The sequence below is a fragment of the Lepisma saccharinum genome, chromosome 4, assembly GCF_977018435.1.
Source record: "Lepisma saccharinum chromosome 4, izLepSacc3.1, whole genome shotgun sequence".
Classification (NCBI taxonomy): Eukaryota; Metazoa; Arthropoda; class Insecta; order Zygentoma; family Lepismatidae; genus Lepisma; species Lepisma saccharinum.
Genome location: NC_139232.1, coordinates 96,250,215 through 96,394,393, shown reverse-complemented (window position 1 = coordinate 96,394,393; position 144,179 = coordinate 96,250,215). Strand labels below are relative to the sequence as shown.

Genomic DNA, 144,179 nt, shown 5'->3' with positions numbered 1-144,179 from the left:
TATCTCTATTCGTACACTGTCTTTGTAACCATTCATGTAATAATAATAATAATAATACAATATTAATTATTTACATATCTTAATTAATCTAATACAATTATAATTAGATTGTTTAAATTTAAATATATTATTATTACTATTACAGTTCTCAGTACTTTAAATAAACTATTATACTTATTTCTGAGACATCTAGTTCGGACCCCCCGAAATATATTTCCAAATACGTGCTTGATAAGAAACTATCGAAGAGTTATAATTAGATGACTGATAACTGATGTCACGACAATCTCTCAATGCGACCCGGTCATGTGTAGCATTATATCTGGCGATTATATAGCAAAATGGAGTCAGGGTGTACTATGTGGAAGTGAGGTTGACAATTGGGTGTACTACGTGGAAGGATCACACCTTACACCCCAGCCCACATTGCGATTCTAAATGTGAATTTAGTCCAAAAATTACCATCAAGCCCCGAAGAAGACGCAACCGAAGCCCAGTAACAACTTCCCTTCTTTCCATATGATGAAATATTGAGTCAGCATGCATATCGTCTTATCACACTATAAAAAAATCTCATGGCGTGATTATGCAAATGAACCATAATGATATATAATACCGTGAAGATGCTTGTAATGTGATTTTAGTGGTTCTTTATCCGCTGGGTAATACCCATGTGTATTTCACAGCGTTATGGTTGGCAGAAATGCTGATGTTTGGTGTTATAGGCCAAGTAATAGCTTTCATGTAAGTTTTTTCTATGCCAGAAAACAGGAAAACACGGTCAAGGTCAGGTTGCAACACCGAAATCGAATTTTGCGCCAAACCTTGATATCGTAACCCGCGACGCATTTCACAAACACCCAAAGACCTTGTAAATATATTGTAGACCACTAGCTAGAGCCGGTGAATAGGAAAATTAATGAAGATGGCCTTGAAACAAGCCTGGGACGACAAAATACGAGGAATTGTGTAATATGATCCTCCCCCTTCTGATAAAATGAACTGCAATAATTACCGTGGAATTTCTCTACTCTCAACAACATATAAAATATTATCTAACATTATTTTAACAAGACTAACCCCATATGCTAATGAAGTTATAGGTGATTATCAATGTGGATTTAAACGTAACAGATCAACTACAGATCAAATTTTTCACATCAGACAGACACTTGAAAAAATGTCGGAATATAATCAAAATGTCCATCAGGTATTCATTGATTTAAAAAAAGCATATGATTCGGTCAAAAGAGATAAATTATATAATATATTAGTAGAGTTTGGAATACCTAAGAAGCTTGTTAGTATGATAAAAATATGCACATGTGAAACAGAAAGTAAAATTCGTGTGGGTATTAATATGTCTGACAAATTTACAATTCATGATGGGTTAAAACAAGGAGATGCATTATCTCCATTACTCTTTAATTTTGCCTTAGAATATGCTGTTAGGAAGGTAAAAGAAACTAAAGAAGGACTAAAATTAAATGGTGTGACTCAGTTGTTAGCATATGCAGATGATGTAGACTTACTGGGGGATGATGTGAATACAATTAAGAATAATGCTAAAACATTTTTCAAAACTGCTAAAGAGATAGGTTTGGAAGTTAACAAAGAGAAAACTAAATATATGCTTACAGGCCGAAACCAAGTGTTAGGTAATAATCAAAATCTAATTATTGATAAGAACTCGTTTGAACCAGTTTCCAAATTCAAATACTTAGGAGTAATATTAACAATGAAAATTATATTAAAGAGGAAATAAAAAGTAGGCTTAATTCAGAAAATGCATGTTACTTCTCTCTTCATAAACTTTTGTCTTCTCGTTTAATATCTAAGAAACTAAAAGTTAAAATATACAAAACAGTAATTTTGCCTGTAGTATTATATGGATGTGAAACTTGGTCCCTTACATTGAAAGATGAACATAAATTGAGAGTATTTGAAAATAAGATCCTTAGGAATATCTTTGAACCTAAAAGGGATGAGGAGACAGGTGAGTGGAGAAGGTTACATAATTTAGAACTACATAATTTGTATTCATGTCCAGATATTATTAGAATGATTAAATCAAGAAGACTTAGGTGGGCAGGCCATGTGGCACAAATGGGAGAGGAAAGAGGAGTTTACAAGATTCTTGTTGGGAAACCTGATGGTAAGAGACCTGTAGGAAGGTCAAGACGAAGATGGAGGGACAACGTTGAGATGGACCTAAGGGAAATCGGTAGGGATGGAAAAGAGTATATAGAACTTGCTCAAGATAGGGACAGAAGGAAGGCCTGTGTTGCTGCAGCCATGAACCTTCGGGTTTAAGAAGGCTAGAGAGTTAGTTAGTTATATCCTCCCCCTTCTTTTTACTATTTAACGTTCCAAGAACTGGGGAGTGTGAGTCCACTCAATACTGTGTCTGGAGACATACACACGCAGATGAAGAAACAAAGTTAATTTCCCTCAGCTCTTGTAGTCAACATCATGGGAACTCCAAAGGTCCGCACTGGAACCATCTCAGGAGGGCATAAAGAACTACTCGTACCACCGGATATACAGAGCATTCCCTGACATTCGCCACGAGACTCGGCGGCAAGCGGCCCGGGAAGCAGCGCTTGTCTTCCCCGGTAAATGGGGTCTGCGACAGTCGGTAGAGTCGGCTATTAAAATTATAGTTTTCATATTGTGTACTAACCTTGACTACAGAAGGTGTTGAAAATGATGTCCCTCTGCTGCAACATATTCCTGGCATCCCCGAAGGAAATTGGCATTTACACGAGCAAGTTCGTCTACTGTAATTCTCCCGATTTCTCGTACAATACTCTCTTTTAACTCACGGATGGTGTGCGGATTGTCTTTGTATACTTTATTTTTTAGATTTTTATACTTTTCCCCGTGACGTTATTATTTTACCATTTAAGAATTTTAGCGGCTCTAAATGCTGTGGTTTTTGAAACACCCGTTTCTTGTGAGAGGCGGCGGATAGATTTCCGAGGAGACTGTTCTAACCTTTGTCCCATCTCATCGAGTTTTTCCTCAGTAAGTACACGTGGGTTTTTCTTTCCGCTTTTATTCAGAACTGACCCTGTTACTCTAAACTTTTTTACGAGGTTTAATATAGTGGTCTTATGTGGAACGGGAACACCAAGAAATTTCGTTGCAAAACGTCGTCGCACTTCTCCACAATTCCTCTGTCCGAAGTAACACTCGACAAGATAAATCCTTTGCTGTAATGTAAACTTTTGTGGTGCCATATTAAACCACAATCTTCAACACACGGACACAACACAACGCAACTTCCGAGGGAGGATTATACTGACGTCAGTCTGCAACGTCAACAGAAAGGGAAAGAGAGCGAAGGCAGGGAGAGCGAAAAAAACATGTAGCGTGCGACTGTCGCGTACCCCCTTCGCCGGGAAAGACAAGCGCTGAAGGCGGGCCGCTTGCCGCAGAGTCTCGTAGCGAATGTCAGGGAATGCTCTGTAGGTTGATATCAATTTATTATAGCAAGGCAGTTTGTGTACATCCAGGTAGAAGGGGCGCAAGACAGAGAAACCGGCTATTTATGGATTTAAACGCGGTAACGTCTTAAACATCCGCCTGAGATCGTCCTTACGAATTTTACTCAGTATAAAAACCTGCTGGGTGGGAGCCAACTCAATACTAGGTCTGTAAACAGACTCACGCAGGCGCGGATACTAAGAATCAACTTGTTTAGCAACTAAAATTTGGCAAATTTATACAAGTTTTCTGTAATCTCGAACCCCTGCCCAGCAAGTTATGAAGACAAAATCTTTCTCAGGTTGCAATAAAATGTGCAGTTTATACATAAGTAAGCTTTGACAAATTATCTAAAAGGTTCTGATACATCTTTCTGAGTTAACAAATATTTGTACATTAATATGTAAGTATAAATTTCAAACATTCCGCCATCAGTTTCATACATAAAGATTAGTACGTTAACATCTTTCTAATTTTTAATTGGCGTTCATTCATTTACGTCATAATATAAAGTATATTGGAACAATCAAATCGACTCTTTTGATCATAACAAATCTATTAGTTTTAAACTTTGCACCTTATATATTTTTCTTTCTTTCTAATTCATCTATCAAATAAAGACAGGACATAACAATTTCTTGCTAAATACTATTTTACGACGCAAAAGACGGTAACAAACGTGAAAAATTATTGGAAATAGATTTAATATGAGAAGAGAATTTGAAGCTCTGCAAGACAAAATAGATCGGGTTATTGTCCGTCAACTATAAATATATTGACCGATTTCGCTTAAATGCAATGGAAAGCAACGGTGTCCAGCAACTCTCAATATTTCGACTCGAAATCTTTGAATTTACTGTAGTTATTGTATTGTTATTGTATAGTTGGCCCACACTTCCCTCCTAAACTGGCCGTTATATTCTAATAATTTTGTGACGCCAAATGTCGCGGGTTCGAATCGCGCTCGGGCTTGGTTGTTTGTGAATGTTTATTCATCCATTTCATCACTCATCCCCATCTTCGCAACTTAGCCAAGAGGCACAAAACGCGAAGTAAAATAAACTAAATCAATCAATCAATCTAATAATTTTAACAAAATTGTGGCTCAATAAATGGCCTAAAATTACTTGAAAATTAATTGTAGACATGTTTTGTAAAAAACGAAAATGATCTTGCAAGTTGTTTTCAACGTTATGGTGAAAATCAGTTCTTCAGTCTTGAAACGGGTCCGATTTCGCTCAAATGAAGTACCGTTTCAGGCTTTGAAGGTATGTAGCTGCAAAAACAATTTTTCTCAATGACTAAAAAAATAACTGGTTCATCGTGGTCTCAAATCGATATCTTGGACATCTTCGCCCACCTCCTTCCACCTCAGAGATTTTGCAGGAATCAGGTGATCATGCATGATAATTTGGGTATTGTGTTAGTTTTTGCCCCTTAAGGACAAAGTTTAAAAGTCGAAGAAAACTTTGCCAGAGCGAAAGTAGAAAGGCTGAGTATAAACAGTGAAAGGGTGTAAATTATATTTCTCAAAAATTGACAGGCTATTAACTGTGAACTTCTGAAGACAGTTGCATCGCTACCTGCAAAGTATAATATAATATTTGTATAAATGTATCTTCAAAGCTGGAAATAGAGGGGAAAAGTCAGTGACTTTCACGTATATCATTTTGTCCCATCTCAACGTGACTGACTGAGATAATTCAACATATTGTCACTAGATGGTGCACATGCACTTATCTTCATAAGTGGGGTATTGTGTTCTGAAGGAGGTTTATTTTAATATGTAATTTGTAAAATAAATCATATTTATAAACTTATTCAAGCACGGATACGATGTTATTCAATGTTAAGTTAGTTTCACATCTAACTAGCTTAATTTGTAAACCGTTCCTTAATGTGTATGCTAGGTTATTTGTTTAATAAAACATGCAAACAGGAAAAAAAACGTTCGTAAATTATTCTGAGCCCTTATCTCGTCTCCTTGCATATATCAAACGCCCTGTTCCAGCAATTGGTAAAATAACCCCACAGGTGTACCCGCTGTATCTATAACAAGTAATCTTGTTCCGTCCTTGAACTTTTTTTACCTGGAAAAATTATGTGTGTGTTATACACTAGACTCTCGCTAATCTGACCCTCAATAGTCCGCCCTCTCAGTAGTCCGGCCCACATCCGGCCTGCAGTCACTCAAGCAGAAATGACGCGCACAAGAATGAATTATCGTGTTCAACAATGTTGTTAGTTAAAAATGATGAACAATGCTATACATACGTACAGTATTTGAAATTGTGACTTTCTTACAGTAAAGTTCAGTACATACTATGGCTTCTAAAAGGAAACACGTAAAGTACAGCCTGTATAGTCCCTATGTGTTTAAACTACATAGTAGTACGTAATTTCCGACCCTCTCAATAATCCGGCACTTCCGCGAATCCGGCACCTATATGTGCAAGGAATGGCCGGATAAGCGAGAGTCTAGTATACTTGGAAGAGCATTTACTTACACCAACAATAACAAGAGTGGTTATCGCACTTAATCATCAGAATATTTATTTACTCTTCATCCCATAATACTCGGTGGAAACATGTACTAGATCAATATTTGAACTTTACAGTTTTGTGAACACTTGTTTACATTTCACAGTATTAATTTATGTCTCTCTCACACGATCGCTTCTGTAATTAAAGTTCTGGGAAACTTCAAGCCAAACCTTACCGTCACAATCTTGAAGCGAGTGGTCACCACACAGTGGCGTGCCCAGGATTTTCTTAAGGGCTTTACGTATACTCCTTTTAGTAGTAAGTCCTCATTTTGCCATCTTTTTCTGTCTTTGGCGGTTTTCAAAATTCCTAAAATGAACTTTTTATCTCGGAGGTCGCACAGAGTAAACTTTATGACTAAGTTCCTAATGTTAATAAAAAAATCATTTCAGTACACTAACTTTATGAAATGTAAAAAAAAGCTAATGAAAACAACTGTGCTGGATAATCAGTCTTGTGGTGGTGAATCGAATAGAATTCTCTTCGATTATGATGATAATATAATAATAATAATTAGGAATAAAATTGTGTTTTATTAGTTTATAATAGTTACTATTTTGTAACAATAATTATTATCTTACCGGTATTGTGTCTAGTATTCAAGTTTTATCAAAGGCTTGACCCCCTACAAGAGTTTGTGGCGACGCCAATGGTCTCGCTATCTCTCAACGCAGTCCTTGGCTCGAATCCTGACCTAGCCTGTCCTTCTTGTTTGTCCGTTCATCGTTTCGTTTTCCCTTCATCTTCATCGCCACGATAGAATCATTGTGATGGAAATGTGGCGTCAGTTTGTCCTAATACATTGTCCAGTCCTAACATGTGTAGAAGAATGTTTAGTCTATTGCCTTATCGGTTAGTCCAGAATTCACATGCAATAGTTCAATTCAAGCTACGTAATAATACTACTAGATGGCAGCACTCGGCGGATGTTGCTTTTTCATAGTGGATAAAAGTGTTGAATTGAGACAAATCAGATACAGTGGCATCTGATCTGTCTATTTTCTATAAACTAATGACAGAATATGTTTCTTCTACACTCATGGTTCGATAATTTGAGTTTGTTACTTAAGTTACTGTATTCATAATAAATAATTGAAAAATGATTATAAATTTATATAAATCGAAATTTAATGGATGCCATATTTGATAGGCATATTCTAAGAGAACAGTAAACGAGGTTACTTGGTATGAGACGTACAGTCATGGGCACTTCTGGGTTGGAACGATATCATTAGCTTTGCTTTCAGTGGAACTGTTAGAAGTTAGAACCCAAAAGTGTCCGTGACTGTATAAGAGAACATGAAAGGATACCGCATTTGGCTAAGCCTCGTTTCACGTCGCCACTGAATTCAACTATTTGGCGCGAAAAATCCAATGTGATAGAAAATTGACCAATTTACAGTTCTTACGTACAGCCAAAACTTTCGAATTTAATTGTAAAAATATTTTATCTTACATAAAGATAAATGATAGTAGTAAATTGCAGCTGTGTTCACCATAAATACGTATATTTTTAAAAACTGAATCATTAAATTTATATTAAATATACATGTCAGGTATGTAAAAGGTGGCTAAAGGTTCTAGCATACGCGCCCAGATTTGAACAAAGAGGTTCATATTTTGTAACTTTGTTCATATGATTTGTGAAGCAATAATGTACGGTAGGATGCACAAGTATTACTCGGCAAATTGGCCATTATTATTTTCATTAATTTTTCTCATTAATCCTATGGGTTGTAAAGGAACAGATTTTTGCGTATGCTGGTGCAGAAGTTGTCAACCGCTATTTGGTGCTTTCTTTGAGTTTATGAAGCTCTCATTGGGTAAAACAAATTCAGTAAACATGGTGATGGATAATTTGCTTAGTAATACTTATGCATACCACTCTACATGTTCTATACTTGTATAACTTAAAAATGAAGTGTCAAAAGGATAAATTGAGATAATATATAATATACGATCTTATGAAGTTGTTTGATTTATTGAAGCACATGCGGTTTAATTTTACATTACATAATTGTGGTCTCCTCGATAGCGCAGTGGTAGTGTCGTCGCCTTGTAATCAAGGGATCCCGGGTTCGATACCGGGTGGAGGCACATACAGTGGTTAGGTTCCCACTTTAAACTGTGTGTCCAGTCCCGATTAGCCTTTCTGTGCATAAAGTGAACTTAAAACAACAATTCAATACATTACAGAGTTTTCATGTGATAGCTGTTATATGATACTTTTAAAATGGTCATGTTAGTGTTTACTGTGTAAGTTGGATGGCAACGAAAATTGAAGGTCTTATAGAACATGAAATGTATTTCTTTTTGAAAGATCTTCTTGTAGATTCTGTCAATTTCAACCCCAGTTCTTATTATTTATATATACTACTAGTTAATTATGGTTGTTCCTTTGGTTTGGTTGTGTTCTAACAAAGCAAGCACAATGTTCCATTCTCGCAGGGTTGTTTCTTATACAATTAAGCAACTTTATAAATAAAAAATACAGTGTGTTTCAAAAGTCGCGCAACCCAAACTTTGAAAATTTATATCATGAAAACCGTAAGAGATATTTACACCGGGTTTTTTGCATTATAAAGCCTCATCCATTGAGATTTTTCAATGCTTAACATTATCAATTTATTCCATACAGAAAAATAAATTAATTAATAACTGGCGAAAGGCAGCGTTAAATTTTTTTCAGAAATGCACTTTTGAGTGAGAAAACTATGTAAGAAATTATATCGGAGAGTCATAATTAGACGTCTAATGAGTGATGCCATGCCAATCTGTCATTTGCAACAAAAAATGATCATGTACAGCATTTGATGGATTTATGACGGCGATTTAATGGGTTGAGTGAAAAAGTGCCATTTTTGGCACATATCTCCGTAGCTGGCAACACTAGCCGGTCGGAATTTGTCACCAGACGCACGCAACATGTGCCTAAGTATTGCCCATACATTTACGTAAAAAATCTTAAATCATGATTTTGTAGTAAAGGAACGAAGTGTCAATCTCATTTCCTACTTTATCTTCCTGGTAATTTCCACTATTGACAGAAAGAAAGTAGTATCTATTTATGACCCAGGTCATGAACCTTTCTCTTGATCCTTTTATTAATACAACCTTCTGTCTGCATGGTTACGTGACGAAAAAAGAACAAAATGTCTGTCGGCAGAGAGGAGCCTGATAGTTGTGATAGCTTTTGGGTGAATGCTGTAATAAATCCAATCAGTTTTGGAAGTTTTGCCCCGAAAATCGAATATATCAACATGACCCTTTTAAATGATACGAGTCGAGATAAGTCTCATAAAAATTACAGATGAAAACGAGGCATTGTTTGGTTATAGTCTACGTGTGAATGACCAGACACACACGCTTTTCGATGTGTGCAATGACGCGTTTATTGATGTTCAAGGGCATCGGAAGAAGAATGAAGTGTGAGCACATTATTGCTTACCGGTAGCGTTGTGGTAATACGTATTGCAGGCTTATAATCCAAGAGCATAATGTTAACATGTTTGAGCATAAAGTGGGCGTAAAAACGGACTTCTGCCATTTTTGTTTTATTTACGCATGTTTTTTTTATTTCTCATTCTTATTGTGCTTCTATTCCAAACTACATACTCGTGTAAGATGCTGGGTTCCTCCTATATCATATCATATATGAACCATAGTGGTCAATATAAAATATACTAACAGCATGAAATTGCTTAACAGTAAGTTCAATAAATTATATTCGTCCCCCAACAGCAATACGTATATTCAACGCTCACATTAAAGAAATTCTAAATAACAAATATTGCTTGCCACAAGAACAACTTCGTAATTCTTAGAAATTTCTGTAAGAGGTTCTGAGCTACATGTGTGAATATTAATTTACAATGAAGGGGACGGAATTAATTAACTTTGCTTTAATGGGGATACGGCATCTTCATTAGCACATCATTTTAATAACTGCTATTTTTAAAGCTGCAGATATGTAAGCACACCTGCCCAGTATCATTGTCACTGTATTTTGCAATAGGTTTGTCTCGTAGTTTTGAAGTAACAAGTTACAAGTACTTTTTGAGTAATTGTAAGTAGTTCTTTTCTCAGGCAACGTGTAATGAAATTGTTATTTTTTACAGTTAGTCATGTACATTTCAACATTAATGGTTGGATTTTAAGCATGACGTAACATTATCAAGTATAAATGTTTACATTTATGTTTATGTTTACATAGAACATGCTTAACTCTACATATTCATATATAAACATTATATGTTTATTATAATTTTATAGAAGTTAGTGGTACATTTTAGATGGAAATTAAAAAAATAACTGCCCATTTGCAGTTCATGTTCCTGTTCTGTAACGGGTCATAGCTTATCTTGAGTAAAGTTACTGCAAAAGAACCTTACTGTACGGTAACTGTAAGTTATTTTTTGAGCAAAGAACTGTAAATGTAACTCAGCTATTTATATATTATATAAAAAAGACGTTTATACTGCTGTGAACGGCATTGATACATTATTACAGCAGTTTTGCATTAAAAATTGATAAAAAAAGAGTCGTAAATGATTGAAATCGTTGACATCTGAACCTAAACTAACATAAATATAATAGGAAATATAGGGTGGGCCATATTGATGGGACACATTTCAAATGCATATGTGGAGCATGTAGGAAACAACATTTATTACCAAATATATGGAAAACACTGCCAAAGGACAGGAATTTTGCACTGTGTTCAGTGTTTGAAGATTACATCCCTGAGATGGACACCAACTTGACGAGAACATTTGTTAATACGAACAGAATGACACTGTCACAGTCACCGCTGAGCGGTACAACACGTTGCTATGAACATTCTTCATACCCGAAATGAGACGGCTTGGCCTAACGGAAATGTGGCTGCAGCAGGATGGTGCCACTAGTCATACAGCAGTAGTGTTAATGACAATCCTTCAACAACACTTCCCGGGACGGCTCACCTTGAGATTCAGTGATGTCCATTGGCCATCCAGATCCCCGGATCTAACTCCACAGGACTACTTCCTGTGGGGTTACCTAAAGGACAAGGTGTACACCACAAGGCCCACTACCATCAATGAAATGAAGGACAACATCCGAAGGGAGATAGCGGCCATCCCAGCCGAAACCCTGCGCAAAACTATGCTGAACATGATTGTTAGAGCCAAAGAATGTTCTCGTCAAGGTGGTGTCCATCTCAGGGATGTAATCTTCGAACACCGAACACAGTGCAAAACTCCCGTCCTTTGACAGTTTTTTCCATATATTTGGTAATAAATGTTGCTTCCTACATGCTCCACATATGCATTTGAAATGTGTCCCATCAATATGGCCCACCCTGTATATACACATTAAAACCTTTTAAAAGAGAGGCACAATCAGTGATGTGCCGTATACTTTAAGTTTACGTCTACATGCGTTGTCTACACGTAATCTACACGTAGATTACATTGGGTTGTACTTTACATAGACTACGTAGACAATCTAAAGTACATTAAAATTCATTTTCAAGGCTTTCATATGCTTTCATGAAAGGAAAGTGAAATTTTCAACTATATTGGTTCCTAATGAACTGACAAGAATTCTATTTACAACAAAATTTATCTTCTCTTCTCTCATCAACTACGAAAGAAGATACATTGTATGCAACAAAAAAAAAAGCAACAGATGGCAGTCGTGAGACAAAAGTAGTATTTTTCTCATAAAAGACGAGAATATTTCCTATGTTATATTTTTCCCTAGGTGAGAAATTGTTCGAATTTGCAAGGAAGACTATGAAAGGTTCTTCTCACAAGTAGTGTTGCCCACGGGACGAGACGGGACAGGCTTTTAAAAATTCGAGACGAGACGAGATTGATCATGTGTCCCGAGACAAACGAATATTTTCGAGACGAGACAGCATTTCACAGCATTTCCACGAGACGAGACAGGCCAAAGTCTCGTCTCGTGGGAAACACTACTCACAAGTTACCAACTGATACTTCCACAGCGCCCTTTGCTAAGTTATCACCCTTTGCCATGTTGTTTACATAGATTACGTCATCTACCTGTATCAAATAGTCTACGTGTAGAATGTAGATTATCGTTGTTTACGCGTAGACGCACATCACTGGACACAATCAATAAATTTACTTGTGTGTCGGTGGAAGACATTCGAGCGGGGTTTCCATACCAAATTCTTTCCGATGCGGCTTATCATCTGGCTTCAATTGTTGCACAATCTGCATTTTATACGGATACAACCGAAGCCGCTTGTGCAGAACTCCATGCATTGTTGTTGGAGGCACATTGAATTGCCTAGATGCCTGGCGGATGAATTTACTTGGGCTTCTCTAAAAACCAGCTCGAATGTTTTCCACCTTTTCCTCTGACACACGACGGCGAGCTCCACCAGATTGTTTTAGGACACTACCAGTTGTTAGAAACTTACTAAACCGCAGCCTAATTGATTTAGCATCAGGTGCAACTCCTCCGTACACTCGTCTGAAATTTCGTTGCGTTGCAATCACAGATTTTGTCTCAGCATACCACACCACTGCCTGCGCTCGTTGTTGAACAGTCGCAATTTTAATTTATGCGACCGTGGCGCTGCGTAGTGATCAAACGGACAACTTCAAGTCATGAAAGCAAAACTTGAAGATCTGGCCTTTCATTTGGTGTTATAGTTATTTCACAATTCATCGTACTTCGTTCACAGTAATTAATTGAAATTAGGGAGATTTGAACGGAACACCCGGTAGAATGAAGGATTCCTCTAATTGTGATTCTTCTGCAGCTGTTAGTGCAGTAGACGTTCCAGGATGCGCTTTTAACTTCATAACAGCCGCTCAGCAGTTCTTTATGGAGTTTTCGCGCGTCTGCCTCTTGGCTGGTTACGTTTCCCGGTCTAACTACGCAGTTTACACGCCATTTGTGTGCAGAGTACTATTTACACAAACAAAGGAGGATCGCAGGCCGTGCACACTGCTGTTTCGCCTGCCGCTTCGCATTTCTTTGCGCTTTTTACGATATTCTACGAGGATCATTTATATTTTGAGCCTAACAATGAAAAAACAGGAATTTGGCATTGAAAACTGCTTTATTGTTTTTCGAAGTATTCTCCTTTATGGTCAATACACTTTTGCATTCGTTCGAACCATTTGTCAAAGCAGTTTTTCCAATCTTCTTGAGACACCTCCATAATATGGTTTTTGAACGCATCAACGGCGTCTTCCGCCGACGAAAATCGTTGTCCACGCAATTTATTCTTGACATTCGGATCAAGAAGTAGTCATTGGGTGCCAAATCAGGACTGTACGGCGGATGACCCATCAATTCGATTTTTTGACTCTTCATAAAGTCGGTTGTTAGACGAGATGTGTGACAGCTGGCATTGTCTTGATGAAGAATGATCCGACGGCGTTTGTTTGTTTTCCGTATTTGACCGAAGACCTCTGGCAAACAAATTGTTGTGTACCATTCAGAGTTGACCGTTCCAGGTTCCTCTAAAGGCACAGTTGCCACATGACCAGTTTTCCCGAAAAAACAGGAAACCATTTGTTTCGATGTGCTTCGAGCGCGAACAACTTTTGTTGGATTGGGTTCATCTTGAAACACCCATACAGTCGACTGCTGTTTACGTTCCGGCTCATATGCATATATCCATGATTCGTCACCTGTTACAATCTTATATACGTCTTTTGAAGCACCACGATTGTATTTATTGAGCATTTGTTTGCACCAATTGACGCGAGCGTCTTTCTGAGTTTTTGTCAAATTGTGTGGGATCCAACGAGAACATACCATTCTCACAGCTAAATGATCATGTAATATTTTATATATGCTGGTGGAACTAATGCCTATGGTTGCCTCAATCTCACAGTATGTCACATGACGATCTTGCAGTATTAGGTTTTGCACAGCATCAATGTTTTCTTGAACAACAACTGATTTTGGACGACCTTCGCGAATCTCGTCGGTGAGCGAATGGCGGCCACGATTAAATTCGTTATACCAGCGTTTCACAGTGGCAAAGGATGGGGCTTCATCGCCAAATGTGGAAGTAAGTTGATTGATGCACTCTTGTCTTGATAATCCACGTCGAAAATCGTAAAAAATCATCACACGAAAATGTTCACGAGTTAATTCCATTTTATTGTTGTCGCGCAATCTCCAAGGCAACATAAACAACACAAATGAAGCTATTGACAAAACATTTGAAGTACGGTATGGTCAATAATGCCAGACGATTCCGTGCAAACGTCAAATCGCGCCTAACTTCAATCAGTGTTGCCAAGGCTCAAAATATAAATAGTGGCCCTCGTAGCACACGGTCCTTAATTTCCCCGTGGTCCTTAATACCCCGGTTTACCTTATTCATTTTGTTGATTGAATGATGATAAAATGATAATATAACAACTATTGAATATTTAACTGCTAAACTTTCCAAAAATTGGTATGTCATACCAATGTAATTTGTGTAACTACCACATAATAATTCAATATCATACACGTTTTTTTGTTTGTTTCCAGCTGGCTTTTTTCTTCTTGGTCTACTGGTGGTGAGCTCCTTGGGTATCATTACTCTTGGAACGACGAACTTGTTCGAGCGCTTGCTTCTTCAGGTAACGGCCTAGAACATAGAGATAATGAATTTTTAGTATACAAGTCCTGAAATAAATTAATCTAAGAACAGATATTATGCAGTTTCTTGTAGACACAACTGAAGCAAATCAATACTCGATTTCATATACAGTATGTAAATCAACATTTTAATTCTATGTTTTATTACAGCACCTTCAGATTGTAATTCAAGTAGAGAACCAATTATATTTCATGTAGCGAGTGTTATTTCTCTTTCAGTATGGTACGTACATTATAACGTAAAAGATAAGCTGTTCAAGACGGTGTCCTGTCAATCGCCACCAGGGATAATCGTCACCAGTCCAGTATCTGCACGTGACCCACTGTCCCCTCCCCTGAGGACCTTCCCCTCCGCCTGCCGCTTTCTCTCATTATTGCTCATTATTTCCAGGGCTTAGCCCCCCTGGAAATAGCATCAGCCCCCCCTGACAATGCCGTCAGCCCCCTTGACATTAGGTAATACTATTTTGGATAATTTGTTTGCAGTGAAGAGTGAAAATGTATACAGCAGATATTGATTGCTTTGCTCACAACTTTGGTAAAGGATAAAGTCGCAGAACATGAACAGCAGTTATTACATTCATATGAGAAGAAGTGTAAGTAGCGGCAAGTATTTAGAAGATTCTCTTCTCTAGACTTTAGAAAGTTCTTTCATAGGGGAGCTTCTATATCTGTACCTTCACTGCTCCTGTTGCGGCCTCCCCGTTTAGACAGAAATCTATGACTTTGACGTCATTATGCAAATTCCCCCCACATCTGCGTCAAAGGTCAACAGCTCCAAAGTTTTGGGAACGAAGGGGGATTTCATTGCTTCGGCCGGGGCGAATGTGCTGGAGGGTAGACACTTTGAATATTGTGTATTTTTTTCTTGTGTGATATAAATATCTGTATCATCAGAAGTAGTATGGAGTATGTAGTAAGGCGTGATTTCAGTAGCAGTCAATTAACACTTCTAGCAATGTTTTGAAATATATAAAAAATGATCTATTTTGTATGATATTTCTAATTTTTATGTAACTTAATGACCCCCCTCAACTCATAATTAACCATCATTTAATACTGTTAAGCTTTTGAAAAATGGACTTGGTTTACAAAGCCCCCCCCCTGATAACCCGTGAGCCCCCTGGAAATCAATTCTAGCTACGGGCCTGTTTGCATATTGTCGTGTTTAAAATAATCAGCTATTGGCTACGTCAGTTTTACTTTATTGCACATAAGCTCCTGGGCTTTATAGTAACTCTTCAAAGCCTTTGGAGAGAAATTGTTTTCAAACAAGTGACAATATCACAACTTTCTTCATATTTTTTAACCGTTCTTTCCAGTCTGTCATCTATTCATGTAAGCAATCTTCCTTCGTTTACCTTCCATGTTGAGCTGGGCCCTTATTAGCGCACATGCTGTGCTCTCTGCTTCTTTCTTTAAACAGTTGATGAGGTCCTTGACTCGAGGATTCGGTCTTCCAACTTCGGTATTAATTTTATTGTGCCATCCTCGACAGAGTTGGTGGTTCGATGACGCCTGTTGTAACAACTCCAAAGCTCGACTGGAACTTGTTCGTTTTCCATCCCTCTCTCCACGAAATTGTTAAAAAATCCAAAAAGTTTTTCATTGCCAGGTACTCTGGAATGTACTTCCAGCCAACCGTCGGGAAAATCCTCAGGCCGAAGAAACGCCAAAGCAGCACACATGCGGATGATCATCCTAACTTCTTCGTTCTACATATACTCACAAGCAAGTCCCAAATCTTGAACTTTTCTCCAGATGCACTTTCTCATGTGGAAGTAGTAACCTTTTACCTCTACTGCGGGAAATACAACTTTAAGGGCAGAAATTGCTGCCGATTCAAGATCGACTGTCACCGTCGCTGGATTCCACTCTGGTATGGCCTCAATAACAAGGCGGAAAAGTCGAATATATGTTTCTTTCCTTTTGTTTGGCAAGAGAGAAAATATACCTGGATATATATTTGTTTCATTTTTAGAGCTTCCAAAGTCTGCATGAATGGTGTAAACTTGCGAAAATCGCTTACTGCCAATCTAGCGGCGGAGGGGAAGGTTCTGTGGTCATTGCCTCAGGGGAGGGGACAGTGGTTCACGCGCAGCTAATGGACTGGTGGCAATTGTCACAAATTTTAAGCTGGTGGCGATTGTCGCTGGTGGCGAATGACATGACTCATAACAAATTCAAACAATTGTCGTTAGGTAGCAGTAATGTGAATGGTCAGTATTTATTTGAGAAATTAAAATGTAGGTATATTTGCACTTCTAGCAATTGTAACCATTCCAGCATTTAAGAGTTAAATATGGTTTTACCAGGCTGTATAGATCGAATCTTAAATATATTCCTACCCTAGGCTTTTCATAAGACGAATGTTTACATAAGTTAAAAATATAATACAGTTAGAGCCCGGATTTATAAGCACAATCAAACAGTAAAATAAGCAAGGTAATAAGCACAAAAAATGAAAGAAATAAGCATAAACAAATACAGGAAAATCTGAAGAAAAAAACATTTCTTTATTAGATATTTTATCTTATTCAAAGCTGTTACAGTATGTAAGGATGGTCATCCTGAGATTTTCTTGTGTGAAGCTCCTGCGTCTGTCAGTCAAGAATGATTTGTACAGTGAAAATGTTCTTTCCACGTAGCATGACATCACAGGCGCATGTGAAAAACACCACAGTTCTTCTTCGGTGAATTCCTCTTCAATGTCTGTTTCTTCACCAGAAATCTTTTTATAAATTTGACGCAGTGTTTTGTATCCGGGATTTTTCAGTAATACCTGACTGATCTTGTCGGACACAATTTTAGCAACACTGAGTTTCTGAAGACAACGTTACTGAAATTGCATCAATCAGAGAAAGTGTATGTTGCAATGGATTATTTCGAGCTTTCAACTGTGTTATAATATCAGGTAATTTGTAAAAATGATTATGGATGTACTGTATCTTTTCTTGGATGCCGTTTTTCCCGTGCGGCTATTTAGAAGCATTGATCTCGTCGTTCCGATGCCATCGTGTGATTGAAATAGGATTGAAATATGACAGATTTGGGTAAAATATGCTATTTTAAACCAAAATCATAAAATGAGCAAGCATAACGGTTTCCTGCAGAAATAAGCATTTATAAGCACTTTCAACCTTAGTTAAATAGCTCATCAAGGTATGTAATACGAAGTATAACCTTTCTCCTAACCACTAGAAGTCTGGAAAAGAATATGCATTTCGCTTACAAATCCGGGCTCTAGATAACTAATTACGGATTTGGTTTCAAAAATGTCTTTGCATATTTGATATTCATATGCTTAATTTTTCTTCGCTTTTCTGCCACTTTGGCTAATCGCGAAGGTGAGGATGAATGGTGATGAGATTGATGAAGGGACAATCACAAACATATGTGCACGACTCAACACGAGCTTCATAGAGGATTATACTGGCTGTAAGTCCAGACGTCGGAACCCTTATAGTCTGCAAAATGCCGTCCAGGATGTGCTACGTGGAAGAAGGGGTTGACATTTGGGTGTATCGAGAAAGGGTCACCCCTTGCCTTGCGTCTGTCCAAAGTGAGATCTACAGAATAAAATAATATTTTAGATTAGTTTTCTATTAAGTATACAAGGTGCATAATCATGTACTTCAACTATTGCTTTGACATTAATTTTGCACCAAATATAGTGACTTTAGGGGTGCTAGTGTACTAAATTTTTAATTACTCTTGTGTGTTCACAGGCTATGGCTCTGAGAAATGGGACAGTTCTCTTCCACTGGTGGAAGAACATCCCAGTGGAACCCCAGCTCTCAGTCTATGTCTATAACTACACAAACGTGAACGAATTCCTGCAGGGTATGGAAAGATTACGGGTGGAAGAAGTCGGCCCATATGTTTATAAGTAAGTCTTTATCATTCAGCAATCTTACTTGGTTAGAATGTCTTTGGAACTAACACATGATTTTTTTTAATAGCACTTCCTCATGGTTCAAGAAATTCTTTCTTTTCATTACACATGGTGTCCAAGAATTGGTATCTTTACAACTTCAAGTTTTAATAACTCCAATTCTAAGTCGCATATTTACATGCTGCTTATTGTACATGATGCAGAAACTCATATTTTTTTCCCCTCCTCATGCTTGCACCTCGATGTGAGTACCGTTGGTTGCACGGAACACATTCAGCCGAAATTCAATTTCCGCCCATGTGCGCTGTAACATGTCATCTGTGATGGTGTGGAACGCATCGACGATTGCTTGAGTTCAGTGAGGTCCGCAATGTTTTTACCGTACACAGAATCCTTCACGTAACCCTACAGGAAGAAGTCCATATGTACGTAGTCCGAAAGTTGCTCTGCACCTGTGTGTCTGATTTAGTCTCTATGAACCAAGACACATATTGCACTTTCTCCTGGCAATGATCAATCACTATTGAGCCACCTTCAACAGAAAAAAAAAAAACCGAGTTTCTGCATCATCTACAACAAACAGCATGTAAATGTGTGACTTTGAGTTATTAAAACTTGAAGTGGTTTCATCGTATTGGAGTGTACAGGGTGGGAAATAACCTTTTGCTAGGGGTCTGCAGGAAAAAGTAACAACAATTAAGAAATTATGGTAATACCAAATGTTTACTACGACAATTGTGGTTACAAAAACCAAATTAAAAGTTAGTTCACGACAAAGCCCCTTGCTTCAAGGCAAATGCTAAAACCAAGACCTTCTTCGGCGAAGTGGCATTGACTTCTTCAGCAGTTCTGAATGGCCGGGTGCATCACCGGACCTGAATGCAGCGGAGCACTTTGGGGCTATTCTGAAGGACGCAGTTGAGTCCTTGATGATAGTGGAACACGGACCGGACCGCTATTCCCGGCCAACACTCCTTGCACATCTGGAACAAGTCCTCCGTGACATGGAATGGAATACGGACTGTTTGCGAATCTTCTGAGCTCCTACCCTGATCGTATTCGTGCTGTGAGAGAAGCAAACGGCGGACATACTAACTTTTAATTTTGTTTTTGTAACCACAATTGTCGTAGTAAACATTTGGTTTTACCATAATTTCTTAATTATTGTTACTTTTTACTGTGGACCCCTAGCAAAAGGTTATTTCCCACCCTATAGAACAGTGATTACTTGCTAGGTCATGTACAATTCTGGACAAACTTAAAGAAACTCAGACCTTTTCTTCGCCTCAAGATTGTAAGGAAGATATAGTACGAGATTCTTTAAACTTGTGCGGAACTACTTAAATTTTTAAGTTTTAAAATTGTTATATTTTTTGTGATTGTTTTTAGGGAGATTATCGAAAAGACAAACTTGCATTACAACGAAGACAACACTATTACATTTCAAGAGAAAAGACATCTGGAATTTATGCCTGAATTATCCGCAGGTGATCTGGACGACATTCTTGTGCTTCCCAATCTTTCTGTGTTGGTAAGTTTTCCATTTTTATGTTTTAGATAACGGATTGCTTATCACACGACGAATGCTGGAGTTACAGTTGCTTTTACGTATGATTTCAGCATTCGCTGTTTTCACAGAGCACACGCTATTGATAGTTTAGCTATGCTTGAACAACCTGAATAATATAGTGAGTGGCTAAATCAACTCTTGACACTTCTGTTGCGAGGGTAAGTTTCTTTTTACTTTGTTAGGTTGTTTTCTGAATTTTAGGGCATCACTCGTTTACATAAAGTTTAATATACAGTGAGGAGTTACTAAGGGCAAATATTTTATTTTTCTTATTAGCCCAGTCAATGAAGGACAAAAAGAAATTCCGATGTCGGGAATAATTCCGTAAAAGCTGAATTTTGGTCAGTCGTTAGAACACTACTAGTATTGAAAAATCCCAAAAGTCCCCGCCCCTCCTTGCGGTGCTTCCCCCACCCCAGCGCCCCCCCCAAACATCAATTTCACAGACTCTCAGTTATTTACCTATATCTCCGTATCGAATTGTCGTAGACAGGTATTTGTTTTTAGTCTTAATGGTTATTAGACGGCTACAAAGAAGATTGTTTAATTTTTCGATAATGTTGGTGGTTTTGGCGTAATTTAAAAAATTATCTTCAAAAAGTTATTTTTTCTAGTACTTTCTGAAGTTTTTGCCTTATAACATTTGAACAAATAAAGGACAAAAAATTGTTTCGAATAAAAGTTGTAGCCTAATTTATAAGCTTTAACACGATATCAGTTATAATATATTTTAATAAAAGATGAGCCATGAAATGTCTCTCCAAATGAAGGACAGCACAAAAAAAAAATGTGTCTTTAACACTCCAGCGGTTAAGTCCGGAATCATTGACTTTTCGATAAAAGCATGAGACTTGGTAGAATCAATTGTTATACCACTTAAGACATGTTCAGTCGAGTAGCCAATCACCATCTGCATGCTGATGGCCGCAATCTTGAAAAGAGTCCGCCATATTGGATATTTTTGATTTGATATATCTCGGGAACGGTGGCACCTGTGAACTCCAGGATTTTTCATAAATGCTCCAAATAGTGGTTTTGTAGAAAAACTCACTATAATACTTTGTGAATAACTCAGAGTTAAAAGTCATAATACTTCTCGAACCATACAATAGTATTGTATATTTGGTAACGTTACGAAATGCTTGTTAGAAGACTTTAGACGAACTAAACCCTTAAAATACTATTTTTCTTGTATTTATAAATTTACCTCAAATAACATTTTTTTAAGAGAAATACAAGACAAATATAACCAATTTGATTTCTGAAAATATGAATGAAAGAAAAACGCATTTTTATTGTAACTGATGATACGAAAATAGTGAAAATTATTTAGAAAATATTGTGTTGTGAATTTTCATAAGTTCGTTTCCCTTCTTTGATCAGATCTCAAAATCGTATCCTTCACCTTCGCATAATGTAGTGGAGGCAAGATTTTCCATTCAACACTTGGAACGTCCAGTTCACTGTTAACTTGACGCGTATTTTATGATTTCTCTCTAGTTATCACCGGCAAATACTTGTATACTTTGTCAGCCATTGACGTATCCAAGGACCTCTGTCGCTCTGTACTCCTCCATCAGAAATCAGCGGAGCTGGGTTGACTACAAAGGCACTTACAAAGATACCAACCCTATGGCTACAAGTGCTGGAGGTTCTTTCATGATACAGAAATTTTATTATTCTAACATCCTCATGTTGACAAAAGTGGATCACAATATTCCTTTCAAACCATGTCAAAACTAGTAAAAACGATTGGGATATTTTCCAATAATTTAAAACTTGATCAGAAAGGGAACCGATGTAATGAGAAATTCATTACAAAATATTTTGTAAAACAAATGTCAGTATTTTCGTATCATCAATTACAATGAACGCTTTTTTCTTTCAAATAATAAAACAATTTAATAGAATTTCAATTAATTCTACTTTCAGAAATCAAATTGGGTTGTACATAAATTGAATTTCTCTTAAAAATGTTATTTAAGGTAAATTTATAAATACCAAAAATAATATTTTAAGGGTTCAGTTCATCTAAAAGTCTTCTAACAAACATTTCGTAACGTTACCAAATATACGAATAATACTATATGGTTCGAGAATTATTAAGGAGTTATTCACATAAAGTATTATAGTGAGTTTTTCTACAAGACCACTATTTTTAATTTTCAAGAACAGATTTATTTATATATTATGAAAGTTTACACTATTTGGAGCATTGCTGAAAAATCCTGAAGTTCACAGGTGCCACCGTTCCCGAGATATCAAATCAAAAATATCCAATATGGCGGACTCTTTTCAAGATTGCGGTCATCAGCATGCAGATGGCGATTGGCTGCTCGACTGAACATGTCTTAAGTGATTCTACCAAGTCTCATGCTTTTATCAAAAAGTCAATGATTCCGGACTTAATCGCCGGTCTGTAATAAAGACACACTTTTTGGTGCTGTCCTCCATTTGGAGACACATTTTATGGCTCATCTTGCATTAAAATATATTAAAACTGATATCGTCTTAAAGCTTATAAATTAGCCTACAACTTTTATTCGAAACAATTTTTTGTCCTTTGATGCTATAAGGCAAAAACTAGAGTACTAAAGTGTAAATCACCAACCCTGAGACCTTCTGTAAACAAACGGTCTCACCGATTAGATGTATCACTCCGCGTCAGCTGATTCATGACCACAATCATCTGCTGTTACACTCATAGTTCGCCGCACCTATTCATTTTATATAAGAGCCTCTGAATGTGAGAACCCGCTCTCAAAACATCAGACGAATATGCAGCCGCATACTTTGTTACTCTCCCGGTCATTCTCTCTTTCATAAACTTAAAACTGCAGACACTGACACGCCACTGCACTGGGATACCAACTTAACCACTTCATTTACTGGTTTCTCAGGATACCACTGACAGAAAGTTACATAAATATTGGGTAGAATCTGTTTCTCACCCCCTTTTCAAAGGCTGTCCTTGCTGGTGTTTTAAAAACAAGCTCGGAGAACACGAAGACCTTCCCGCACGCATAGAACTCGGCATGTTATTTTTCTAAAGATAAGTCAGGCAATATTACTAAGTTGCACTACTTCCTTGCTGTTCACATTATTCCTTTTTAGAAAATAACCAGTGTTATAAAATATCATTATGTACACAAATCTCTAAGCTCATTGAAAGTTACAATGCATATTACTACAAAATGTTCACACTTATCTTGCCTTGCCATATCACCAAGTTATTTTACGAAGTGCACTATATTTGGCGGAACAAAAATCGTTATTAGGATGCTTGTCAAAGTTTCCAACTGCAATAAATTTACGAACTTTCTTTGTCTTGTTTTGATCATCATCATCAATATATTTATTGGACTTACATCATTGCATATGGCTGTTTATGCCCATTATATATTTTATTTACATAAGATACAATTTACATAAAATCTACAAACAAATTTCAAATACACTCCTATCTATATCATCCTTAGAAATATACATTACCATGTTATATCATTTTGTCTAAAAAAATGCAAGTAAAATATATTCAATTCACATGCAAGAAAGAAGCCAAATTTATGGGAAATGATTACTGGTGCAAAGAGTTAACCATAAAGGTGAAGCAATAATTAAAAAAAGAAAGAGCATTGGGTTTAAAGTGAGACGTCATTTGCGGCAGCGTATCCCATACTACAAATTGGCCGTTTTTTTACCTTACGTAATGAATCCTGTAACAACGCTGGATTTTCGTGGGGATTATTTTACTTCTATGAGTTTGCAATGCTTTCTGCATGCAGGTGGTTTTGTTTACAGAAGGTCTCAGGGTTTGTGATTTGAACTTTAGAAAAAAATCACTTTTTGAAGATTATTTTTTAAATTACGGCAAAACCATCAACATTATCGAAAAATTAAACAGAATCTTTCTTGTAGCCCATCTAATAAGCATTAAGAATAAAGAAAGATTACCTGTCTACAACCATTGGATACGGAGATATAGATCAATAACTGAGAGTCTGCGAAATTGATGTTTGGGGGGGGCGCTGGGGTGGGGGAAGCACCGCGAGGAGGGGCGGGAACTTTTGGGATTTTGCACTACTAGTAGTGTTCTAACAACTGACCAAAATTCAGCTTTTATGGAATTATTCCCGACGTGAAACATTTATTGACTGGGGTATACCACGCTAACCATCGTAAGCTTTTAGTTGTTGTTTTTTTTCATCTGCTAGACGCCTTGAAAGAATAGATTGGCAATACAGTTGAGTGAAATCAATGAACCAACTTCAAGAATGAGAACGATAGATTGATTCCCCCCCCCCCCCTGTCATGTGTGCCTCCGGCAAATTGAGATGCGATTCTTAATGAGATATATATATATATATATTGGGAGGACTTACATCTTACGAAATCGATAAAAGTGTTTCAATATTGTAAACATTAAACATTACAATACTGCTTTGGATCAGGGATTTATTCAGAATATTTTACCTCGAGTTGTGTAAGGTCGTATTTAGTGAGTGTATATTTGTTGATTGATTTGCTTTATTTTACTTTGCTTTTTGTGCCACTTTTGGCTAATTTGCAAAATTATGATGAAATTGATGAATGGACACTCACAAACATCCTTGCCCAGGCTGGGATTCGAACACGGGTCCCCTAGCGCGTCGTAGCGCGATGTGCTAACCACTCCGCCACGGGAGGCGGCCGAGTGTATATATGTGTTTAGACACATCCTGGTAGTGTTTTACACATATAATACACGAAATACCAGTGTTTGGAAAGTTCCTTTTTAAAAGTAACAGAGTTATCGTTACAGTACATTGAAAAGTAACTCAGTTACAGGTACATTTTATAGTTACTTTATTCTACATATGATATAAGAGGAAAACGTGTTTGATACCTGAGCATAAATCGAGATCTTATTCGCTATTGAACACTAAGGAGGTTCTGACGTCAGTACTCGCAGCCGGTATAATCTTTTGAGAGTTTTGTCCATATGTCTTTGTTGGTCATTCATCAATTTCATCTCATCACCATCCACCCTCTACGTTGCGATTAGCCAATAGCGGCAGAAAGCGATGTAAAGTAACCAAATCAACCAATCAAGCCATCTAAAATTAACATTAATATTCATTAGTTGTATGTTTATGTATGAAAATATGGATTCAAGAAATTCCAAGTGGTAAATTCTTACATTTGGAAAAGTTCTACCTATGTTTTTAGCAAATAACAATTTTGTTAATTACTGTTGAAATTTAGACAACAAGTAACTGTTCTCTCCCCGATGGCGGTACCGGTTTCGATACCCGGTGGAGGCCCATAGTGGTTCGGATCCCACTTTAAACTGTAGGCTCAGTCCCGATTAGCATATCTTCGTACAAAGTGGTCTTCAATCACAAACTCAAGTACTTAACTGTTAATTTAGTTACTCATCCTGGAAAAAAACCCACTAAACTACAGTTAGCCATAAAAAGTAAATACCACAGTTACTGCTCTTCGAAATGGTAACTGACCTCATAACTGAGTTACAATCAACTTGTTATTTCCAAACACTGTGACCACCGTGGTTATCAGTGTGTGCTACGACGCCAGGGGTTCCGGGTTCGAATCCTGACCTGGGCATAAGTGTTCTTTGCGAGTGTCCCTTCATCAATAGCATGTCATTATTCATCCTCATCGTCGCGATTCGTGGTCGCCTTGTAATCAAGGGGTCCCGGGTTCGATACCCGGTGGAGGCACATAGTGGTTCGGATCCCACTTTAAACTGTAGGTCCAATTCTGATTAGCCTTACTGTGCATAAAGTTGACTTAGAACACCAACTCAACACATCGTCGCGATTAGCCAAAAGAGGCAGAAAAGAGACGCTAAATAAAAAAATTAACATTTCCAAACATTGACAAATGTTACAGACAATTGGAATTTGCAGGTGGTTTTTGCTGGTTTTGTCAAAGTTTGCAAATATGATGCCGCTTCATTTACCAAGGGCATGCAGCATATTATGGTAATTCTTTCTTACAGAGCGCAGCTTCGTTTCTTCAAAACGCATTTTTCCTGTTGAAGATTGGCTTCTCGTCTTACATGACCACCATGAGCATGAAGCCCTTTGTCATTCTGACAGCCCAGGAGTTCCTCTCCGGTTACAAAGACCCAGTGTTCGATATGGCTCAAGCTCTTCTTCCCAAGAAGTCACGACTACCAATAGAGAATTTCGGATTACTGGCACGGGTGAGTGGAGTTGAAATTTGACCACCTAGACCATTGGGTTTGTATTTGTCTAGGAAAAAACTAATAACAAAAAAATATATTTTAAGTTATCAAATAGATAATCTGTTCTAAATTTGGTTATCGTATCCAGGCCAGTGGAGGGGGATGCTATCTCCTACACTCTGCCTTGGGAATCTGTGGAGAAAGGCCGCTAATAACAGTAGAGAAGGGGAGAAAGCGAGTGGCCGGAGCGAAGCATTACACGCCGATGCTAACAGCTGGTAGAAGCAGCCGTCTTTTCCTCTTCATGAACTCATGTCCCTTCTAACGCGTTGAGCCCTCTAGAGTCAGTACTTGCGCTGAGACTTGTTTTTGTTCTCTTGTTCCAGAGATTTCCGGGACAGTGTAGTTAAGAGAATTTGTGTTAACATCCCCACAGCTAGGATAATTTGCATGAGCATTCTTCCACCTTCATTGTATTCATGTTGAAACATACTATAGCTCCCGCCACGAAAATAGTCCAGTCAAGGTCGAAGCTTCCCCTTGCCACCTCCACACCCCTGGCTCTCCAGGGTTGCCACACTTCTTCTAAGCTGCTGAGTCGACACTTCGCGCACTGCGGTTGTTGGTTATTGGCAACACTGTAGGTGGGTGGCGTGACCTTGACTGGACTGTTTTCGTGGCGAGAGCTTTAGCTACTGGCGTACGCAGGGGGTGGGCTACAGACTCTCTCGAAATTTTGACAAAATCAAAATTTTCAAATGAAAGCAGAAATTAACTCGGGAAACGCCTACTTAAATTAAATTCCCCCTTGAAATGCACCCGATTATAATTTGTATCTTTGAACAACTTTCACCGGTTGGATTTTATTTACCGATATTTTCCCGCCATTTTAGACTTGTGCGGGATCCGCAAAAATGGAGCGCGGCTTTTCCGCGAAGTCTACTTATCTTCGAAGTTATGCAAAATTCCAAGTTCCAATAATTCTTGCATGAATATTGCGTGGAAAAACATAAGATATGTTTTAATATTCTTATGTAATTCTTAAATATTTTAAAGCAAAACTAATAAAAGTATGCATATAACTGGGAATAGTCACTTTCACACTAATATTGCTAAATATTTTGAACATCATTTAATTATTACAGTTTTCAGTAGCGTACGCAGGATTTTATCAAAAGGGGGGGGGGGTTCTTTCAAAAACTTTCTCCAAATTCACATTACCATTGTTTTATTATACTTTAATTAAATAATAATAATAATCACAATTAATTAATAATACTTATAATTAATTAATTAGCTGAATTACTACTAATAATACTACTAATACCACTACCACTATTAAGTAGTAGAGATGTACATAAATATAGTATTTATGAAAACAATAGAACGAAATTACTTTTTAGTCATTCGATTTCTATCAAATTCTGGGAGCATTTTTTTGTTTTTGTTACGAAATAATTGTCTGGTCAACGAGGTGACTAGTGTTGCCCACGAGACGAGACTTTGGCCTGTCTCGTCTCGTGGAAATGCTGTGAAATGCTGTCTCGTCTCGAAAATATTCGTTTGTCTAGGGACACATGATCAATCTCGTCTCGTCTCGAATTTTTAAAAGCCTGTCCCGTCTCGTCCCGTGGGCAACACTAGAGGTGACACATTTTAAGGATGAAGAAAATCCATAAAAACAAGAAAATTTATTAAAATAAATTGAAATAATCAAAATATGGAACTCATCCAAGGAGCTGCGGTGGTCTGGTCGGTAGAGCGTCTGACAATCACGCGGGAGATCCGGATTCGATTCCCGAAATAGGTTGGAATTTTTCCCGCTTCTTCCCAGCATAAATGTCCCCGATAATTCACATCTGGATTGTCTCGCTGTTCTTGCCAACAAAACATTTTACAATAGTTAAGCTTATTGTCGTTTGAATAATTGTCTAGTCAACAAGGTGAGACATTTTAAAGAGAGACATTCAAACTTGCTGCGGTAAACAATTCAATGGGAAGGCGAACTGGTGACTGTATATTGGGTTGGTGCGAATGAAATGTCCGCTTTGGCGTCTGGTGGGAAACTTACCTCAACAACACAACACAGGGATTGACTGAGGTCACAGGTCTAACGTCATAAACTCTGTATATGTCCAGCAAACAGGCTGGAGCACCCACACAGTCAGAAGGCAGTGTGTTGCTGAACAGGGTCATCTGAAAGTGCACCATGGAGAACACACAATTGCGAGTGATTTGTCTTTACGAATTCAAACTGGGACATTCTGATCAGCAAGCCACCAAAAACTATAACAGTGCATTTGGGCCAGGAATGGTAAATGAACGCACCATTCGCCGCTGGTTTGTCAAATTTCGTTCCGGTGACACAGCATTGCAAAATGACCCCCTTGGCCATCGACCAATGTCATGTTCGGATGAGCTCCTCAGGAACGCCGTTGAAGCGGATCCTCGGAAAAGTGTTCGTGCCATTGCAGACGAGTTAGGCATACACCATACCACTGTCGTTCGGCGGCTCCGTGTGATCGGTAAAGTGAAAAAGTTGGACTCATGGGCACCACGTGATTTGACACCGGTCAACAAGACTCGCCGTCTGGAGGTGTGCAGTTCTTTGAGTGTAAGGAATAACCGGGATGGTTTCCTGCATCGGATTGTCATTTCAGATGAAAAATGGATCTGCTATGACAATCGTAAACGATCAGGAGAATGGTTGGATCGTGATCAACGTCCAGGGCGGTTTACGAAACCACCTCTCCACCCACAGAAGGTGTTGTTGCTGGTATGGTGGTCTATGGTGGGTGTGATCCATCATGTCTTTCTCAGGCGCGGTGAAACCATCAATGCAGATCGCTACAGTGCTGAACTCCATGAAATGCACCGCAAACTTCTCCGCAAGCATCCAGCAATGGTCCACAGACATGGTGTCCTCATGTTGCACGACAATGCTCGCCCACATGTCGCGCAAAAGACGGTGCAGGCTCTTCATGAGTTGCAATATGAAACCCTTCCTCATCCAGCATATTCTCCCGACATCTCTCGCACTGACTACCATCACTTCCGGCATCTTGATCACTTCCTGACAGGGAAGACCTTCGCTGATGATCGGGCGGTGCAACATGCCGTTCAGGAGTTTTTTGCGTCGCAGACTCCAGACTTCTTTCGCCATGGAATCCAATTGTTGGCTGAGCGATGACAAAAGTGTGTGGCTGCAGACGGCGACTATTTTGATTAACCAGGTATTGTAGTTTTGATTTTTTTGAACTTTGGCAATGACGCACCTGGGCCGGACATTTCATTCGCACCAACCCAATAGTTGTCCGCCTAGCCTATGTCTATACATTAGCCTCTTACAACGAACGAAGAACTTTATTTTGTTAATTCTCATTGTTCACACACAAAAAAAATACATGTTCGTTGAACACTAGCGTACGTAGAGGGGTGGCCGATGGTGTTCCAGCCCCTACCGAAATTTTGAGAAAATCAGAATTTTCAGATAAAAGTCCGTTAAGGACTTTAAAAAATCAAAATGTGTAAATGCGAAACCTCTTTTCAAGTGAGTCCCGATTACCATTTTTGTCTTCGAATACAATTTTAATAGACTGAAAAGCTCCAAAAATACGAAATATTTTATTATGCATCCTGCCCTCCAAAACGAAGCCATGTGTTCACATTTACTATTCCAGCCCCTCCCGAAAAAAAATCTTGCGTACGCCAGTGTATTAAACATTGTTGCAGCTGAGATACAAAACATTTTTCTTGTCTTTTAAATCATTGTTACCCTCATGTTTTATTTTCAAGAACTCGTGTTTATTTTCAAGGCATCACTCTGAAAGATGCGTGTGTTTCGAATGCTGTGCTTTTCTCATGCTGCATGGAAATAATAATTCAAATTATTATTATTATTAGTAGTAGTAGAAGTAGTAATAGTAATAGTATTGTCCCAGATCCTTGACTGTGATAAATTGGCCATTTGAATTTTTTTCCACAGCATTTTTCATAATATTTCACAAGCTCAAGGTGGGGGGGGGGGGTTAAATCCCGTAACCCCCCACTTGCGTACACCACTGTCAAGCATCAGTAAAGACTATCGACCTAGGTTTGAGTATCGGCTCAGCTCTAGTAATTATGAAAAATGTTATTGGGTATTCTCTCTTCCAAGAATGAAGCTATTCTAATATCAACTTTTACAATTCATGCCCCTTCCAAAATAAAATCCTGCGCAAGCCGATAAAACCCACCTATACTCACACTGGAGCAAATCGTTTTCTAGGAATTTCCACTTCGAGCACTGATCCAATCAGAAGTTTATTCTACCGGGTATTTCATAAATAATTGAGAGGTTACAAAAATGTATTGCAAGTAAACTATTGAACTTTCGTTAATGAAACCAGTTCAGAACGATCGAGGAACGCGAATTGCTTGTGCGTGCATGTTTCGTTAAGCTGAGAGTTCACATCCCTGCCGCTAGGCGACACTCAAACCACCCACATCACTCTGTGTTTTGTGCAATGTTTTGGTCCCCACAATCCAGGGACGTCGGAACTTATTTTGAAGCGGGTGTGGGGGGGGGGGCAGGTTTTCAAATCCATCAACGAGTTTATACAATCTCTCCCCTCTCTCTATATATAGTAATTATTATTAAATAGCTTATTTTATTTTGTTATATTTATTACATAAATAATAAATATATGAATATCCACAGTGGAGAAGACTCATAAGAGATAAGAGCAGGAGCAGAGGCCTCTAATACGGATTATTTTGTTATTTATAATTCCATTAAATGGCGTTTAATACATGAGAACTGAAAAGTGAAATATTATATCTTATGATAATTACCGCAAATTTCCATCCCTGCATGGTACTCGATCTTCGCCTGCAGTGTGCCATAATGGTATTGAGGCATTCCTTTAATGATTAGTAACTGAAAACGCGCAACTTATAAAAGGGGGCGAAGTACATGTGCAAACGTATTGAGAAAATCCATGTTTCTGAAGCTTTCTGATCGATGTGTTGCAAAGAAAGTTGCTCGTGGGCGTGTTCTCATTTACCATTTCATCATTTTATAAAGCTTAGTATAATTTTGACAAAAACGTCGCATACTAAAGAAGAATTACATGAATGAAAGAGTTGAAAGGAGATAATTTAATGACAGATTTAGTTTATTTTACTTAACTTTTCTACCATTTTTGGTTCATCGCGAAGACAGTCTATGAGATTGGGGCAATACGGTATATTTCATTTTGTAAGCGCTGTATTTTTCATATTTCAACATATAAAACATTTATGCTTCTTAATTGCGTAAAAAAACGATTCTTTCACCTTTTACTGATATTTTCAAATCCGAGACTGCTATTCAGAGATTAAGATTAAGAAATGAAACTATCAGTAATTTTAGAGCATTTCTAGGCTAAAGTTTCGCAACGAAGACTTTCAAATATAGTGCGTGGTTGGAGAGGAGGGCCGAGGTGTCAAATATGGGGCAAGTCGCCACGCTACGTCAACAGCTTTAAAATTTGATATTTTGATTTGTAATTATCATAGCAGCTAGGTACCTGGTTTTGCATTTGAATGTCTTCTCAGATCAATGGCACCTCTTCGATTGTTTCAGATTTGAGAGAAGAACCTAAGACTGAAGGTGAGAAGTTTAAAATATCGATCATGCCTCGACCTTGCCACCTAAAACTAATCTCCCAACGTAAAAATAAAGCACCCGCGAACGTCTGTCCGAGGTCTAAAACTAAGCCACCAGCCCTGAACATGACCGTTTAAAACAAACAGTAAATTTTAATAAATCTAAATGGTCAAGAAATAAAAGTTCCTCCCTTCCCACGAGAGTAGTTGGTTAATACACTCCAAAGTTTGCAGCGTTAATGCCCGAAGGACAGAGAACTGATGGTGTATTGGGACGATAGTTTTCTCTCTCGTCTCAGTCTTTTTATGTCCTTTCACACAGAAAATATAAATTAGTAAAGAAAACGTAAGGAGAGAAGTAAAACTTACCAGCCTCTTGATTCTATATCAGGGGACTATTGCAGTGCAGTGACGCGATCTTTCAGTCGGTCTACTTTCTGCAAATGATTTAAATGTATATAAACTATGTATGCACAGTTTATATCGATCGCTTGGTGTGGAAGGAAATCCAAACTCATCACTACATTTTGCAGTGTAAATGCCGAAACACCTTCTGTAGTTATTCTACTCTGAACAATGACTGTGTCGTCTGACCATGTCTAAATTTGGAAAGGGAAGGGGCAATTAACCTAGACTTGAATTTCCAAGAACTTACAAGGTACACCTTTTCTCATGGCTGATGATCTTTTGACAGCAAGGGGTCCTTCAAGAAAGCTCGTGTTCGGAAAGTGCACCGGAAGATTTAAAGTTAAGCTCTCCTCTGTGCCCCTCCCCGGTGTATTGTTATATGAGAGCGCACTTGTAGGTACAAAACATAACAATAAATTCTTTATTTCCGTAGACCCATATCCATGGGCGTGGAAAACGTCATACAATACTAAATATTACAAATGGAGTAGGATTACAATCAAAAGAACAAAATGCAAACACAAAAATACATATGGGTTAAACATAAACAGTTGTGTCACATACTAAACTTGTAAAAGAGAAAATCCAAATATAGGAGACATACAATATCAAAAGAATTTAAATGCTTCAATTTACTAATCCAGTTTAACTATTGAAATTCATTGAGATTATATAGAGGTATATCTGTTAAATACTGTTTAATTGCTTTGTTTCTTGTGAGTTTCTATAATTTGTTTGATGTGTGTGGGAAGTTTGTTACGGTATTCTATTCCTGCAACATGAGGTGATTTGTCTGAGAGAAAAAGTCTGTGTGCTTGCATGTGGAAGTTCTCTTTTTGACGTGTGTTGTGCTGATGGACGGTCGAATTCTTATCTAATTTACGGTGTTTTAGTACATATTACGGGGATTTGCATAGACCTGTCTCCGATGTCACGTGCTTCTTGCTGTTAACGGAAACTTGAGTGCACGTTCACAAATCTAGTGCAAAAATATCCTTCACAACCAAGACAAGATAAAATAGATATAGTCTCATTTTTAGGGCATGACTGGGTGGGGGAGAGCAAAAATACAATCTTGTCTTCCCTCTATGGCTTCTTCACATCAGGAACTTTCATTTATTGGACATTTAGATCTATTAAAAGTTTACTGTTTGTTTTAAACGCCATGTTCATACGCCATGTTCATACGCCATGTTCAGGGCTGAAGACTTAGTTTTAGACCTCAGAGAGAGGTAACGCCATTCATTCTTATGTTCACGTGTAATTTTGTATTTTAACCCGTGCATATAGCACCGTGCCATGTAGGCACATTTAGAGGATCTCTGCCCCTTTCCCATCGGTGGGTTTATTGTTTCACACCGACCGCATCTGTACGTAAAATCGAAGCGGCGAATTTCTAAGAGGATAATACCACCTTCCACTTGATTTGCGGAGAGGTGGCTGCGATTCTTATTTACACATGGTACTTTCTGTCACTTACTTTTTGTTGGTAGCGAAACGAGTCCACCGTCATTTAACTAGTGCAAAAATATTCTTCCATTTTTTTTTCAAAACGAAACACAAGTTGGGAAAAAATATGGTCTCATTTTAGCACGCGTCCTGGAAGGGGGGACACTATTTTGCCCCCCCCCCCTCGATGATGAGTTGGGGAGCAAGTCGTCGTCCCCCGGTTCCGACGGCCCTGCCAATATCACCGGGCCTTACACCGTGGGACTTCTTTTTGTGGGGTTTCATCAAAGACAGGGTATTCGTCTCACCGATGCCATGTGATGTCGCAGTCCTATGGGAGCGTATCATCGCAGCTATAGACACAATCGACAGGCCCGTGTTGATGCTAGTGTGGCAAGAACTAACTATCTCGTCGATGTGTTCCGTATCACCCATGGTGCACACATTGAATATTTGTAAGTTCAGTACTTTACTGGCAATACATTTTTGTAACCCCTCACTTATTTGTGAAACACCTGGTAAAAGCATTTCAGTTCCAATCTAAATTACAGCATCGTATGGTTGCAGGATTTGGTGAAATTTCCGATAAATCCCTCTCGAACCTAAAAGTTGGTTCAAGAATAAAAGAAATCGCCGAAGGCTGCGAAAAATATCATAAATTTTGACATCCCTACATGTTTTTTTTTACAATTAGTAATTTTGTCTACATATTTATGGCCTTGAATAACGTAGTGTGGAAAATGGCACGGTGCTGGCCCCTCTGGCTGGTTCCACTCGAATATGATACCGCTAGAGGCGCTGGTGTTGGTCTCGGTGCATGGTATTCGTCTGCTTATAATGGAAGTAAATGGAGTTTTCGGTGCAACGTCTGATTCTTTTACATGAAGCATTTCTATGAATGTGATAATTGATATGATATTTAGTACAGTGGTCGCGAAGATATTAACGAACATTCTATACAGTCGACCACGTTCCTGTTATCGTTCTACTTTCATTAATAATACGGGAGAAAAAATACGCGTGGAATGCTCATGGCAACTAAATTTTTGTGTATGAAATAGGTTCATAATTATCATCATCATCATCATTTCCTTTAGATATACACAATGAAGCATTTATATTTTTTATATTTACTATCTCTTTTCTTCCGCTTTAAACTAATCGCGGCAATGATGGCAATGAAGATTGCATGAAACGACAAGGGAAAACCCACAAAACGTCCTTAATGATATCGACATGAGTCTAAGGAAACTTTCAGACCATTGGGACAAGCGACACGGGATGTTCACACTGATGTGACTAGTGACACAGGCACTTCCAGACTGTAAAATAGCATTCATTGCGCATGAGTGTCCAAACAGCAAACGACACGTTCATATGTCGTATTCGCATGCTACTTGTTACTTGGGTCGGAAAGCTCCTTAAAGGAAGGGTGCTCAGGCCGAAGCGACGCGCTACAGGGGGAGTTCCCAACTAAATGACAAGTTACCGCAAGTGTTCGAAGCTCGGTGTTTGTATCAATTTATTGCTTCAACCACCTTGAGTGCCTGAACCTCAAGACTTTGCCAACCTTGGTCACTTGAACACCATGACGCATCAGGAACTGGAGGTTCTTGTAGTATATGCCATAACTCTGTTTTGGCTCTAGAGTCATCATCAGCTTCTTCTGTTTAGAGCCAGGCGGACACTGGAACTCAGCAATTGGCGGCAGATCAGAAAACTGGCTGTGCAAATTATCAGGAATTGCCAGATCGACTTCTAAGAACAGGCCATAGTCACTGTCATCAAAGTCTTGAAGATCCTCAATGTTGAAATCTTCGACCCACTCAAGCCCTGCATATGGCAGTTTTTTCATCATGGCATAACCATACAGGCTGTTGGCATCCACATAAAGTATATAGTTCGATGGTCGCGCAGAATCATAATTGGGAACACACTTGTTGTTGGCTCTGGCATATCTTTGAGAACATTGTACCATGCCCCCTCGGATACATTGTTCGATGAAGAGATACATGTCCTGGTCCTGGATCAGATCCAATTCCATTTTAGTCTTCAGAAACATGGCAGACCATGCTAGGCCTGGAGCACTGTAAAAATGGACCGGGTCCAGCTCATAATTTTGCATCGATGATGTTCTAAATGCTTCAAGTACATCGGCTAAGAGCGTCACATCAAGTATCTCTTATGATAATCACCAAGCGTCTGGCATTTTAAGTTGGTCCACATCAACTGGGCATGGCAATAATCATCATCACTAATTCCTGATGCTCTGAGTTTGCTGTAGAACTCTTGTTGCGGTGGCAGAGCACACTCGTGAAATTTGGAAAAATCGGTAACATAGTCGTATGGGTATACACCCTTACGCCTAATCAATTTCAGGTCCAAATTTGTAAACATGTCACATGTGATTTTGAATTGGGCATCGGATAATTGGCCAGCCAGAGTAGCCAAGCTAGCCGACAGAAATCTGTATGAATCTAGAAATCTTAAGTATATAGGCCTGCCATTAACATTGATTATCTTGCTAATAGCAATATATTTTTCGTCATTTTCTGCTAAAATGTCTAAATCCTGCTTGTCAAACCCCTCGTATCTGATCTGATGATGCAAATCATAATTGGATGCCCCGTGACAAAATATCGGGACAAAATTTGGTCTCCGGATCTTAATATTACAGCTACTACACAGAGCCCTTTGATATTGCCGTTTGAATGACAATGGTGATGCACCTTCTTATTTGTGTCCGAAAATTCAGAATTGCATACCGAGCATCTTTGTGCACTATTGAAATCTTTCTTCTGATCCTCTGTTAAATGCCGCATAGGTATTGATTTTAATAATATATCATAAGCTACGCGACGGCACTCATTTTCTATTTTACATGCAAAATTTTTGATACCATCTTGCCCCATGTATAAGTGTGGTTTACTAATAACACCATCCTGTACAACCACAAAACAAAAACTAGAAGGTTCATGTAGCTGATACGGTGTACTTGAAGACTCTTCGGGATCTGGGCTGCAGAATGCAAGCGGTTTGAGATTTGATTCAAAATCACAGATTATATATGCTGGGTGCCGCAACAAGGCTTCGAATTTTTTGAATTTGGCATTTTCGTTTGGTTTAGGCATAGCCATATGAACAGGTTTATGGTTGCCACAGTATTTTAAATGTTTAGCCAACTTGTTTTTAGCAATTTTGGTATTCTCTTCATAAACACCATTTACTATTTTTTGACCATCAAACACAGTCAAACATCTTCGACACAACTTGTATAATCTATTGGATTTGCCTAGTTGTTTTCTGACTAAAGCCTGAAGATTGCGTATCATAGTGTAATGGTATGTACCGTCTCTATCAATTAAGAGCAGATCGATCGGGACATCAGAGTCATCATCAAGTTTGCTGATTCTAAGAGGTTCTATCAAACAATCGCCACGAGCAGCGGAAAACACATTAATAGATAATGGTCGGCCATTGCTATCTCTGGCCTCTTTTTCAAATTTATCGATATTCTGGACAAGCATTGGATATTCTAAGCCATCCATATCATCATCAAAATCATATTCGTGCTGTTTATAATGACTTATTCGGTGTGGATTATTTAAAACTGGACACAAAGTAGCCAAAATACACCACAAAAAGCATTTCTGGTCGGTATTTTCTACGTTAACCACAGCTCTTTTGTTTTTGATATTGTCAGGTAAAGGCAGATATGTAGAACCTTGTAGAGGTCTGAATTCAGAAATATTAGCATAGAGCCTGTGTGGAGATCCACAAAGACTCCATCCTGATTCTTTAGCAGCAAAATCAGAATGTTTGATAAGCAATTGGTCTATCAACCTGCTTAGTATTTCGTCTAAGTTTGTATTTGAGTATACAGGTACAGTTTTTGTTATGTGGGGCTGTATAAATTTTGTACTGTTTGGTTTCTTATATTGAGTATACAATTTGAGGGATAGCTTATAAGAGCCGTTTTGTGCGTTTAGAATAGCCAGCACATCAGAATTTACACTATTCAAAAAATTCTTAATATCACATTTTGGCTCTGATACGAAACGGTAATCCCTTAGTTGACATTAAAACTACTATCAATGGGTGCTTTGCATGGCTGCTTTGCTGGTCTAGTATTATCAGATGTAGTAAGCTTTCTCTTTAGACCAGAAGAAGATGTAGATGGCTGTAGGGACGATGTAGATAGTTGTGCGGAACAAGCGCCTATATGCCTATTGAGGCATGCCGTGCTAAATTTTCTATGGCATTTTGGGCATATTTTAGTGGGCATTTTGCGTTTCTTAGTATCACAATTACGTTGGTGATTAGCCCAATTAGGGCTAGATATATTATTATCGCATTGATTACAATATTTCTGATTTGGCATTTTTTGTTTTGATTTTTATATACAGGGTGTCCACGCTAGATGGATCGAGAAAAAGTGATAATTTCTAGTGAACAGAATGTATTGGTAACATAAACTTTTACTTTTACTTGATACAAAACTCGCAGAGTTTCAGATGATGTTCAATGCAACTCGATATGTGCACCTTTGGTGGCTCGGCACACATCTAAACGGTATTCAACTTCCCGCCAAGTGTTCTCTAGCATTTGGTGAGTCACAAGCGCTACTGCATTTGTGATGCAGCCCCTCAGTTCCGGCAAATTTCTTGGTCTGTCTCCTTGATAAACAACGTCCTTAACATATCCCCAGAAAAAAATCCAAAGGGGTTAAATCGGGTGACCTGGGTGGCCAGGCAAGGGGTCCTTCTCTTCCGATCCACATGTCGGGGAAACGTTCATCCAAGAAGTCACGCACCTGTCGATGATAAAAAGCCGGTGCTCCATCTTGCTGGAAAATCGATCCTGGGGGAAATTGGTCTATGGCTAAGTTCTGCAACATGTCCAGATACACATGTCCTGTGATTGTAGCCTCTAAGAAGAAGAATGGTCCAATGACAGAGTTCCTCGTCAATCCACACCAGACATTCACTTTAGGCGTGTCTCTCTCATGTTCTTGAATAACATGGGGAATCTCTGAATCCCATATCCGGCAGTTGTGTCTATTGATTTTGCTGCATAAATGAAAGGTTGCTTCATCCGAGAAAATAATCTTGTCCAGATACGAGTTGTCATTTTCAAATCGCAGAAGCATTTCAGCTGCAAAATGTGCCCTAAGCGAACGATCATTTGGCTTTATGTGGTGATGAAGCTCGATCTTGTAGTCAAATGGAGTCGCTTGTGTAAGACCTTCTGAATAGTCGATCTAGGAATTTGAAGTTCGGAACTAGCTCTTGGGATAGACTTCCTTGGACTCCTTGCAAATGTATACTTAGTGTGTTACAATTTTTGGCTTTGGTATTTATATATAATTTCTTGGGGCTCAAATCAAAAACTATATACTTAATAAAAAATATAGTTGGGTTCAGCAGTGTGCTTTGTATACTTAGTGTGTATACTTAGTCTGTTACTATTTTTTGTTTTGGTATTTATTTATAATTTTTTGGGGGCTCAAACCAAAAAATTATATACTTAATAAAAAATATCAGTTGGGTTCAGCAGTGTGCTTTGTATACTTAGTGTGTATACTTACTGTGTATGCTTAGTGTGTTACTATTTTTGGTTTTGGTATTTATATATAATTTTTTCGAGCTCGAAGCAAAAACTATATACTTAAAAAAAACTGGAAACCCCCACAGGTGTCTGTCAAGTAAACCGGAAGTGGACCGGAAGTAAACCGGAAGTAAATGTGTGTGGGTGTAGGTGTAGGTGGGTGTGGGTGTAGATGTGGGTGGGTGTAGGTGTGGGTGTAGATGTAGCTAATAAGATTACACTTTACAGAGTATTACACTAAAGGCAATAAGCTCATATGAGTATCTTGGCTTAGTTTTAAGTGTAGCCAAAACAAAGCCAAGAGGGCCATATTTTTTACGATCCTATGCACAACAATCTGACAGATGCAGCTTTTGTACGTGTAGCCAATCCAATCTGAGGGGGGGTCATACTTTTTGTGGCCCAGTAATACCATATTTTATACTACTTACTGAGACGCCGGAAACGTGTCCGGTGTTGCGTTTTTCCACGTCTCAGTGGGCGTCAAGCATAAGACGGTGGTTCAAAGTGTGCTCTAAGTGAGATCCGGCATTTATCCAGCCAACATTTTACAGTGTATTATCCATGAGTAAAGCACCGAGAAGGTATCCTTAGAATGTGTCCTGCTTGAAGATATTTAAACAAATTATGTTATATGAACAATGCAATCAACGACTACTCTCCGTCCAGAGTAAGAACAAAGTCAGTGTAAACAAAAGCACGTAACATGTGAGCTTTCCCATTGGCTAAACAAAAATATCCTTAACTTGAAAAAGTTCTTAAAACTTGAGCTTTCCCATTGGCTAAACAAAAATATTCTTAACTTGAAAAGTTCTTAAAACTTGAGCTTTCCCATTGTTAAACAAAAAATATCCTTAACTTGAAAGTTCTTAAGACTTGAAAACGTGAGTACCTGAATTGAAAAAGTTAATAAACCTGAAAATTTTGAGAGGCGAGTTACTCTCCTTGCCCTCGCAGAGTTATTCCTATAACTACAGAGCATTCTCTGACATTCGCTACGAGACTCGGCGGCAAGCTGCCCGGCATCAGTGCTTGTTTTTCCCGGTGAACGGGTCAGCGACAGTCGCTAGAGTCTGCTATTAAAATTACAGTGTTCATATTGTGTACTAACCTTGACTACAGAAGGTGTTGAAAATGATGTCCCTCTGCTGCAACACATTCCTGGCATCTCCGAAGGAAATTGGCATTTACACGTGCAAGTTCGTCACTGTAATTCTCCCGATTTTTCGTACAATACTCTCTTTTAACTCCCGGATGGTGTGCGGATTGTCTTTGTATACTTTATTTCCCCATTTTTCTTTCCACTTTTATTCAGAACTGACCCTGTTACTCTAAACTTTTTTACGTGGTTTAATATAAGCGACTGTCGCGGACCCGTTCACCGGGAAAGACAAGCGCTGATGCCGGGCCGCTTGCCGCCGAGTCTCGTAGCGAATGTCAGGGAATGCTCTGATCTTGTTACTTCCAAGTAGTACAATGCACAACATAGATTTATGTCTCGGTCCCATCCAAATTCCACACGCCATTGAAATTTATAAGTTTTTCACGGGGACATCCTGTATGTTTGTAAAACTTTGCCCCCCTTTTTTTTTTCAGATTAACACGACATATCCAGACAAGCTGACCATCCACACAGGTGTTGATGACATCTCTCTACTGGGACAAATCAGCAGGATCAACGGCAGGACGAAGATGAACATATGGGAGGACCCAGAGTGCGACAGGGTGGACGGATACGAGCAAAGCCTGTACCCTCGGCTACTCGAGAGGAACACTCGGTTCGAGGTGTACAAGCCGGAAGTGTGCAGGCTAGTTCGCTTTCTGTACAACAAGGACACCTACTGTCAAGGGATGCCAGCGCTCCAGTTTGCTTTCGAGGACCTCGTGACGTCAGTGGATGGAGAGGTGTGTCGATGTCGGGAAGGAGATTCGATCTCGTGCTCCCCTGCAGGACTTCTTGATATTAGTCCCTGCGTGAGTGGTATGTAGATTTAAATAATATGTAATTACATTTTAAGCATATTTAGTTTCGTACAAACCTAAAATATCGATAATTTTGTTGCAAGTACACACACACACGTTAACTTTTATTTTACATGTTGAAATAGTTGTAATACTTGCTTCTAATAACTTGTTCTATTTTTCTTCGTATTTTACGCCGCTTCTCTACCTCTTAGGTTAATCGCGAAGATTATGAACTAACGAAAGAGTTATAGGTAAACGCAGGGTTTGAACTGGGACCACAGGATGCCGTAACTTCAAGGGTGGGCGCCTGCAGACTTTTTGTCAATGGGGGCAGAGAGGCAGAGTAAGATTTAGATTTCATATCTTGACCTTCAGTCATAAAAACGTAGGACCTACATTTTACTTTATTATTATTATTATTATTATTATTATTATTATTACAAATCATAAATTTGAATTGAATTGAAAGTATCTTGACTTTGAAGTACCTCAAGTTTTCACAATAATACTGAATGTAAAGCATTCAGTTTTAACGTGAGGTTTTATGGAATTGGAAAGCATTTAGTCTAACGTAAAGGTTTTTTGAATTGGAAAGTGCCCAGTGTTAACATAAAAGCTTATTGAATTGGAAGGTATTCAGTCTTAAAGTAAGGGTTTCTTGAATTGATTGACATTCAATTTTAACGTAAGGACTTATTGAATTGGAAGGTTTTCAAAATTTTTTTCCTTTTCTATCGTCAGGTGCTCCTTTTGTGATTTCTTATCCTCGATTTTATCTCGGAGACCCTAATCTCAGAAAAATGGTGGACGGAATTCTCCCCCCTACCAAGGAGAAACATGAATCCTATATTAACATACACAGGGTAAGTTGTTCTTAGTAATCTCATCTTTTTTGTGTTTGTTATCCTCTCAGTCTCTGCCCATGATTAGGCCTGCATGACATTGCATACATGTGTTTTAGAAATTTGTAATGCACACATGTTTTCAAAGGAAAAAGTTGCACAAATCCTAGAAATGTTTCAGCGGGGAACTATGAAATCACCTAATATTTACCTCTTATAGAATGGCAATTTATGCTACTCGGTTAAAACGAAAACACACGAACATTCTTAAAATGAACTGTTACGTGTTTTAATTATATTTCCTTTTCTCTGCTGGGATCTGTAGCAAAGTGAATTGCATGGTGAGCAGTGAATGCAGATTTCCCACGGTCGAACCCTGGGCAGGGGATATACGAGGTGTGGCTAGAAAATAAGCGGATTGAGTTCCGTCGACAAGTACGTCAAGGTCAAGCGGTGCATGAGTGTATAACGTGATATCCTGCCTATCGACTGTGTGATTTTTCAGGGTGCACGGCGCTCAGTTCAGCTGTAGCTTGTGGACGAAGTGAACCGTACATCTGTGCTCCGTCGGAAAAATGTTAAAGTGTGAAAGTGGAACAGCGTATCAATCTGAAGTTTCTTATGAAACTCGGAAAATCCGCCACATAAACTTATGGTTTGTTGAAGGAAGTATACGGAGATGAGTGTTTATCACGCACGCAAGTGTTTGAGTGGGATCGCGGACGACTCGCGTTCTGAACGGCCTTGCACGTCAAAAACGGAATGAAACATTGCAAATGTCGGTGAATTGATTCGGAAAGATCGTCGCTTGAGTATTCGAGCTATTGCAAAACAACCAACATTATTACATTATGGTGCTGACGACTCTTCGTGAGCTAGTAAGAAGACGACGACCCGATTTGTGAAAAAGCAAGTCATGGATTCTTTAGCAGGACAATGCTCATGTCCATACGGCATTGTCAGTCAAGGCTTTTTTGGCCAAGCATGGGATCCCAGTGTTATAACATCCACCCTATTCGCCGGATATCACTCCGTGTAACTTTTTTTTTTATTCCCAAAGGTAAAATCAGCACTGAAAGGAACCAGATTTACGACCATAGAATCTGTGAAAACGAAAGCGACGGGATCAAGGGATCCCGGGTTCGATTCCCGGTGGAGGCACATAGTGGTTCGGATCTCACTTTATACTGCACGTCCAGTGCCAATTAGCCTTACTGTGCAAAAGTGGACTTTAAACACAAAATCCATCAACCAACCAATCCATTAGAAACTACAAACTGCCAACGTGTGTGTCTGTCAAAATAACATCAGGTGCACTGACAAGTGCAGACTACCCACATGTGAAAATCAATGACTGATGACACCTATTCCTAATATGATGATGATTAATGTAAATAAAAGAAAAATTGTTTATGTAAAATTATAACATACATGCGTATTTAAGATTTAGCCACTATTATTATTGAAAATTGTAAGTAAAACTTATGCATTTAATCTATGTAAGTAAATAAGCAATATAATAAAGTTTTATTATTATTAAGAAGGATTATATTAATATTATTACACTTAATAATTATAATTATTATAAAGTAATGCTGAGTTTAATAAGTTGAAATTAAATTTATTTATTCAAATAATGTGATGAATTTACATGCTATTTATAAAAAAATATGAAAAATCATTATTTTTCGGCTATTGTTACTAATTCAATAATATTAGATAAAATGCAAAGAGTTATGAGATGCTATCACACATTTTCCAGTTCCAGGCATCCACACCTCGCAAGAAAATTATATGAGACCCCCCCCCGAGAGGTACCGATCGCCTACATTTGAGGTCCTGGCTCATGGACTAAGTATAATAATTAACTTTGAATTTTTTAAAATATTTCTCACATCAATAATTCCCATAACGATTCTTCTGTTTCTTGCAGAGATTTGGCTTACCTTTAAGTGGAGTGGCCAGAATTCAACTAAACATCGCTGTTAAGAAACAGATTGGCATTAGACACATGAATGTGTTCAAAGAAGATCTAATTCTACCAATAGCATGGGGAGAAGAGGTTAGTAAGTTTTGTTTAAATACACATGAAGTGTTACGTACTACATCCAAGGTATTGTACACCATTCATAAATGCTAAATTTTAATATACAAAATTATTCATGTGCAGTTTCAATTCAATGACTGGTAGAAATAGGTTAATAATGGATCTTCAAGATGATTGGGCAAAGATGATATTCGTTTATCTAGTTTTACTAAACGTATCTGTTAAATGGTTGCTCAAGTAACAATTTTCTAACTTGGAGTTTAAAAATATAGAACAATATCTCCTACCTTTCCCCCAATATTCCGTGTTTTTTACGTCCAGCAAATATATCTCCAAAAATTTATCACTTTAGTTGCACCCAGTAGCGGCTGCTGTCTATTCACGCACTCGCACGTGCACACCCAAATAAATTTGCAATGTAATTGATTTCTTATTATATTTATTCATTGAAAGCCATTTCTTCAAAACAACAAATGTTCTCGGGCAACATTACCTTCCATTTACTTCCTTACGTCAGTTTTTCTATCTGAGTAACTCGCGTCGGATGGGCGACATGAACACAATTGGGAAGTGCACACAGCTGCACAACGAAATGGCGCTGTGTTCGACGGTGGGTAGAGGAAGCAGAAAGGCTCTTATGCCTTGGATCAAGGGCTTTCGGACTCGCTTCGCACAAAAAATTGTGACATAGTAGCAACGGACATGCGCTGTTCCCTCTTCGTCATGTAGTGTTGCAATCTTTCCACTCCTTGCCGTGTGACAGAGTCTAGACTCGAGCAACCCATGCATCATTGCAAATTGAGGGATTTTTTTCTCAGCCAGCGAAATTTTGATCTCTCTCACCTCACGCGGTTCTGAGCAAAGCATTGAAATCCGAATGAGGGGAGGGCGGGAAAGGAAGTGGAAAGGGTGTGGTGTGTAGTGACGAGCGTACTATTCAACCATGCAAGGCCAGATGCGATGAGTGGAATACGTTGATACAGGTGCTCGAAAAATAGTTTTATAAAATGTCAGCGGTTTGAATTATAAACATTCACAATGTCGTAGGAATTGGTGCATTTAGACGCTCTGACTTGTATTTGGAAGTTTGAATAATCAGAGTTTGATCTTGTATTTTTGTCACAGAACAGTCAATCCAATTCTTTATTCAGTGCATACGAGAATCTGTAACTTGTACTATTATGCAACTGATTTGAGAATTTTTGTAGAGGTGGTGGCAAGAACTAGTTGCATTTGATTAGGGTTTCGAGGATCCTCATTACAATGACTAAAGTGAATAAGTACATTAAAAATGGTAATTAACTTAAGTGTACGATAAAATGTTTATGTGGCATTGAACTTGGGTTTCTGATGGGACATATTTACATTGAAGAAAGATAATATACATTATTAAAACACGGCAATTGAACAATATTCTGGCAATATTATTATCCTTTGCAAACCATAGCAGTTTATCGGTATAGCGTTGCGAGTGATTTCGTCAGGTCGTCGAATGCTGAATTTTCTACAGGTCGCGAAAGAGACCAAACAATACATCTTCTCTCGTGATCGATTATAAAAATCACTAGGGTATTTTGATTTTGTAATAAACCTTATTTTTAAAAAAAAATCATGAAATATAACTCTGCTATCGTCTCATCATCAGGGAAAGGTGCGTCATAACTTGGATTGCAAATGCGATTAGCAGAAACGGGCAGGAATAATTGAGTGGGAATAACACTTCTTCTGGAAGCGAGGCCAAGGTGCACACCCATAGACCCAGACCACGAGCCGCCACTGGTCGGACCCTATTTCAATGTGTTGAATGCATGCATGCATGTTCTTTCTCTTTGTAATAAATGTTAATTCAATACCTGGGGGCTACTTTCTCAGATTATGCCACAGTTTCTTGATAAAGTAGCTCATTTGAAGCTATCAACGAATGAGAAGTAATGCTGGGTTACTTGTACAAATTACTGAAGTACATTACATTAGCTATCACGTTTAATGCACTGCATATCCGCTAAACAGTGATCCATGGCATTGATGCTATAATTAACTATCTTTGCATCGGAATGAATTGAAGATTAAAATTGGTAAACGCTGTATGTAAGTGCCACAAGAATTCAAACACCGTGAACACTGTGAAATGTGCCTTGCTTTATAATGCGGTAAACGTGAAATGTGGCTGGTAGCCCTCTAAGTAGTTCAAAGGGCGTGTAAAGAGGGCACTAGTGTGCACGTTCTTACGGGCTGATGTGCGGAATGATTCGATTTCCCAACACTTTCGCTTTTGGCACTTACAACGTTTACCACTTTTAGTCCTCAATTTACCCTGAATACTCCAAAAGCTCAGAAAGTAAGGTATAGTATCACACACGTTTATTCATGGTAAACAAACAATGGAAAAATATACAAAAATGCAGCTTTCCCGAAGAAATTGCAAATTGCTATTAGAAGGACAATGACTCAATAGAGAACAACAACTTCAACTCTCTCCTTTACTATTCAGCTGCAAGGAAAAAATCTGCATATCTACGTATATGGTCCAGAAGTATATGCATTATTGTTTCATAGAACAAATGTCAGGAAGCATGGAAGTGTCCATACACACTTACTAGAAAATACTAGGATAATCTCTCTCTCCCTTTCAAACAGTAAAAAAAGAAAGAAAATATATTTGAACGGTTCTCTCTCTCTCTCTCTCTCTCTCTCTCTCTCTCTTTCTCTCTCTCTCTCTCTCTCTCTCTCTCTCTCTCTCTCTCTCTCTCTTTCGTGCAAGGATTGTCAACGTTAAGAAGTTAAACCCAAGAACATTCGAAATTCCAGCTTTGATTAGATTGTAGTAAACATGAATAACCAATTTCATGGAAAAATTCTCTTATCATTGAACTATTCGGTTATCACCTGAGACCAGTGTGCGTATTCATTAATTTCTTTATTCTAGGCGGTGTTCGAGCTCCCGGCCACCATTGTTGCCTTGGCATTTATGGCTACATATGCATCTCACATAATGATATTCATCTTCGCGGTAGTGGCCTTGTCATCTTTGTTTGTGTTTGTCAAACGTGGCAGAAGTTCCAAAATGAAGAAATGCAAAAACTCAACGTACTGTTCATTGACGAAACTTGATGATGTCAAGCTTTAATTGCTGAATGTCTTGTATACTTGTAGCTAGCAACTCATGTGTCAATTTTGTTCAAGCATCGTATTGAATTATCATCAGACTTTGCATTGTCATTGCCGACTGAGAGAGTTATGATCTCAAAGAGAGAATGAAGTTGTTCAAGTGTAACTCAAGTTTTGGACCATGTGAAGGAATGTTAAGTTGTGAAAAGGAGATAAACTATATTTATATTTTTGTTATCATGCATTTTACGATTCATATTTTAAATATTATATTGTACATTTTCAAATTAAATTGTTTAAGTGAAAATACCCTGCAAGTGACTTGTAATTCTTCACATGTTCACGTACATTCCATGATCTGTATACCTTTCTGATATCGTCAATCGCTCCGAAAAGATACACTTCCTACCGACCTTTCACCAGCCTCCCACCTTGACCATATGGCTACAAATAAACTACGTTAATTAAATCGACCAACCAACTTGATACATACAAGTAAAATAATATTTTAGTCCAAACGCAGACCCTTGAAATGTTGTAGGTGCACAGAAGAACAAAATTTCAACGAAATCTCTCGTTCTACTAGTGGGGCATTCCAGCACGTTTGTGACATTTTACACACAAAATTTAAGGTTCTAGACATGAGATCTGATTAAAATATTCATCGTGAACTGATTTCATAGATCTAATAAGTACTTTGTGGTGTTAACAAATGAAAAAGCCTAGTATGATGACATGGGTTGAATGCATGAAAAGCATTAACAAAAGTGCGTTACGTGTGTGACGCTTTAAAAATGTAGCAAATTTTGACTTCATTTGTCTATGTCTATGAATGAAGCGCAAAGGTTGCAGATGCTAGAAACTTGTATTGGTGAAATGTGGAAATTATAGGCATTCACAAACATCTAAACCTTAATGCAATTCAAAACAATAATAATTTCTATATTAATTCATTTTGTTATTAACATGGAGTAGGACCACATTTCGTGAAATTCCCCTAGTACAGCACGGATCCATATTTTTATTGCTTTTTGCTTAAGAGCCTGGTCTAATTATTACTATAAATTAGTGTTCATATCAACATGACTCCGCAAGTAGCTATAGTAGATATCGGATACGATAAGCAGTGAGGTGCCAGGATTTTCGAAAGAGGGAAGGTAAGTATATTTTTGTTAGCAGTCAGCCCTTATTTTACCATCTTTCCTGCATTTTACGTTCTTTTTTCTAAGAATACTGGGCGAAAGGGGGGTTTTGACACCGATCAACCCCCTTGGACACGCCAATGAAGGTAAGTGGATTCAGAGCACTTCATACATCTGGTAAGGGTGAGCAAATATGTTAAACTGACTTGTTCACACTATCCAATGATATCCACTATCATTTAACTATTTTGGAAGTTGATGGGAATGGTGAATCACAGAAATACAAAGCAGAAAATTTAAATCTAGGTTCCGTTTATGTGACGCCATCTTCACAAGTCGTTATGGATTTGGGGTTTAATCATGGTTATATTAAGCTTTAAATAATTATAACCATAGTATACAGACTAATCAAATGATTGAAAGAAGCAATAATGCATGTTATATACGTATATATATTTTGTTTTCAAGAGTTCAAGCCACACGGTGCTTCGGATCCCACTTCAAACTGTAGGTCCAGCCCAGATTATCCTTACTGTGCATAAAGTGGACTTAAAACACTAACTCGGATGTTTTCAAGGGTACTTACTTAAACAGCAGCGTAACATGGGCCTAATTTTCTGGAGAGGTGAGCACAGAATCTCAGGTCCCAGCAGGTTGTATATTTTAATAAACCGGAAATTTTGGCTCCCTCAAGTTATGCGTTCCTTCTAAAAAATATTTAAAATAATGAAAAAAAAACAATATCATCGACTTCATCCTGAGCAACGAAGTAACATGGGAAGAAGAAGGAAACGTTTTAGAAAGAAAAAAACCCGGAACATGGGTGAGAGGAGGACGAGAAGAAGGTAGAGAGCGGGATAGAGAAAACTATAGATAATAAAACTATGAAGACGAAAGCCAAAGCGGAAGATAGAGAAAATAAGAAGAAAGAGAGAAGGTAGGGATAAAAAACAATGCAAGGAGTAAAGGGACAAATTTAAGGAAAAGAAGTACATGAGAGAAGTAAAGTACAGACAATGAAAACGGATTATGTAATGAAAGCAGAGCATATGCTTTGCGCAAACGTAACCTAATGATACATTAGAAGTTTGCAAAAAGGAGAATATTTTCAAGTGTTTCCAGAAGCTATTGTTCTTGTTACCTTCACAAAGCAATAAGGTACCGTGGGAAGTGTTGAAACGCTAAATGCACACAGAAAGAGGAAATATAATGATGGGAATGGAATTAATATGAATCCAGGATTCAAGGTTGAGACGTTTCACTTAACCACACAAAAATGCAGCACAAGCTGTTCAATAAATGACGTTGCAATGCAAACGATTTTATTTTTGTTATTTACCATGGCTTGCTGCCACATTTGGTGAAATTGATGAAGCTACACGCACAAAGAACACCTATGTCCATGTCGGGATTCGAACCCGGGACTCTTGGACAAAACAAAGTGCGGAAATTCTAAGGCAATCGAAAGTAACTAGCTCCAATCTTCTCAGAATGCATTGGAATTTTATGCGTTATGCATGTTAGGCCTATTAATTTTCGTTCTGTTACCATTTACAAGCTTTGAGTAGGTTAGGTTATATGAATTGCCCTCAAGAAGAGACTCGCAGGCTGCTAGGGATGTAAATAAAGTGTGTGTGTGTGTGTGTGTGTGTAAACGCACGAGTGAACAAATATCTAATTTTTTGAAGAAATTAATATTTTAGTGCTATCAGCATGTTTTAAAAACCGATTTTCGCAACTTCTTAGAAGCTGGATGTGCCTCCTGTCATAACCACTTAAAGGCAGGGGTCGACCGGGCTTCATGGTAGTCAGGGTAGCCAGTCCTATCTTTATGGGAATTTTCATTTTTTTATTTTTTATTCCACATTTACTTCTGGCTTTTTACTTGCAGTACAGTGTTTATACACACAGGAAAAATAGATGAGAAATTTGTAGTAGCAGCACTTTCAGGCAATAAATAGCCTATACGTTACATTGAGGTAATTGCATTAGAAAATGTAACGAAGATTTGATCAATTTCATCCGAAAGCTAACTAATTGATTTCATTACATACACTTATTATTTTTTTCTATTTCTTGTGTTTAAAATGTTCACACGATTATGCCATTAGCTATATTTCCTATAAATGTTCATAGGCGAAACAAAATTAAAGTTACAAATTTATTCCAATAGACATATTCTATTATAAGCAAGTATAGAAAATTCAGACTATTTAATGAAATGCGTTGCATCTTTCGAGAAACATGAATTCCATATTTTTACTTTATCAGTTTTTCACTTTCTACTTTTTGAAGTTGTTCTGTAGAATGCTACCCCTCGTCGATCGCTTGCTTTGTTTGTGTAAAAAGAGAGAAGAATAAATGTTGCGGTAAACCAGGTCAGATTTTCAGGATACGTCACTGACGTCAATGTTTATTTGCGCGAGAGACCAAGAATGAGATTATTAATGCTCCTTATATTATTGACTAATCGCCTTGTTAGCCAAGCACGTGGAGGGCTGGACTCTGATCTACCAATTTCGAGAGAGAGATGTTCATTTGTGACCTAGCAAGCCGCCATAAATTTCAACTAGTTATCGTTCATCCTCATCGTCGCGATTAGCCTAAAGAGCCAGAAAAGCGAAGTAAGAAAAGTACAAAATATTGACCGGGCAGGTGTTTTCGCCGTCTCTGTGTAGTAGTGCGTCTTTTAAAACAAGTTCCATCTTTTATCAGTTGTGCGTCAACTGCTAAGCTGAGCAGAAGCAGATCACGTGAGTGAAGACGCATCATGCAGACATTATCGTATTTCTGAATGCAGTGTTTGTACAGGAAGTGGCGCTAATCAGAAAAAATCGAAGGCAATCGCAAGACTTCAGCAAAGAACGACGAACGCCATGGTGCTGTTTCACAAGGCAAAACGGAAGTAACGATTTGCATTGGTGGGTATGGAGGGTCGAGATTTCCAAATCAAGCAAATTGTTTGGTGCTCGTGCACTGGCTGCAAGATTATCTGTCTGCAAATACGCCACCCTACCAGAATCACAAAGAAGGCGGCAGATTGCTTATCGTAGTTAAAAGATAAACTCGATTGTTATCGTGCATAAGTTGTTTCAAGCTGGCCTTCAGAGTTTAAACATTTCCCCATAGGGTTCCTCCCTGCTCTCACAGTCTTGCTTCAACCGGACATGCGAATAGTGAACTCTTTGCCGGGCTCAGTCCGTTCTTTGTTGTCTAGTAAAGAACTAACTTGGTTAAGTGTGGGTTCATGGAGGCTACAAGCTTGCAAGCTATGAACAACAATGTGAAATTTGATGATGTCTATGTCGACAGGAAGAGAAAATATGATGGGGAGAAGCACACATGTGGTGAGTAAAAAGATTTCCAGTGATTTCCAGTTAAGTGTGGTACTGAAACGAGAACGAGACGAGACTTGTCGAGACCGAGACCAGCTCGCCGAGTGTCGTCTCTTTCAAGATTTTAGTAAATTTGTAGTAAAGTATATAAAAGTTTCCTGCAAATAAAATTGCTTGACCATGTAACGTTTGCAGACATACCATGAGGGAGCTGTCAGATTTTAAGTTTGTAAATAAACGTTATGTAACTTCAAGTTCTTAAATACATAATCATCAAAGGATAACTCCAATAAAATGAATGGCAATGTATACTTGAACCAATATAAGTACAACTTGGTCCTACACAAACGGCAAACATGAGTAGCAAAAAGGAAGCGAAATTCGACTTGTTGAGTGGGTGTCTTAAAGTTGCGCAACTCTAATATCCATCTACTTTTTTTTCTAAGTCCAATTTATGCACAGATGGGTTAATCGGGACTGGAACTACAGTTTAAAAGTGGGATCAGGAACTGTGCATCGGGCATCGAACCCGAGACCCAGTGATTACTAGGCAAACACTACGCCATTGGAGAGGCCAGTAAAGTAAATTTGGTTTAGGTAAATTTTACAAATGTGATGCCGAAGTTTCCAACGATACCGAGATTATCGGTCTTGTCTCAATTTGACAAAGTTCTGTCTCGTTATCGGTATCGTGTCAACACGTCTCGTTCTCTGTAAAATTCCTATGGAAACAATATGTAATTTAATTAAGTCAATGATTTTACCGCGCTAAAATAGCTTTATGCGATAGCAATAATAAAGTGTATAGCTCTTGGGTCACCAGGTGTTATATATGTCCTCAATTAAATATGTGCTTTCGATCTCCCCACTGAATTTTCCGGGTCAAGCTCCAGCGTGAACATTGGTGTTCTTCATCTAATCATCACTCAACCTTATCGTCGCGACTAGCCAAAAGTGAACAGAACGAAGCTAACAAGCATGCCCGTACCCAGGGGAGGGGCCATGGGAGCCATACTCCCCCCTCGAACTATGAAAAATTAAAATGTGAACTTAAAAAAAACTACGAAAATAACATCGACGAGTTTTCAAATTTGTAAAATTTCAATTTTCTTCTTGCATAAATGAATGTGTTGGTGGTGTAGAAAGGCACACTCCAGAAGTCTGCAGTCTGCAATATTGTGTAGTTTTAGTTCTACAACCGTTGATGCAAGGCTGCCAGCAGTAGCGGCGATTAGGATTGTTTGGGCAGTGTGTGCCCGTCACTATTTTTTTCCCCCACTTTTCCTCCGCACTGTGCTAATCTAAGTCTTGTCTACTAAGAGAAAGTAAATTGCCTTTCCCTTTCCTCCCTCCCCCGCCCAGAATTGGAACTCAATCGCCACTACAGGCTACGAAAATGTCTCCTCCTGTTGGTTAACTCACATTTAGGGTTCTTTATTATAATAGTAATTGCTAATACGCATAATTAAATTTATGAATATATTATTTTCTGAACATAAAATTATCATTATATGGAGTGTAAGGGATGCTCCTTCCACGTAGTACATCCTGGACTGCAGACTAACGAGGCTCTGGCGACTGGCCCCATGGCCAGTATAATTCTGTGTCGTCCTGTGTTTTGTCCTTATTTGTGCTGAGCGCCCTTTTTAGCCTCAGCTTTTAACCAAGGTAAGGAAATTTTAGTTTTCAGACACGTTTTTATTTTTGTTATGGTAAGGTGCTGGACCCCGTATAGCGTGACGGGTGCAAAATAGCCTCAGTGCTGACGCACCCAAAAAAATTTAATTCACAAGTATCATTATCATGGCTGTTCAAAAGAAAACAGATCTATTCCAATACTTCTTAGAATTGACTAAACAATAAATAGGGCGGCTGATTGTTGGGATGAGGTGAGTTGACTATATATATAAACACAGGAATAGGATCAGAAAAGGTGCCAGAACGGTGGATAAATACAAATGATGAAGGAGACAGTAAACACTTACCACACGAAGAGAAATAATTCTATATTTCGCGATATATGTCGCATTTTCAAAGTAGAAGATAGATAGATCGGCGTCACATGGATTAGAGGCACAGAATACTGACCGTAGCGTCTCTACGATCAGTGTTGCCAGAAACAGTTGATAGAGAACAAAAAAGTACTCTTATCAACTGTTTCTGGCAACACTGATCGTAGAGACGCTACGGCCAGTATTCTGTGCCTCTAATCCATGTGACGCCGATCTATCTATCTTCTACTTTGAAAATGCGACATATATCGCGAAATATAGGATTATTTCTCTTCGTGTGGTAAGTGTTTACTGTCTCCTTCATCATTATATATACCGCGTGAGGCACCTAAAAGTACCACCTGAAATAGCGAAGAAACCAGAAACAGTAGCGATGTGAGGTTTGCGGGAAACAATAATATCAAATGGTGCTCGTAAATCGGAGGTATGGGGTGGGTCGAAAAATATCGACAAATGGGGCATCTGGAGCAAAGTCATATTTTTTTTAATGGAACGATATACAATAACATGCATAATATAAAAGAGCACACGCAGAGAAACACAACGCCGTTGGTCTCATGCATCTACTGCACATAGGAACGAAGATATGGCCATGTGAAAATATGTAAACAAACTAACAAGTGGCCCACTTGACCGTCCGTACCACGGCATGTACAAGTATGAGATGTCGGAAGCCATTGGACAAGATGAAGACAGAACGTGTTAAAGGAAGAAAAAATACAGTAGACATCGTCAGCAGCATGTATTTGACAGTGTTACAGCATAATGAAAATGACCATGACAGTATGTCGAAGAACCACTGCGTAAGAAGCGAAAACCTGTCAAAGTGTGTGTTCAAAGTGGTGGCCGTCAGCTGCGATACAGGCAACGAGGCGCCCACGCAAAGATCGTTGCACAGAATGTAGCATCTCGTAGGGAATGTCCCTACAGACCGCAGTAATGCGGTGTTGCATATCCTCTGGAGTTGTTGGCACATCCCGGTAGACAATGTCCTTCAGCTTTCGCCACAGGAAAAAGTCTAACGGTGTCAAATCTGGGGAACGAGCTGGCCATTTGACAGGCCCTCCACGTCCAATCCAACGATTTGGAAATGTATTTTCCACACATGCTGTAGCGCGTCTTGCACTGTGAGCTGGGTACCCGTCATGTTGGTACCACATGTCCCTCCTTGTCTGAAGTGGTATGTCCTCCAATAGTACAGGCAGTTCATGTTGTAAAAACTGTATGTATCGGTCAGCATTCAGTGTCCCTTGTATAAAAAAAAGGGCCAATGAGATGTTCACCCACTCACACCACACGTTCACACTCCATGAGCGCTGGCGTTCCACTTGGCGAAGCCAATGTGGATTTGTCACCGACCAATAGTGCATGTTCCTTAGGTTGACATTTCCATGATTGGTAAAAGTTGCCTCGTCAGTGAAGAGAATACGTGACAAATCGGGTGTGTCATGTCGTAACAACCATGTGCAAAACCGAACACGGTCCACAAAATCATTCCCGTGAAGTTCCTGATGGAGGGAGATATGATATGGGTGAAACTTGTGTGTGTGCAGAATGCGCAATAAATACACTTCGCTGACTCATCCCAGCATCCCTGACAATTTCACGGGAGCTAACGTGCGGATTCACAGCAACAGCGGCGAGAACATTTGTTGCACCTGCCTCACCTGTAGTTGGCTTGTTCCGCACACGTGCTCGTGGTGTTACACTTCCGGTGTCTCTTAATTTAATAAATAACTTACCAAACAGACGTCGAGATGGCTGTCGTCTGTCCGGATATCTCTCTGCGTACACACGGTAGGCTTCTGAGGCATTCTTTCGGCATTCCCCATAAATCAGGATCATGTCCGCTTTTTCTATGTTTGTGAACACCATAATCTTCGCTCTTACCACTACGACTGCTTGCTATGAACTAACACGATCTCGTGGACCTGCTATCAAAACTTGCTCTGCGTAAAGGCAGTTCTGTCAGGCACCTGAGAAGTCTTACATGCCGTGGTACTGACGGTCAAGTGGGCCACTTGTTAGTTTGTTTACATATTTTCACATGGCCATATCTTCGTTCCTATGTGCAGTAGATGCATGAGACTAACGGCGTTGTGTTTCTCTGCGTGTGCTCTTTTATATTATGCATGTTATTGTATATCGTTCCATGTAAAAAAATATGACTTTGCTCCAGATGCCCCATTTGTCGATATTTTTCGACCCACCCCATACCTCCGATTTACGAGTCCCATTTGATATTATTGTTTCCCGCAAACCTCACATCGCTACTGATTTTGGTTTCTTCGCTATTTCAGGTGGTACTTTTAGGTGCCTCACGCGGTATATATATATATATACACACATACAGGGTTATTATAAATGATGGACCCATCTTCAAAACATCATATTTATTGAGGTACAAATCCAAAGTGAACAAGCTATATACCAATGGAAAGAGGAAGGTTCAAAGTTTGTTACCACAATGTTTGGAACTGTTATAAATGTTCAATGTGACCACCGTTGGACATCGTCCTCTGACACACGCGGTCGGCCTGTGCTTTTTCCTTTGCACACACTTCCAGTCGCTTGAAATTGCTGAAACCAACGGCTAATGCTTTTCCTAGTTGGTGGTTTGCTACCGAATTTGGTACGGAATGCCCGCTGCACTGCAATTTGCGACTCACTTTTCGCGAACTCAAGCACGCAGAAAACCTTGTGCTCCAAGGTCGCCATCTCGCTCACAACTAACTGACACAGACGGTCCTCTCGCGAACTCTACCGGCCGCTTCCGCAACCACCACAGCCCGCCGGCCGCTGCCCGCCAGAAACTTTGAACCTTCCTCTTTCCATTGGTATATAGCTTGTTCAATTTGGATCTGTACTTCCCTACCTATGACGTTTTGAAAATGGGTCCATCATTTATAATAACCCTGTATATACAAAGAGGGGGGAAGGGGGATAAAATAAATTTTCGGATATGGTCTCTCCCTCAAGAAGAGCCTGCTAACAAGGCTCTACGCTAAGCAACACTGTATAGACAGGAATACTTATTTTAGTTACAGTATATGTACAAAGTTTCAATTTTGGCTCCTCAAAAACACGCGCACAAACAGGTTGTTCGAGTAGCAACAGGACTGACGCTTCCTCGTTGAAACTAGTGATGGGCACCATCGACTAATTTCCACCATCGACTAATTAGTCGTTAGTCGAAACAAAATATCGACTAATTAGTCGAAAAAATTAGTCGACTACTTTTTCGACTAATATTAGTCGAATTAGTCGTTCGACTAATATTAGTCGAATTAGTCGTTCGACTAATATTAGTCGAAGTAGTCGTTCGACTAATATTAGTCGAAAAAGTAGTCGACTAATTTTTTCGACTAATTAGTCGTTCGACTAATATTAGTCGAATTAGTCGTTTGACTAATATTAGTCGAATTAGTCGTTTGACTAATATTAGTCGAATTAGTCTTTCGACTAATATTAGTCGAATCAGTCGTTAACGACAAATATTAGTCAAAGTGGAACTATATATTTTTCTTATTATTTTCAAATTCCTCCACTCTTGTGCTGAGCTGAGCCAGGCTAAATTGGACTGTTTATAAACGAATGTTTACACACACACACACACACACACACACACACACACACACACACACACACACACACACACACACACACACACACACACACACACACACACACACACAGATATATATATATGTATATGTATATATATATATATATATGTGTGTGTGTGTGTGTGTGTAGGCGCACAGAGAATAGACCCGGGATCTCTTCATTACAAGGTCACGCATGAGAACATTGAGAACAGTCTCTGTGGCCCGAAACGTTGAGTTGTGTACTCACGATGTCAGTCACCATCAAGGTTCCGGCTTCAAATAAAGACGTAAAGAAGACATAGGCAGGCCCATAGACGGGAATTATCATGTGTCTTGGGTGGGGGGGGGGGACAAATCCTAATTGGAACAAAGAAAAGATGCGAAATGTTGTTTGTTGGAGTGTCAGATGTGACCGATAACTTTACTATAGTAGTATTACAGTTAGACATACAATTATAGAGATGCTACATTAAAATCTAAAGTAACGGAACAAATCAATCTCACTGATAGATACCTCGCATACGTCGTACAGCTTCATGTTTGATGTTTACATATATTCTTAGAAGTATTCTAATAGTATTCTAATAGTACTGTATTCCTTAACAGTGTTTTCAAATTTCCTTTAATCAACAGTGGAGGCGAGTTCTTGCTCCCATACTATCCAACACATATTGGTCGAAATTTTCAAAAGGGTGTGACCATTATGTGAAGCTTTTAAAAATATAGTTCTGATCAGTTAAAAATTATTTATTACGATGTAAACTGCCTTTGGTGCAATATTAGGATGAATGAAATACTAGCGAATAAGTTGAAATTGAATAGTCTAAAACGACAAACATAATTTATTTGTGACAGTAATCCTTTTTTCGGTATGAAACAAAAAAGTAAGACATTAGTTGTTATTGATTTGTGCATTATAGTCGAAATATTACACCTGAGAAAATTTACCAGAGTATTGCGAAACTGTGTCGAAAGATCATGCGCTGCTATAATTGGTTTCGTTCTCTAACGCACCAATGCGACGATTACGAGATGAGAGATTATTAACCATTTTTGGACTGAAAAAGCAGGGTGCGACGGTCATGCGATGAAATACATGTTTTTTTTTTTAATGCCAAGCCTTGTCTACCAAGAAAAGTACACTGCCCCCCCCCTTCCCAGTTTTGGTACCCAATCACAATCACTGCTACTGTTTATCAATATCATTCACCAACCATGATACTTTTATATGTAGATATAATATATTCTGAAATTAAGTGATATTTATTAGCAATGAATGAAGAACATGTCTGAATGTGAGTTAACCAAGAAAATGACATTTTTCATTGCCACTTAAGTCCGAAGAAACTCGGGACAGAGATTAAAAAGATTTGACTGTCCCAACTAAATCTGGATGTCTGGTAGACTTGCATCAATTGTTATAAAACTACCTGGGTACAATTACCAAATATGGCAGACTGGAGCCTGCCTCTCTCCGCGAACAACCCATTCATTTATGCAAGGACGAAATAAAATTAATTCGTCAATTAGTTTGATAGGTTTTATATAGCATCACATTAAAACATTTCATAATTCGAAGGGGTAAGTGCCCTCATCGCCCCTTGATTACGCGGATCTACATGGCTTTCTTTGTGAGTTTCGATTCACTAATTTCTTAATCGTCGCTCATCATCGTCGTCGTGTTTACTCAAAAGTGGTAGAAAAGCGACTCTAAATAAAAATTCGAATACTATAAGAGGCTTCAATTTAAAGTGGGATCTGAACCACTTGTGCCTCCACCGGGTATCGAACCCGGGACCTCTTGATTACAAGGCAATGACGCTACCACTGCGCCATGTGGGAGGTCCTCTCTCAAGTAATGATTACTTTCCGGTTCGAAAATAAGGTTTACAACTTAGAAGCAATATCATAATGTAAAATGCCTATTTTGTGTAGTGAAACAGCAATAATGAAACAACTTGAAAGAACGTTACTCATACCTGATGATTATTTGTTACAAGTTTCTGCAGTAAATAATCCTATGTCTTTCGTTATAATTTTCCAAATTTTTAGTCGCTTTTCTGTCTCTTTATGCTAATCAGGACAAAGAGAGAATAAATGGTGATTAAAGAAAATTAATGAGTAGAAACTTACAAAGGAACACTCCCATGAAAGGATTCGAACCCGGAGTCGTGATTGGCGGATAATGTGAATGGCCACTCAGCGCAAAGTGAAGATCAACATACAAGGTTGTATTATAGCGAGTGCAGCAAGTTTGAGATTGTACTTTACAGCGTAAAGTTTAGTATTTGCTCCAAGAACATAATTAGTGTTCATTTTTATTAAAACTAATTTTCCCTTGCCTTGCGTGAGAACTGGTTGATTTTAAACTATATTCTTAAGTTTGACATTAGTTTTAAGTTTAAGAATATTTTCATTACGGTACAATGCTTTTAAGATAAGATCTCTAGTTCACATGAAGGCCATACATTGAGATTTAAATATTGCGATATCTTTCTTGCACCACTAATGATACCTAGGGATGGTTAGGTCTTTGAATTCCAAGAAATTCTCCAAGTCCTGAATGCGTATCTCTTGAGAAAAGACACCATTGTAAACAACAAATAGCCACATGAATGACTACAGCAGGGGCACCTTTCGCTTTCAATTTGGCATGCTGTGAGGCGGTACCGGAATTTTCCAGTCACTCACCTTTCCAAGAAATTAAATACACCTAGGCCATTCTCCCTCGCATCACTACTTAGCGATAAGCCCTCTCTACTTCAGTGGTCTACGCTTCGTCTGGAAACGGAATCAGAATCAGTTGTGTTCGATTTCCACTGATATTAGTCGGAAATAAAGTCGATTTCGACTGAAATTAATCGTGTGACTATTTCGACTAATATTAAATGTGAGAAAATTTACTAATGTTGCGAAGTACTTACTTAAAAAAATAATTCTCTGCGTCCAAAGATCATGTGTCGCTCTAACTGGTTTCGTGATCTGATGCGTCAATGCGTTAATGCGACGATTGCGAGATGAAATATTATGCTTTCATAGTGTTAAGCCTTGTCAATCAAGATAGAATCCTCCCCCTCCCCTCAAGTTTTGGCACCCAATACCATCTATGTTTGAGGGCCTCCCCGATGGCGCAGTGGTAGCGTCTTTGCCTTGTAATCAAGGTTCAATACCCGGTTCAGGCACAAGTGGTTCCGATTCCACTGTAAACTGTAGGTCCAGTCCCGATTAGCCTTTCTGTGCATAAAGTGGACTTAAAACATCAATCAATCAATCAATCAAAACCATCTATGTTTGACTATCAATTAACCAATCATGATAATTAGATGTATAGAAAATGATATATTTTTAAATTAAGTATGTGATAGCAATGATACTTATAATGAAGAGCATGTCTGAACTCCACGAACTCTCCCTCAGAGTGCCCAGACATAAAACACTGAGCAAGGAAACTTTCCACACTGCAACGCCCAGACTCTCGCTCATACAACGTTCAATATTCCAAAGGCTACCGAAACAATTCAACAACATCTCAAACCAAGTAGATATATTCACTGCATATTCGTCTTTTATCACCAACTTGAAAAACATTGTACATAAGTAATGCATTGTGTAAATAATCTGTTTACCTTGGTACTGTGTTGTCTTGTTTATTATTTATATTTTGTTTATTTTCTTTTCTTTATTATAATTTTTTAATTTTTTGGTCTTGTTTAGTGTTTAATGTGTTCGTTTTAACACCAGTGTACTTTTTACTGTTGTTTCTTTCCGGTTTAAAATGGCTTCTGCTGTACTGGAAATTTCAATAAATAATTAAATGAAAAAAAAAGACATTTTTCATCGTGAATGCAGTTCGATGAAAGTCGGGACGGGGATTTAAAACAAGGACACTCTGGGCTGAATCCGGGCGTCTGATAGATATGCATCAATTAAACCTTTAAAGGTTATAATACTAAAATTATAAAATAACCAAATATTGTAGACTGCAGAGTTCTGGAGCCTATCTCGCTTCGCGAACAACCCATTCATTTATGTAAGAATAAAATCGAATTTCTTGCAAAATCTGAAAAATCGTCAATGTTATTTTCGTAGGTTTTACAGCTTCATATTAAAACATTTCATAGTTGGAGGGGGTAAATGACCCCATTGCCCCACCCCTAGAGTATTAGGCTGGACATGGATGTTCTTTTTGATCAATTCGTCCTCATCGTCGTGGTTACCCAAAGTGACATACATCCTCTATCTTTCTTTATTATTATCGTCATTTTACATCGCTTTTATGCCTCTTTAGGCTAATCGGGATGATGAGAATGAATTGTGATTACAGGAAATGGATGAGTGGAAACTTACAAGAAACACCCATGTCCACCACAGGATTCGAACCCGGAGCCGTAAAAGGCGTGAATGTGAATGAACCACCCTGCGCGCTCTGCCACCGATGTTGCTGGCAAATTTGTACCCCATAAGGGGCAGAAAGGTAAATTAACATCTAGCGACTGCAGCAAGTTTGAGATCGTTCTGGACAGCGTATATTTTAGTATTTGCCCCACGAACATAATTAATGTTTATTTTTAATTAAATTAATTTTACCTTACCTTACATCAGAGCTGGTGGATTGTAAACTCTCTTCTTATATTCGACCGGTTTTTTAAGTTTAAGAATATTTCCATTCCAGTAAAATGCATTTATCATAAACCCTCTAATCCATCTGAAGGTCAGAAATGGATAGTTTTGCTTTTAAAATGTTGCGGTGTCTTTCTTACACCAACAATGTGCACTGGCCTGTGAATACCAATTAACTCTCGGAACTATGAATGTGTATCCCTTCAGAGAAAACAAAAATAGCGACATGAATGACGGTAGGCATCGCCCCCTGGAGGTAGGGGGGGATAGAGCTACAGCAGGGTCAGCTTTCCCTTTGCATACCAGCTCTGTCGCGGCATCAAGGGATAAAAGATTCCAGTCACTGACCTTTCCAAGAAATACCTACCTGCTTTGCTTCCCTTCTTGACAATAAGCCCTCTGCTCAAGTAGTCGATTGTTCGTCTGGAAATGAGACATGTTCGGTCATTTCGACTAATATTAGTCGGAATGTTCCCGACTGAAATCAGTCGAAATGTTTCCGACTAATATTAGTCGAAATGTTTCCGACTAATATTAGTCGAAATGTTTCCGACTAATATTAGTCGGAATGTTTCCGACTAATATTAGTCGAACGACTAATCCGACTAATATTAGTCGAACGACTAATCCGACTAATATTAGTCGAACGACTAATTCGACTAATATTAATCGAATGACTAATTCGACTAATATTAGTCGAACGACTAATTCGACTAATATTAGTCAAACGACTAATTCGACTAATATTAGTCGACTAATTTTTTCAGTCGACTAATTTTCATTAGTCGATAATTTTTTCGATGGTTTTAATAATCGACTAATCGACTAATATTAGTCGACTAATGCCCATCACTAGTTGAAACGTGACGTGAGTATGAAGTAAGGTCAATGGGGAAAAAAATATCATTGATCTCTATATCCATCCACGTAATGTGCTGTTTCCACAGGTGTGAGTGAGACAGCAACTTGAGAATCACATGCGTGAAGCATTTATTGCTGTATAGGACAGAAATAGATCTTTATTATTATAATTTGAAATTACACCAGAGCTCTTTGCTGTCAATTAAATTTAAGACATATTTCAACGATATTAGTAATAGTACACAAGAATCGTTAAACTGCCCTTGCACACTGTTCTATTATAGTACAATTTATGTGTAGGATCTTGCAACGTTGCATTCATAGCAACTTATCTCATAGGTCTGTATTCGAGTTTATCTGATAAGCTTATTTATTTTAAGTGATAACCCATTTTAACGAACCCCTCAACATTTACATTGAACATATGGGACGGATAATGTTTTCTGTTTTGTCAAAGGTTAACCTTGAAAAGCAAATAGTTGCGAAATAAATTGGCTTCTCTTGTGTGGGGAAAAAAGGACAGCTTGCTCTGCGACGACATTAATGATCATTTCTACATTCTAATTTCTTCATATAGGATTGATTGATTGATTTAGTTTATTTTACTTCGCGTTTTGTGCCTCTTGGCTAATTTGCGAAGATGGGAATGAGTGATGAAATGATGAAATTGATGGATGGACATTCACAAACAACCAAGCCCGACCGGGAATCGAACCCGGGACCCTCTTCATGTAGGAGAAGTATTTATTTTACACGAGAGCGCTCAACTAAGCTTAAATTACATTTCTTGCATCTGAAGTGAAAGAAAGTAATACTTCTTTTCCCATAATTGACGCATGCGTCACTTCAGATCCAAGAAATGTAATATAAGCTTAGTTGAGCGCTCTCGTGTAAAGCCCGCATCACACGGAACTGGATTTCCAGTTGGTATGCCCTAGTTGGCGCTGGACTTGCTATCAATTTGCTAGTTTTCGCCTCACACGATACTTATCAGCGTACTTGCCGATAGACTTTTGTTCCCATACGAGGGAAGTTGTAATGGCGGCCGCGTGAGAAGTAAACAATGTATCACTTCACATTTTTAAAAGCCGATAACTATTCAACCGAGAGGAATAACGTTTCGCATAAAACGTTATTAGGTACAAAACAATGGCGCCGCTTAAATACATATTTTAAAACGTTTACTGTACACGTATGGAAGCATATTTTAGTTGTTTCAAATGTAAACTCCGTGCACTCGGCATAGATGGAATCTCAACGCGTCTTCCATGCTGTATACGTTATACATTACTGGAGTAACACTCGGAAACCACAGACAAAAACGCTCCTTTGCACACTCACAGATTATGTTCACATCTTTGCTCTGATTGTCTGTTCCACAGAATCCAGTCGAGGAAAGCAAGTAGCAATTAGAACATGTCCTATTCCTCCAAACCAGTCAAGCAGTCAGCCAGGCGGCCATGATTGCTATCTAGAAAGTTAATTCAGCGCCAACTAGGGCATTCCAACTAGAAATCCAGTTCCGTGTGATAGGGGCTTAAAATAATAACTTCTCCTACATGAAGAAATTAGAATGTAGAAATGCTCATTAATGTCGTCGCAGAGCAAGCTGTCCTTTTTCCCAGAATTGACGCATGCGCAGCATGCACCGCATGCGTTCAGGAGACGCCTCCTGCCACTAGGGTGACCAGATCCTTACCAGCAAAAAACAGTACACACACATACCATGACAAACTTTCTCCAAACAAGGAAAGTCATAAAGGACAAAAGTTTTAAAAATAATTATTCTTTTATTTGATGAATCCCCAAAGTATATGAGTGGCATAAAACAAAAATGAAAACTAAATGTATTTAAAATTTGACATATTAAACAAACTACAGTTGTAAGCAAAATTTTGTTGAGAACATGTCACTTAAACTTTAAGTCTTTAAAACAATTCCAATAACTTCAAATTAACAAATATTTCATAATCAAATGTACCAATATTTAAGTATCATCCTTAATGGTTCTGTACTTTTGCTTCGAGTGAATAGCATGTAATAACTTTGTATTTTTCATAACCATATCATGGAATTCACTACAGGTACAACTGAAATTATATTTAGTTATTATTAGGTGTTTCATATTTCAATTGAGATTTCTCAGCAGTCCACATGTTATTCATTAATGAGAAAACTCTCTCAGTTGGTGCGTTTGTGGCTGGAAGGCACAAACTGAACTCTACAATATCAAATACCTGATAAAAGGAAATACATTTTTCCTGAAAATATTTGAATATCTCAACCAACCCATCTTAAATCTACTCTCATTTGAGCAGTATACCATGCTTTCAGTTTTTCAAGAGTAGCATACGCTCTTACATTTGAAATTTCATCAAAGAGATCAGAATCATTAAGTTGCTTTCCTGACCATTTGTTGAAAAATTGTACGATATTTTGCACCCTGTCCAATTCGATCATCGAATCCAGTTTTACCCAATCCAACACAGTCATTTCAGAAAAGGGAGAGGACCAGTGCTTAATATATTCAATACAAGTTGAATAAAATGAACGCACATGTTCCTTAAAACTTGACATACAAACAAACCGATTTTCCTCCAGACTTTTCAGTTTCGACTGCACTATAAGAGGCAAAAAAGGCAGTTATATCTGCCAACTAATTTTTGTTTAAGTTCTGCAATCAATGCAGAACCTTCTATCAGTGCACCACACTTTCTATGCAAATCGGTAAACAGTCCATCGCAGTTTGTACACAATTATTCACTATATGTGCAGAACAACCTACACCTAAAGTCCGCGCGTTCATTATATCCCCAGCGGTTAACAAAGGGAGCGGTGCTCTTTGTTAAAAGGAACACCCAAGCGGGCGGTTTTCTCTTGAAGAAACTGGAGTAGGAAAGCGATGTTGCCAAATTGAAGGAAAGGGTAAAGAAAAAGAAAGAGAAACAAACAAATTAAAGAATATGTAAAGAGAAAAGAAATACAGATAAAGATTAAAAAGGACAATATTAATAAAGATAGGAAAGAGGCATATTATAAATCCTCATATTTACACTGAATACCCCTAACGTTTCTACTCGAAAAATATATTATTCAGAATATACATATATAGTTAACTTACCTTCACTCATCGTCATCGTCATCGCTGTCTCCCACGTGAATCACGAATCTCTCCTGGTTACTATCCGTATCGTGGTTAATGTATTTTCTCTCAATTTTGATGGTGTGTTGAATACAGGACAACCAAAGCTGAGCATCAATTGTCTCTGTTCCATCACGCAACAGCTGGCATACACTGGCACTTAGAGTAGGAGATACATTGTTTTTCCTCACATATGATTTTAACTTGGCCCACACCAGTTCTATGGGATTAAAAATGCAATGGTAGGGAGGGAGTCGCAACACTTCATGTCCACGTGAGGCTGCAAGCTCATCCACTACGTACTTTTTAGTAATGTTTGCCGATTTAATTATTTCTAATAAAAGGGCTTTTATAGGAACAGGTTTCGGTACTGGAATGTCGTGCCTCTCCATGAAGGAAATAATATCCTGCAGTTTTGTCTTCATAGTTGGGATTTTCACTAGCAACCTCGAGTGGTAACTTGCATTATCGCAAATTATGATACACTTCTTATCACTTGGCAAATTTGGCAGCAGAATATTGGTAAACCAATTTTCAAACACTTGTCCGGTCATTTCGTCGTGACTGTCAGCTTTACAATCTCCAATGTTCTTAGCGGAAAGATACAAACAATTTGGAACCCACCCCTCGCTGCTCCCAGCATGGAGCACCATGATGCGTTTTCCTCGTGCTGACGGCGACTTCAAAATACAGTTGCAAGTACCATCGTCCCACCCTTTTTTGACGACGTCGTGAGTGTCGAACCAAGTTTCATCTAAATAAATAATCTGGCAGCCTTCTGATCTCAACATGTTGAGTTTGTGAAGGTAACGATACCGCCAAGCAACAATTCTTGTCGACTCCATTATTGCATTTCTTTTCTTCAGCTGACGAAAAGAAAAACCAAGTTTCTTCAGAAGTTCTCGAAGCGTCGTTTGTTTGTAAGGGAAGTCTGATATTAGTTTCAGTTGTGTTAATAATTCACAGACACTTGGTGCGCGTCCTTTAGGAAAAAAATTGTAAATCTCTCTCCTAACAAAATCGCAAACAAACTCGTCCACTTTATGAATTTTTTTCTTTTTATTACCAGGCTTCTTTGGTGTAATTGGGCCTCTTTCTGTGATCTTTCGCACTGTTTACCTGTCTAATTTCAAAATATTTGCTGTTTCCGATATTGGTCCTCTTCCTGAATTATTCCTGGAGACATATTCGTGCACACTGCATACAAATTCTTGAGCTTGTTTGTTCAGAATTCTCTTTCTTTTCCTCAGCACTCTAGAACTGCCGCTGCTAGTACTTGGCTGGGGGTCACTTTCGTCAGTTAAATTCTCCTGCGCAACAACGTTTGCTAAAGGAACCTGGTTTGCAACCCACGGTCTCCACATGCTAATAACAAAACCAAAATCTAATATAAAAACTAAAAGCACAACACTATAACAAAGCAACAACACAGCACCATAACACAACAAAGAAATAACACAACACAACTAGTTAAGAAAAACAACCCCGCACGTGGTTATGGCGCAAAAATAACGAGAGGCTCACGCACCCGCCTGCTCCGCCTTGCAACTACAAGAAATGTAAAGAAAATGTGGCAACAACGTCTGAGTGCACGCGCTTATCGGGAGCGGTCTGGCTATTGTTGGCTATTGTTTCCAGTGTTAAGTTTTATCAAAGGGTTGCCGATGGGGATATAATGAACGCGCGGACTTTACAATTGGTTTGTTTAAGCATTCCTGAACAATACTGTAAACATTTTTTTATCTTTTCTTGCTGCTCCTCCAAAGTTGCAGTTGGTGTTGTCAGCACATAATCCAACAACTTTAGTTTCAATGTTGTATTCATTTAATGTCTTCAGAATATACGAAGACACAATATCGGACGTTTCACCAAACTGATCTTGAAAATCCAGAACTTGAACATGCACTCCGCTCAAAGGAAGGAAGTAGCGCACCAACAATGGAAACAATTTCGTAGCTTTATGGTTCGACGAATCTGAGTAAACTGTAATGTAATTTACCTGATCCAACTCTTTCCGAAGCTCTGCAATTGCATAGGGGCTTATCACATTTGTCACGATCGCTTCAAATTTTGTTCTTGCACAAGGATAGTGTGGTTCGAAGCACTTCTTAACAAGTTTCGAACTACAGTCTGTAGAACGAAACGATTGATTATGTTGCACTGTACGAAATGCAAAACACGCTTCTGCTGCTGCCAATTTTTGTTCTTTAGGCCCAAAATTCTTGTTTCGAGAAAATGTAGAAAGAGTAGCACTAGATGCAGCAGCAGCATCGGCAGATTTGTGTTATTTCAGACCTTCCAATGTTTGCAATTGAAAACTGACCTGAACATTTTTCACAGTGAACATCACTATCGCTTTTGCCTCTCTTAAGAAATGGATAAAGAGATTTCAGTTCTGAATTAAATGCACATTTCCTCCTAGGAGGCATCTTCACCCGACAGTGTTGAAATACGAGACGTGCACTTCAGGAACGAGACTTCCACTCTATGCACCCTGCAACAACTGGACAGATCGGCGTCACCTGACCCTTTTGTTCGCAACTGTCTACAAGCTGCTCTCTGCCGTGGTAACTAAGCATTGTTCTAACCGGATGTTCATTCTCTCCAGCCCGACCACAACAGAAAAGTATGTACTGCATAACTGTTGACATGGAAAAAACAAAAGAAAATATAAATAGAAAATAAATATTTGGACTTCGGAGACCGGAGTAGAAATCAGGACATGTCGCAGGACATATGTGAAAGAAAGGTCATATCTTAATTTTATACATGGCTTCGCATTCTGCAGGACAGCCCATCAAAAAAAAGGACTGTACTGCGAAAATCAGTACGGATGGTCACCCTACCTGCCACGTATTCATCCGATATTTTGCCAACGTGACCTAAAGGTCAAAACAACAAGAAATCCACAAGCTTAATCGGGGCGACTGGGCTATATGCACCCGCAGGCACTTGAAAAAGTTTGTTTGTTTTCATTTCGACATCATGCTCGGAGGCTAATCCAGACCAGAAGCGTACATTAGATCTCGAAGAGACCCGTTTACAAAGAGTCGTGACTAACGCACGTAAAAAAGGCGACTCAACAGATCTCTGAAAGCGTATCAGGTTTACCGCTTACCTGACAGTTGCTCAAGAACTAAGAAGTCACCTGAAACCCGGCCAGTTACTTTCTAGTTCCACTTGCTGCATGACGTAGATGCTACACTCCAACGCAGAGTATAATTATCAATATTACCAACTGCAATGAAATTTATCTACGCATAGAGTCACAGCAGTGGGTAGATTATAAATCAGTTAGATTTTGCATATTTTCAATTTAGTCATTTTTCCATAAATATCATAAGATTATTTCGAGTTTGAATTTGGTTTTAAGTCAACTTTTATTCGCATATAGGCTAATTGGTACTGGACATACAGTTTAAATTGGAATCTGAACCGCTATATGCCTCCACAGGGTATCGAACCCGGAACCCCTTCATTACAAGGCAGCGACGAAAGTTATTTCGATATTGTACCAACCTGAATGACACAAGCTGGTCAATGAAGATTGGTGGTAGTTCTGCTCTGCATTAAGCTGCGTGGTGGTGGTGGATAGGGAGGGAAAACTTCGTTGTTAGCTGGGTGTTTGGAACCACAGCAGATCCTGCTGACACCTGTAGGTTTTCTGACGTACACGCTGACTCACTGGGCAAGCTCAGTGACGAGTCGTGTACGAGCAGGAGGAAAGCTTCGGTTTGCAGCAAGGTTGGTCAAGGTCCAGGAACCCATAAATTCTATTGGTTTCCGCAACGCGACCGGAACGTTTTCTTCTCGCACAGTTTAAATTAGGTCCAAGTTGTGTATTGTTTCATTTCAATACGGAACTTGGACCGGATTTAAATTTACCCGGAAATAAGGTTCCCGGCTCATAATTAAATTGATCCGGAAGAAAAGGTTCCTGGACCGAATTGAAATACTTTACAGATAAAAAAGTTCTTTACGGTCCAGAACCCCTTTGCGCTTGCTGATTTTCTCTCCTGGACCGGAATTGAATTTATTAAAAATTCCTAGACCTTTAACAAACCTGGTTTGCAGGACTCTGGTCGGGACTGGGCCTACAGTTCAATGTGAACCACTATTCTATGTAATTCCTCCGATGATTGAGCCAGTGGCCGTGATACAACTACGCCATCGGGAACGTGATGGCATACAACTGTTCGTCGTGGGTAAACAAATAGCATCATCATTCATTATTTAGCTTTCGTATATACTTTGATTTTCATTCTGATTTGTCAACTGATATACGCTACCTATTAAGTCACCTGTAAGAAGAATAGTTTGTCCGAATGAGACGTGGGATGGAAAAATACTCGTCTCATTCTCACCACCCTCCTTATCGCATTTATGAACCCAATAAGAATATAGTTGTTGGAGATAATTCTCTTGTTCTGCCAGAGGTTCTTGACTATTATGTTCATTTCAAGGACACCGAATGTCGAGATGGAACAATGAATGTCACGTACTGTTTAACCCTTGTCATGAACAGAGGAGTTATTAACTAATTATGCAGTCCTGTACATAACGATCTATATTCAAACATGTGCGGCTAGCAATTACAATTAATAATAATTGCACGGGGCAATGTAAATATCTATTACGATGCAATCTAGTTGATAGTAAATATGTAAGGTAGCTTGTGGATGTCGATAGGATTGATTTGTAGACCTAATGGGCCATTTACACGAGGCCAATTGTGAAGACATTCCACTAAGCCAATCCAACATTGGCATCGTGTGAATAGAGGCAAGCAGCCATTATCTCGAGTCACTCCACTAAATTAGAATGGTTTCAAAGTTTTCGGCGCCAGTAGTCATTGGATTGGCTTAGTGTCTTCACAATTGGCCTCGTGTAAATGGTCCATAAAGATGTGGAAATACAGAACTTGCTATACAGTCGATGATGTGACGCCTGCACGTAATCTTCATATAGTAGCTTACATTTACTTGCAAAGTGTACGTAGGAAATGCACAACGCTGGGTTTTTTTTTAATAAAAGTGTAAATGCGACTGAAACGTGGTGTTGGTTACATCACCTCCGCCAAGGCCGCCCGCGTGATATTTTTTCAGGAGGGCAAGGTAAGATTTCATATCTTGCCCTTGAGTTGATGATGATGAGTTGTCTGCCTGAAGGCAGATCTTTTGACCGGAAGGTCTCTGGGCAAGGTGAACCGAACCCATGGTGGTTTGCCATTGCCTTCCATGGGATGAGGATGAAATGGACATTTACAAACAACCATGGACGAGCGGGATTCGAACCCGGGACGCCTAGCGTCGCAACGCGATGTGCTAACCACTTGGCCATGGGATCCGGCGCCCTCGAGTTATAGAAACGTATATACTATACTTTAATATTGCTGTCATTATTTTGACATGAAAATACTTTTGCGTTGTTGACAAGTTCAGATTTCAGCCCACTATTTAAATAGAAACTGGATTCGCCTTGATTACTTTCCATAAACATCCATCACTTTGTTGATAAACAGTTCCTGAACTTTTCGTCGTCCCGCACACCTCAAGATACGACAGTCAACATGATTTTAATGTCTTTGCTGAAAACGTTCTCTTGTTATATTGTAAATCACTGAAAAGAATTTTATTTGCAATAAAATATCGCTACAATTTTACAAAGAATTTTACATGAATTTTTTAAGGATATCTCAGGCGGACAAAAGTCCCCATGGACCCCACTGCGGGCGCCCTTGACTTGCACGTGGTCAAGATGGACGATGGGTGAAGCATTACATCCAACGTCATCTAAGAGCATTATGGCACAGTGCAATACACAAGGGATGACATCATCAGTTCTTTTATTTTTTTACCAACACACTTTACAGACTTTAATGTGGTTCGAACTATAAATTTCAAGATTTTTTTTGTACTTTTCATTTTAATAAATGCAGAAAAATGGATCAACCCCCCCCCCCATTCTAAAAATTGCATTCCTTTCATTATAAATAAATATACATTTTTTAATAAATTTACTGATTGATGTAGTCCTACATTGTGGTTAATACGAGGGCGGGCTGAAAGGTAATGCCTGCTATTTTTTTGTTACGGTGTAAAGACATTTTGGATTTTGAGCACTGTACTTATCAGACTTTCCCCCTTCTCCATTCCAAATTTCAAACTTCTATCACCAGGGGTTGCTGAACTAGAGCGAGGAAAAATGGCGGCATGTAACCATACTATGTCGGTGCACCTGAAGCTGCGTGTGGTGACAGAGTTTCTAACTGCAGAAAATGTGTCCCCAATTAATATTCATCAGAGAATGAAAGCTTTTTATGGCAATGAATGTGTAACGTCAGTACTGTATGATGTTGGGCTGTTCATGCTCACAATTAAAACCCCTGCTGAGGAACTCTCATTAGGCCTATGCCATTTTCCTCGATCTAGTTCAGCAAACCTTGGTGGTAGAAGTTTGAAACTTGGAATGGAGAAGGGGGAAAGTATGAAGAGTACAATGCATAGTTGCTCAAAATCCAAAAATGTCTTTACACAGTCACAAAAAAATAGCAGGCATTATTTTTCAGCCCGCCCTCGTATTACCACTTGATACACGACTAAGATGTGCCAGGAATTGATAAGGATTTTGAACCAATAAAGTGAATAAACTAATTGTCAACCTGATAGTTACTAGTAGTTGCCGTCATTGTCCTTTCACACATCATTACGAACTGTTCGCTCTCATTGTTGTGGTTATCTTCATTGTATAACAATACGGGACGTTAATGGACCAAGAGCATGGTGCTTCCCTGTACAGATAGCAGTTGCTATGTTACGAAACAATAATAATACAGCACACAGAAGGAATGCTGTGATGTTGAGGGTGCAAAGGATCACCGCATGTCTTTGTCACCTGTAGAAACGTGATGTTTGCTGTAGACGGAGCGATAATCTCTTATGCCAAGTCACGTAGTGTCTAATTTTATACTTTACATGCATGTACGTACAAAGGTGGAAAACTTTGTGAACTTAGCTCCTTTAGTTTCTTCGTTCAATGGGGGGGTGTAAGTGCAGGTTCATTTGGCACATGATCAATGCCGGCTGAGCCCCCCCCGGCCTGGCACTGAGGTCAGCCCCCTTGACTATTTTGTGTGAAGAGTGAAAATGTAGACAACAGAAATTATTTTGCTCATAACTTTGATGAAAGATAAATTAAGGGAGCATGAACAGCAGCTATTACAGAAGTGTAAGTAGCGGCAAGGACTTGGAAGATTCTCTTCTATAGACTTCACAAAGTTCCTTCACAGGGGAACTCTATATCTGTACCTTCGTTGATCCTGTGCCAACCTCCCATTTATACAGAAATCTGTGACTTTGATGTCATTATGCAAATTCCCTCCGCATCTGCGTCAAAGGTCAACAGCTCCCAAGTTTTGGGAACGAAGGGTATTTTTATTGTTTCGGTTGGGGGGGGAGGGGTGTAAGCTAGGCACTATGATTGAATATTGTCCATTTTTCTTGTGTGGTATAAATATCTATGGAGTGTGTAGTAAGGTATGATTTCAGGCAATTAACACTTCAAGCGATAATTTAATAGATATAGGAAAAAAAATGTAGCATTTGTGTGATATTTCTAAACTTTATGTAACTTAATGACCACCTTCTCCCCACACAATTTACATTAATTTAAGACTATTAAACTTTTGAAAGAAGGGACTTGGTTTACAAAGTTCCTCCTGATAACCCATGAGCCCCCCTGGAGATCAATTCTAGCTACGGGCCTGCGACCGCCTATACAGCACAAACACATTACTCATTAATGACTTAATGTTGTTGTCTTAAATTGCATTAAGAATTATATTAATATCATTATTATGCCTCATACCGTTGACACGTCAATGGAATTTAACTTATCTTCAATATTCAATTAGTTAGCAATGATTACAGAATGTCTTGAGATTCCTTCTATAGAGCAATTCTACATAGACATTGATAAATTCGAATCAGTGATGCTTTAAAGTTCGAATTTATTAACGAAATATTTAATACAAAAACTAAAATTATAGCTTAATCGGCTCGAATATTAATTGAATATTCTGCAATAATAATAAAAAATAATTTCGTAATAAATGTTGGGTGGCCATTAAGTAGGAACCTGTTTTCTAATCATGGATCCGATATCCGAACTTTTTATCCTGGTTCTGATACCCGAATCTTATCCTCATCTAATACAATCCAATATTTGAATCTAAAAGACGCATTACTAAATTGGTCATATTGTGTGTTCGGCTAGTAGTAATAGCGGCTCTTTGGATCACTACATCCGGTGGCCTTGACGTCATTCGTTTAAGAGCAGGGATCAATGACGCAGCAGAAATTTGATCCGCTGTTGACCTTGAAGACATCCATCTCAGAGCCCGGGGTCCATGTGGAAGTGGTAGGGGGTAAATGACCCCTGATGTTGTTTCTGGGTGTTTACTAACCTAATGTGTGTGTGTGGAGGATATGCGCGTGCATTTCGCTTGAATGCGTGAAACGTAACGAGATGACGATAGCTGTTTTTAATGATGACGGCGAAGTTGATGTACCCCGCAAGCCTAGTGGTTAAGGTTATTGCTCTGTAATCAAGGGTATCGATTGATTGATTGAGTTGGTGTATTAAGTCAGTCCACTTTATGCACAGTAAGGCTAATCGGGACTGGACCTACAGTTTAAAGTGGTGGGTTGGAACCACTATATGCCTTCACCGGAAATCGAACCCAGGACCCATTGAATACAAAGCAACGACGCTACCACTGCGCGATCGGGGTGGTGTTTTTGAAGGGTGTCGAGTGTTCGATTCCTGGTAGAGTTAATATTGTATTGTAAGTTGATTGATTGATTGATTTGTTGTTCTAAGTCCACTTTATGCACAGAAAGGCCAATCGGGACTGGACATACAGTTTAAAGCCGGGATTCGAACCAGTGTGTGCCTCCATCGGGTGGGTATCGAACCCGGGATATTTTGATTACAAGGCAATGACGCAACCACTGCGCCATCGGGGAATAAACATTGTCTCGATTAGCCTGTGTGAGCTAAACAAGCAAGATGGCGGCGAAAAGCGAGTGCTTAACGTTGTCGCCTGGCAATGAAGAGATCTCGGGTTCGATTCAGTAGGTAGTCAAATGGAGTCATTTGTTTTTGTCCGCCATTATAGGTCCCGATTAGACTATCTGAACATAAATAGTGTTTGAATGAAAACAATATGGCGGCCTCGTTTTGTGTGCGGCGGCGCGGGTGCGGGCGGCGGCGGCTCGGCACGGTTGTTTTTTTTATTCCGCGATATATGTAATAGTTTAAATATGAAATGGCTGAAGGTGATGTTTTAACCAAATGGTTCAGGGTTTGATTCCCGATGTTGACAAAATTGGATATTTAATTCTATTTGTTTAAAAGTCCCGATTAGCTTTTTTGCACAAAGAGGAAATGAACTAAAGTGGAAATAGGGTGTAAAAGTTACTGCTGTAATCAAGAGGTCCCGGGTTCGATTCCCGATGTTGTCATTTGCCTAATAATGATTTTCTGTTTAAATAAAAAAGAAGTGTGTTATCAGTCCTGATTAGTATTTATGTACGAACAGATATTCAAAAAGCAAAACAAGTTGGCTGACATTGTTGTTTTGTATGTAGGAGGTTCCGGGTTCGAATCCCAATGCTGACAAAGTGCAGAATAACTGATTTGTTTAAAACGTAAGTTACTATTCCCGATTAACGTTGATACACAAATAGTCCTGATTAGCCCAACTGTGTATAAACAGTATTTGTATAAAAGCAATATGGCGGAGGATATGTGCGCGCAACCAATGTGTAAGATGCAAAGTTTTGAAATAACCTGATTTTAAGATGATGGCGAAGCTAGCGTAACTCCCCAAAGCCTAGTGGCTAAGGTTTTCGCTTTGTAAAGAAGGTGTCGAGGGTTCGATTTCTGGTATAGTCAATAATGAATTGTTTCGATTAGCCTTTGTGTACATAAGGATGGCGGTGTTCGAAAATCGAGTTGGGTTAGTGATTAAAGTTGTTGCCTGGTAACAAAGAGGTCCTGGGTTCGATTTAGTACGCAGTCAAATGCAGTCAATTGCTATTGGTCCCCCCAAATATAGGTCTTGATTAGCCCATCTGTGCAAAAATAGTATTTCTATAAAAACATTATGGTGGCTGAAGTTGTTAATCAAACGGTTCCGGGTTCGATTCCCGATGTTGGCAAAATTAGATAATTAATTCTATTTGTTTAAAATATTAGGTTTTGCGCAGAATGAGGAAATGAACTAAAGTGGAAATAGGGTGTAAAAGTTATCGGTCCCTATTAGCATTTATGCACGAACAGATATTCAAAAAGCAAAACAAGATGGCTGACACTGTTGTTGTGTATTCAAAAGGTTCCAGTTTCGAGTCCCAATGCTGGCAAATTGCAGAATAACATTGATTTTTTTAAAAAAATGAAAATGAGTTACTATTCCCAATTAACCTTGATGCACAAATAGAAATGGCTCACTTTGGGGTTTTGTAACCCAGGGGTCGAGGGTTCGATTCCCGCTGGTGCTATTGTTGGTGTTTTTTCTAGCGAAGTCTCGATTAACTGTACTGCATATAGTTGATCCACTGGATATCGAACCTGGAACCTCTTTGATTACAATGCAAAGACTTTACCAGTAATGTATAAAGAGAAAGCAAATTCTGTTGTTTTGCTGTGTGGGCCTAGAACCGATTAGCTTTAATGCATAAAGAGTAGGTAAGATAAGCATCATGGCCGACACTATCACTTTGTGATCAAGAGGGTGTCGCTGATTCGACTACTCCAATGGAGGCAATATTCTATGTTTCAATTCCATGTACAATTCTAGAGTTATGTTTCGATTAACCTCAATGCATAAATAGAAATTAAACAAAAAAACAAGGAAGATGGCGACAGATGTGTTAAAAAATGGAATTAGTTTTTATGAATGTTTTTTATAGTGACAAGAAAAATAGAGAATCACTGTTAGAAATAGAATGAAAATAAAGATACTTGCCTTTGCATGTCCAGCGCTGTGCAGAAAAGCTCTCATGCTTTATCTCCGACAAGTCCACAATACACATTTTTTTATTATATAGTTAAATATTAATGTTGTTATTAACACTGATTCTTACCAGTAAAAATATAAACCATATGGATTTTTTAAAGGGTTTATAAGTGAAAGATAAAGCAAACACATATATTTCACCCCTCTTTATTACAAATAGTATTTACAAATTCAAAGGAACCACACACACACACACACACTCACACACACATACGTAACATGTTTATATTGTGTCACCAGTTTAGCAGCATGGTATTTAGCAAGTTTTTATATTTTATGTTTGTTCACTCATCCACATAAGGAATAGTGTCACTGTCATAGCCACTGTCTGCTGCAACCACTGAATTAAAATGTTTCACTATTTTTTACACAAGAATGTCGAGAATGCAAGATTCCACACACTTTCCAAAATATGATACGGCGACACTGTTTCACACATAACCACCACATGCTTAATGCATATGAATATGTTCATAAAGTTCCGCCACGAACTTTCTGCGATGAACACTATCTCCAGGGAGCCGTATGCTGGTTTTTTTCCTTACTATGATCTGACGGCGGTTGTGGTTAACATGAATTCATGTTGCTCACTAATTGGATAGGAAACACGAGGCTGCTCACCTGGAATAGCGATGTAATTGTCGATCACTGGAAACAATTCCTGAAGAGCGTGCCACTCCTTCAGGTTTAGTTCAACACCAGCCGCTCCGCTTCTGTGTAGACTGATCACAGGTTGGAAATCCAAAGGAGAGGACAGTCCGATTGAGATAACCTTCGTATTTCGAAGCATTCAAATAGTAGATGTGTCCGAATAATATTGTCCGGCGTATAAAGCTGGTTAGTGATTTCTGCTCCTCAGGCACTTGCTGATCGCTGTCTTTCTGAAGAACCCCTTTGAAATTAGTGTACGGTTGAAATCTCTTTTTCAACGGCATCGAAATAGAGGATTCCATGACGAAGAACTGTGAGATACTGTATGATGCAACAGCATGGGCATTTGAAAAAATGTACGGGCGTGTTTTTTTGAGACGCATGCGCGCTTAGCAAACCAAACATGTGCTGGACAAAGAGGTGGAGCTTTACAAAGTGTAATGGTTAGAGAAAAGTCAGCAGAATATCATAAACACAAGGTACCGCCCCCGCTCCATTTTTTGTGTCCAGCATGTGTATGGTTTGCTACGCGCGCATGTGTCTGAACAACACAACCACGTATTTCTTCAAAACTACATCTGCATGCTGCGATAGAATTCTCTGGTATCGATATAGATTATTGTAATGTAGAATCATAATAACAGGTACCTGTATATATTTCGCTAATATCAAAGCTACAGAACAACATCGTTGCTGTTGTACCATGAAATAAGTCGTTCAACATTCCTGAAAGCGCAACCAGCTTCAGATGGAACGTTGTTTATTGTGTGATACATGCAGCACCCACCCTGGTACACTTTAAGTTCCTGCACCTTTGGACATTTTATACTTTGAAAGTCAATCACATTCTGAGTATTAAAAATATGTTCAATAATTTTACTTTTCTTCAATCCTTTACAATAAAACTTTGTGTCACTACAGTTTAAATTTCTAATAAAGCTGTACACCTGATGAAAACTAGTCCCAATTGGAGAAGTAAATGAAAGTCCATGATGATTTATTATCAGCCATTTGGTTTGTTTGTTTGCAGTAAAGGAACACGGAGTTTTCACAATAGCGTGGTAAACAACTGTCAAATCTAAAGAACATACACAGATTTCACGTAAAACGAAGTCATTGTTCTCAGTCTTGAAACCTTGTATGTTAATTACATATTCCATTGTATCATAATATTGCACTAACACTGTATCTCACAAATGTGTATCTTAGTTTATTGTCTAGGTAACGATTTTTAATAAAAGCATTTCACAAACTCGCATGAAAAAACGACTGTCCTGAAAATTTTCTACATAGTTGCAGAAGATAATTCAACAAACTGCTAATGTTTCTCTGCTGGCAACGTTCGCAGTCTTCGGAATATTCTGGAGAACCACAGTACCATCCATGTTGCATCAAACATGCATGGACCAGTTGATTGGGCTGGCCTTCATAACATCCACTGCAGAAAATTGCATGTTCTGGTGTGTAGGATTTGACAATCGCAGCAACACATTTTTTTTCTAAATGTGTTGGGGAACAAGCACTACACTCAGAATTCGATGAAGCAACTTCCCTGTTATCAACAACGTTTCCGCAGTCTGACACTTTCTTACTAGCCATTCAGACACAATATATATATATATTTTTTTTTTTTGCGTGCACACGAGATTGTATACCGCTATGAAGTGGGTGGATCTTACATAGATTGCGCATGTTCTTACAACAAACGTTCATGTGTAAGGACGATGTAAAAGCAAATTATCCGAAACAAGTAGTAGTACAATTGCTTTTTAAGTTCCCTATATGTTTTTTAATTGCATCTTGAAAATTCACCTTCATCTATATATTTTTCTTCAAAGGTTGACCAGTTTTTATTAACGATTTGCTGTAGGTTTAACACTGCAAAGGATCTTCATTAATGAAAATCATGAACTTTCTACCGATTTTTGTCACGGCAGGTTCAAGGATCTGTGACAAAAGCTACTATTAAACGTATTATTATATTTATTAATAATGTCTTAATAATACTCAGCGGTGAACGATGAGACTCGTTGAAGTACACAGACTTCTCTCAAGTACAGGGATAGTGTTAGGCAATGACAATATTTACAGTACAGAGAAATAAAACCACATTGCTGCAATAGATAATCTAAAAGGTTTTATTCTTTATTTATGGCAATTATAATGCGAATATACTTGAGGATTTCGCTTTGTCGATGAATTGACTCAACTAAAACGCATAAACTCAATGCGTGGCTATCGGCATGCCTATGATCACATAGACCTAGCTTGCGTCCCGAACTACCATACCAAGAGATATGCAATAATAACCGAGCCAATGTTTGCTCTTTAGCCTTTTAGTCCAAATTAATCATTAGGCTAGCTTTATTTCTTAACGAATTATGGTTGCAGTATTGTGCCTAGCATCAATGCATGGCCATCGGCATACCTATGATCGCATAGGCCTAGCTTGTGCCCCGAACTACCATACCAAGATGTATGCACAACACCGAGGAGTTATTTTTAGGTTTAAAAGCTTCGTCGATCCGTGGCGAAAGTAAGATATTTCTCAGCCCTGGCCCAAAACCATGGTAACGGTTGAAGTTTTTGCGTGCGATGACGTGTAACCGGCCAAGTGAATGCATCACTTCAATGTGAATTCACGTGAAATGACAAAACGACAGTGTTGCAGTATGCAGATATTAAACACCAGAACAAGAACAATGTCTAGATGAGGTTGTGTACTACAGGCTGTGGAAAAGGAGATGCGATAGCCACTAACGCCGTCAAACGGTTGGGCGGGAACTTTACGTCACATACCATGAAGAAGTAATAGGATCCGAGCTGATTATGTCCTTTGCGATTAGTCCACTCAGAATTAGTTCACTTCATCAAATGATTTACTAAATCTCATCAATTTACATTGTCGAATTCATTATTTGAGTTTTTTTTTTTTGGGTTTAGGTTCAACATCTTCACCGAAGAGAAAATTATGCGCATTTCTTTGTTTTCCTTGACCCTGTACATCCAGGGTCAAGGAAGTCAGTAAGAAGGTGTGTTATATACAGTGTACATACAACTATAGATTGAATTGTATCTTCTCCAAATATGATGTATAAAGAAACAAACTGCCGGAGAACTAAGTGAGGTGAGTGTACAATTTTATATTACCATTATAGTGGAACCACAAGCAAAGAAACCTGCGCAGACTCGCGACTCCTGTGCACCGTACTCCAGTGTGGAGGGGAGGGGGAGAGTGGAGCATGCTCTCTTATAGTCCGAGTTGAACGGAAGAGGAGGAAGGTTCTTTTTCTTGTGGTCGCTCTTGTAAGTAAGGTGAACTGTGATTGGCCATTCATCTATTTTATCACTTCTTCATCATCTCAATTGGCTTAAATGGCCGGAAGAGCAAAGTAAATTTATCAAATATAAATACAAACACGTACCGTTTAATAAATAACCAAAATGGAATGAAGCAGTTTGTATTTTTATTGCTTTATGTAAATATGTAGGGAAAAGCGAGAGAGAATTGTACACCAATGGCAAAGAAATGGTAGGCGAAGTATTTACCAGGATTATACTCCTTACATTCTTGCTCATAATAAGGAGTCGAAGGTATCTTGCTTAAGGATCTTTCTTCGATGTAAACCTAAAAGTTGACTTTTCAGATTACGTACATAATCTTCTGGGCAGAAATGCGCACTGCAGATTCTAGTATTAGCATGATTCACGTTAGCGTTTCCACACGAATCCAAAGCTCGGTGACCGAAGAATCCTTTTGAAAAACGTATATATTATGTTCAACGTACTTGGAAGATGTATCTTGTGCTGAACTAAAATAAATAATAATAACAAGTGGTGTGCGGTATCTCGAAAAGTCGGGACCGGGATCGGAAAGAAAAATTCAGTCCCTATCCCGACTTCAGCAAATGACTTCCCTAAATTTCTGGATCCCGAGCAGTCGGGAAATACCGAATGGTCATTTTAAAACAGTATTAATTCTTGATGTTTTCTACATTGCAAATGTCTGAAACTTATCGGAAATTGTTAGTTTTCATTCCAGAAATGCAAAGAAAATCACTTAAGGTGAAAATGAGAATTTGAGATTTCCCGACTAGTCGAGAAATTGCGAATATTTCCCGTCCCGAATGTCGGGATTTAAAAAAAATTCCCGTTCCGATCAATAATATTCTGTCCCGCATAACAATAAGTTCCTATCTATATTTATTTTCAATTTTTTCTGAAGCCACAAAATGTAAATGGGTGGAAATGCTCATTTGTGTACTCGATTTCGTGTGTTTCAGTTTCTGGCATGGTTTCCTATCTGCATAGTGCAACACTAGCACATAGATTTGGAATTCATTTCATGGATAAATTCACCTCTTACCGTCGTTTCGTCATCACGAGTAAACAACGGATTGGCCCAACCTATACTTCTAATAACCTTGATATTTCTTACGCGATATCCTCGCTTTTATACTATTTCGAGAACACAGATTCAAGTGCAGATGAATCGCTCACTATTTACAAAAAGATGCTACCAACAAAAATGACATCTATACATGTCTAGAAATAAAAATTCGTATAGTGCACTCTCGCAAACATGAAGATACATTAAAATACTCATAATAGAGCATAATATACAATAAACATTAAACAAAAGATATACATTACGAACAAGGTGCAATATTACATATAAAAACAAGGAAATTACTCTTTCTTTCACAAAAATAAATATATTAGTGACATATTTTCTACCAGACGTCACATAAAAATATGGATATCACCCTAACAATAAAATTCCTGTTTCAAAAAGCGAACATGTCACACAAGCACTGCATGATTTAAAAAGAAATTTGGAGCAAATTGTATTCCAGAATCTTTAAATGGTATATGCTGCATTGCCTAGAAAATAAAAGTAATTCATGTAAAACACCGACGTTGTGTATGTAAGTATTGACGTTTCCACAGTACTCCAGCTGCTATTATTAAACACACGCAGACAAAAAAATGGAATTGACAAATCGTTTCTCGCCCCACCCCGCACCCAATATATATATATATATATATATATATATATATATATATATATATATATATATATATATATATATATATATTTTAAAACGATAGTGATGGGGGTGGGGCGAGAAACGATTTGTCAATTCCATTTTTGTCTGCGTGTGTTGGGTGGGGGTGGGGCGAGAAACGATTTGTGTATCAACGTTAATCGGGAATAGTAACTCACTTTTTAAACAAATCAGTTATTCTGCACTTTGTCAGCATTGGGATTCGAACCCGGGACCTCCTACATACAAAACAACAATGTCAGCCATCTTGTTTTGCTTTTTGAATATCTGTTCGTACATAAATACTAATCGGGACTGATAACACACTTCTTTTTTATTTAAACAGAAAATCATTATTAGCTAATTGACAACATCGGGGATCGAACCCGGGACCTCTTGATTACAGCAGTAACTTTTACACCATATTTCCACTTTAGTTCATTTCCTCTTTGTGCATAAAAGATAATCGGGACTTTTAAACAAATAGAATTAAATATCCAATTTTGTCAATATCGGGAATCGAACCCGGAACCATTTGGTTAAAACATCAGCTTTAGCCATTTTATATTTAAACTATATCGCGGAATAAAAAACAACTTCCGCAAAGAGTCGAAACCCAGAAACAACGTCAGGGGTAATTTACACCCCTACCACTTCCACATGGACACCGGGCTCTGAGACGGATGTCTTCAAGGTCAACAGCTGATCAAATTTCTGCTGCGTCATTGATCCCTGCTCTCAAACGGATGACGTCAAGGCCACCGGATGTAACATGGCACCGGATGTAGTGATCCAAAGAGCCGCTATTACTACTTCGGTTTAGTTTTAAAATCGCACAGATTAAAAGTTTGTAAATCTCCTGAATCTGTATTTCTTGTGTATCATGTCGTCTTTTGACGTTCAATGAAAAAGCTTCTTCCCAGATTATGACTAAACCTTACAAATAAAACTTGTAACGGCTGTTGAGATCTAAGCAAATGTATCGGACTTTTGTGGAAACTGTTAAAATCATAACACAGTTATCCGTAAGAAAAGAAACTCAAGGTCCTCATTGAGGATCTAAGCGAGTTCATCTCACCTGTATAAACTGTAAATCTGTCCACAAAATAAAAAGAGACTGCTTCGCCATTAGTAAATTTAAAGCCAAGAAGAACAAAACGTTCTTCTCTGGAAGAAAGTAAGCTACGCCACTGATTAAGCTGAGGAACAGTGATTCATCCATATCGGCCAATACCCTCCTAACACCCTTCCAAATGTCCTCAAGATCCCATAATTGTTTTACAAAAACCCAATTTATGGTCATTTTGGCTCGAAATTTACACTTACACCACCCCTAGATGAAACATTCTGGATGAACTTCTGCTGAGAAATATCAAATCAGTCTTGACAATCCTTGTCAGTTTTATTGAGTATAGAAGTATTTTTATGTAATTAACACGATTCCCATAAAGTTAACTTGAAATTATTACATGTATACGCTGCCAGATTGCACAAATAGACTTGTTAATTCTTCAATTGATATGAACTGAATTTATTCACAGTTTCAGTTAAGTATTGGAATCCACTTTACATCTAAACCTATCCCGCTTTGGGCCAATCGTGGTGAAGCTACCGTAGAAATAAGTCAATCAATAAAATGTCGAGGCCTGTGCCCGCCTATCAAAATATTTTAGTCACGCTTTATTTTCGTTGTAGTAGGCCTGTCCTTGAGAACATGCCCTTGTCCTTGATGGGCCAACATTTCCGGAAGCACAATTTCGAGAGACCTGTCCTGCTGCGACGTTGCTGTAGGAAGAACAATACAGGCATCAACGACCTTCAGAAATATACGTGCATTGGTGCCTATGGAAGATTCGCGGTTGATACTTTTCCACCTTTCGAAGTCGATCGCGACGCTGGTGATGCGGAATTGATGAGAAAACAAATCCGTTGTGTTCTTCATTCAAGTCCTCGCCATGGCATTGTGTTTATTTTTTCATCATTTTCATGTGATCAACATTTATTCTCAACGCCACGAGCACGAGTAACTACAGAGATGGAAAGTGCCGTTGCATGAACAAGTACATCAGGTGTCCCGGGTTGGAATCTCGGCTTGGGCGTGGGCGTATTTATGAATGTCCCTTCATTAATTTCATCATATTATCACTCATCCTCATCTTCGCGATGAGACAAAAAAGTGAAAAGAGCGAAGTAAAATCACAGACAAATGTGTATATAGGCAGATCTGGAACGAAGGCAGAAAACCGGTGCACTGACCTCCTGCTGAGAATCGCCATTCGCAAGAAATTTTGTAATAATCCGCTAAGAGGCGCTGAGAGGCACTACTCGCAATTTTGCTTCCACTTATTCTAACAAACAGAACAAGAGATGGCACTGCTGAATTTGAACATCTGTCAAGCTTATGACACCGGAACCATTGCCCTGAAGCGATGGATTCCGAGAAAACCTTCACTTACATTTATCTGTGGTAAAATAAACCAAATCAAATAAATACAAGAACAAACATATTAAAATCCAGTGCATTTAGCTTCACAGAAGATTACTTTCACAGCTACACAACAAAAAGGAGCCAAACATATTAATTAGATACCTTAACAAACACACGTTACAAAAACAGCTAGATTAATATGCGAGAGTTAAAAAAAAAAGATAATCGTTTTCTTTCATATTGAGAGTTGCTGTATTTCGCCTTTTCCAATAGAGGACAAACACTGAACACAAATGTAAAAACCATCTTTTATGCACATGGATGAGGAAGAGAGAGAGAGAGAGAAGGATAATATAGGTGCAAAGAGGAGAGAAGTGAACACAGGCACAGAGAAAAAGGAAGGCAGAGAGAGAGAGGGAGAGTCGTAGAGATAGAAGGAGAGAACCGCATATATGAAGTAGACACGGAGGCAGACAAATAAGAGTAGGTGAGAGAAACAAGGGCAAAGGAAAGAGAGAAGAGAAACACGAAGACTGTGGCCTAGAGAAGAGAAACTGACAAGAAGAGATTGAGAAATGAGCGACAGATAAAGAAAGATAATATATTGAGTACTGTAGAGAAAAAAATAGATTACATCCACTTCTTTACCAGAGCATATACAGCACCTATCTTCATCCCTCTGTTCATCAAATATCGCACGCTGTGCGAAAATAAAAATTATTTATGTCAATAAAAAATGCATTTGCACGTCATGCGGCACAGGCTCATACTATATGCCGGTGACGCGCATGTCAGTCATTGTAAAATTGACATGAAAATTGCAAATTTGCAATGAATTTTATAGAAATCAATCCGTTTTATGCTTCAAATAAGCAAAATTGCATAAGAACCTAATCGGCCCTGCCTGACAAAAGTATAGGCTGATTCTTTATGTAGTTTACAACTTCAATAAATTATAATTATTTATTGGAACCACATACAGACTTGGTTTACATGTCATTATGCAGCAAAACACTTCAAGTTTTGACTCACGTAGTGTGTAGTTGCGGAGTTGATCACATGCAGCGATGCCAGCCCTAGCATAATGGTGCTAAACCTAGCATAATTTAACTGTCTTTGGCACCTAGCACCCTATGTTTGGCATAACAGCCAAATCTAGCATAATCTGCAACCGTCGGTAGACATTGAACTCAAAGGAAAGTGCTCTGAAGAAGTAAAAATAAAAGTAACTGCACATCTCTATTTCAGGAGTAGACATGTTTCCAACAAAAGAGAGTACACTGGCCCAGTGATCCCGTCCACCACCAACGCCTTTCGTCTCTTCCGCATCTTCCTGCCATAAAATCGAAGAGGAGGGTTGGGGCGGCCCACCCTCAAAAGTTTGTCCTTTCCTAGCACCGACACAAGGGGTCAGCCATTTGCGGTGCCTGTATTTTCAAGAGGAATGATTAGTAGAAAATTTCATTGACAAATAAAGCTCATGTGGCGCCCTCCTTTGTCGGCAAATTTTGATCATCTTTGTCTTCAGCTTGTGTTCGGTTCGGTTCAGTCAACTCGACATCTTACCATTTCGGAAGCCGTCTCCCGCGGCGAAAAAAGCGTTGTTCCTGTGCATGATTTTAATTCTTTGTGCGTGCGTCTTTCAGTGTATTTTTGAGCGTGTGTTTGAGTGTTTTTTCCTGCTTTTTAATTATTTTTATATAAAATATATTTGGAACAATTTCGAAAAATGAGTACTAACACCAAACGAAGTAACTGTGAAACTCCCGAAAAGAAAATAAGACCGTGGGGATTTATACCAGAAATGGGAGTCGTATGCTCAGAAATATAGAAAGGAGTGGGAAAGAGGCAGTTTATATTTTTTTGTTTGGTGAATATCTTTTTTCCTTTTCTTTCCTTTTTTTTATTTGGAAAAACTGTTAGTTTACATAGAAATGCGTTGTATGAGCATTTGAAAGTTGTAAAGAACTAGCACAAAAGTGTGTCTCTCTAGCAAGTTGTTGTTGGAGGTGGAAATGGGTTAATTCGTCCTTCCATATAACGCAAAAAAATGCAGTAGTATATGAAAGATATTTGTGAATTATACACCAACCCCACCCCGGCAATACTTGAAAGGTAATGACGCTTAACTGTGTCATGTCATCTTCCCTCTCCCCATCTGCTAGAAAAAAATATGTGAAGTATTTTTACAAATTTACTAAGCCACATGACCTAGTTCGATCCTTGGTAAGGTATGGACATGTAATTATGTTTTTTCCATCCCATAGTCAATAGACCATTTCATAAGTTCTTCATTCACCCTCATTATAGTACTTACTCCCAGACGCCCTAAGGCAAAAGAAGCGACTTAAAATGAATAGATCTTAGGGTGGGATAAAATATAACATTTGAAAATAGTAATAAAATATATTGTTAATAATAATAATAATACTGCCCTAGCACATTTTGGGTGGCATTCTAGCATAATTTCACAGTTCGAACAGCACTTTTCGTAGCTGAGGGGTTGGCAACGCTGATCAGATGCGGCGCTACCGGTCTATCGTTGAAAATGGCAACTTTCACTGGTGCGGAAAGAACTAAGTGCGTGTTCTGGTTCGAAGAAACCAAGTCAGGAACGAGTGCACAGCGAAAGTTTCGCACAGAATACGGCAAGGACCCGCCCAGCAGACCAACAGTGTACAAATGACACCAGACATTTATCAAAGCAGGTTGTTCTGTGCGACACACAAAGGCTCCAGGGCGTTCACCCGTGGCTGACGATGTGGTGGAAGTTTTTAGGGAGAGTTTTGTCCGCAGTCTCCAGATTACACTCCACTCGACCTTTTTTGTGGAGGGTTTGTGAAAGATAGGGTGTACACCCCTTCCCTACCTCATAATCTTCATGAACTTCAAGATCGCATCACAACAGCCATCGCTAATGTTACCCCTGAAATGCTGGTTAATGTTTGGCAGGAAATTGACTTTCGTTGGGATGTGTCCAGGATGACCAACGGTGCACACATTGAACCATAACAGATTTCTAATAAAAAACTTGAAGTGTTTTGCTGCATAACGACATATAAACCAAGTCTGTATGTGGTTCCAATAAATAATTATAAATTATTGAAGTTGTAAACTACATAAAGAATCACCCTGTATGTCATTTTTTAGGTGGCAGCGAACGTGTTATTGAATTGAACTGTGAACATTTCAAATTGATCATGGTCTAACGTAGCATAAAAATATATAAGTTTCCTTTGTATTTCTCCATTTTTCTTTGGGAACAGGGAGCAGCCAGTAGGGGGTCTAGAATGACATTTAGGGGGTGCGACGTTGAAAATAAAAATAACATGAAACATGCATGCATGCTTTAGCCACTACACCAAATACCAATCAACTTTTAGCTGACTTCTCTGAAAATATCCCAATGAAACTGAAAACAAGTAGAAACTTGCTTCATTTCTGCTTGCTTTGACCACAAAAAACATGTACAGGAAAGTAAATTCTGCTTAACTTTCAGAATAGGGTCCATGGCTTGCCTGTTGTATACAGCAGCGGTCTCACTTCAATACCTAACATTTTACGCTCAAAGTGACGAAATGAATTTTAATTTAAAGTTTTGGGTGCGTCAGCACGTAGGCTATTTTGCACCCGTCACTTTATACGGGATCCAGCCCTTTACCTGAACTAAAATAACATAACTGTAATGTCGTGTCGTAACAAAAATATTAAAATATTCTGACCGGTAAAAAGCTGAGGCTGTTAAGAGGCACTCAACACACACAAGGACAACACACAGAATTATACTGACCATAGGGCCAGTCGCCAGAGCCTCTTTCGCCTGCAAAATGCAGTCCAGGGTGCACTACGTGGAAGTGAGGTTGACAATTGGGCGCACTACGTGGAAGTGAGGTTGACAATTGGGCGCACTACGAGGAATTGAGGTTGACAATTGGGTGCACTACGTGGAAGTGAGGTTGACAATTGGGCGCACTACGTGGAAGTGAGGTTGACAATTGGGCGCACTACGTGGAAGTGAGGTTGACAATTGGGTGCACTACGTGGAAGTGAGGTTGACAATTGGGCGCACTACGTGGAAGTGAGGTTGACAATTGGGCGCACTACGTGGAAGTGAGGTTGACAATTGGGCGCACTACGAGGAAGTGAGGTTGACAGTTGGGTGCACTACGTGGAAGTGAGGTTGACAATTGGGTGCACTACGTGGAAGGTCACCCCTTACACACCAAATGTGACGATATGGTTTTGATCGATTGATTTTGTTTATTTTACTTCGCATTTTGTGCCTCTTGGCTAATTTGCGAAGATTGGGATGAGTGATGAAATGATGAAGTTGATGAAAGGACATTCGGCCAAAGGGTCCGGCGGTATGGTTTTAATAAGTCATATCGCAATACTATGACAGTGTTTTCGGTTGAAAATAGGTTTCGAAAAAAGGGTTCGACAGAAAATTAGGGGCGCGTACTCCTTCGCAACCCCTGACGATGCCCCTGATTGGGACATTATGGAACCCAGAAACTCCTGTTCGTATAACCAACGACCCTACCCAATATGCTCGAGCCTTCATCATAAAACAACACGAGAGTAGCACATTATAAGACCGAACGATGTTTTCTTCGGACCATCGATAATACCCTGTCAGCGTTGGAGCCAATTTATTGCTGGAAGGTTTGACATCATCAGTCCCATTCAGTCCTCATGCATTACGCTTCATCAGGACGAATCGACTAAAAGCTTTAGGCTGTACACACACAAGAATCTTCAATGAAGGTTGAAGATTTAACCTTACCAGGACCCAGTAAAGGCTGAATCACGTTCTTGATCCTCGACACGTAAAGTTTACATAAAAAGAGTTGGAACGTTGCCAGAAGCACGAAATGCATGGTCAAAGTTTCCGATACGGAAACTGACCACAACGCACTGTGAGCCTGCATGGCTTTACGTTGGAAGTTCCGTGGGAGAAATGTGTGAATCACAACTGTCGACATCAAAAGAGAAGAAGGAGTGCATTAAAGGGAAATTGAATAAGCGAGGTAGAAGCAAAAGAAGGGACAAGAAGAACACAGGTGAGTCCCTTGTTTGCCTTGAAGGTTTAGATGTGTGTGGGTTGCGTGTGTTAGATTGCGTGCTGCGCGTGAGCTTGTCGAGGGGTCGTGATAATTGTGTTTTTATTGTAATCTTTGTTCTTTGTGCTGTAATTATGGTCTTTTCACCGAGTTAACAGGTCACTTAATCTTTTCTCCATAACACCTCGTTTTGCTTTTATATTGCTTGACTTTTTGCCGCGTTGTAACCAGGAAAACACGGGATCGATTGATTGGTTTATTTCACTTCTATTTTATGACACTTTTGGCTAATCGCGACGATGAGAATGCTTGATATATAATTGACTAAGGGATACTCTCTCAAGGAACACCCATGCCCGGGACGGGATTCGAACCCGGGACCCCTGGTGTCGCAGCGTTAACCACTCCGCCACGGAAGCCGACCCTGATTTTTCGAAGAAAAAAATGTTGATTTTAAATATATAATGGCATTGTTATTAACATGCACGATATTGTAATATAAGAGGCCAGAAGTTTTTTTTCTTCATGATGATGCATGATTAATTTTTCCCACCTTTTTCGTTTGATTCACTCATGCCTTCTTGTGTCAGCAATCGAGATTATCCTCGCCCTAGTAATGGTATTGGTACAGTCGGAGAAAGAATTACCTGGGCCACGGGACCTAGAATTTCGTAACGTCTTAAATCCTGTTGTTTATGCAACCCAAATAACAAATTATTATCTTAAGTTTGTCTGGTGGATCTGAGTTCTCGGGAAGGATTGAGCATTGATAGCATGAATCACATGACTCATGCCCCAGCAACAACAAACAACAGCTGGGTGCTACGCGTCCTCAAGAAGAACATTTCAGCAACTGGTTTCTTAACAAGATCTACTCGTAAGAAAATATTTTTCGAGTGTTACTAGTCATTGTCAAGAAGGTTCACTGAAATGATGGTTCTCATCACAGGCCACATGCCACACGCTAATGGTTTAAGTCCAGTTTATGCACTGGACCTACAGATTAAAGTGGGATCCGAACCAAATGTTCCTCTATCTGGTATTGAATTCGGAAGCCTTTGATTACATGTCGAAGACGTTACCACTACGCCATCGGAGAGGCAATGGAACGCCTTGAGAAAGAGACGAGTGAAACCATATTTGACGTTAATTTTAAAAATAAGACAATATTTTGTGGTCACAGTTTCGAACCGTGGGAGAGGCATACATTTTTTTTTTGTCCCATCGTCCATTTCACGAGTTTATAATTCTTACTCAGCAACACGATTAAAACGAGTGATAGAAGAAAAGCAAAGTAAAATAACTGAAACAGAAATAAAAGGAAAAAGCGAAACAAATTTTATCCATAATATTCTGCAGTAACTTCAGTCGTGTTCAAGGAATCCTACCTTTAAAGAGATTTGGTTTGATTTGGTGTTTTAAGTCCACTTTATGTACAGTAAGGCTAATCGGGACTGGACCTACAGTTTAAAGTGGGATTCGAACCACTATGTGCCTCAACCGGGTATCGAACCCGGGACCCCTTGATTACAAGGCGATGACGCTACCACTGCGCCATCGGGGAGGCCACCTTTAAAGAGAGCCGTGGTCTCTAACTTGTCTTTTCCCCTTCCTTTGTGCTCTCGATTCCCTCTGTCACGATTGGTCTAAAACTAATTAATGCGACGTTAATTAAACAATCCAAACAACGAAACAATGCACAATCAACTGCTCAACATTCCAATTTTTTTCGAATCGGAAAACAATTGAGATGCAGTAAAATGAAGCAAGAAGCAGTAATAAACTGGGAATTTGGTACGGTATAGAATCAAATCGGTGAAGATGTTCCATTTGATTGGATTTTTGTTATTTAGTGTCGCTATTCTTTCACTTTTGGCAAATAGCGACGATGAAGATGAGTAATGAGTGATGATATGATGACATTGATTAACGAACACTCACCAAGAACACCCATGGCCAAGCCGACATTCGAACCAGGGACCCATGCTGTCGTAGCGCGCTGTGCTAACCACTCCGCCACGGAGGTTGGTTAGGAGTGGACATTATACCATATTTTGTGTGCGCAATTGGGATCAATCAATGGAATGACTAGCCATAGTATATTATTAATATATTCATATAATAATAACACGTCATATTATTCGGCACGAAGTAACATCATAGACATTCAATCTTGCATTATTGCCTTTCAACTATTTCTTCGACTTCAGGTTAATAACATCAATAAGATAAATTATGAAACAAATGAAAATGAATGAGGGATATTGACAGTTATTTCGAATTACCTGACACAAGCAACATTAAGCAGACTCGGTGCGCAAGCTCATTAAGTGGTCAACCTTCGATCTCGTCACCAAAGTTCCCGGATTTGAGTATCGTCCTTGTCACAGGTGTTTGAGTATTTCGTCATTAATTTCATGTAATGGTCACTCGTCCGCGACTAGGAAGAAAAGTGATCTTACGTAACAAAACTAATAAAAATAAACATGATCGAAGAGTACTTATTTCATCTCTCACGAAATCTCCTATAAAACCGGGATATATGAAATATATGTATCTGCACATACCTTTTCGATTTCTATATTTAACTAGCCGAGACCGAGAACGGGAGAGCAATTTTCAATTCGAGAAACCGAGAGACGGAGACACTGTAAAGTCTTGTTTCTTTCTTGACATCTTCCTAATTGACTTGTTGTTCTGTTCGCTGTTGGATTTGTATTGGCAATTATTGTCATTATTCCCCCCCTGTATGTAAACCATAACGACGATATATGATGAAATACATTAGAGCAGATAAAAGGACAAGAACAAGAGAGTCATGCGTGCCCGGGACTTCAACCCAGAACCTTACGTAACGAGATTTGAAATTCTGGAGAAGGCATCTGTGTTTCGCTTGGCTTTCTCTTTCCTCAACTTCTGTTATTTTATCATGCACGTATAATTAAAATGGATCTGAGAAAATACGTTGCGATCCATAATTGTGTTGGTTAGATGCTATAAATGTGAACTCCAACATGGAATAAATTATTTCCTTTTGTATGTGGTTGAACATGAAATTTTCTTACACTGTGACTAACTAACTAATTAACTCCCTAGCCTTCTTAAACCCGAAGGTTCATGGCTGCAGCAACACAGGCCTTCCATCTTTCCCTATCTTGAGCAAGTTCTATATACTCTTTTCCATCCCTACCGATTTCCCTTAGGTCCATCTCAACGTTGTCCCTCCATCTTCGTCTTGGCCTTCCTATAGGCCTCTTACCATCAGGTTTCCCAACAAGAATTTTGTGAACTCCTCTTTCCTCTCCCATTTGTGCCACATGGCCTGCCCACCTAAGTCTTCTTGATTTAATTATTCTAATAATATCTGGACATGAATACAAATTATGTAGTTCTAAATTATGTAACCTTCTCCACTCACCTGTCTCCTCATCCCTTTTAGGTCCAAAGATATTCCTAAGGATCTTATTTTCAAATACTCTCAATTTATGTTCCTCTTTCAATGTAAGGGACCAAGTTTCACATCCATATAATACTACAGGCAAAATTACTGTTTTGTATATTTTAACTTTTAGTTTCTTAGATATTAAACGAGAAGACAAAAGTTTATGAAGAGAGAAGTAACATGCATTTCCTGAATTAAGCCTACTTTTTATTTCCTCTTTAATATAATTTTCATTTGTTAATATTACTCCTAAGTATTTGAATTTGGAAACTGGTTCAAACGAGTGTTAGGTAATAACGAGTTCTTATCAATAATTAGATTTTGATTATTACCTAACACTTGGTTTCGGCCTGTAAGCATATATTTAATTTTCTCTTGGTTAACTTCCAAACCTATCTCTTTAGCAGTTTTGAAAAATATTTTAGCATTATTCTTAATTGTATTCACATCATCCCCCAGTAAGTCTACATCATCTGCATATGCTAACAACTGAGTCACACCATTTAATTTTAGTCCTTCTTTAGTTTCTTTTACCTTCCTAACAGCATATTCTAAGGCAAAGTTAAAGAGCAATGGAGATAATGCATCTCCTTGTTTTAAGGAATTGTAAATTTGTCAGACATATTAATACCCACACGAATTTTACTTTCTGTTTCACTGGTGCATATTTTTATCATACTAACAAGCTTCTTAGGTATTCCAAACTCTACTAATATATTATATAATTTATCTCTTTTGACCGAATCATATGCTTTTTTTAAATCAATGAATTTGATTATATTCCCACTTTTTTTCAAGTGTCTGTCTGATGTGAAAAATTTGATCTGTAGTTGATCTGTTACGTTTAAATCCACATTAATAATCACCTATAATTTCATTAGCATATGGGGTTAGTCTTGTTAAAAGAATGTTAGACAATATTTTGTATGTTGTTGAGAGTAGAGAAATTCCACTGTAATTATTGCAGTTCATTTTATCACATTTTTAAAACACAGGAACAATTATGGATTCTTTCCACTGTTGAGGGATTTCTTCTTTATTCCATATTAAACAAATTAATTTATGAATTTGACATATTAATGAATTTCCACCATATTTAATTAACTCAGCTGGTATTAAATCAATGCCAGGTGCTTTGTTATTCTTTAGCCTTTTAATAGCATCTTTAACTTCAGTCAAGTTAGGTTCTGGAACTAAAGGTTCTGCTGTGTGTACTTCATTTACTTCTGATTTATCTCCTACATGGACATTTAAAAGGTCATTAAAGTAGTTCTTCCATCTATTTAGAATATCGCTTGGGTCAGCTAGAAAATCACCGTCTTTATCTTTTATCAAGTTTACTTTAGGTTGCCACCCCTTTCTAAACTCATTTACACCTTTATATAAATCTCTGATATTTTTATTTTTGCTGTTTGTTTCAATTTCCTTAATTTTGCTTTTCAAGTAATCTCTTTTTTTTTACTTCTAAACGTCCGGTTAACTTCTCGCTTTATTCTATTATAATTGTTTAGATTTGTATCATCAGAGTTATTTAACCACCTAAGTCTAGCCTGATTTCTTATTTCTATTAGATTATGACATTCATTATCAAACCATGGCTTACTTTTTCTCGGTTTATGGTATCCTATACTTTCTTTAGCTGCTGATTCTATTGCATTACGTATGTGCTCCCAATTCTCATTTACGTCTGTTTCATTCATATTTTCATCATCATTTAAATCCTGCAAAATATCAAATCTATTTGACAGTTTAAATTGGTAATCTTTCTTAATTCTTTCATCAGTAAACTTTCCTGTATCAAATTTTATAACTTTTAGATTTTGTTGCTTATGATTTATCACTGAGAGTCTTTCTCTTAATTTAGCAATTACTAAATAATGGTCACTGGCACAGTTGTCACGGTATCTAGTGACATGTGAAACGCAGTTCGATATAAATTATTTTTGTTTATTGATTCATTTTATGCACAAACATGAAAGTGTGAGGTTTGATCTTATTTTGTGAATAAACTTGTATCCAAGCCAGACGTCGGGAGTAGGGATCCGGGTTTTTCCTGAGTGACAGCCGCCGCTTAGAACGTGACATATTTGCACCAACACGGAGATAAGGAAAGTTTATTTTCGCCGCTACCGGGCTCGAGTCGCAGCAGGCGTTCGAACCCATGTTCACGGATGACCAGTAAAATCAGCTGGAGCCCAAGCCTGCAAGGATCGACGACGCGCACTTGACCGCGTTTCAAGACAATGGAGAGAGGTCATTTCCATCCCTCTGAAACAGAAGCCAAGCCACTAGAGCGTCCTTTTCAACGGAAGAATTCGAATCTCTTATATATAGGCAGTACTATGATTCCAGACACAGTTTTCACCCGGATTTCATAGAGACAGCAGCTCCGCGCTACACTCTCGCGTGATTATTGTTTTGCGTTCGTGAACTTTGTTTCCTTACGTACCGTGAGCGAATCGCAGATAGAGAGTTACCAGTGCGCGCCTTATTTTGGTGAAGATTACGCGGTGATTTGTTTTTGCCAAGCGTGGACTACATAATAATGGAGGGCTAAAGAAGATCGAGAAGGGAGTCCGTCGGCTTCCCTGACGCCTGCAACGACGCCGAAGCCAGTCAGACGACGCCAAAACCAAACACTGCCCAAAGCCCGAAGGACGCTTTCAGATCGACGTCCCAACCAAAGCCCGAAGGACGTTTCCAGATCGACGTTCCAACCGAAGCTCGTTACCAGAGAGAGAGAGGGAAGGACGATTCGAGAACGACGCCCAAACGAAGCCCGGCATCAGAGAGAGATGATTGGAGATCGACGTCCAATTGATGCCCGACACTGGAGAGATTCCTGACCGGCGCGTGACCACGTACATCCGACGCTAGTGGCAAGAGGAACGCCCGAAGTACTAAGGAGGTGCAAGTACACCAGATCGTCGCAATTATTCTTCGTCGCGATCGACCTCGGAGGACAATTTCGCCACAAAGGAACCGTGTGCAAGTCCCGCGTCCAGGAGAGATGAATGACCACGCCATGTAGCAGAGTCTGGTACAGTATACTTCAGAGGGTCTCATGTCCATGTAAACGTGCGTCGTTAGTATCAACACCGTACTGTTAACGCCGAAGTCTCACTTATTCGCAAAGTTACTCAGGAAACCCCGAACCTAACCCCCGCGTCTGATAATTTTTGGTATTGTTATAAAAAAGGGTAATTTCATGTTCAGATGTTCTAATTTAATTGTCTGCATTCAGGGTTAGAAGCTCCATTTCATTTCTTTAATATTTAGTATAAATTGTCAAAGTGTTCTCCATTTCTTGTGTAACCGACCGCCCCGTCGCGCCATTTAACTTGTCAATAGTTGACTGATGAGTCCTTTTTAATTGTGGAAGGCGTAAATTTTATTGCAAGGTCGTGTGCGTGAAATAGTATTATTTGTTGCATGGTGGTTTTTAAGGTAATTTTTGCTCGCGCCGACGATTGATTAGTGTATTCCGGCAGCTGGAGCCAATTAAGTTTTTGCATCGCTATGTAATTGAGTAGTTGTTCTCATTGGACGAGAGAGGCTTGTGTGTAATACCCCCGTCCGAGAAACTTGTATAATGTCGTGCTTACGACTCGATGCATACGTTCATTCGAACGAAAGATTTAACCACGCCGACCCAATTGTCTTAGTTAACCGCTTTCCGAGGGCTGGCACTTAAGTTAATTTGAAAGAGCACAGGAGCTGGCAGACAAATGCCCTAAATTCACATAAAGGTTTAAAAATTAAAAGGAATGATATGTTAATGAGATCCATGATTTGTACCCATACTTCACATGTAAAAATACCTCATGCGTGTGAAAGAGAGATAGAGTGAATGTTGTGAGAGTGAGGAGGCTGTAAACAGTTGTTGATTGCAATATTTTTTTGTTGTTACAATATATATTCACTTTTTTACCGTTCGTCAGTGTTGTTATTTGACGTTTTTCAGGTACCAGATATTATGCTATTAGTGTTTTATGATTGTTCGAATCTACATATCAAAGGTGAACAAAACAGTGTAACTTTTCAAGGTATTAATCTCCGCCTCGCAATAGTATGACAATAAACGACCGTCTCAGTACCGAACTTGATAACTGGACCGTGAGTCACGACCGGTTTCCCGTACACATAACGACGTTTGGCCCCGTGCCGGGGTATGATTGACACGTCATTTCGGGGACCGTGAGTGCACTCGTTACACAGTCAGCACCTCTATGTGTACGAACGTCAATTATACTAGTATGCCTTCTCTTATCAATGAGAATATGATCTATCTGATTATGAGTTTTACCATCTGGAGAAGACCAGGTATATTTATGGATATCTTTATGTTTAAAAGTGGTACTTTTCACAATTAAATTCTTTGAGGTTGCAAAAGTAATCAATCTTATACCATTATCATTACTTAATTCATGAAGACTTTCTTTACCAATCGTGGGTTTAAATGTCTCTTCTTTGCCAATCTGTGCATTACAGTCACCTAAGAGAATTTTCATATCATACTGAGAAAATTTATCAAAGACCTGTTCTAACTCTGCATAAAAATCATCTTTAGTATTATCATCTTTATCTTCCGTTGGTGCATGTATGTTTATTAAAATAATTTTACACCACCTACCCTGTAAAACTGCATATGATATCCTATCATTAATAAATTCTACTGTTTTAAGAGTCGAGATAATTCTATTATTTATGAAAAAGCCTGTTCCAAAATTATGATTTTTCAGTACCACGATAGAAAAAAGTATAATTTTTAGTTTTACAATTCCCTTCTCCTGGCCACCTAACTTCCTGGACAGCTACTGCATCTAATTTATACTTCACTATCTCATTAACTGTACACTGAAATGCCCCAGGCCGGTAAAGGCTCAGAACACTAATTTAATATCCTTATTCCTAACGTAGATCTTATCCTTAGTCCAGGGACCTCCCAAAGTAGTCCCCACCCGGAGATCCGAACGGGGGACTATTTTACCTCCGGAATATTTTACCTTGGGAACATCCATGGCCTCATATTGCTGTTTCTTGACATTTTTTTTACAGTGCAGAGTTGTCAGCTCTACGCCTAACCCCCAATATGAATGGAGGAACTACTACACAAGACACACACAAACACATCACAACTATAACACAATATAAACACAAACACTCCACAACTACTACACAATATAAACATAAACAAACTACACAGGCCTCCTCCATGGCGCACTGGTAGCGTCATTGCCTTGTAATCAAGGGGTCTCGGGTTCGATACCCGGTTGAGGCACAAGTGGTTCGGATCCCACTTTAAACTGTAGGTCCAGTCCCGATTAGCCTTACTGTGCATAAAGTGGACTTAGAAGACCAACTCAAACCAAACCAATAAATAAACTACACACCACAACTACTACACAAGACGAACACAAACAAATTAGACAGCACAACTACTACGCAAGACAAAACAAACATACTAGAGAGCACAACTACAACACAAGACACATACATACATACCACCGATACTACACAAGACAAACAGAAACACACTAGACAGCACAACTACTACACAAGACAATCCCAACCACACTAGACAGCACACCTACTACACAAGACAAACTCACATACAAGCACACCACAACTTCTACACAAGACAAACACAAACACACACATTGTTCTGCAAGTATCAGTATCGGATAATACCAATATCGAAATACATGCCTCACCCAAAATCAGTCTACCAAAATAACAAATCCTAAATTCTTGACTTTTTTTACTTTCTCTTGACCTATCTTTACCTTTTTCTTAACATTTATGTAATCACCTGTTACTTAGGTATAGTTGCAAAAATTAAAAAAATAGATATTTTTATTCAATAAAAAAACCTCTACCAGAAGGTTAGTCAAAATTAAAACTGAAGCTGTACTTTAACAAGATATTTAGACTTGCTTGAATTATTAATGCATGTAAAAATTAATACTTCAGACTTCATCCTGGATTGGGAATAGCCACATTACTTTATTTAATATTTTTACAAAACTTCAATGTAAATTCTTAAGAAACAAAGTGAACAAATCTTAACCACACACACCTCAATACAATTTTAGATTTCCAAATATTCAATTTTTTTAAATTCTAGTATGTGTATGTAAATTTAATATACTGTAAAAAATAACAGAACTTCTTGACCACAAACATAATTTCTTGACATTCTTGACTGGTAGACACTCTCCAAGTATTTATGGATGTTTTATTAATGCTAAAAGCTCTAAACCTGACATGTCTAACCTAGCAACGAAAGCATTTGGTGATGTAGTACCTCTTTACACCCCTCGCACTTAAGGTAGATGGTAGCAGCAGTCCATATCTAAGACAACAGTAATGAGCCGGCCCCATGGAGGAGTGGTTAGCACATCTCGCTACGATGCCAGGGGTCCTGGGATCGAATCCCGGCCTGGGCACGGATGTTTTTGAGTGTCCATTCATCAATTTCATCATAGATCGTCACTCATCACCATCTTCACAAATTAGCCAAAATTGGCACCAAAAGTGAAGTACAATAAACACTTACATTAAAATAACTAAAAAAGGATCCCAAGCAGCCGTTATCCAGGCTGGATTTGTAACGGCCGCTTGGGATCCCTCTTCAGCCATTCCAACACAAGTGTGGATTGTTTTGACGAAGTTTTAACATGCTGAGATTTTTTAAGTTGGAATATGGCAGAATTTTTGTAAGTGTTTTTAACCTTAACCCTTAACCGAATCCTCATTCAACACTTCTTTTACGCGGCACTATGCTCGGTGTCTAGAAACATCCACGAACCTGATGAAAGAGGCAGTTTGACCTCCGAAACGTTGTCCTAATAAGAGTCCATAACCACTCATGTAAGTAGTTAAATCAATTAATACTATTTAACGTTTTTATTCACTATACTGTAAAAAATAGCAAAAGTTCTTAACCTAAAGCATAATTTCTTGACTTTTTCTTGACCTATCCTTACACTGTGACAATTTCTTTTTTTAGTTTTTCTGCACAGATAACCTAATCTGGACTGGACCTTCAGTTTAAAATGACATACGAACTACTACGTGCATCCACCGTGTATCGAACCCGGGATCCCTTGATTATAAGGTGACGACGTTATCATTACGCCATCGAGGAGGCCCCGTGAGAAAATATTATTCACTCGATCTATAAAATAATTTATTTAAACATTTACACTTTCGTTTTCTTCTTTTTTTTGTTAACTACTCTTCTACGACTCTTTTCTTGTCTTGGAATTTCTTCTTGTTTCAGGAAAAAAATAATACATGCAGGCTGTATACCCTCCCTCCATACTAATAGATAGAAAGCTCACTCTCGAGAACTAATTTATAAATAACGTAACCATTAGGAAACAATTCGAACGTTAACTGATATAACTGCAGATGAAACAATACTTACAGACGCTAAAGAAATATCTATTCTTGTATAAGCTCACAGGCAACAGGTATCTGGTGAGTCATTCACTCTTGCTAACTACGAGCGAAGGTCACTGAACCAAAGGGTGGAGAACAGGCGTCTGCTCTACGGAACTAGGGTTAGCAGACGAGGCCCGTGTTCCTGTTATCAATGACGTACGAAATAAGGAGGAACACAGCTTTCATATCAAACTAGACGTATGTTTTGGTCCCGCCATTGCATGTAGTACACTTTCTCGTCGTGGCCTTGAAGGGCTACGTAAAGGCTTCTCTGCGAGAAAGATATCTTACCATTGAGGGGAGGAAAAGTGTGTCTGTGTATCGAGGTCCTTCAACTTTCGTATTCTTCTTTATTTCAGGACGCGTGCTGTATCGTCGATTTAATCTAATCTAGCCGTTCTAGGTTCTGTTTCTGTTCGGCAATTTCACATTGTCTTCCTGCTTATGTTATTCGCGACGAAGCTTCTGGTTTCGATAATCTGGACGATGAAGAGATTGTGTTGGTTGGTTGATTTGGTGTCTTAAGTCCACTTTATGCACAGTAAGACTAATCGGGAATGCACCTACAGTTTAAAGTGGTATCGAACCACTATGTGCCTACACATTACTTTGCTGCTAGATACGCGTGTTTGCATGCTAAGATGTCGGGAATGCTACATTTTCAGTGTGTGGAATTAAGATTTATTTCTGATACGAATAATCGGAGAATGGAGTAGTGAGAAAAGTATCACCTCACATGATTGAATTATAGCCCCCCCCCCCCCCACACACACACACAGGATATCGGCCGTGGTTTTTATAACGAAATATAACATGGATGAATTGTGTCAAGAAAAACTGGAGCCTATTCACATCCCTACGAAACTTGGAAGAAAGTCCACGTAGAAATTAGAAAGTTCTGTTCCGACAAAATCGGGACTTATAGTAAATGAAAAAGCAAAGTGCTACCTTGTGCTTTACAGCAAGCCATGAAGGCGTGTAGGGGGTGCGGAGTTAGGGTCCCACACTTTCTTGTTACGGCCGAAGGTGGGGATAATGTGATCAGCACCACGCCCCTGGCCGCCTTTACCCCCCCCCCCCCACAGATTTCCTAGAGGTACCCACTTTATACGACGCTGGGTGGGCGCCGGAGCCACTTGAACAGGTAGACAAAATTCCAATTCTCCCCAGTCGGAGATCGAACTCAGATCTCTCGCATGGCAATCAAACTCCCTAACGACCGAGCTACCGCGGCACTTATAGTATAGTAGCCTTTGTAATTAAGGCAAGAATTATTTTAGCGTTTCATTCAAAGGTTTTAGGGGAATCATTTTCGGACATAGGCTATAACTCTTGTCGGTTCTGCGACCTGGCTTGAGAAAAGGCGATTTTATGACGAACAACATTCCACCTGATGTCACGTGACTTTCCTACATTTCCTGTGTCTGTTGGCTATTGCATGAAAGACGAGTTGCTCCTTGAGACAGACAGAATCACCCGATCACCTAAAGGTGCAATGCGTGTTGCCTACCTTTCCAGCATTATTTACTGCCATTAAAGTCTTATGGGGAAGAACTTTTTTCCACCACTGTACACCCAACAGCAAAAGAAACAGTAGGCGAATTGTCCATCACCATTTTCATTCGGTCAGTATTGAATTGAGATAAAGACGTCAATAAGCAGAGGACAATACCTGCTTCGAACCAACATAAATTCATTCCTCCTCAAAACAGCACGGGATAGAGAAAAAAAAAGTAATTAAATTACAATTTCCATACTATTATATTTGCCGTTGACTGTACAAAAATGCGGTATTGAGTGAGCTGTCTTAGATATATCTTTGACACCATCTGGTACGGCTACCTTAAAAATATCATCGCCATTGTTATAAATTAATCTAAGTATAGCTACAGTCACCACGGGGTTGTAACAATGCCATTGACTATCCGTGGGGTCGTTACAATCCAGAAGTGTCCATGACTATGCATTGTCGACGTAGATTGCGTCGACAACACATGTAGACTGGCAGGCCCGTACCCAAGGGGGGGGGCAACGGGAGCCATGCCCCCCTCCCATCGAGACATGATTTTTTTAAAATTTGAACGTATAAAAACCTATGGAAATTACGTCGATGATTTTTCAAATTTTGCAAGAATTTCGATTTTGTTCTTGCACAAATGTTTTGTTCTTGCCTCCAGAATTCTGCAGTCTGCAATATTTGGCAATTTTAGTTTTATAACCATCAAGGTTATCTATCAGACATCCAGATTTAGTCGGGAAAGTCCATTCTTTTCAATCCATGTCCAGACTTTTTCGTCTCGGCTCGGACACTACTTGATATAAAGGAAGAAAGACTTTGCGCCACTACACACATTGTACTGGTTATGTAGGACTTTCTGTAGAATACTGTGTACATTTTAAATGGAACAAAGGCTCCTCAATGACTGCAATACAAAACTAACCATATAAAGGAGGGGGGCGCACCGACACCGGTAAACTCGCAAGAAGAGCTGAGGGAGAGGATCTTAGCATCTGGTCAACACGTCAAGGACACCATCACATCACGAGTTAAGAGACCAAATGTCCGTAAAAACCTGCGTGCCTGCATTCGTAACGGAGGTGCCCACTTTGAGCAAGACGTGTAATGATCTTTAATTGTATTGTTCATTGATTCCATTCACATGAAGAATAATGAAGTATTATTTCTTGAACACAAATGTGAATGTTAGCAACATTTGTACCTTGTTGGATAGCAGATGAGACGTGGAAGTAATTTAAGTAATTTGTACCCTTCGTGTCATACCATTTTTGTTATTAATACGTTGCCAAGTAAACTAAGAGTGCATTTTTTTATGATCACTTGTAAGTTTAGACCCACCCGTTACTTACATGTGATTGTTATTTGGGGAAAACTTTTTTTTTCAACGAACCACTTATTTGTTAGCTATCAGAAAACGCTGAAATAAGTTCCATACAATGAGCAGTTTTTTCTCAATTCATCTTTTTATGTGGAAAATTGTCATTTTTTAAAAAAAACAATAGAAACTCGATTATCTGGAAAACTACTAATTTTCGGACGGGGTATCATATGGTCAAATTTATTGCAAATTGTCTCTAACCCCTTTCAGGGAATACATCTAATTACCAGTCACCCTGTATATATATATATATATATATATATATATATATATATATATATATATATATATATATATATATATATATATACGAGGCGAGGGTTGGGGAGTAAGTCATGGCAACCTAGTAATTATTAGACAATCGAAGGATGTATTAAAAAATTTGTTATATAGAACTGAAAGAGTATCCATTATGGATATTTTGTTGGTAGAAATCATGAAAGAAGACCCAAGCAACCCTGTGACATGCACATGTGCAAATGTTACAAAAACTTGTCTGATTATCACAAACCTTCGAAATAGTCTCCCGCATTGTCCATTGCATTATCGTGGAGTATGATGCATTATGCAGTAGATCTGGACGCTTCTCCCTAACGGCACGTCGTAGATCACAAACACTTCAGGCATGGTGAAGAGGATGCTGCTGCCGATGGTATTCGACGTCTTCCATGGCAGCGTGCTGTGGACAATGCGGGACATTATTTCGAAGGTTTGTCATATTTATACAAGTTTTTGTAACATGTGCACATGTGTATGTCACAGACAGGTTTTTGTAACTTGTACATTAATGCATGTGTATGTCCAAGGTTTGTTTGGGTTTTCTTTCATGATTCCTACCAACAAAGTATCAATAATGGATACTCTTTCAGTTGTATATAGCAATTTTTTAATACATCGTTCGATTGTCGAATTATTACTGGGTTGCCATGACTTACTCCCCAACCCTCGTATATATATAGTGTATAATATGTTTACAACATTAATTCACATGCTGTCCTCTTTAGAAAAAAAATATAGAATCCGCCTTTGGGTCTGCACCCCCTCAGTCGGAGAAACAAAAACCTCATTCCATCTCACTGTTTTATTGTACTGATGGTACTAAACAGGGGCGCATATAATGTGTGTCCGGACTCGTCGAAAATCTCTCTATTAGAAGAATCCCAGCTTCGGTGACACAAAAGTTCTCTGTTCCCCTCCCCGTTTTATTTTCCTTCAGACTAATTTACGTATAAACATGATTTCGTACAGCAGTTTCAAAACAACTGTAGTTGTTCATTTCCAATGTGTGGCCAATTTATTCTGCAACCGTAGTTTCTTAGAACTTCATCGGCTTGAAAATACTTTATTTCTTAAAGATAATAATATTGCTAAAAAACGGTAATAAGATTTCGCGATACTAAATTTCTGATTGAGAGTATTAGGAGGAGCAACTGCCACCCCGTCCGCACACCTATGCTGGTACAGTCAACGGCAAAAATAATAGGAGGCAAATTGTACATCACTATTATCATTACTCCCACATCCTGTGTTGTTTTAAGGAATGAATTTCTGTTGATGAAAAGCAAATGTTCTGACGTTTTTACTTCAATGCCTGATCATCACATAGTGGAAAACAGACTCAATGAAACTGGTGGTGGGCAATTTGCCTACTATCTCTTCAGCCGTTGGCTGTACCACCTCAGATTTCATTTGGGGTCACTGAGTAAAATCTCAATCAGGATGGATGTCAAGGATTGGAACTTGCAACCTCTCAAATACGATAAATTAAGCGACCTTCCCCCAGACTAATACTAACAAAACCAGTCCCGTAGCCAGGTAGGGGCCGGGGGGGAGGGGCTGAGCCTCCCTGGAACTACCGTCAGCCCCCGCTGTCACTGAGGTCAACCCCTTGACATTAGGTAAAACTATTTTGTGTAATTTGTTTGCAGTGAAAAGTGAAAATGTAGACAGCAGATATTATTTTGCTCACAACTTTGCTGAAGGATAAATTGAGGGAGCATGAACAGCATATTACATTCGTTTATCTTATTTATAAGATGAAGTCTTAAGTAGCGGCAAATATTTTGGAGATTCTCTTCTCTAGACTTCAGAAAGTTTCTTCACAGGGGAGCTTCTTTAGCTGTACCTTCGTTGCCCCTGTTGTGACCTCCCATTTATACAGAAATCTGTGACTTTGATGTCATTATGCAAATTCCCTCCGCATATGCGTCAGGTTAACAGCTACCAAGTTTTGGGAACGAAGGGGAGTTTTATTGAGCAATGTACGGTAGGCACTATGATTGAATACGTATTGTCCATCTTTTCTTGTGTATCATCAAACGTAGTATGGAGTGTGTAGTAAGGGATGATTTCAGTAGCAGCCAATTATCACTTCAAGTGATATTTTAAAAGATATAGAAAAATGTAATATTTGTGTGATCTAAACTTTATGTAACTTAATGCCCCCACCCCGCCTGCCACACACATAATTTACCTTCAATTAACACTGTTAAACTTTTGAAAAATGGACTTGATTTACTAAGCCCCCCCTGAAGATCAATTCTGGCTACGATCCTGAACAAAACCCTGCTGGCTAGTAGGTGGCAGCTTATACGTATACGTTCACCCGCCGCGCCCGAGAGGGGAAGCTGTTAATCCGCCACTGATAAGCAACGCTCAGCAACTGTATCAGTCGAACATGACCTGCACTAGAGAGTTGCTACGTAGCAGCATGGGGCTTGAGTGTTGAGAGCTTGTATCATACCCTATCCACGTGAGAGCTTATCTGACAAAGACATGTCTTCGCTTGCTCTGTGGACTCGTTGGCGATAACAAATGCCAGCGTAACTTCCGTCTACAGATAGATACGTAAATGAAGCAGGCTTTGGTTTTCTCTCGTTTGTTACATGCCTATTACCATAGGCGTGCGCACGGGGGGGGGGGGTGAGCGGGGCAATGTTTTCGCGTCTTTCTTGCATTATTTATTCCAGACGGCCAAGAATACCTGCAGGGGGACACAGAGGGGGCAATTGCCCCCATCGATATCAAATATTATGCAAATAAAAATACATTTCGTTAAAATTTTCTTGCTCGCTTCGCTCGCAATGTGTCCTTTTCTTACAGTCTTGTCAAGTTCCGAGCCGTAGCTAGTGGGCGGTGGGAGTTGGTCCTGGGCGCCGAATGATCTAAATGAAAGAAATTGTAAAAGAGAATGCCATGGCGCCCCCGTGAAATTTTTGATGCCATATTAAATCAATATTGTTTTCAGTTTGCAAAAATTTCAATCTAAAGATATTCTTGCTCGCTTCGCTCGCAATTTTATTCTTTTCTGTAATGCATTGTAAATTACCAGATAGAGAAGTTATAACTAGTAAGTACTTCAGACTCTTGCTGCTAAACAGTTTTCTCTTAAATGCATGAACACAATTGTTTGGAGGAAAAGGACCGCGGCACAGAGACAATTTATTTATTTGCTATGGTGTTACGGTGCCTCTATGTTGCTGCATATATATATATATATATATATATATATATGTGTGTGTGTGTGTGTGTGTGTGTGTGTGTGTGTGTGTGTGTGGGTGTGTGTGTGTGTGTGTGCATATATATATATACACTAAAACAGTGAGATAAAATGAGGTTTATCTTTCCCGACTGAACTTGCTTCAAGGCTTTTGCCCCCCCCCCCTAATCAGAGGGTATGCGCTCGCCTATGCCTATTACATTAATTCGTTCTAGTGCCACAATCAAGAAACTGTGGAACCTTTGCATGTTCTGGGTTCAAGTCCCGGCTTGCGTTACACTCAGGACCGTTGTCAGGGTTTTATTTCGGGGGGGCTCATTCCTAATGAGCACAACCGTCGCCAGAAGTATTTGTAAAGGAGGGCAGGCCACTGATAAAACTTGATTAGTAGAATTAACAATAATAATTATTACCACGGTTATAGGCCTAATTGTCGTTTTACAATAATAAATATTATAACCCAAATTTATTATTATTATTGTTGTTGTTTTTATTATTATTATATAAATTGAGAGACTTTGCTACTTGATCCACCGTATGACTAAATGTCCAACACAAGTGTTGTCCATTATTTTTCTTACATTTTGTACAGTTAGTGTAGGCTACTGAAATTCATAGTTATTGTATTTTGTTATTAACTTTTACACATTTCATTAATAAAGAGGCTTTACAAGTTAGGGCCAAACTTTGTTCATAATGTTTATATTATGTGGCCTCTCACAAAGAAAACTATAGGCTACATTTTGGGAGCTGTGGATCCATTTGGCTATTCTTTGAATTAGATGGTAGAACATAAAAATATAACCTGATTCCTCTATTATACACTAAACTTTTTTCGATATAATGTTATTAATCCTGCTAAGTAAGTAAAATTAATTACCACTGTACATTATTTAAATTAAATATTTGTAGGATTTCTGGGGGCTTCAGCCCCCTTAGCCCTCCCCCTGGCTACGTGCCTGGTTACACTTTATCATCTTATCGATTAGCCTGGAGACAGAAGGGATGTGACGTAAAATAAAAATACGAATAAATTAAGTCTAAATCTGACTTCTTTTTCATGGCTCTCATTTTGTGCCATGGGCAAGTCCGCCCGCAGGATTTTTTTCTCAGAGGGCTCACTAGTGCTGAAAGTGGAAAAGGGGCGTGAGGTGATGCTTTCCCCCCAGTCAAAAACATTATCATAAAGCATTATATATCAGATAACACTTAATCTGCTGTCTTTCATGGCACCTCGCATCAAGCTACAATTTCACCATTCGAATTATGTAAAGTATTTCCACATATCTCAGGGGAGGGCAAGTGTCCCCTGCACCCCCTCTGCGGACGCCCTTGGCCGTAGGTCCAATTATAGATTTTAAAAAGTAAAAAGTATATTAAAATTGATCGTGAGTGTGCGCGGCCATTCGTCCCTTCTTCACTGATTGAATTACTGAGTGAAACAGTAAATAACTGATTGATTTGCTTTATTTTACTCCCTCTGTCCCATAATTATGGTCGGTACACTTTTGTTTGTTGTAATATTTGTCCGATAGGCAAACTGTGACATTGGTGTATACAGAAGAAGAAAATTAAACACGGGAATGAGTCATACAACGTTATTACTCAAGAATCAGTACAAATTTGCCGATCAACTATCCAAAAGAACATAAATAAAAAGTCACCATTTTGGCATAGCTACCGGACTATAATTATGGGACAGAGGGAGCAGTGGCGTAGCGTGATTCTATGAAAGGTGTAAGGCTTTGCTTCCTTAGATAAACCTGATCTGAATATTGGATAAAGAAAACCCAAAGATATTTTAACTAAATAGAATCTATTTGAATGTAAGTCATGCATACTCAATTTCAAACATAAAATGCACACACTCTTATGTTAACAATAATAGCATATGTATGTATTACTTAATGAAAATTCTCATTTATACTGTAACTCGATCCGACGATACTTTAGTCTGAACACCTCAATCACGTCGTCGTAGAATCGGGAGTTTCTGGTCAATGTCTTTGGCAGCTCCTTTTCAATGGATATCAGTCTCAAGTCAGATTTCCTTGCCCGAGTCTGTGTGCTGCGTTGAAATGTATGAATCCTCTTCAGTGCAGAAAACTACTTCCACCGACGAGCTTGAGGCAGGAACATTAAGGAAGAATTCTGTTAGTTTTTACACTTGTTCAACAGCTTCGTTCAAATGGGTAGTACGCAGGTACTCATGAAGTTCAAACACACTCTTTACTCGATATTCGGCTTCAGAATAAATTACCTGTAGCTCAACTTTCAACTGGTAGCAATTGACAAATTTCGCATACAGCTTAGTTAAGCACACAAACTCTTCTGGAAAGGCCATGTCATATTTTTATTCTTATTATTCTTTTTCTTTCACTAAAAAGCCATTTGTGGGAAATGCGTAAGATACAATTTGCAAATGCAAATGCATTCGAAAATATTACTCATTATCATGGTTACGATATTTGCGCACATTTTGAAAAGCATATTAACCAACTTACTCAAAGGAAAAGGTAAAACAAATCTGTAAATCATAACGCTAAGTATTACGTGTATGCTTTTAACATTACGGGCAACTGGGATGCACGCGCCTAACTTTGCGGGCGCTGCCGGATCTAGAATTGCCAGACATTCCTCTTTTATCTTTAACTTCGCTGCTTCTAATGAAGGTAATATCCAACATTAAACCATCTCTTTGCGAACTTAATAGTTAATTTACACATTTAAAATTACACCCGTTTTGTTAGCTACACCTCCCGTCAAGCATTGTTGAAACAACACGGGAGTCGGTTTTCCTGGTTCTCTTCCGACCGTGCAAACAGACGCAGCGGGGACAGAAATCTCGCCAGATAGCACCCACCAAGAGCACCCACTCGTAATGCGCCTTACAGTGCGTGAGAATCGGGGCGCCCTGTCATTGGTTGAGAAGATACTACGTAAGCAAACTCACCCGCCATGGGCGAGTCCAAATCATTTCTTCCATTCAACCACACGTAAGTCCTCTGAAGAAGCCTTACAGAGAAACAACTCGAATCAAAACAAGTCCTCAATTGTTTCGTTAAAAGTTCTACTTGCAGTCTGATATTGCTATGTGTGTTCAAGCGATAAATACGGGAATGAAATATGTTTTCTTCAATAATTTCAGCTTGTAAGGTGGACTTACAAGCCTTACGTGGACACTACGCCACTGAGAGGGAGTACTTCGCTTTTGTACCACTTTTGGCTAAGCACGAAGATGAGGATGAGTGATGATATGATGAAGAACACCCATGGTCAGGCCGGGATTCGAAACCAGGGCCCCTGACGTCATAGCCTGCTGTGGTGTTGTGCTGACCACTTCACCTTGGAGGTGGGCTGAAACACTAAATAATTTATTGTTGTTTTTGTTTTTTTTTACTTCGGTTCTCTGCCACTTTTGGCTAATCGCCAAGATGAGGATGAATGGTGATAAGTTGAAATTGATGAAAGGAAATAGCAAACACACGTCGACAGAACAAAAGACACGTCCAACAGAGGATAACACTAGGTGTGTGAGTCCAGACGCCAGAGCCTCATTAGTAGGGCTAGGATTTTAAGCAAATGCATCTTTTTTTGTAAGGTAGAAACATTGCATATGTACATAGGAATGTGTTTTACATGTAAGTGAATATGTTGGGATGTCTTTGTTAGGGCATTTTTTGAACTTTTTTGGAGTAAAGGTCATTTTTTAAACCATTTAAGTCATTTTTCGGCCTTTTAAAAGTCATATTGTGCATTTTTCTACATTTTGGTGAAAGAAGGAGCATTTTACATGCAAATGTAACCCTTTGAAGGAGAGAGGTTCCCGACTCTCGTCTCATTGCCTTCAGCGCAGTTCTGAAAGACTGTGTTTGAAGAGACAAAGCAATCCTGCTCCTCTTGTGGCGGTGGAAGTCGAGAGAAGTTTTTCCATGTACAAGGCTCTCTTGTCCCACAACCAACAATCATTCACTTTTGAAAATTTCCAAATGTTTTCCGTTGTGTACTGCAACTCAGTACTTAAAGTATAAAAGATGACAAAAAGTGAACTTTCTTACTTGTACTACCATACGCAACGAACATGTGATAGATACTGTAACGTTAATTTGTAATTTGAATTTCTCTTGGTAGTTTATAAATTTGTTTTACAAATCTTTCAGAATTTTTAGATCATTTTTCTAAGTTTATAGGGCATTTTCTTGCATGTATTAGGTTATAAATGCATTTTTTAAAGGTCATTTTTTGGCAATTTTAAGGCCATCAAAAACCTAGCCTTACTCATTAGTTTTTATAATTCATTGTAAATTAACTAGGTGTAACTAGATCCTAGTTTCGTTGTTAGGTGTGGTGTGGTATTGTAGTAAAAAATCATTTCTAGGCGAGATACAATGCCATTCATTCAAAATTCAAACTAGATGATAACTATAGAGAATTTCTGATGATTTGTATGTATGAGTGAATAAAAACGAGGTATTATAATATTTTTTCTTTTCTTTTTAGTGCTCATTGTGTTTGCATCATTGGCCATTCTCACAATAGGGGCATCTTTGCTTCTATGGGCAACAAATTTTATAGATTATTTAATTTTTAAGGTATGTATACATTGGAATAAATAAATATTATTTGTATGTATACTAGCTGATTACCCAGTGTTCTTCTATTAGACAGGAAATTAATGAACTCTAACTATAGTGTAAAATTTAACTAATTTTATTTACAGGTATTTAAAAGTATAAGTACAATATTCAAATTATAAAGTAAAATCTTTTATAAATTCACTATAATATTAATTTAACTCAAAACTTGATTATGAACATGAACAACATTTTTGGTTTCACCTCCAGGAGCAAGAATAAATAAATTCTTCGGTGAACCCACCCTTGAGCAAGCAACATAAAGTCACCAATTAGCTGAGCGACTCTGAAAACTATAGATTTGACAGTATTGTCATTTTTGACATTTTATTTTTCACCCCCTCTCATCCCCCCCCCCCATGCTGATAGGTGATGAACTTGGAGTTGAACAGTATTCGGAGAGTCACTATTCATCTTACCGACCTCGAAAACTATGGATTCCACACTAATATCGGTCATTTTCGATTTTTTTACATGTCAACCCTTCCCACCCCCCCCCCCCCCCAGGGGTGCCAGATGTGTCTTACCCCCACCGTATTTCTTTCCAGATTGTAAGTCATATGTGTACCAAGTTTGGTTCAAATTGCTCCAGGCGTTCGAGAGTTATTTTGGAACAATACATACATCCATTTATATATACGAGCTCGTATATATACAGGGTTATTCAAAATGATGGATACCCTTTCATTCATGTATATTTCCTTGAATATACATTGAATATGAATAATATACATACAAGAGAGATGGGAAGGTCTAATTTTTTGAATACTACCTCTAGAGGACAGTTGCGTAACCAACCACTCGAGTGCGCATTCTCGTTCCACCAAGGACCCTTCAGTTCAGTTCCGAGTAAGATGGCCACCGTGCAGCACAAGGTATTCTGCGGACTTGGGTTATGCAAAACTGAATCTGCAACAGCAGTGCAGCGAGCATTCCGTCTTCGATTCAGCATAGAACCACCAATTAGGAGGAGCATATACCATTGGTTTAACCAATTTCAGCAAACTGGATGTCTCTGCAAAGGAAAAAGCACGGGCCGACTGCGTGTGCCAAAGGAGGATGTGAGACGAATTGAAGGCAGTTTTGTGCGCAGTCCTAGAAAGTCAACTAATGCAGCCATGGGCGTCCGGAAGGGGGGGCAAGGGGGGGGCTGTGGCCCCCCCCTGGAAAATGAAAGTTAACCAAAAATGATGTATTTCACACATATAATTTCATTTTAGCCACAATAATATGTGTTAATTATTGCATGAACATCATAAATTCAAATTTAAGCAATGTTTTTTTTAGAGAACAACACTTTTTGGAGAAAATGTGCCTTGTTTTGCCCCCCCCCCCTGGAAAAAAATACCTTCCTTGCCCCTCCCTAGAGAAAATCCTGTGGACGTCCATGAATGCAGCTAGCAGAGAACTTGGAATACCTCAAGCAACTGTATGGTGAGTTTTGAGACGCCGTTTACTGTACAAACCATACTGCTTACAACTTGTACAGGCGCTTCTCGAGAGTGACAAACAAAAGCATATTGAATTTTGTGAGAACATGCTAGACAAACGGGAGAGTGAACAGACACAATGTTTGTATATGGGGTCTGGAAAATCCCCGTGCCACACTGCCACATGAAAGAGACTCACCAAAGGTAAATGTGTTTTGTGCCTTATCGCACAGAAAAATTTACGGACCAAATTTTTTTTTTTTTTTTTTTTTTTTTTTTTTTTTTTTTTTTTTTTCGGAGAGCACTGTAATTGGGATTTCGTATCTCGACATGGTGGAACACTGGCTTGCTCCTCAACTGAATGAAGATTCCCAACACTTCATTTTTAAACAAGATGGGGTATATCAAACAAGCCGTGTACGTACCACCTCTACCATAAACTCTGGGAGACTTGCAGAACCATATGACAGCTGCAGTGAACTCAGTTACACAAGAAATGCTTCTTCGTGTGTGGATGAGTTCGGCTACCGCTTAGATGTTTGCCGTGCAGCAGACAGCGGCCATATAAAACATCTATAACCTCTATTGTAAGTTTGTAAACTTTAGACCTTCCTCTCTCTCTCTTGTATGTATTGATGTATTGAGTATATTATTAATATGTAATGTATATTCAAGGAAATATACATGAATGAAAGTGTATCCATCATTTTGAATAACCCTGTATGTAGATATATTTAGTATTACATATTAGTACATATATACACAAAGGTCGAGCTAGGGAGTGCTTAACTCTCCCTAATCTTCCTTACAAGGGTCAAAGTTCTAAGTCCACTACATGTTAAGATACTCACTCTAATTGGAATTGGACATAAAGTTTAGAGTTAGATCTGAACCACTGTGTAATGTGTCTCCACATGGGATCAAACCTGAGACCCCTGATTACAAGGCGACAGTGTTAGCTTACTATGCTATCAGGGATGCCTACAGCCCCAAATTTTATCTGATCAGCAGTAATAATAACAATTCGTGAAAGATATTTATCTCCTGGTTGGCAGTCAGAAGCCCTACCGAGAGCTTATTCTTCATGAGCAACATAAATAAATGTTTGATAATGATATTTAACAGAGTCCATGATAAGTGAAAAGTTAAGATAAGTGTGTGTGTGTGTGAGAGAGAGAGAGACAGAGGGGGGAGGGAGAGACAAGAAGGAAGAAACGGAAAGTGGGCTTGTATTTTTATATAAATTTATATTTAAAATTTCACCATATTTGTGCTGAGTTTATTACAATACATTTATCTGTTGAAACAAATGTGAAGTTTGTGTTTATATATAAAAAAAATGTTAATGTAAACTACATAGTATTCCAAACTCTTCTAGCAATCTATAAAAGTTAGATATACATACTTTTCAGAATATGGTATTGATAGAAGGCACAGAGGTATTTAAAAATTGGGAACAACCACCACTCCATCCAACCATGTATATTAGAATCTTCAACTACACAAACGTCAATGAATTCCTAGCTGGGAAAGAGAAGAAGCTCCGTGTCCAAGAGATTGGACCATATGCATATCGGTAAGTGTTTGCTGAAACAGTAGGCTATATTATTTTCCTCAGATATTAATTCCATCATTTACCACTTGATATAACTTCCTTAACTACGAGTATTTCACATATTGTTTGTCCTTATTGCTGCAATTAATGCAGAAGGTCAAAAAGCAATGCAAGATAACCAAAATAGAATTAGAAATTAATATATTCACACCTACTTTTTAATTATATAACCCTGCTGAAAATATCTACTGTTTAAAGTACACAGAACCTACTGTTATCAGTTGTACTCTACTGTGTCTCTCGGAAATCTACTGAAACTCGATGGTTTCCTACTGAACACTTTCAGTAGGCATAATGTACAAGTACAGTTGAGGAACTACAAGTGAAATATTCTCCTCAGTATTGCATCTGATATTGTATGTAGTGTGCCTGGCTCAACATGTTAGCTGTAAATATAACTTTTCATTCACCCTGATTAACAATTTTTATTTATATCTGTTTGAAAATCTGAAAACAGTAGACCAAATTTTCAGCAGGAAATTAACGCAGATCTAAAACTAGGTAGGAATGGATGGCTACTTTCCCATTGTGTAAATTCTGGAATGTGTCCAAAATAAGGTTTGGACTAGGCACTACGTGGACTCTTTTCTGGGTAACAATGATCCTAGTTTAGGTCTCTGATTTGTTATAAATATTTTCAATAATTAGATGTTATTGTGTTCCTAATAGTTGTTCTTTGACTACTGAAATTCTGGTATTGTTTCAGCCGGAAGCTGAAGAGGGTGAATGTTAAGGTTAATGACAATGGAACCATAACATTCCAGGACAATGTATCTTTTGAATTCATCCCAGAGAGAACAAAAGGGAACCTTACAGACAGAATAGTTGTTCCTAATATACCAGTCTTGGTAAGTAACAGAAGAACATTGATATAAGTATCAGTGTTGTACTAGGTATGCATTATTCACAGATAAATTGATTTTATGAATGGTTATCTCTGATTTTTTTTAACTTTCCAGTGGTCTTGTGGATCATAATAGTGATCCACTCAAATATTTTTAAGTGCTGCCACAGTTTAGCAACAGCCGGACCCTGTGGCCGAGTGGTTAGCACATTGGGCTGCGACGCCAAGGGTCCCGGGTTGGAATCCTGCTTGGGCTTGGTTGTTTGTGAATGTCCATTCATCAATTTCATCATTTCATCACTCATCCCGATCTTCTCAAATTAGCCAAGGGGCACAAAACGTGAAGTAAAATAAATTAAATCAATCAATCAATCAATCAACAGTTTAGCAACACTCTTGACCTTGGTTCCCAGTGTATGTACTTCCTGGAACCATCCAGGCACTCTGTTCATCAGGGACGGTAACAGGGGTGGGCCCACCCCATCAAATTCAATACATATATACAATTAGGGAAATGTAAACGGTTCTGTAAGTATAGGCTGGTCCTTACTCCATGTGTATTTTACTTGTGAATATTGTAGATACTAGAAAATTCACATTCAATTCATCCCATAACAAGCTTTGCTGTCATTTGGCAAAACTTTTCTCTAATAAGTAAGTTTACGAAGATTAGAGCAAATATCTTGTTGAATGAAATTAATTTAAGTTTTTCTTTCTACTTCCTTAATTTTGTCATTGGGAAGGAACTCTCAGAACTCTTTTTTAAAATGCAATCTAATGAACACTGCTATGATTAGAAGCAATCAACAGGCTTAGTAAGTTTTATGGGATACTCACAATTATGAGGTATGTGTATATCAAGAGTTCATCAGGATTTTGGAGGATTTGGAGGGTTGCAGCTCCCAGCTTTCAATGGAGAAAAATTGCTTTGAAATCAGCCATAAATTGAAGAAAATAGATACTAGGAATGTGAAAGTATAAAAAGTATAACTAACCATCTGACATGACTTGGGCTAAAGATTATAGACTAACTGAAACTGTGCATAGATGGGAGTGTGTTCTTGATGTTGTCAGCAACGGCCCATAAATCTCAGCCTGATCAAAGTAACAAACAATAAACAAAAAAAAAAAAAATCTTCTTTGCCTTAATCGCAATGATGAGTATGAATGACGATGATGAAGGGACACTCACAAAAACACCCATGCTCAGACCAGGATTCGAACCTGGGACCCTTGGTATCATAACACACTGCGATAACCACTCCGTGAGTAATTTGTGTCACTTTCTTTATTCTATCACAGTTTCTTTTTACATAATAGTCATCTTCAAATAATATAATGTTTCTAAAATTACAATTTTTAATTTGTTTTAATTAATAACGAGTAATCACAATCACTACAATACCGAGGGGGCCAAATTTTAATGTAACAGTTTTGTAGGTTTGGAAAACATGTATAGTATTACTGAACTGATGTAATTAGTAGCTAGCACTATTTACAAGTTCTCTTTCAACATATAAATTTTCACTATCAGTTATGCAGTTCTTATGATTAACTTGCAATAATTTCAAAGAAGATGAAGAAAGGGGGTGGAAAGAAATCTTCACTAGAGGGTGTCAGAGACCTATAATGAGACAGCCAAATTAAATTAAAAAATAAATAATTAGGACAATAATCCAGGAGTGATTTTTTTTTTAAGTCCACATGCTCAAATAGGCTAATTGTCACTAGATCTTTATTTTGAACTGTAGTCCTAACGAGTGTGCATTGGCTTCCACTGGGGATTGAACCCAGGACCCCTTAATTATAAGACGAAAGCGTTATGCGATCGGAGAGACGATATAGTACGGAAAGAACTCTGTCACCCGTATCATTTTATCATAACATAAGATTTAAGAGGTGGATTACACAATTATTATGATTGGCCGATGGACGTCCGCAGCAAATTTTCCAGGGAGGGACAAGCATGGTAACTTGTTCCAGGGGAGGCAAACGAGACATATTCCCCCCGATAATAGTGCTGGAAGCTATCATGTTTCTGCAGCACCCTTCCAATAATTAACATAAATTACTGTGAATGAAATGAAATATATGTGTGTAATGTATAAGTTTATGGTAAGACCCATTTTCCAGGGGGACATGCCTCCCTTGCATCTCCTCCTACCGGACACCCATGGATTGGCCTGAGATTTAAACTATTTCTTTCACATACGGACAAAAATATTTGAGACTTTTGAGACACGTCGTTGTTCGTGGAGTTATCTGTTTTGATAAAAAAAATGAAGCATTGTGGAGTTGAAATTACTCTCTCAACTTTCGAAGTGCTGTGAACTGTTGATACTCTATTTGTGGAAAGTAATCAAGACTGATTTGACTCATTGTTATACGTATTTCAAGTCGATTTTCTGCTAGTTTTGACCAATGGTGATGGTGAGGTTGAATAGTAATTAGATGAACGTCATGAAGGGACGTTTTATTGGGGGTGGAAAGTGTCCAGGTGAAACTTTTATCTTGAACCACCCCTGACAATGGTAAAATATTTACACTGCAATGTGAACGAATTCAATTTATTTTTAAGTATTAACATGTTCTGTTCTTACAAGACAGCAGTTTCCCAAATGAAGAATACCTCGTTATTCATCACTGTGCCGATGTCTATAGGGATGACTTTAATGAAGATGTATCCCTTCCTCACCTTGGAAGTGAATGACTTCTTCTGGGGATATGAGCATCCTCTGGTGAACGTTGCCAAAGTGTTAAGACCAGGCGAACCAATACCACCGCTTGGCATTCTCGCAGCTGTAAGTAGAATTCAGAACTTAGAACATTCTGTTAATATACGGTATAAGAGGCATTCCATGAAAAGTGATCCTCCTCCATATATATAACAAAATGAATCAATATAGAAAGTATTATCCCAAGTAACCATCACCGTTGGGCCAACGTCAGTTTTTACGTGGGAAAGGTTGGCTTTACGTTGGTTAGCAAATTGACGTTGGGCCAACGGTGGTTGCCAATGTTTGCCCAACAATGGAAACATGAGTCAAAATCAATTTTAATGCTAAGACAACTTTCAGTAGAATGCTGAAAATTCTAGAGTGTACAATAAGTGATATGTAAGAGTGTTTCTTTTCAAATATTTCAGTCACAGCACATACTGGAAATATAATATATATTTTAATGAAAGTAGAATCTATTTTTAACTTGCAGTCACTCACCAGTCCTTTGTCAGCCACCATGGATGAAATATGTGTTGGGAATTGCTTACTGTTTGTCTTTTTTGCTGTAGTAGAACAAGAACATTCTTACAGGTATTTTTGTGAAGGTGGTTAAGCAATGTTATGTGCACACTAAATTCCATGAAAGGTGGAAAACTAAGTGAACTCTAGAAGGTTTTTGTGCTATCACTTGAAGGTATGATGCCTTGAAAACAATGATACCATGTGTCTGACAAAGTGCTGTGTATTTTTTTTTCATAAATAACTTGAACTATTGTTTACATTTGGCATAACAAAACAAGACTTTATTTCCAATATACATGGCCTCTACAATAATATATAAATATATCTGAATAATAAAGAATTGATAAGGGGGGAAGCCCAGAAGTAGGCCCGCCTCCACCCACATACATTCAAGGGTATACACTTCTGTCCTGGTGCCTTTAAATAAACCAGGACGTCAGTTGCTCTGAATTTATCGGTTCCCCCGCTTTTCCTTTCTTTAAATTCTTTATTGATAATATACAATTACATATATACTACAAAAGAAAAGAAAAGACAATGTTACACACATAATTTGGTTGTGATATGTTTGATGTTTTAAGTTAAATGTCTATTAATATTAAGACTTATTTTGGTATCCAGAACAAGTCATCTCTGTTAGCATACGGATAGCTTGGAATTTGGTTAATTATTGGATGTAAGTTATTTTATGTTATGTTTTTATATTTTATTCTTGGGGGGTTGCGAGTAAGTAAGTGAAATAAACCATTCAGGGATCCAGAACAGTTGTAAATATGTTGTGAATTAATATAAAGGTACTAGGTCTGGTGATGAGGTAATTGTTTATTAGTTGAGTTGTGTGAATAGAGATTCGTTGGGTTTACACTTTGGTTTCCAGAGTAGGTCATATTTCTAGTATTCCGTGTTTGTTTGTTTATTTTATTTACATGGAGATGAGTTTTGTGAATATGCAAGAACACAAATGTAAGGATACATACATAATATGATAGCAGTGGCATGCGGTGACATTTTTTTGTTGGGGAAGCAGATCCCGGAAAGTTAAGATTAATTGAGTTGCTCTATTTTACTTGACTTTTTGTGCCACTTTTGGCTAATTTGCGAAGATTGGGATGAGTGATGACATGATGAAATTGATGAATAGACACACACAAACATCTATGCCCATGGAGGGATTTAAACTCGAGACCCCTGGTGCAGTAGTACGATGTGCTAACCACACAGCCACGAAGTGCCAGCGAAAGTTAAGAAAACCAAGAATCCATTGCTTCTACATGAAACATTATACTGAAATATGAGCACTCTACCTGATTCTGTTTCCATAACAAGTCTCTGGTACTTCAAGATGGTCTTCAATCACTGAGTATTTGAAAGGGAAGGGTGAATGTCCTGGCGCAGTTGTTCATTTATTCGAACCTCATTTGGCCTGTTGTTAAACGTATTTAATGCAACAGACGAATGCAGATGATTGAATCAATTTTCACGATTTTCACATATTGCAATATTCACAAAACTATTTTGGCACCATGTAGTTCTCTCCATAGAAAATAGTAAACAATCGCAGTACTAAAGTTTTTTAAGTTTTCGGTTTGCACATAACTACTCTAACTTCCCACAAAAACAAACAAAACAAACAGAAATTAGAATGCCCGATAAATTTTTAACCTCGCAAAGCACTTGGAAAAAAACGTGACCGTGACCAGTGAGTATTACGAACTCTATTTGGCGGATGTGTCTATGGACGTGATGTCTTAATAGACCGAAAGCTCTGAAACGTTTATATTCACATAGAATATGCATACGCATGTCAGCAATTATATTTTTGTGTTTCTCGTGTGCTTTGAAACTTTATGGTTTATTTTAAAATATTAAAATTGTAACATGCTTGGTTGATATGCTACAACGCTGGCATGGACACTTAATCATGCAGTTCGCAACACTGAGGACATCAGTCTACTTTACCGATGGCATCCTAGACTTTCTTCCATCCCTTACCGATTGGCATACAAAGTTTCCCTCCACATAAAAAAGTCTCCCATTGGCTGATTCAAGATCGCCTGGTTCCCTTGGGGAATCCTGCTGGCGTTGGCTTTTAAAAGCAGGTCAGGGTGATGTGTCGCCGTCTCCAGGCAGATGTTTTGTCAACAAGCCATGAGAGGGTGTGGATGGTCCCATATCGGAATAGGACGAACATTACAGGCCTACGGCGGGTTGATTCTGTTGAGGTAACAGGGGAGAAATAATGAACAACTAAAAGTTAATTAGAAGTAATTTTGTAACCGTAATGTTGTGGGCCAGCACCGCTGTACTGGAGTGCACGCGCATGTATGATAGATACATACATGTATACTTATAGAATTAATATAATTGTTGAATTAACTTCATTTTTGGCTGTTTGATGTTTGATCCTACCTACCTAATTGTTACAAATAATATTAATGGAATCCAATAAGGTGGAAATAGAACTAAGTCGAATGACATTATTATGATTAGGTTTAGAATGAAAATTAAATTGAAAGTGAGACTTGAATTGAAAATGCAAATTAAAGTGGTAAATGCAACAAGAATTATAATGATTTTGATTTTACTTATTTAACAGAAATTCGTAGATTTCATTTATTCTAGTTTTGTGTTTTTATTTAAAAATTTCATAACCCAATCTGATTCTGCCCTCCTGGGGAACCACTGGTATCCAGCGGTATTCTAGTCTGTCAGTGTGTACTGTCAGTTCGATATTTCTTCATTTACAATTTCTGATTTTCAAGAGTTAAGCAAGAAACTGTCTACTTTAGAAGTGAGAATTTTGTAGGTATTATAGTTATTAATTATGCCTCCTTTATATATTAAGTCCCAGGAGACCCGAATCATCACATAATTGTTGTATTATGTTTGGTTAGTTTATTTACTAATTTTGCCTGGGTGGAATCCTGTTTACATAATCTTCGTGTGCCTCTCCTGGCATGTGTGGTGGACGTATCCTCTGTCAGGCAGTTGCCTTCCGTCTCCCAGTCGGCACCAGGTAGTTCTGTGGTCTCGATGCTCCCTCGGGTACTTCTTCCTCCTCTTCCGATTCTTGTTCTTGCGGGGTTGTAGATGGCTCCCGGAGAAGGATCTGGCTCCTAGGTCTTGTCGATCTTCTGGGTATGGGTACTTGAGGTGGAGAGGGTGGCGGCATCTGTTGTATCCTCAGCTCTCATCTGTATCGTTCTAGTTCCACTTCGGAAACCAAGTCGGCGAGTTCATTTAACTTTTATTTATGCTGACCTCGCAGCAATTGGAAAGTGTCGGTGCCCGGCACAGCTTGCCTAGCCTGCATGATTCTCTCGTCGGATGTAGGACAGGAGAATACCCTATGTTCTGGCGTGTCTATCTCATCTTGACATGTGGGATATCTACCAAACTTCTTTAAATAGGTGCCATAGGGGCCGTGTCCCGTGAGGAAGTGCATCAGGCATCTTTATGGTAGAAAGTCATTCTGGATCACTTTTTCCCGTGTACTTGGAATGAACTGATGAAGTCTTCTGCCCCTGTCCAACGAATCCCATTCCCTTTGCCATTCCTGGTTGACCTGATTTTTTATTTCTTGGAATGTAGGATAAAAGTTACCCGTTAAGTCAATTATGTCTCTTTCATGCCCTCTTTTAAAATGGTAGGATAGGGCTCTTAGTTTTATTTCATAATCCACTTGCAAGAGGCCCATAATAATAAATAAGGGCTGTGTTGGGTGGTTTTGAAGGTGCCCGGTAGTCTGAGGATCACCTTCCTCTGTGAAGATCTTAGCTTCTGTACGTATGTTGATTTACTAAGTGATGTGGCCCATGCGGATGCTCCGTATGTAATGACTGAGTTATATATGGAAATTAGGTATGTTCTAATTGTGGGGGGGTAGTAATTTTGTTCATTATCACTTCCCCTTTTCAACGTTTTTTTTAAAAAACATCCCCTCTTCTAAGGTTACCCCCAAGTATCTGGTTTCTCATACTCTTTTTAGTGTACTGCCATGAAGCTTTATTTGGGGGTTGCGATTTGTACTAAGTTTTTCCTACCAGATTATGTAATTTGTTTTTGTTTCCGACAGTTTAAGTTTTGCGTTTCCACACCAAGTATCCAATTTCTCCATTTCAGTAGTTGTTTTTTTTTTCTATTTCTCTCCTGGAGTTGCCTATAGTTACGATTATTAGGTCATCTGCATAGCCTATTGCTTTATGGATTTCATGTAATGTACCTAAAATATTTAGGCAAGGCTCGATGTTGATGTTCCATAAATGTGGACCAAGGATCGAACCCTGCGGGCATTCTTTCGTTAATGTTTTGGAAATTTCTTAGTCCGGCAAGTTTATGGTTGCCTTTCTACTTTCGAAATAGTTCTCCAAATTTCTGTATAAAGTGCCCAGACAATCCAGCTCTCTGAGGGTGGCAAAGAGGTGGGGCCACCGCAAGTTGTTGAATAGTCCCGAAACATCTGATATGGTGGCTACTATGTATTTATCTATCGGTGTTATTTCTTAAGGACTCTACTAGACTATGCATCGTATCCTCGGTGGATCTCCCCTTCATAAAGCCATACTGATTTCCGGTTCTGTTTTTAAGGGCTAAGAATTCAAGTAACCTTTTGGTAATAATTTTTTCGAGGATTTTGTCCAAGACATTTATTAGGCAAATTTTATTAATGTCTCTTCACAGTGGATTTCTTTTTTTATAATTATGACAGTTGATTCCTTCCAGGTGTTGGGAAAAGATTTTGTTGCAAGGCAGAGGTTAAAAAGGGAAGTTAGCAATGGTACTATTTTTTGCATAGCTAGTTGTAATATTTCAGCTGGAATATTGTCGGGTCCTAGCGATTTCTTCTTTTTAAGTAATTTTATCTCTATTGCAACTTCCTCCTCTGTAAAAGGTAAAATGGGCGTAATATTGTATTCTTTCTTGTGTTTTTATGGAGTTCATTATTTGTTTCCTCCATGTCGTCATGAAGGAGTTCCTGTAACAGGAGTTCGGCCGTTTCTTGTAACTTCTTCGTGTATCTTCCATCTTCTCTTTTAAGTGTAGAGAAGCTTTTCCCCTAGCTTTATTTTTCCTGCCGCTATCCTGTATGGAAGGCCCCATTTGTCCATTTCCATTCTGTGTTTTACGTATTTGGTCCAATGTGTCGTTTTAAAGTTTCTTAATTCTTGTCCATATTTTATTTTGGCTAGCCTGTAGAGTTCTAAATTATTTTGCCGTAATGAGTTTATTCTAGTTTTTTGGTATACTTTTCTCATCTTGCGCATGGTACTTCTGAGTGTGGATAGTTTTTTGTCCAAGGCATCACAATAAATTATGTATATATCAGAAAACAAACCTATCCATTCTTTAGTATTCATTACGTTGGGCCAACGTAGTAAAAACCATACGTTGACCCAACGTTGGAACCATGGCCAAAATCACCGTTGGTCAACAGTATGTTTTTGTGTTGGGCCAACAGTTAGCCAACCATTTTCAGTACGGTTGGCCCAACATTGTGCCAACCACTTTTGGTTACTTGGGATTGTTTTTAATTGTATTCGGGTTTAAATGTTTGTGAATGCCTCTAATTTGCACATTTCACTAACAAGAAGTATTAGCATATGTAGGCTATAAGCTTCATAGACAAATAAAGTCAAACTTTGCTACAGTTTTAAAGCGTCACACACGTAACACATTTTTGTTAATGCTTTTCATAACATATTGTGATGCTTTTCATGTATTCAGAAGATGTCATCATACTCAAGTGTTTTCCATTGTTGAAAAAGTTGAAAAGTATGAAAACTTTGGTTTACTGGTGGTAAATGTAGTAACATAGAGAATACACCATCGTAAACTTCATATTTTTGAATAGATTAAATTTTGTATTAATTCCAATAATCTACTTGGTAGAGTAGCATTACATAATTTTAATTATTATCAATTAGTCATTATCCATGAAGTTCATCAAAGCAGTTTTTACAACTTGTAAATTCGTAATAAATCGATTTCTGAAAAGGAAATGTTAACCAGCTCGGTGTCCAAGCCTGGACTTCCTAGATGCTGTAACTTGCTTTAATGAAGGCACCAATTCTTTGAAATAATTTAGTCGATCACTAAAAACTGCAATATGGAAATACCGAATATGCCATACATGTTAAGTGATCAGCTTTCAATGTAGCCACTGAAGTTCCCAAGTTCAGGTGTTCTTTGTGAGTGCTTACTCATCAGTTTAATCTAATAATCACTCATCCTCAGTGCTCGAAGTGAGGGGGGTGCAGGGTATGGTAAACCCCCAGCTAGCAAATTTTTGCAAATCATCCCTCAGCTGTCTCATTGTCAGGCTCGGCTGGACCTTTGGCCAGCATCAGAGCAACATTATTCAAATTTTCCTCTTTTTGAAAAACCGCTATAATATTCGAAAATCTGAAAAATTAAATCTGTTTAAAATTCCTTCTAGAGTACTCGTATGAATCTTTGTGTGGTTTGGTTTTGATATTGTCTAGATAGTATCAATAGCTTAATAGACTTACATAATCACGAAACTATTGCAAATATCTAGGCAACAGCAAAAGGAAACCACATGAGAATTCACGTGAATGGTGTAGAAGGGAATCTAAACAGTTGTATTTTTCGGTTTTTCGAAAAGAGAGGAAAATTTGAAAAAAAATCTGTCCTGGTGTGGACCAAAGTTCCAGCTGAGCCTCCCAGCTAAACCCAAGGCTTGACCAAACATCCCTAGCTAACATTTCCACTTCAAGCGCTGCTCCTCATCATCATCTAGCCAAAAGTGGCAGAAAAGTGATGCTAAGTAACAAATACAAAGTGGAAATGTGTCTTGTGCAAACAAGAAAACTTCATCATTCATCATCATAAGAAGGAGCTTCAACTCATACATGGTTCCCATTTCAAATATAATATATTTTGTACAAAATGTAAGGTACTTTAGTATTATATGGACTACCTCATTTGTCTACATTAAATTATATTCCCCTTGCAAACATACCTAACCTAACCTAACTGAGAATCGTATTTGGCGGAATACATGTGGCGATCGGCAGTGGCTGTGTCCGGTGGTGACACTTTCAACCAGGTAGTCCGTATAACACTAAAGTACCAAATGTTAAATTTTCATCATATGGCCAACATTCATCTGTTTCAATAAAAGTAATTTCCGTAAGTTACATGTATTTCGAGTCCTGCACTGTGATCAGGCGGTCTAAGACATCAGACTTTGGGCTCAGGCTATAGGATGCATGCTGATTCGAGTCTCCTGGCGGGGAATGAATTGATTTATTTTACTTCACGTTTCTGCCACTTTCGGGTAATTGTGAATATGAGGATGAATGGTGAAAAAATGAGATGAATAAAGAAACAATTCCAAACACAGGTAGACAGGACACAACAGAAGTTCCATAGAGGATTATACTGGCCATTAGTCCACACGCCAGAGCCTCGCTAGTCTGCAAAATGCAGTACAGGGTGTACTCCGGTTGACATTTGGGTGTCTTCTTAAAGGGTCACCCCTTACATGCCCTGAGGGGAAGCATAACAACTTTTCTCCTGAGATTTCGGCCAGTGTGTGAGACTGGAGGCCACCCACCATTGTGAGGAAATTGGGGAGCTACGAATGAATAGTGTAACCCGGTCATGCAAACCTACAACAAAGACTGGGGGGTTCATCATGCTGACTACATGTCTACATCGCCCAGCTCCTCTGTTGAGGCATGCGGGAGTGAGGCCAGTAATCTTAGGTAGACCCTGGCCCTCACGTGCTGTTGTGCCATCTGTTATTATTATATCTTGCATGCAGGGAGGCAATTCAGAGAACCGGGAGGGCGTTGTGAATCTCATCTGCGAAATACAACATATGTGCATTTAACATTTAGAATTAACAGTGGTCGTTAGTGGTTCGTCAAGAACTTGACGCCGAGCGTTACAGGCAGGGACTGCAGTTGAAACCTACTTTCAGTTTCAGTTTCAGTTCGGCCCAGAATGAAACATTGTGGTTCACTTTCAGTTCTCGAACTGAAACTGGAATGGAACCGGAATATATCTATCCAAACCGTAACTGGAATGATCTGAGGTTATGGTTTCAGTTCGACCTGGAATGAAACCTTTCGGTTCATTTTCAGTTCTCGAACTGAAACTGGAATGGAACCGGAATATATCTATCCAAACCGTAACTGGAATGATCTGACGCTGTGCTTCTAGTTCGGCCCGGAATGAAACCCTGCTGTTCATTTTCAGTTCTCGAACTAAAATCGGAACGAAACCGGAGGATATCTGTCCGAACTGTAATTGGATGGTCTGAGCTTCCACTTCCAGTTTGACCCGGAATGAAAGTTTTCAGTTAAGTTTCAGTTCTCGAATTTAAACCGTTTCTAGACCCAAATGTTAAGGATCTGGGTGTTTTGCGATGTTTGAGATCGAGAAAAATACTGAGTAACTTTTACATTTTCTTCATTTAAGAACTGTATCTCACATTGTACTGACAATTGTATTTTTGTTTGTAATTTTGTGTGAAATGAAAACGAAAAGTTTATATGAATCCGCCGCGTCACTTTTACCGCAGTTGATTCAGTTCAAAATGGCATCAAACAACGGGATGAAAATTAACTGTGGAAAGAGTTACGTATCTTCTACTAAGAAAATTAACTTAAATCTATACAAATTGTACATACAATCATAATAAATAAAGCAATCTAATTACATTATATCTCTTATATCTCATGATTCCAAAACAAGATTCTGGCTGCTATTAGATGATGGTATAAACTTATTTTGAGAATTTTTTTTCAACCTTGTAAAATTTTCACTTTTTGAGAAATTGTGTTGATTTGAGTCAAATCATTTGACATGGAATGACCCAACTATATATATTTATATATAAACATACATACATACATGTATATATATATATATATGTGTGTGTGTGTGTGTGTGTGTGTGTGTGTGTGTGTGTGCATATAAGGTATTAAAATTGCCGTTATTTCAATATGTATCTATATATAATCTTTAAATAACGGTCCTAATAACGGGTACACAGAAATATTCAGTTATGTCAAGGGGGACTCTCAGGCAAAAAGTTTGAGAAACACTGCCTTAATGACATTTCGGATCTTATATATTTTCAAATTTTCGGATCTGGCACCCCCAAAAATACCAAAATTGGTCACTACGAAGTTTTCAACCGAAACAGAACTTAAATTGAAAGTACGCGGAGGGTTATGGTGTACCAGAATATAGCGAAACATTTCAGTTCAGGCTCGGGTGCGAATCGAAAATGTTCACAATGAGGTTTCCTTCCAGAACTGGACTGAAACTGAAAGTACACGGAGGATTATGGTGCACCAGAATGTAGCGAACCATTTCAGTTCAGGTTCGGGTGCAAACCAAAAGTGTTCACAATGAGGTTTTATTCCGGAACTGAATTGAAACTAAAAGTACACGGAGGGTTATGGTGCACCGGAATGTAGCGAAACATTTCAGTTCAAGTTCAGGTGCGAACTATAAGTCGAACTGGAGCATGTTTCAGTTCGAGTTCAAATTCGGTTCACAGTCCCTGGTTACAGGTGGGAAATGACGTACGTACAGTAACAAAAATAAAGTAGGATGCGGAGACCTAAGTATACTTAGTAATTCAATGTGGAAAGACATAGATTTTTCTTTTTATTTGTCTCTGTTTTTTTTTTATATAAGTCTGTTGTCTAAAATTTACAAATATTATCTTGAGCAATTAGCAATACAATAGTAAATAGTAAACTACAAACATCACCTACTTTTACATTTTATCATCCAGAACAAATTCCTCGATGGTGATCCAGGAAAAATATTACAATTATTAAACTCAATAGAACACATCATGCAAAGCTAAAGATGGCATGAAGAATTTATAGCAATCTTATTCTGCGAGCTTTCTTCGTAGCATGTAAATCCACCGTTTTCTCCATAAAATCATCAGTTGGAATCTTAGGTCCCTCAATGCTTATTGTCATGCAATGCATTGAAGTTCCTGGTAGCATTCTACGTCTTGTCCTAGTTAGTATCATATTTATAGCACTGAAAGACCTTTCTACGCCGGCTGTCATTACAGGAATGGTTAGAAGGACTTCACAGAGTTTTTTGAACTCGCAATATCCCACATCAGCTTCTAAGATTATCAACAATGTATTGCCAGCTTCTGTATATATACCATTATCAAGCATAAAATTTGTAGGACTTGAGGTCAGCAAGAAGGTTCTTTTTGAACTCAACACTTTTCAGTCAGTCCACCTTTGACTCGACAATGGATTTTCTTATCAATTACAAATATACTGTTGTGTATCAATTACAAAGAAAATACTTTGATGACGAGTCGGCACTTTTGGTGTGGAAAGCACTACTGCACATTCGAGATGGGAGAGAGGAGATAAGGCTAGTGCGGTTGTCAGTTTTATTCTGCTTCTTCTGTAAGATTGGACAAATGTGGGTGTTGTTATTTACAGAGGGAAATATAAAGGCAAGAATATTCGCCACACAAAGTAATGCGGTCCGATGCGAGGGAAACAACGGAAGCAGAAAAGTTTCATACTTTGGTTTTGTTGTACAATTTTGTCTGGGGAGGCAGTAGATTCCCTCTGGGGGGTTCTCTGCACCCCCGGAAAGGTGCCTGAAAGAAACACTGCTTTCATGATATTTTACACCAAAGTGACAACATGCAACACATGCCACTTAGAAATGAAGCAATCGACAGTAACATTTCACACTGTAGCTTCATGACATGCTGCGCAAGCCTACATTCAACTGGTGAAATCCTCAAGTGATATGCAACACGTCAATTCGGTGTGAAGTCTCCCTTAGAACTTCATATTCGATTGATTTTCTGATTAATAATAGTGAGATTCGTGCAGCTTTTAAATTTTTCACCTTGTTATAAAGGGTGATTCAAAAGTCTCTCGACATATTAATCAAAAAGTATTTTATTGACAAAATGGACAGTACTACTGAAAAGTACTCTAGAATAGAAGACAAACTCCATACATTTCAATGTGGTGGAAGTCTTAGGCATAGCACCCATCTCTCTTGTGTAGACCAGAATGCATGCTCCAACATAGCTGGCGTGTTCTCCCCTATTGCTGCATCTATTCGCTGTGTCAGTTGCTCTGTGGTGTTGATATTTACTCAGTACACCCTAGATTTAATGAAACCCCAAACAAAAAAGTCTAGGGCAATCAGGTCTGAGAGTGAGCCATCCAAAGTCTTGTTCAGCCATGGTCACGTAATGGGGAAGGTGTCAGAGAGGTAGTCCCAAACGCTTTTGGCAAAATGTGGTGGTGCACCATCTTGCTGGAAAACAACAGTGTCTTTTATCCCATCCTGAACATCATTCATTAGCAATATAAGGAAAATGTCAAGATACTTTTGAATCACCCTGTAGAAATGTACAACATCTACAAGTAGAATGTATTTGTTTCTTTCAGAAAAATGGGACTTCCCCCAACATTCTAACAATTGACGCAGGGAAAAGCAATTTCTCCAGAAGGGGAGTTATCCAGAGGCTTAATGGAATGAGTGCATTGAATATTTGGAATTCAGAAGAATGCAATAGGATTGATTCAAGTGATGGTTTTATGTTTGAGAACTACATAACCCATTCTACAAAACTTCATTTTTTCAATCCAGACTTGTGCAGAAAGTTCCCCTTGGTGTATGTGAAAGACGCTGTAGTGCAGACTATACCCGGGTATAGATTTGAACTACCCGATAATATGTTTGCAGACATAGAAAAGAATGCAGCAAACACATGCTACTGCACACATTATCCAGAATGTCCAGTTAATGGATTGTTTGATGCAAGTCCTTGTGTTCATGGTAGGTTAATTATAAGATAATATGTATAATTGTCCAGTAATGAAAACCTACAACAATGACGGGTTTCGTTGTGCTGACCATATGTTACCCCATAACTGGTTGGATGGTCTCCCACCTCTACTGAGGCATGTGGGAGTGAGGCCTACAGTCGGTAGGTAGGCCATGGCCCTTATGGCCATTTATTTATTTATTATATTTATTGTATATAATTATAAGGTAATATACGAGGTCTGACAATTAAGTTTGCAAACTTATCGTAGAAAATATGCTACATTATTGCTGAATAGCACCGTGGTCACCTTCAATTTACCCCCCTTGGAAAGCTATACACTGATGCCAGCACCTACTCCACCCTTCGAAGCAATTTTGGAACTCTGTTTCTGGAATGGCCTTCAGAGCTGCTGTCGTATTAGTCTTAATGTCCTTAATATAAATCAAAATGACTTCCTTTCAAAACTTGTTTGATCTTCGGGTAAAGAAAGATGTCATTGGGGGCAAGGTCAGGTGAGTATGGTGGGTGGTCTACCAAAGTTATTTGTTTCCTGGTCAAAAACTTCCGTACAGATAGTGCCGTGTGCACAGGTGCATTGTCATGATGCACGAACCTTGAGTTGTTGGCGAAAAGTTCCAGTCTTTTACGTCTCACTTTTTCATGCAACCATTGCAGCACTCCCAGTTAAAACTTTTCGCACATTTTCCCTATCAATGTTCACTTTGGTCTGCTGTGGATCTCATGGTCAGTCGCCGATTTGCACGCACAATTTGATGAATTTTGGCAATGTTTTCGTCTGTTCGGCTTGTTACTGGTTACCATACCCTTTCTTCATCAGTCACTTGTTCCCTGCCCTCAGAAAACCGTTTAATCCATTTCTACACTATTGTTTTCTTCATGGCATTCTCGTCGTACACCTGCACTAACATTTCCCATATTTCACTCCCACTCTTGCCCAGTTTCACCAGAAATTTGATGTTTGTTCATTGCTCTAATTCCAGCTCCGTCATTTTCATGACAGTGCACAAACATAAGCAGAAACAACAATGCACACCACTCAGCACAAATCCACCATGCGTCAACGAGAACACTGCTGTGAGACACTGGAATACCAAGATTACAAAATCTTACATAGCTGCTTGTATAGTGCTGCCCTCAGCACTAAACAGTGGCGAGTTTGCGATATCAATTGTCAGACCTCGTACAGCTCCATGCTGAGCTCCACCATCAACATTGTCAGTGTTTCAAAGGCAACAGGTCTTGTTGCAGTATCATTCACAGAGACAATTCTGTACAGATCAAACAGCAAAAGTAAAACATCAGGCAAAACCAAGGCTGGCTTCATATCTCAGTTTGGATGCTAGAAACCCAGGTTTGAGTCCTGATCAAGCCTGCGTTTTTTGCTAAAATTTCTGCATAGTAAATCTTCTTTATGTGTCATATTATAAGGAACTGGTAGGTTAATGTTCATAATTTAATGTTAACCTCAAGTGCACATGGACCTCAACAGAATATTAAAGCCAGGGCTGGCTCAGTAGCTCAATTGATAAATTTTGTTGGTTGATTTTGTGTTTTAAGTCCACTTTATGCACAGTTAGACTAATCGGGACTGGACCTACAGTTTAAAGTGGGATCCGAACAACTATGTGCCTCCACCGAGTATCGAACTCGGGACATCAATTGGTAGAGCAAGGTCACTATATTCCAGGGTCAAGCCTGCATCTTTTGCTGACATGTCTACATTTCTAAAAGTACATAGTAAATGATGTGTAGATCATTTCATTGATTCTCCTAGTGCTGTAAATTATCAATTTACCAGTTAATGGTATTTATCACATTTTATAAGAGCCTTTCCCTAGTGCCATTAGGAAACCTATCTTCATATAGATGTAAATAACTCCTACATTTATATTATTTTGAGTATTTAGGTTATATTATTGGAGGGGATTGTAAATCAAGAGTACTGACCACTGATCAAGTCAAAAGGACCTCCAGAATAACATACATAACATACTTTATCTATTCTATCTGTATGATTCATTTGTCTTGTTTTGTAGTGAATAGGATTTTTATAAAATTGAAAATAATATTTTTTGTTTTTATTCTCAAATTTATCATTTTCTTTGAAACAATAAATGCAAGTAATCCTCCTGGTATTATTAGAATGATCCTTCAGCTATAAGACATAAAACAATTTACATTGCTCGTTGCTAAATTGAAGTAGCATACTTTTGTTTTATAAGTCTAAATTAATCAGAATATGGTGCCAAGTAGAACACATATTAAGAGGATATCAAAATTGAGTTTCTTACCGAGCAATTGGCATTAGAAAATATATAAGTAATATAAGAACAAAAACTAAGTAAAAAATATGTTAAAAAGTATGCTGAAGGTATCGCCTCAGCTTGTGAAAAGGGTTTGCTTGTTAGAGATCAGTAACAATGGCAATTTATAATTGTAGGAGCTCCTGTCATGATGTCATACCCTCACTTTTACAAAGGAGATCCAAGCCTTGTAGAAGCTGTAGAAGGACTTAAGCCAATTGCAGAAGATCATGAATTTTACATGATTTTCCAACAGGTAATTAATAACTAATGAAATGAATTTTTATTTAAATTTAAACTTTTCATGCTTTAGTGTTGCATGTATATAAGGTAAAATGAGGTTTATGAATCTTGAAAGATAAATGTAGGGATATGGGTGCCTGAACATGAGGTCTAAAGTAGGAAATTTTTCACTTCTGAACAGTCACTTCCAGAAATCAAAATCAGGTCTCTGCATGGGAGTTAGATGCGTTATTATCTTCATGATTGTGGATTCATGATCCCATACGAGGGCTGAATCAATACCAGTGCTGATGATATTATATCAGTATTGGTTGGGTTTTAGTTACCTACACCACCAGATACTTTTCCAGATCTCGTTGGGAGTCGTTAATGAAAAATCATTTGCAATGGCACGTGAACTTCTCTCCCCAGACAGCAGTATGATCTTGATGTGTTCCTCATGCATTAGGAGCATTCTCGCATTGTTTTCTCACACCTGGAAAATGAGACATTCGTTAAAATCATGCAATCATAACTATTTACTGTTTAAATATACATCGAAAAACCTTCACCATTGCATTTCTCATTAAATTCTAGCTTGATTTGATATTTCAGATCACCCCCTTCCCATTTGAATCACCCTGTATATTCGTTCTCATGTTTCCAAAATATTTTTAAAGTTCTATACTATTTTAATTGTAAAATAGTAATTTTAATTGAATGAGTAAACAAAATCATCTTACATTTTGTCATGTGAGAAGAGGAATGGTTTTTGGGTTTGTTTACCATATCTCCTCTGAAGAGTTCTAGTGTCATGTATCTTCAATTTACTGATTTCTTTTTAGAGTCAAGATATATTCCTAAGAATACGTTCTTTTCTCTCTACTGTACATTTGATAAATTGGAGTTACATTTGTCTGGTTTTCACACAACAATTTTTCCTGCACTTGCTTGTCTGCTATTGTTTATGATTATCACAAGTAATGCCCTCTATTATGTTTCAACCAGGTAAATACTATTTGGTCTCTCGCATTCTCATTTAGTGGGTAGATGTGAAAAGTTATAAATATTCTATTTAATTTATTTCAGAAAATGGGCGTTGTTTTAAGAGCTAATACTCGTCTGCAAATGAATATTGTAGCAAGGAAAGTGGATGGGATACGCCGCTTGAATATCTTAGAGAATGATATAGTGCTGCCCGTGGTTTGGATGGAAACGGTATGTAACTTATTTTGTATGTGATTGATTACAAATGCCATATCCAGGGGGGGGGGGGGGGATGGGAGCTGTGCAAGAGGGCAGTCATCCATAGGTGCCAAAGCATAAGAGGCACAGAACAAACAAAAACAGGGCAAGTTGGAGAAGAGTAAATATCACAGTTAGTATTGGTACCTTATTAAAATAATGTTATTATCAGTTTTCAGTGATGGTGCCAGGAGAGGAGCAGTGCGGGTAAATTTCCACAGTTAACAAGTATGGCCCTACCATTCCTCCAGCAAAAATAAATAAATAAATAAATGAAAATAAATAAATGCTCTTTTATCCAAAATATGCATTCTTTGTGTGATATTTAGTGCATACTAAGTGTGACTGCCCCTAGAAAATATTCCCACCATCCCTCCCTTTTCACTAATTTTTTCTGGTGCCATTACTTGGGGTAGAGGGGGGGTTAATTTGGTGCAGGTGGTGGTAGTTTCTATCCTCATTCCAAGGTGGAAATCTCCAGCTAGAGCTCTGTTGATCTTAATCTATTGAAATTTATTTTCATTCTGTTGACTCCATTATATTTGAATACGTTATTCCATAGATGAAAATATAATTATCAAGTAATTTTGCATTACATCTGACATTACATATTGTATATATATTTGGGTTGGAAATTTATTAGTGGCTTGCCGTGAAACGGAACCAGTGCTTCTCACTTATACCACATGTTAGTTTAATGACTAAGCTAGCTCCCAGTAAATGGACTCTTCCTTCCAACACTAGGTGCATGCACAGCGACGAGAGGAATAGAGTATCACTGAAGTTGTGTAGTCAGAACCTCACTAATGTGAAAGTTCTGGTGATTCTCGCCGTACCTCCAAGACAGACCGTCAGTGCGCAGTATTACTGTTCATTCTTGGAACCTTCATTGCGAAAGAAGAGGGGACACTTTCTGCTCAATCCTCCCCTCATTTTGCAGGACAATGCTCGGGCATATGTAGCGCAACCTGTGGCTGATTTGTTAGCTCGATGGGACTGGCAGATGCTCTACCAGCCTCTGTGACTTTGATTTGCTCCCTAAGATGAAGGGCATTCGCTTCCGAACTGTTCCAGAGGTTCTTCAGGCAACAGACCGCTCAAACCATCAATAGAACAGGCACTTCCACATCTCTGGCAATGGTTGTACACAATGCTGGTGACTACATCAAAGGGCTGTAAAAGTTTCACAGAAGTATCTCTTTTGTATCGTTTGTAAATTAATAGTTGCCACTATTAAATTTCCAACCTACGTATATATAATTAATTATTAAATACAAGAGCAATCTTTCTACAATTGGAATGACTATAGATACACATGGTATACTGATATAATTGTGTCCTTGGAAGGCTTTATGAATGTAAAATAACAGCACCTTGGTCTAATCAGATACAGTACAAAAATTCTTCTAGCAAATGGTTAGCAAATGAAGGGTTTTCCACACGATTTCTAAATAAGAAACAAAATTTTGAGAATTTACTTGATATGGACCTGATGTTTGTTCAGAAAAGCTAACAGTAGTCTTCTGCATCATCTTTTTCATGTACAACCCTATCTCCTGCATGATGCTGGTTTCATACCTATGTTGATATTTGGGTGTTTATTTATTTTTAGAAATAGAATTTTTAGAATAAATAGAAAAAGGAACAGCATACAGTAATTTTATCAGGACCATTTCAAGTTGAACAGTTTTTCCTGTATTTGATATTACAACCTGTCAGTTTGTTTGTTTCCATTTTTGTTATTTAGCATTGCTGTTCTGCCATTTTTGGCTAATTGTGATGATGAAGATGAATGATGATGATTTGAATTTGATGAATGGATGCTCACAAAGAACTTGCCCGAACACATTCTGTCAGTTAAATCAATAACAATAAATTTCATATTTACAGTAGTAAATAAACACAAAGAACTTTAGTATTCACTTTTTCTGTGAGGCTCTTTCGTAATTCTATTCATTTCAGTGGCCACTGCTACCATCCTCATTGGAACCTGTCACATCAAATACAACAGGTTCCAATGAGAATGGTGGCAATGTCCACCGAAATTAATAGAACTACGAAGAGAGCTTCGCGGAAAAAGTGAGTACTAAGGTTCTCTGTATTTAACAAAAAATTTGTATGTTTCAGGTTTGATACAGGTTCAGTTAATTACACACTTTTATTTATTATTATTATTATTATTATTATTTTTAGATTACTGAAGAATTTCCTCCTTCCATGGTTTCCAATATACGCTTTGCAGTCATTGTTACAGACAGGATAGCTTATGCCCTTATCCTTGGACTCCTTTGTTGTGGATTGATATTCTTGTGTTTATTTCTGTGGTTTGTTCACAAAAGGAGAAGAAAAGTGGCTCAATATGATGGACAGCAAGCTGAAAAGTTAAAGCTTCAACAGAGATAGTGAATAACTAAGTGACAAATGTGTTTCTTGGCCAGTATTGCAATAATTACATGATACTAGTATTTTGCAGGGCAAGTTCAGATTTTATGAATCTATTTTTTTTTTAAATTGTGATATGCAGTTTCTCAAGTCAGTGGTTTGCACTGGAAAGTTTTTAACGACTGTGGATTATTTTACTGTGTGTTTTTAATGCAGAGTTCATATTCAAACCAAAGATGTGAATGTGAAAATATGACTCTGATGGTAGTGACAAGATTTGTGAAATATGTTGCAATTCAGTTCCCATGTATGGGTATTTTGAACTGCTTTATGTACATTTTCTGCATACAATTGTTGGTCTTCTCAAAACAAGACAATGGCTCATATTAATAAAAAAAAAAGTAGGTGCTTGTGAGCATGAGTTCCAACCGTGGCAGAACAGGTTCTCTCGCATGAAAAAAGTTCTCGTTCATATAGTTTCCAAACTAGCGTCTCCTCATAAGTACATCAACATTTTATGTCCGCCACATTCGTACACATTAGCTGGCATGTGTGTATGCACAGAGTTTGGTAAGTTACCAGAAAAAGAAATGCATTACCCTTTCTTTCCTTCCAAAAGTGCTTTGCTTGTTTTCAGCAAGCCAATATGTATGATTTTTCACAAAAGCAAGATTTTCTTTACGTCACTCATGGTAGACTAATGAATAATGGCAGGTAATGGAGATAAGCACAAGTTGAAATGAATCAACCAGAGGCACTGTTCTTTTACACAGTGATGAATTCAGGATGACATGGGGGGAAGGGAATACCCTCTGGAAATTAAACAGTTCCCCTCCAAAAATTTCAAAACCTGGCAGAACATTTGGCCAATAGCTAAGAAATTTGGCAACCATGTTTACCTTCAACCCGAACCATGATTTTTTTGTGCGTAATTCAAACCACCCGGTCTGTCAGACTGACATGCATATTTTCTTCTTTTACATCCAATTTATTTACTTTTTGTTAACGATAATGCAAAATGTTTGTTCTGTGAGCCTTAATTATCAACTTCCATGGCTGCGGTGGCTCACTCAGTAACGCGTCTGACTACCATGCTAAAGGTCCCGGGTTGGATCCCCGGCCGGTTCAAATCCAGGAACTTTTCTAACGTTGGAAGCAGTCCCGGTGCCCACCCAGCATCTAATAACATGGGTACTGGGGGGAAACCCTGGGGGGTAAAGGCAGTCAGGGGCGTGATGCTGATCACATCACCCCCACTCACGACCGGATCAAGAAAGTATGGGGCGTTACCCCCACACCCCCTATATACCTTCATGGCGTGGTGCTAAGCACAGGGGAGCACTTTTAATTATTTATGTAAGGTGCAATAAATAAGAAGGAATATTTATTATTTATTTTGAACACAGCAAAAATTGGTGTCCCTTTAGCCTTCTTTGAGAACATGGAACACACATGTTAATGAACAGATTTAAAAATTGAAGAGTACAAAAAAAATTCAAGAAGAACCCTTAGATCAGTAAGATCTACATCTTTGTAGTTTTGTATATTTGTAGTGGACCCTAATCCTCTCCTCACGTTAGCAAGTTTAGTGTTAGTGTGTTTCAAAATAACATGTAGAATTTCATCAGTGAACAGTTTGTTCAAATATCTGCTACACCCGGTGCATTTCCTAATGCCCTGCCTTCTGCTGTCAATCAGGCAATGTTATGTTGAGGAGTGCAACGATTTCTTGCCAGTTCGACACTTCTTCATGAGTATGGGTTGTTTTTCTCTCCGCCAAAGGAGGGCCTCCCGATGGCACAGTGGTAGTCATGGGGTCCCGGGTTCGATATCCGGTGGAGGCACAAGTGGTTCGGATCCCACTTTAAATAGGTCCAGTCCCGATTAGCCTTACTGTGCATAAAGTGGACTTAAAAAATCTGAGGAATGTAAAATTGTCTCCTTTATTCTAGCAAAAGACAAGAATTTGCTCTGCCAAATATGTATCCTAATTCAAAATTTAGAAAAGAGAAGTAACAAAGAATATAATGCAAATGTAAAAAAGTAACATTACCTCTACAAGTACTTACTTAACTGCTGAAAAAGTAATGCATTGCTTGTGTTAAGATACTTCCCAACTCTGTGCATGCATACTGAGAATGTCATATTTTATCATCATCATCGAGATATGCTTTCAACTGGAGCAGGCACTCACTGAGGAAGTATGTGATCCCTCTGTTGACAGGCTGTCAGCCTTTTTATTTACATGAAATAATGTACAAGCTAAAAAAAAAAGGAGACAGGAGTGGGTACAAAGTTTACTGTTGCAAGTCAATAAAGTTGGCTGCTCTCATATAACACTTGACAAACTTTTACAGCTTGAAGAAGGGATCAATGAAAATACTTTGGTAATAACGGGGTTCCAGGTTCAATACCTGGTGCACAGGCATGTAGCCAGGGGGAGGGCTAAGGGTGTTGAAGCCCCCCCAAATGCTACAAATATCTGATTTAAATAGTGTATAGTGGTAATTAATTTTACTTTCTTAGCAGAATTAAACACTAAGAGCCAGGCCCATAGCTCGAGAAGGGGCAGGGTTGGTCCCCTCTGAGACCCTGCTTTGCCCCCCCCCCCCTCTGTGAAAAATACAGAACACATTCCTACCTGGAATTCTCAACAATTTTTACAATTATATCCTGTATTACTCTAGCAACATAACAGACACTTATTGATTTTGTGATTTATTAGGGTGTGTGGGATTCCATATAATATCATATCAGGATTGGGCAGGGGGGAGGGGGATTCCCTTCCAGATTCAGATTTCGGGAAATTATTTCGCAATTTTCAGTATCTAGAACATATTGAGTACTCTTGTGTTAAAGGTGTCTAATGGGTTTGGATGTTTTTCTTGGATGCAGTGTGGTATTTGTAGGGGGGATGGGGGAATTCCCCCCTCTGGATACTTGTGTCCCCCTCTCTGCTTGATACATTTTATCCCTTTGGGGGGAATGATATTTGGGGGAAACTAAAAATTATTGGCAATTTAGTTACTTTTTCCCACTTCGCCATTCAATTGCAACACTTTCTGCCAGACAACTGGACGCTCCATTTGGCGAACACAGATGTGGCCTCAAGCGCTGCTATATTCCTGGAACTGTCGAACAAGTGGCCAGGGCTGAAGTCCACCTCCCTTCTTCCCTTTTCTTTGTCCACGGAATTTGGCAGGATTGCCACCGAAATGAATGTGGAAGTTACAAATGAGTTGTCACGTGACTCGAACTTGTCACCACAGAACGTCTGTATTTGTATGAGTGAAACAATAGTGCACAATGATAGCCTAAATGGAATTTTTGATGTGAGCATGATAGCCCATTTACTAAGTCATTTTTAAAGAGCAGTGTGCTTTTATTTTTTTATTTTTTTAGATTGATGAGCTAGATTTCTTTGTGAAGCTAGAATGTTAATGATAAAGTAACCATTACGAGTTCCAGACTCTGCAATATCAGGAATCTGCCTTCAAAATGAAAGAAATTTGATAAAGCTGGTGGCGGTGAAGGCTGTATTGATCAAATGATCGGTTCTGAAAATTTGCAAGTGCATCTACACAAGAAGGCAGGAGTATTAAAGTGGTGAGCCTGGTGAGATCTTTTGATTGTTGGTTGCCCATGAAAAATTTAACAAATTGCCATGGCTTGATGTATGATGATGAAGTTACACATACAAAATCTTTCAACATCACTGAATTAAAACACATGGCCGAGTTGGAATGTGTTATCCTTTGTTGGAAATATTTTTCAGTTTTAGCATGCATTGTCAAGTTGATAGTTTTGTAATTTTGCAGCAAGCTGAACACATTTATAAAATGTCATGACTAAAAATACAGTAGAATCGATATTGAATTCATTCTGTTGATCTGTTCCGTAACAACAATTGATTATGAAATTACTTACACAATGATGGGCATTACGCATTCAAGGAGTCCCAGACTAATTAGGCGTAACAAATTTTCAGAATTAACAAGCTGATGGGACTTGTGTTAAGCTCCTAGGACCTGAGAAACAAGTTAACGAGTACTTTCTATGATTTTGCAAACGTAACTGTAATTTAGCAAAGTAGTCTTGGGCACTATTTTTATGAGGTAGAAAACTTTTTGATCCTGTCCCTCCCCCCCCCCCTCAAAGTTATGCCCATGGTCGATTCAGACCCCCAAAAGGTAGGTCCCAGACTAGATTTCTGGGGGGTGTCAAAATCTCAATTAGCTGTTCTGATCATAAAGTGGACCGGGCCTTTTCTTTCTATCAAGATACAAATATAAATCAGCAATTTTTCAGAAATTATTAAAAATATGTTTTGATCAAAGCTTTTTCTTCCCTTACGGTTGAGTGACATAAAACGAAGTGTGGAATAACCCCATTTAAAATTGTCAACAAAAACCCTCTCCTCTAGCGGCCACCCCCCCCCCCCCCCACACACACACACACATATGTTATATATAGGAGACAGAATGGACTCCATACTTTCTACCTAATGTGACAATGAGGCCATAACCTCGAAATATCAAACTAACTTTTCTTCAATTGTGGTAAGTGTTTACTGTCTCCTATGCCATTTTTGTTTATCCGCCCTTCAGGCACTCTTTCTCATTCTATCCCTTATACAAGGTGGTTATAATTAAAGTGACGGTGTTCAGAGTGGTACAGCACGGGCTGTAATGAGAGTAGCAGTCTGAAACTTTGTAGATATGCTAATGAAGCAATGCGCTCGCGAATTATGCAAAAAAATAAATTAGTTCCAATTCTCGCCACCAGGGTAAAAAATGGCGCTGTAAGCAGTCAAAACATGGGATAGTTACAGGAAAAACATTATAAATCGCAGAAAACAATACTCTTTGTAATAAAATATCGTTACAATTTCACTATTCGAATTACATGAACATTACTAAAGGAAAAAGCAACAAGCGTCACCAACAACAACCAGGGAGCTCACACAATGGTTAGGCAATGTCACCGACTTTGACGTCAGAGTTACGGAAAATTCCACGTTTTGACTGCTTACAGCGCCATTTTTTACCCTGGTGGCGAGAATTGGAACTTTTTTTTTTTTTTTTTTTGCATAATACGCGAGCGCATTGCTTCATTATCATATCTACGAAGTTTCAGACTGCTACTCTCATTACAGCCCGTGCTGTACCACTCTGAACACCGTCACTTTAATTATAACCACCTGGTATATATATAAGCAGTTCAAACTTTATAGCAACACATCCAAGCAGTGTGGTATTTAAGAAATTTCCAGAGGGGGGAAATTCTACTGACTGTCTAGAGACAGCATAATGCCCCCTCTGGAAATTTCTTAAATACCACACTGCTTGGATGTGTTGCTATGAAGTTTGAACTGCTTAAATTTTTGTTTCCCAAGTCTACCTTTTGGTAATACTGATTCATGTGGTAGAGAGAGGGGGATATTCGATGTTTGTTGCTTTGCGTTGCTTCTCTGCCACTTCTAGCTAATCGCGACAATGAGTGATGATATGAAATTGGTGAAGAGACACTCACAAACAATGGCACAACTACAGGGGGGCAGGGAGCATTGCCCCCCCCCCCCCCTGACCTTGGACGGAAGTCCATTCTAAGGGAAGCAAACATTGAAGTAAAAAAAACCAGACTAGGAGAATCTAAGAATAGCAGGACAAATGGATACTCAAGATGGAATTAGTTTTCACATGTTCCTTGCACTTTTCTTCCAGACGGCCAAGGGCACTCGCAGGGGGCACAGAGGGGCATTGCCCCCCTCCATTTCAAATTTTATACAAATAAAAATACATTACGTAAAATTTTCTTGCTTGCTTTGCTCACAATATCTACTATTCTTATAGTCCAAGTTCAGAGCCATAGCTATGGAGTGGCAGAAGTCGGCCATGGGAGCCAAATGATCTATATGAAGAAAAAAATGTTAAAGAGAATGCCATGGCACCGAATAAATTTTCCACCCTATTAAATCAATTTCTCTCTATGAAACTTAATATGAAATATTAATGATGACACTGTAATCCAAGAAGTCATTCATCAATCAAGGGATTCCTGTTTGCTTGTCAGGTGTCAAACACATGTATTTCAACTATAATATAATACAATTCACACAATATTTTGCAAAATGGTTAACGTAACCAGTAGGGAAAATTGTCTGTAGTGATGTAAGTCTCTTTCCTTTGAAGGAAATAGAATCTGTGGACTAAGGGACCCATGTTTTAATGTTTTAGCAAGTACAAAAAATGGTATTACAAATTTTTACACAATTAATTAAAGTGTAGATAATATGTAACCATTATTATTGAATTAATTCCATTTTTCTTGCATAGCACAACACAATGCTGTTGTTAGATTCTCGTTGGATTCATTTGTGCTTAAAAATTTTGCATACTGGAAACTAGAGGGAAATATTATGAAGCACGATTTATGAAGGGCTCCCTTAATCAATTCTGCAGAGGCCCAAAGCTGTTGGTACATATGAATCATCTATTAACATTATCAACCTGTAAATGTCACGTAGATACAGTCCCGATTAACCTATTTATGTTAAACTTTATCTTTATATTCTTTGGCAATCCGGAAAAGGTCATTTTCGAAATATTGTTATTTGATGTTGCTCGAAGTTTCTTTTGTTCGTTGGAGTTTCAAGATGATATCCCTTTTCTGTTAGTTATCTATTTTGGGGGAGGGGGCAAGTGCCTCTATGTACCCTACTAATTTGCCAATGCGACACAATATATTAAAAATTTGCGCCCTCTAGGATTGAC

General features: G+C 38.5%; 2 protein-coding genes across 4 annotated transcripts in view; both read left to right on the top strand.

Annotated features, from left to right (window-relative positions):
- Positions 1-47,677, top strand: part of LOC145987277 (scavenger receptor class B member 1-like) — a 77,444-nt gene extending 29,767 nt beyond the window's left edge. The window contains exons 2-9 of the mRNA XM_083121792.1: positions 14,548-14,639; positions 18,387-18,547; positions 19,943-20,084; positions 26,128-26,334; positions 41,005-41,389; positions 42,115-42,236; positions 44,149-44,277; positions 47,189-47,677. Coding sequence (XP_082977918.1) covers positions 14,548-14,639; positions 18,387-18,547; positions 19,943-20,084; positions 26,128-26,334; positions 41,005-41,389; positions 42,115-42,236; positions 44,149-44,277; positions 47,189-47,389 — 1,439 coding nt within the window. The 3' untranslated portion in view covers positions 47,390-47,677. The remainder of the gene's footprint in view (positions 1-14,547; positions 14,640-18,386; positions 18,548-19,942; positions 20,085-26,127; positions 26,335-41,004; positions 41,390-42,114; positions 42,237-44,148; positions 44,278-47,188) is intronic.
- Positions 47,678-51,380: 3,703 nt separating this feature from the next.
- On the top strand, positions 51,381-142,084 carry LOC145986649 (scavenger receptor class B member 1-like). Of its 3 annotated transcripts, none has more exons than XM_083120918.1 (9): positions 51,381-51,859; positions 112,148-112,239; positions 115,124-115,287; positions 116,033-116,174; positions 118,774-118,971; positions 130,851-131,241; positions 133,695-133,813; positions 134,869-134,997; positions 137,218-142,084. In XM_083120918.1, exons 1-9 carry the CDS (start codon positions 51,760-51,762, stop codon positions 137,425-137,427), a joined length of 1,545 nt encoding a protein of 514 aa, XP_082977044.1. In that variant the 5' UTR covers positions 51,381-51,759; the 3' UTR covers positions 137,428-142,084. The 3 variants fall into 3 exon arrangements, with proteins under 3 accessions (XP_082977044.1, XP_082977043.1, XP_082977045.1); XM_083120917.1 differs by lacking the exon at positions 51,381-51,859 and adding an exon at positions 90,237-90,360; XM_083120919.1 differs by lacking the exons at positions 51,381-51,859; positions 118,774-118,971 and adding an exon at positions 90,237-90,360.
- Positions 142,085-144,179: the final 2,095 nt, after the last annotated feature.

Bases quoted from the DNA above. Each gene is read 5' to 3' on its own strand.
- LOC145986649 (XM_083120917.1), top strand. From the start codon at position 90,258: ATGTGTGAATCACAACTGTCGACATCAAAAGAGAAGAAGGAGTGCATT. The intron at 118,972-130,850 runs GTAAGTAGAATT...TGTTTCTTTCAG, and splicing joins CGCTTGGCATTCTCGCAGCT to AAAAATGGGACTTCCCCCAA. The intron at 133,814-134,868 runs GTAATTAATAAC...AATTTATTTCAG, and splicing joins TTTACATGATTTTCCAACAG to AAAATGGGCGTTGTTTTAAG.